This window comes from Ranitomeya variabilis, chromosome 3 (assembly GCF_051348905.1).
Source record: "Ranitomeya variabilis isolate aRanVar5 chromosome 3, aRanVar5.hap1, whole genome shotgun sequence".
Taxonomy (NCBI): Eukaryota; Metazoa; Chordata; class Amphibia; order Anura; family Dendrobatidae; genus Ranitomeya; species Ranitomeya variabilis.
The window spans coordinates 92,323,225-92,467,403 of NC_135234.1; positions in this window are offsets into that span (position 1 = coordinate 92,323,225).

Sequence of the window (144,179 nt, forward strand, 5' to 3'; positions counted from 1 at the left end):
AGTTCTCCTGTGCGCACAAAAAGTGGTTCCCCCCAACATATGGGGTATCAGCGTTCTCAGGACAAGTTGGACAACAACTTTTGGGGTCCAATTTGTCCTGTTACCCTTGGGAAAATAAAAACGTGGGGGCTAAAATATAATTTCCGTGGAAAAAAAAATATTTTTTATTTTCGCGGCTCTGCGTTATAAACTGTAGTGAAACACTTGGGGGTTCAAAGTTCTCACAACACTTCTAGATAATTTCCCTGGGGGGTCTAGTTTCCAATTAGGGGGCGCTTGTGGGGGGTTTCTACTGTTTAGGTACATCAGGGGCTCTGCAAATGCAACATAACACCTGCAGACCAATCCATCTAAGTCTGCATTTCAAATGGCGCTCTTTCCCTTCCGAGCTCTGACGTGCGCCCAAACAGTGGTTCCCCCCCATATATGGGGTATCAGCGTACTCAGGACAAATTGGACAACAACTTTTTTTGTCAAATTTCTCCTGTTACCTTTGGAAAAATAAAAACGTGGGGGCTAAAATATAATTTTTGTGGAAAAAAAATATTTTTTATTTTCACGGCTCTGCGTGATAAACTGTAGTGAAACACTTGTTGGTTCAAAGTTCTCACAACACATCTAGATAAGTTCTGTGGGGGGGTCTAGTTTCCAATATGCGGTCCCTTGTGGGGGGTTTCTACTGTTTAGGTACATCAGGGGCTCTGCAAATGCAACATGACACCTGCAGACCAATCCATCTAAGTCTGCAATTCAAACGGCGCTTTTTCCCTTCCAAGCTCTGCCGTGCGCCCAAACAGTGGTTCCCCCCCATATATGGGGTATCAGCGTACTCAGGACAAATTGGACAACAACTTTTGTTGTCCAATTTCTCCTGTTACCCTTGGAAAAATAAAAACGTGGGGGCTAAAATATAATTTTTGTGGAAAAAAAATATTTTTTATTTTCACGGCTCTGCGTGATAAACTGTAGTGAAACACTTGTTGGTTCAAAGTTCTCACAACACATCTAGATAAGTTCCGTGGGGGGTCTAGTTTCCAATATGGGGTCCCTTGTGGGGGGTTTCTACTGTTTAGGTACATCAGGGGCTCTGCAAATGCAACATGACACCTGCAGACCAATCCATCTAAGTCTGCATTTCAAACGGCGCTCCTTCCCTTCCGAGCTCTGCCGTGCACCCAAACAGTGGTTCCCCCCAATGTATGGGGTATCAGCATACTCAGGACAAATTGGACAATAACTTTTGTGGTCCAATTTCTCCTGTTACCCTTGGGAAAAAAAAAATTGCGGGCTAAAACATCATTTTGTGGAAAGAAAAAATGATTTTTTAATTTTCACAGTGCTACATTCTAAACTTTAGTGAAACAATTGGGGGTTAAAAGTGCTCACCACACATCTAGATAAGTTCCGTGGGGGGTCTAGTTTCCAATATGGGGTCACCTGTGGGGGGTTTCTATTGTTTAGGTACATCAGGGGCTCTGCAAATGCAACATGACACCTGCAGACCAATCCATCTAAGTCTGCATTTCAAACGGCGCTCCTTCCCTTCCGAGCTCTGCCGTGCGCCCAAACAGTGGTTCCCCCAATGTATGGGGTATCAGCATACTCAGGACAAATTGGCAATCACTTTTGTGGTCCAATTTCTCCTGTTACCCTTGGGAAAAAAAAATTGCGGGCTAAAACATCATTTTGTGGAAAGAAAAAATGATTTTTTATTTTCACAGCGCTACATTCTAAACTTTAGTGAAACAATTGGGGGTTAAAAGTGCTCACCACACATCTAGATAAGTTCCTTAGGGGGTCTTCTTTCCAAAATGGTGTCACTTGTGGGGGTTTCCACTGTTTAGGCACGTCAGGGGCTCTCCAAACACGACATGGGTTCCGATCTCAATTCCAGCCAATTTTGCATTGAAAAGTCAAATGGCGCTCCTTCCCTTCCGAGCTCTGCCATGCGCCCAAACAGTGGTTTATCCCCATATATGAAGTATCAGCATACTCAGGACAAATTGCACAACAACTTTTGGGATCCAATTTATCCTGTTACCCTTGGGAAAATAAAAAATTTGGGGCAAAAAGATCATTTTTTGTGAAAATTAATATGAATTTTTTTTTACGGCTTTACATTATAAACTTCTGTGAAGCACTTGGAGGTTCAAAGTGCTCACCACACATCTAGATTAGTTCCATAGAGGGTCTACTTTCCAAAATGGTGTCACTTGTGAGGGTCTCCACTGTTTAGGCACGTCAGGGGCTCTCCAAACACGACATGGGTTCCGATCTCAATTCCAGCCAATTTTGCATTGAAAAGTCAAATGGCGCTCCTTCCCTTCCGAGCTCTGCCATGCGCCCAAACAGTGGTTTATCCCCATATATGAAGTATCAGCGTACTCAGAACAAATTGCACAACAACTTTTGGGGTCCAATTTATCCTGTTACCCTTGGGAAAATAAAAAATTTGGGGCAAAAAGATCATTTTTGTGATAATTAATATGAATTTTTTTTACGGCTCTATATTATAAACTTCTGTGAAGCACTTGGAGGTTCAAAGTGCTCACCACACATCTAGATTAGTTCCTTAGAGGGTCTACTTTCCAAAATGGTGTCACTTGTGGGGGTTTCCACTGTTTAGGCACGTCAGGGGCTCTCCAAACACGACATGGGTTCCGATCTCAATTCCAGCCAATTTTGCATTGAAAAGTCAAATGGCGCTCCTTCCCTTCCGAGCTCTGCCATGTGCCCAAACATTGGTTTACCTCAATATGTGGGGTATCGGCGTACTCAGTACAAATTGTACAACAACTTTTTTGGTCCAATTTCTCCTGTTACCCTTGGTAAAATAAAACAAATTGGATCTGAAGTAAAAATTTTGTGAAAAAAAGTTAAATGTTCAATTTTTTTTAAACATTCCAAAATTCCTGTGAAGCACCTGAAGGTTTAATAAACTTTTTGAATGTGGTTTTGACTACCTTGAGGGGTGCAGTTTTTAGAATGGTGTCACTTTTGGGCATTTTCTGTCATATAGACCCCTCAAAGTCACTTCAAGTGTGAGGTGGCCCGTAAAAAAAATGGTTTTGCAAATTTTGTTGCAAAAATGAGAAATCGCTGGTCAACTTTTAACCCTTATACCTCCCTAACAAAAAAAAATTATGTTTCCAAAATTGTGCTGATGTAAAGCAGACATGTGGGAAATGTTGTTTATTAACTATATTATGAGATATAACTCTCTAATTTAAGGGCATAAAAACTAAAACTTTGAAAATTGCTAAATTTTCATAATTTTCGATAAATTTTTGTTTTTTTCACAAATAAATGCAAGTCATATCGAAGAAGTTTTACCACTATCATGAAGTACAATATGTCACGAGAAAACATTCTCAGAATCAGCAGGATCTGTTGAAGCGTTTTAGAGTTATGACCTCATAAAGTGACAGTGGTCAGAATTGTAAAAATTGGCCCTGTCACTTAGGTGAAAACAGGCTTCGGGTTGAAGGGGTTAAGGATCAGTTTTTCCAACAAAAACGGGTAGTGGCGATGGGGGCGTGTTTCGCACCCTCGTACGCAAATTTGTTTATGGGACATTGGGAACGGGAACATATGCTGTCTTACCTGCCTAATATGCCTGTTCCGACCGTCTTGAGCTGGATGAGCTTTATAGATGATGTCCTTATTATTTGGCAGGGTAGTAGAGCTGGATTGGATGATTTCCTTTTGCATCTCAACAACAACAATTGGAATGTCAAGTTTACCTTTAAGGTGGCAGTGAATAAAATAGATTTTTTGGATCTTCAGCTTTCAGTTGATCAATTGGGTAATATTCATAGTACTATTTACCGCAAAGAAACGAGTACTAATTCCTTGCTACATGGGAGATCTGCACATCCAAGACACACTATTAAAGCCATTCCCAAGGGGCAATTCATCAGAGCCAGAAGGATCTGCGACTCGGATGGGGAATTTGAAAATCAAGCTAGAGAATTGAAATCATGATTTCTCCAACGTGGATATGAGGAGGAGGATATTGAGAGGGGTTACCAACAGGCGAAGAGCCGAGATCGTAACAGTCTTCTTCACCATCAAGCTGGGGTAAAGGATGAGTCATGTCTGCGGATTTTTACCAATTACAACAGCAGATGGAGAGATATGAGTGATATCATGAACCGTTTTTGGCCTATTTTGAAACAGGATCCTGAACTAAATAAATTGGTGGAGGATACACCACGGATTGTTGCGAGAAGAAGCAAGACTATAGGTGAGATGACAACTCATAGCCATTATGTTCCTCCTAGATCACGGTTTATTTTCAATTCTAAGGGACCTAATTGGGGTTCGCGATCTTGTGGAGATTGTAGTGCCTGCAGATATATGATCAAGAGTGATACTTTTGTTAATTCTTCAAATTCACGTACATACAAGATTGTACATGCTATTAATTGCAAAACAACATCTGTGGTATACTATATTATGTGTCCATGTGGACTTATTTATATACAGTTAGGTCCATATATATTTGGACAGAGACAACATTTTTCTAATTTTGGTTATAGACATTACCACAATGAATTTTAAACAAAACAATTCAGATGCAGTTGACGTTCAGACTTTCAGCTTTCATTTGAGGGTATCCACATTAAAATTGGATGAAGGGTTTAGGAGTTTCAGCTCCTTAGCATGTGCCATCCTGTTTTTAAAAGGACCAAAAGTAATTGGACAATTGACTCCAAGGCTATTTCATGGATAGGTGTGGGCAATCCCTTCGTTATGTCATTCTCAATTAAGCAGGTAAAAGGCCTGGAGTTGATTTGAGGTGTGGTGCTTGCATTTGGAAGGTTTTGCTGTGAAGTTAACATGCGGTCAAAGGAGCTCTCCATGCAGGTAAAACAAGTCATCCTTAAGCTGCGAAAACAGAAAAAACCTATCCGAGAAATTGCTACAATATTAGGAGTGGCAAAATCTACAGTTTGGTACATCCTGAGAAAGAAAGCAAGCACTGGTGAACTCATCAATGCAAAAAGACCTGAGCGCCCATGGAAGACAACAGTGGTGGATGATCGCAGAATAATCTCCATGGTGAAGAGAAACCCCTTCACAACAGCCAACCAAGTGAACAACACTCTCCAGGAGGTAGGCGTATCAGTTTCCAAATCTACCATAAAGAGAAGACTGCATGAAAGTAAATACAGAGGGTTCACTGCACGGTGCAAGCCACTCATAAGCATCAAGAATAAAAAGGCAAGACTGGACTTTGCTAAAAAACATCTAAAAAAGCGAGCACAGTTCTGGAAAAACATTCTTTGGACAGATGAAACCAAGATCAACCTCTACCAGAATGATGGAAAGAGAAAAGTATGGCGAAGGCGGGGTACAGCTCATGATCCAAAGCATACCACATCATCTGTAAAACATGGCGGAGGCAGTGTGATGGCTTGGGCATGCATGGCTGCCAGTGGCACTGGGTCACTAGTGTTTATTGATGATGTGACACAGGACAGAAGCAGCCGAATGAATTCTGAGGTATTCAGAGCCATACTGTGTGCTCAGATCCAGCCAAATGCAGCAAAACTGATTGGTCGTCGTTTCATACTACAGATGGACAATGACCCAAAACATAAAGCCAAAGCAACCCAGGAGTTTATTAAAGCAAAGAAGAGGAATATTCTTGAATGGTCAAGTCAGTCACCTGATCTCAACCCAATCGAGCATGTATTTCACTTGTTAAAGACTAAACTTCAGACAGAAAGGCCCACAAACAAACAGCAGCTGAAAACCACTGCAGTGAAGGACTGGCAGAGCAACAAAAAGGAGGAAACACAGCGTCTGGTGATATCCATGAGTTCAAGACTTCAGGCAGTCATTGCCAACAAAGAGTTTTCAACCACGTACTAAAAATGAACATTTTATTTAAAATTATTGAATCTGTCCAATTACTTTTGGTCCCTTTAAAAACAAGGTGGCACATGTTAAGAAGCTGAAACTCCTAAACCCTTCCTCCAATGTTAATGTGGATACCCTCAAATGAAAGCTGAAAGTCTGAACTTCAACTGCATCTGAATTGTTTTGTTTAAAATTCATTGTGGTAATGTCTATAACCAAAATTAGAAAAATGTTGTCTCTGTCCAAATATACACTCACTGGCCACTTTATTAGGTACACCTGTCCAACTTCTTGTTAACACTTAATTTCTAATCAGCCAATCACATGGCGGCAACTCAGTGCATTTAGGCATGTAGACATGGTCAAGACAATCTCCTGCAGTTCAAACCGAGCATCAGTATGGGGAAGAAAGGTGATTTGAGTGCCTTTGAACGTGGCATGGTTGTTGGTGCCAGAAGGGCTGGTCTGAGTATTTCAGAAACTGCTGATCTACTGGGATTTTCACGCACAACCATCTCTAGGGTTTACAGAGAATGGTCCGAAAAAGAAAAAAAATCCAGTGAGCGGCAGTTCTGTGGGCGGAAATGCCTTGTTGATGCCAGAGGTCAGAGGAGAATGGGCAGACTGGTTCGAGCTGATAGAAAGGCAACAGTGACTCAAATCGCCACCCGTTACAACCAAGGTAGGCCTAAGAGCATCTCTGAACGCACAGTGCGTCGAACTTTGAGGCAGATGGGCTACAGCAGCAGAAGACCACACCGGGTACCACTCCTTTCAGCTAAGAACAGGAAACTGAGGCTACAATTTGTACAAGCTCATCGAAATTGGACAGTAGAAGATTGGAAAAACGTTGCTTGGTCTGGTGAGTCTCGATTTCTGCTGCGACATTCGGATGGTAGGGTCAGAATTTGGCGTAAACAACATGAAAGCATGGATCCATCCTGCCTTGTATGGAGCATCTTTGGGATGTGCAGCCGACAAATCTGCGGCAACTGTGTGATGCCATCATGTCAATATGGACCAAAATCTCTGAGGAATGCTTCCAGCACCTTGTTGAATCTATGCCACGAAGAATTGAGGCAGTTCTGAAGGCAAAAGGGGTCCAACCCGTTACTAGCATGGTGTACCTAATAAAGTGGCCGGTGAGTGTATATGGACCTAACTGTAGGTCTTACATCTAGGCAATTGCGTGTGCGTATTTTGGAACATGCTAGGGATATACGAGCAGCTAGATTGATGGGTTCGGACGATGCATGTAAGGATGAGATTGTTAAGTTGAAAACAATACCCTCTCATTATCGAAAATTCCATCCAACGGGCCCTATTGATATGCAGGTGAAGGGCATTGATGTTGTTCATCTGGGCACCCGTGGTGGTAATCTGATGAATAGATTGGCACAGAGGGATTGTCGTTGGATCACAATCCTTAGAACAATGAAGCCACATGGTCTGAATGATCAGTGGGGCTTCTCTAGTTTTTTGTAGGTCTTGTCTTTATCTCTTTGTCGCTGGTCATTAGCCTCATTATATGCCATATACTAAATATTTAATGTACATTGGAATATTATTATAATTATATCTATATATTTTTTGTTTTGTATTTTAGTATATTTATTCTTTATTTTTATATTTATATATATATTTTTTTTTTTTTGTTTTTTCTTTTATTTTTAATCTCTTTTCTATTAGGTAGTTATATGCTGTGTTGATATGGGTCTAAAAATATGTTTTTTCTATTTTTCTTCTTTAGAATTATAGGTTCGGTATATGATCATGATGTGATTGATTCTATTTGAACTTCTTGTGAAGATTGCATGGATATGGGATGGAGAATGGGAGTCTATTTGGAATATGCATTTTGGAAGCACTTTATGATGTATTTCTTATCACGTATATTCATTACTTGTACATTTTCTATTATGTATTGTTTCACATTTTTGTATATTTATATTATTTATCACATATACACTTTTTATATTTTTTATTTGGGTCACTTTTTATGTATTTTATGCATATCATATACTATATTTGTATTTCACGTATTTTTGATACATTAATATAAGTTAGAGCTTCTTTGTTATGTATTTAGATTTTTGTTTGTCACTTTATGATATATTTATTGATGTATATTTTTTATTAGTTTTTTGATGTAATGCGGATAATGTATTTGCATTGATTTTTATATCTATTGATAGTGCTTTATGCCCATCCCTTTGCCCCTCTTGTTAATGGCCGATTGTGTGCTGCGCGCTTGGTTCTGCCTTCCCTGCACGCATACCTGGTCACGTGCCTCGACTGTGACGTTGCAGATGGTGTGACTACGCCATCTAGTGACGTTGCCGCGAGGCCGGTGACATGGATGTGATAGCGGCGGCGGTGAATCAAGCTCCGAATCAAACACACATGGTAAGCTTATAGCTATTGGCTGTATTCTATAGGGTGGACCTATATTAACCCGTGTATAGCTCCTGTTTCCCATCACTCCCTGACGAAGCAACGTGTGAAACGCACGTTTGAGTGAGGGGCAGCAGTGACACCACATGAAAATGAATCCTGGTTAGTATCTGGATATATATCACATTATTTTTGGATATCCTCCTTTTTGTAATCACTGTATTTTGATTTGCACCTTGGCACTTTATTATGTACTTGGAGGTCTAAGTATTTGACTAAATATACATTATTTGCACTGTACCTGTATTGATACTATAGGATTCTATATGTATACAGTGTTTTTACGGATTATATAATCATGATGGATGATGATATTATCAGCGTATTTTGTGTATCTCACTAAATTGGTATAGAGATTTATATGGTATTATATTAATTTTTGGAAACTCAATCTATCTTGTGTGGTGACCTGCTCTCCTTGTTTTTAATTTGTCTTATGTATACTTTTTATCATGTTTTTGTGTAAATTTTGCTTGGTGTCTTTAATAAAATTATTTATATTGTTGAGATAATATTGATGTTTTTGTGGTTATTATGATTCAAGTAGTTTTTTGGGATAACGATTTGGTTTTCTATTTGAATATGATTTAATTGTATTGATATTAGGTTATTTTTACTCCTATATTTTTTGGTTTAACATATACCCTTGGACCTAAAAATGCAAAAAAAAAGGCTTTCTTTCCCCATTTTAATTACACATTAAATTATTTTTTAAAATATTTACTTGCAATACTAGCATTTCGTAATAAATTTGCCTACAGTGCCATGTTTAAAAAACATCTGTTATGAATTTTATATCCAATGCTCAATTTCAAAAGTCTTTCTATATAAAATTGTCTTTCCATCTTGATTTGTGTGAGACAAGAGCAAAATAATGACTGGTGAATCTGTGGCTTTAAATGATTTTACCCATCTTTCCTGAAAGATTAATCTTTTCCCAAAAGTGAATCCTTTAGGTACTTTGACTGTAATTAGATAAAGGAACATGATAGAGAAATAGCCTTAAAGTTGTTGTTTAATTTTTTCACCACTGAAGGGCATCTAGTGCATTCTCGAGTAATGACTTCCTGTGATAGAAGACCCTCAGGCCTAGAAAGATTGAATCAGGTGTCTGGATGCACTGTTAGTAGATGGATTTGTCCCTGTGAGAATATGCATTCAATATAAGATATACTTGCCTTGAAACCCAGTGGAAAAAAACAGATATTCTTTAAAAGAAATGAAAGCCATTATCAATAAACTATATGAAATCTGCAGGACAATGTACTGTAATAACGTCGATATGTTAGGCCTTATATTTCTCATTTTATTTTATTTAACATTTTTGTTATATTATTATAAATGTATAATTTAGGAGGGTTTCTCATAATTGATACATATATGTTAGCATTTCATGAATATGACTCATAATCAAACAAAACTGATGAAAATTGCTTGATGGAATTAACACCTAAAAGCTACAACATTTTTTATGTGGAAAGAGACTTCTGACTATAGATGAAACTTTTACGTATAGTCAACTTTTAATTACATTACCAGATATTTCCCCATTTGGAAAGGTAATCCCCTGCTAGTGTTTCTTATACTTGTCTCTTAAATGGAGGGTGAGATTTTTTTTCCCAATTTCTCTTTAGGAAAGTTTCAGCTGTTCTGTGTTTATGTTTTTGTTTTTTTTGCATGGACAGTCCAATCAAAATCCCCTTTAGTCAATTTAATTGGATTTAAATAAAAACCTCAACTAATCAAAGATTTAACTCCACAATTCTGGGTTAAAAAGTTTTGAAAAGCTGTGAGGCTGTACTAAAACTTTGCAACTTTTGCCATTCTCACTCCATTTTTGCCCCTCTCTGACCAATGGGGGAGCTGGTTTCGGACAGAGGCATGGCCATCCCTACTTGTCTAATTCATGGCAAGCAGTGCCCTTCCTTATGTCACGAATCTTACTCAAAGTCCCAACTGGAGAATGAGATTGTTGATGATATGCATATGGATAAGCAGCCCCAATCAAGTTCCAAAGAAATTAAGTCTAACCTACAGGCTCAGGGTGCATCATTGTCAGTGTGATCTATCCGTTGACATTTGAATGAAATAAAATGCTATGGCAGGAGACCGAGGAGGACCCCACTGCTGACACAGAGACATAAAAAAACTAGACTGTAGATTACTAAAAATGTACGTGAGCAGGCCAAACTCCTTCTGGGAAATCATCTTGTGGACAGATTTGACAAAGATAGAGCACATCATGTGTGGTAAAGCACATCATTCTACTGTTTACCAAAAATGGAATGAGGCCTACAAAGAAATGAACGCCTTACCTACAGTCAAATATGGTAGAGGTTTAAGGATGTTTTGGGGTAGTTTTACTGCCTCTGGCACTGGGTGCCTTGACTATGTGCAAGACATCATGAAATGTGCAGATTATCAAAGTATTTTGGGTCACAATGTAGTGCCTAGTTTCAGTAATCTGGGTTTCCATCCTAGGTCATATGTCTTCCAGCAGGACAATGACCCAAAACATACTCCACGAAGCATCCAGAAATGTATGGAAGCAAAGTGAAGAAGAGTTCTGAAGTGGGCAGCAATAAGTACAGATCTACAGTAAAGGTACCTTCACACTAAGCGACTTCGCAGCGAGAACGACGACGATCCGTGACGTTGCAGCATCCTGGATAGCGATCTCGTTGTGTTTGACACGCAGCAGCGATCTGGATCCCGCTGTGATATCGCTGGTCGGAGCTAGAAGTCCAGAACTTTATTTCGTCGCTGATCACCCGCTGTCATCGCTGGATCGGTGTGTGTGACACCGATCCAGCGATGTGTTCACTTGTAACCAGGGTAAATATCAGGTTACTAAGCGCAGGGCCGCACTTAGTAACCCGATATTTACCTTGGTTACCATTGTAAAAGTTAAAAAAAAACACTACATACTCACCTTCTGATGTCTGTCACGTCCCCCGGCGTCCACAGGGTTACGCGCTGCTGCTCAGAGCTTCCTGCACTGAATGTGTCAGCGCCGGCCGGCCGTAAAGCAGAGCACAGTGGTGACGTCATCGCTGTGCTCTGCTACTGCCGGCGCTGACACATTCAGTGCAGGAAGCTCTGAGCAGTAGTGCGTAACCCTGTGGATGCCGGGGGACGTGACAGACATCAGAATGTGAGTATGTAGTGTTTTTTTTTTTACTTTTACAATGGTAACCAGGGTAAATATTGGGTTACTAAGCGCGGCCCTGCACTTAGTAACCCGATGTTTACCCTGGTTACCCGGGTGCTGCAGGGGGACTTCGGCATAGTTGAAGACAGTTTCAACGATGCCGAAGTCGTTCCCCTGATCGTTGGTCGCTGGAGAGAGCTGTCTGTGTGACAGCTCCCCAGCGACCTAAACAGCGACGCTGCAGCGATCGGCTCGTTGTCTATATCGCTGCAGCATCGCTGAGTGTGACGGTACCTTAAATCCCATTGGACACCTCTAGAGAGATCTTAAAATTGCATTTGGGGAAGATACCATTCAAATATGAGAGACTTGGAGCAGTCTGCAAAAGAAGAGTGTTCCAAAATTCCAGTTGAGATGTGTAAAAAGCTTTTTGATTGGTATAGGAAGCAATTGATTGCAGTTATTTATTTCAAAGTGTGTGCAACCAAATATTAAGTTGAGGGTGCGAACAATTTTGTCAAGCACATTTTTGGGGTTTTGTGTAAAATTATGTCCAATTTAGAAGTTTTTCTGTTTTTTTGTTATTCCAATATTCACAAAGGATGTAAACTTGTGTATAACAAAACATATGTAATTGCAATCATGTTCTGGGAGAAATACTTTATTGTCTGGAACAATTTGAAGGGTGTGAACACTTTCGCCCATGTAGGTACATCTTGTACAGGTAGATATATATCTATTGCTTGGGGTCCTAGTGGAATATCTTAGTGACATTATTATACTAGGTGTCAGACTAAATGTAATACTACAGAAATACAGTGACTTGAAAAAGTATTCATACCCCATGAACAAGTGTACAATTTACTAATTATGTGACATCTGGAGGCACTTGATCACTTTATAACTGTTATTGAAAAGAAGGGTGGCTATATTAGTCAGTGATAGTTCTTTTTAAATGTCAGAAATGGATTTTTCTACATTTTGAGCTGTTTGTTTATTATTCTCACTTTAACACATGAAAATAATCAATTGAGATGGAAAAATTTACATTTTGTGATTTAGTTACATAGTAATTCTGCACACATGGATATTCTCCTTAGCAAGACAAAACCTCACTTTTACTTTCTTAAATATTCAGGTTTATTAAGCGTTTGGATTGGCCAACAACACTAGAGACATTTAATAATGAAATTAAAGGGAACCTGTCACCCCGTTTTTTCAGTATGAGATAAAAATACTGTTAAATAGGGCCTGAGCTGTGCGTTACATTAGTGTATTTTGTGTACCCTGATTCCCCACCTATGCTGCCAAAATACCTTACCAAAGTCACCGTTTTCGCCTGTCAATCAGGCTGGTCTGGTCAAATGGGCGTGGTGACATCGCTGTTTCTTCCCCCAAATCTTGCTTATCTTTCCGTTGGTGGCGTAGTGGTTTGCACATGCCCAACTGCCGAATCCACTGCACAGGTGAAGAAAAAGAGCGCGATCTGCGCTATTCCCCTGGTTATCGGTGGGGGCGGCCATCTTCCTGTGGCCGCGCGTGTGCAGATGGAGCGCTCTGCTGCCCGGGGCTTCAGGAAAACGGGGTGACAGGTTCCCTTTAATCATCAAAAGTACAAATTGCCTAATAATTGTGCACCCAGTGTAGCTGTATATTACCTTTATGTTTATATTCTGGCTCAGCAGTCTGCCAGTTCTATAGGTGCTGATGCTGAAGCATCTTTTCCCTACCTTCACGTAATGCATTTTGTCTACTCAGGACCAATTGACTAAGATCCAAATTTGATCGAAGATTATTATTTTTTTTTATCATTCCTGATTTTTACAGGTGTAAACAGATGTGACTGATCCTATAATTATTTAAATTTGTTGTATTTATTGTTGCAGATCCAACAAACTGGTGGCTGCCATCTATTTTGATGGATTTTTAGAGCTGAGAAGAGATAATAGGATAATAAGATGATAAAATTGATTTGCTGCAAATCAACTTCAAGTTCAACTTTAGGAAATTCACACATCTTGGCGAATTCAAGCAATTTGTGATTCGCTTTGCGCAAACCACTACAATAAAGCCTGCTGCTTTTTTTATAAACATTGCAGAACAGTGTATCAGCCATGCTTTGTATAACAAGAAAAAAAAGAGCATGAACCGCACCTCCAAAAATCATACGTTGATCTAAAGCCGCTAGGCAAAAATTTATATTACTGAACATGAGGTTTTCAGTTTAACATTCTGATCAGACTGTATGAAGCCCACTGCCACTTCACGGCAAACCTTGTAGTGGGTCCTACCGCCCTAATGGAGCGGAGCCATGCGCCAACCACCGCCACAGCGGCAATGCACCAGCAGGGCGGACGGCCTGTTGCCCCACAGCACCCATGCTGCAAGACTGAGCCCCCATGACTCCAAACCGTGCCGCCCCACCAGCGAAAAGCCACGGCAACAATGGCCGCCACACAGCACCAGCACCAAAATGAAAGGAGCACTTAAACTCACCTTCCTCCAGCTCTTCAGTGAGAGCCAAACTGGGCTAGACCCCTTACTTTGCAGTCTCCTGCTAATTAAAATCACCTGTGCCAAATGGGAGGAGTGCTGGTCCATGAAAGGGACAAGAACATGCTTTGTATAACAAGAAAAAAAAGAGCATGAACCGCACCTCCAAAAATCATACGATGATCTAAAGCCGCTAGGCAAAAATTTATATTAGTGAACATGAGGTTTTCAGTTTAACATTCTGATCAGACTGTATGAAGCCCACTGCCACTTCACGGCAAACCTCGTAGTGGGTCCTACCGTCCTAACGGAGCAGAGCCATGCGCCAACCACCGCCACAGCGGCAATGCACCAGCAGGGCGGACGGCCTGTTGCCCCACAGCACCCATGCTGCAAGACTGAGCCCCCATGACTCCAGAACAAGCCGCCCCACCAGCGCAAAGCCACGGCAACAATGGCCGCCACACAGCACCAGCACCAAAATGAAAGGAGCACCTAAACTCACCTTCCTCCAGCTCTTCAGTGAGAGCCAAACTGGGCTAGACCCCTTACTTTGCAGTCTCCTGCTAATTAAAATCACCTGTGCCAAATGGGAGGAGTGCTGGTCCATGAAAGGGACAAGAACATGCTTTGTATAACAAGAAAAAAAAGAGCATGAACTGCACCTCCAAAAATCATACGTTGATCTAAAGCCGCTAGGCAAAAATTTATATTACTGAACATGAGGATCAGTAATATTGTGGAGGCTAGTGCTGTGTGGTGGCCATTGTTGCCGTGGCTTTGTGCTGGTAGGGCGGCACGGTCTGGAGTCATGGGGGCTCAGTCTTGCAGCATGGTGCTGTGGGGCAACAGGCTGTCCGACCTGCTGGTGCATTGCCGCTGTGGCGGTGGTTGGCGCATGGCTCCGCTCCGTTAGAGCGGTAGGACCCACTACGAGGTTTGCCATGAAGTGGCAGTGGGCTTCATACAGTCTGATCAGAATGTTAAACTGAAAACCTCATGTTCAGTAATATAAATTTTTGCCTAGCGGCTTTAGATCAATGTATGATTTTTGGAGGTGCGGTTCATGCCCTTTTTTTTTCTTGTTATACAAAGCATGTTCTTGTCTCTTTCATGGACCAGCACTCCTCCCATTTGGCACAGGTTATTTTAATTAGCAGGAGACTGCAAAGTAAGGGGTCTAGCCCAGTTTGGCTCTCACTGAAGAGCTGGAGGAAGGTGAGTTTAAGTGCTCCTTTCATTTTGGTGCTGGTGCTGTGTGGCGGCCATTGTTGCCATGGCTTTGCGCTGGTGGGGCGGCGCAGTCTGGAGTCATGGGGGCTCAGTCTTGCAGCATGGGTGCTGTGGGGCAACAGGCCGTCCGCCCTGCTGGTGCATTGCCGCTGTGGTGGTGGTTGGCGCATGGCTCCGCTCCGTTAGGGCGGTAGGACCCACTACGAGGTTTGCCGTGAAGTGGCAGTGGGCTTCATACAGTCTGATCAGAATGTTAAACTGAAAACCTCATGTTCAGTAGTATAAATTTTTGCCTAGCGGCTTTAGATCATCGTATGATTATTGGAGGTGCGGTTCATGCTCTTTTTTTTCTTTTTTTTTCTTGTTATACAAAGTGTATCAGCCATAACAAAAGGTTGATATGACCTCAGACTTGACTACTTGGGTTTCCTTACAATGCTTTGCAGCTATCACAGCACATGATAAAGAGCAGCCAATCAGTAGGGACTATCATAGTTGTATAAATGCCTAAACAGGGATTGAATCAGTTATTTTTTGGGGGTTGTAGGATTGTAGGATGACAGTTTGATAGAGCTTACAGCTCAATAATGGAGACTTAAAGAAAAAGCACAAACAATTGGACTAATACCCTAGATAGTAATATGTTGAATAACTGCAGTACTGAAGATTGATCAGTCACATTTATGTATGTACCTAGCATCAGTCTGGCTGCACTTGAACTACAATTTCAAATTTTTTCTTTTAATTATTAATGCACTAAAAAGCAGAAGCATGTCAGCACAAAAGTTAAAAAAAATAAATAAATAAAACCTGAAATTAGTGTCAGACAGTGTACTTGCTTGTCACTAGCAACTGTACTGACTTTTTGCATTTCTGGTACAATCATTTTTGTGTAAACGGGGAATAAATAATAAAAGGGGTTGAATTTTGATGAAAAGATATGAAAAAAGAAGACCTTTACCTGTGCATGTTTGTTTTTGCACACCTGTTTTACAAGTCCAATTTGACAACTGTACATATTACATTTGTAATATGGCCTGCTGTCACATTTTGCTTTCTGTACATGTACTTTCCTATCTAGGATATCTTGATATCTCAATATGTCCTTTTCAGCAAGAGCTAGATAACAGGTGTTGAAAAAATTATGAAAAGCTAATTATAGTGTTGTGCAAAATGTACACTAAAAAAATTGCAATGGCAATGAACATGGTATTTTAAAAGAAAGAAGCACAACCAAACCAAGATTGTGGGAATCACCAGCCGCAGCAGATGCAACACTGCCCTCACTGGCACCAACAGAACTACCAAATGCAGGGCACGATTGGCCTCTATTGCCTCTGGAAAGAGCATTAGTTGAGGGAGTTATGGAATATACAGCATATCAGTCACAACAAATTACCTCTGACAGAAACACCATCAGTTTCATTCAGTGTCCTGCAAAGAACGTTCTACCTGATCACAAATGACTTAGGCCAGGTTCACATTAGCATTTCTGTTCACAGCGTATGATCCGCATACATCCGCATGCATCATGCGTACATATGTTTAACATTGTGTACGCAGGGACATGTTTTTGCATGCATTCGCATGCGGATGCGTACACATACGTCGATTCACGGTGTCTGGCGGTGTCCGGGGAACACAACATGTTGCATTTTTTGAGGTGTCAAATATTGCGAAATCGTCCGCATGCGGACAACTGTGGATTATTACGTAAAAAAAAGCATTACTGTCTATGGGAACACATTGGTACCAAGGACATGCGTATGCATGCTTTCCATATGCATGCGTACTTTAGACTGCACATGTCCAGAAAATGATATCACCGCCGCCATCATGCGCATAAAAAACGCAAACGCATGCCAAAACGCATTTAAACGCAGGCACACACAGTGTTTTTGCTTGCATCATGCACAAGGTGGTGCGCAGGTGTAAGCATGCTTTTGCATGCATTTTGGCATGCGTTTACGCATGCTGATGATACGCTGCGCACATAAGCGCTAATGCGAACCTAATCTTAGAGAGATAACTATGGGACCATGTTTTTAATATGAAAAAAAAACACAAAAAAGCAAAACAAAACATGAAAAGTCTGTCAATGCACTGTGTTATTAAATGGGCTATCATCTGTTTCTGTTTCTATGGTGAGTTTACTGACATTACTAAGGCTTTGTTTTCATTAGATAGATTTATAGGGGCTGGATACAGTACTAGGAGACTTCAAAGTGTTATAAACATGTTTCAGGATAACTGGAGAACCTGCCCAGATTATTTGACAAAATTTGCAGAACCAGGAAAATTCGTCTTTCGAAACTTTTGACAATTTTTAGTCTTCTACCTTCAGTCTTCTATCTTCTACTTTCCTTGTTTCTACCAAACACTTCCTGCAAGGTATTCAATTCATTCTGCCTTAAGCTGTAACGTGAGGTGTGATGCGTGTTTACTTTAATAGTAGCCATATTGATGGGGTGGTCTCTTAATATTTACACAAACATGTAAAATGTTGTAGGAGAATAAACCTTGATTTATATGTTAAGGTACCGTTACACTAAAAGACTTACCAACGATCACGACCAGCGATACAACCTGGCCATGATCGTTGGTAAGTCGTTGTGTGGTCGCTGGGGAGCTGTCACACAGACAGCTCTCTCCAGGGACCAACGATCAGGGGAATGACTTCAGCATCGTTGAAACTGTCTTCAACGATGCCGAAGTCCCTCTGCAGCACCCGGGTAACCAGGGTAAACATCGGGTTACTAAGTGCAGGGCTGCGCTTAGTAACCCGATATTTACCCTGGTTACCATTGTAAAAGTTAAAAAAAAAACACTACATACTCACCTTCTGATGTCTGTCACGTCCCCCGGCGTCCACAGGGTTACGCGCTGCTGCCGAGATCTTCCTGCACTGAATGTGTCAGCGCTGGCAGTAAAGCAGAGCACAGCGGTGACATCACCGCTGTGCTCTGCTTTATGGCCGGCGCTGACACAGTCAGTGCAGGAAGTTCTCGGCAGCAGCGCATAACCCTGTGGACGCCGGGGGACGTGACAGACATCAGAAGGTGAGTATGTAGTGGTTTTTTTTTAAGTTTTAAAATGGTAACCAGGGTAAATATCGGGTTACTAAGCGCGGCCCTGAGCTTAGTAACCCGATATTTACTCTGGTTACAAGTGAACACATCGCTGGATCTGCGTCACACACGACGATCCAGTGATGACAGTGGGTGATCTGACGATGAAATAAAGTTCTGGACTTCTAGCTCCGACCAGCGATATCACAGCGGGATCCAGATCGCTGCTGCGTGTCAAACACAATGAGATCGCTATCCAGGACGCTGCAACGTCACGGATCGTCGTCGTTCTCGCTGCAAAGTCGCTTAGTGTGAAGGTACCTTTAATATGAATTCTTGTTCTTATTGCATGTTTGCTCCTGATTTGTTGTTTTCTTTATATACGTACCAATTAAAAGTAGATTCTTGAAAGAAGGCATGGATACTGTTACACCCGGTCCATTTCCTGTACCTCCTGGGGGTTCCTGTCGGGACTCCCACTCTATGCCGGCTCCATGCTGTCTTTATGCTGCTCCTGTCCCTCCTTCTTCTCCTGCTTCCTGGCGTGCGGCCAGCAGGTTCCCAGGCAGGGTTCTTTGGTTGCACGCGTGCTCGCTCCCGGTCTCTCAAAGAGACAGTGTGCATTTTCCAAAAGTTGCTTCAACCAATAGCGTGTGGCAGGTTACTATTTCTAGCTCCTGCACCTTAGGGAGGGCCCTGGAGCAACAAGTATCCACTGTTCCTTACTTCATGTTAACATGCGTCTCTGTTTCTGAAATATCTGCCAAGTACTCCGCTTACACTCTCTGTCTCCACAGAACCTCTGCAACCTGTTACCCAGTTTATCTGGACTGCATCTGCACTGTCTACGCTGGACCCATCTAGTCCCGCCAGTCTGCCAGCTGCTCTTCCAGTCTTCGCCAGTACTCCCTGTACCAGCTACTATTCAAGCACCCGGTATCTTCCGGCCAGCTCTGCAGTATCCGCTAACCCTGCTGGTCCGTCTGTTCTGCTGGGACAGCTGCCAAGAGTATGGGGTCTAACTGGAGGTAGCACCCGTGTCCTCCAGACATTCCGCTCTGGCCCTGTTCGAGGGGACTTACTATGGGTGTTTGGGGCTCACACAGTAATGCCCCCTTTGGAGCCCCTCGGACCGTGGTCTAGTGGTTCCACTTGTAACCTCAATAAATACGAATGTGAACTTCTACATCTGTGCCTCCGTTTCCATTCGTTACAGATACTTTATTGCATATTAATAGATCACAGTAAATAAACGATAGAATAAATCGAAAGTCTTGAATAGACTATCAATTTCTATTTCTGCAAGGTCTGAAAAATCATTTTCTCTAACCTTGTTTTTTAAATTGGACTTCTATGCTAATGTTTATTTCGCTTTCATCCATGTAACAATCCAACATGAATGAGCGTAAATGCTGCTCGTGGGTTTTAAATATAGAAGCTCATTTCTACAGTTATTTTGTTCCTGGCCACAGTAATTATGCAGAAAGATAATATAGAATCTTAATCTACTCCGAATAGCCAATTAAGGCTGGAAACCCAGAGCAATCTCAAACGATTATTTCATGCTGATACTGTGGTAAGAGAAGTAATTTGCAATTTGTGCTAAGATGAAACATAATAAAATAAAAGCATGGTTTTAAAGAAGACTGCTTTTTCCTGATAAAATTTCACACAAAATCAAGGAAGTTATAGGGACATTAGGTTATTAGAGTGCAGTTGATGATGACCTGATGGTGAAAGATGAAAGACTCCATTTATCTTCTCCTCCATGAAGATCATAAATCAAGCTCCTTTATGTATTTCCATTCATGTGGGGTTAGTAATATCCATAGATATCTGTAGATTTAATTGTTTTTTGTTGCTCTATTTTGATTAACCATACAGCACATAATTTGACATTTATTTTATTTACATACTTACAGGCCCCAATTGATCAAGAATGACATTTTGTAAGCATGTTTTAGAGTAAGATTGAAAAAATTGCGGTGTAGTAATGTTGCTGGGTTTTGCTTGTTCCTGAATTTGGTGCTTTTTCAGCTGGCATATGCACAAGCATTAAAAATGTAATCCAGCCATCCAGTCATCGATATTTTTTGGAGTAAATTATGAGTTAGCCTCAATTACATCCAAAACGTTGACAGAGGTGATTGGTACTGGCATATCAACTCCAAAAGTGACAAAAGAGGATTGGATCTACCAGTAATTATGCTTCCAGGAGTCCATCCTGACAACACCATGGAGGTCATCCTTTTCATCCTTACATGGACAGTAAACACACGGAGAGGTTAAAAGGCCTCTCCCACCCACATTCCTCATGCAACTTATGTTTTATTAAAATCCCATTCAACCTTAAGTCACAATAGTAAAAGGAAATCATCAGGGAGGGAATTAACTGTGCTGTCAGGATGGACTCCTGGAAACATGATTACCGGTAGGTCTAATCCCCGTTTTCCAGGACATCCCTCCTGACAGCACCATGGAGAATACCAAAGTACCTCCTTCTGGGGTGGAACCACTTCCTGGAGAACTTTCCTTCCAAAAGCAGTTTGTTGGCCTGACAACACATTCAATTTATAATGTATACACAAAGTATTCATTCTGGCCCAAGTTGCTGCCCTACAAATCTGTTCCACCGAGGCCCCAGCTCCTTCAGCTCAGTAGGTAGAAATTGCTCTAGTTGAGTGAGCATTTAGGTTCTCTGGAGGGGAGATCTTTTCTGATCTATAAGCTAGAGAAATTGTAGATTTGATTCACCTAGCTATAGTGGGCGTGGAAGCTTTCTTCCCCCTATTTCTGCTCCCGTATTGAACAAACAGGTTGTATCCTGCCTCCAGTCCTGTGTGGCCTCTATGTAACTAATGACCACCTGTCTTACATCTAAGGCATGGAAAAGGTGCTCCTTTCGGTTCTTAGTATGTTGACAAAAGGAGGGTAAGACTATTTCCTGATTTATATTCTGGGTAGATACAACCTTTGGCATAAAAGCTGGATCAAGTCTAAAGATTATCTGATCGTCCAGGATCTGAAGATATGGATCTTGGATCGACAGGGTCTGTATTCCCCTACTCTTTTGGCAGAGGTAATGGCTACTAAAAATGCTGTTTTAAATGTTAGCCTTAAAATGCTTATGTTTTCAGCCGGCATGTAAGGGAGTTTACGTAGGGTGTTAAGATTAAGTTTAAGTCCCTTGAGTGCACATATCTTCTTATACTGGCTCTTAGCCTCTGTATTTCTGTAATAAATCTTGTCAACCACAGGTGAGAGGCTAGGGAATGATTGAAGAAAACACTAAGAGCTGATATTTAGTGTGCTTGGTCTAAGACCTCTATTAAACCTGGCATGTAGGAAATCTAATACTTTAGGAATATCTGGCTTGGAAGTGTCTATGTAAGAACTGCCACACTCCAAACAGAATCTTTTACAGTTCTTGTTATAAATTGCCGAGGTGTCTTCCTGAGCATTTTAAGGATTAAGGCCACTGGAGGAAAGGCGTATGATAACGTGTTGCTCCAAACCTGGTTTAAAGCGTTGATTCCTTCTGGGTTGTCCATGGGATTCAAGGAGAAAAACCTGTTGACCTTTTAATTCTTCCTGGTTGCAAACTGTTCTATTTGAGGTAGTCTCCAGTGCTGACACACTTCCCTGTTTAATCCCCACTTGGTAGGCCAGATCTTTCATCTGCTTAGATAGTCTGCCACCTTGTTCCAGGACCTTCCATATGAACAGTTGAGATTGGCAACACTGTTATTTCTGTTGAGGTGAAAAGTCTTGAGGACAACTCCTAAAGCGCACAATGCTTCGGGCCTACCTGGTGGTGTAGAAAAGATACCGTTGTCATGTTGTGAAACTTGAACTTTATGTGATGACCTTCCAGCAATGGTCAATTCCATCTTAGAGCTTCCAATACTGCGTAGAGCTCCCTGCAATTTGAAGACTGGGACTGGATCTCTGAAGGCCAAATCCCCTAAAATATCTTCCCCTCTAGATGTGCTCCCTATCCTTCCTTGCTGGTGTGCATGGTAACTGTCACACAGGGAGAAGCAATCCACAGGATGCTCGAACGGAGGTTCTTTGGGATAATCCACCAGAGCAGGGATTCCCGTATTGCTAGGGATTAAAACATTTCTCTGGTCGAGCGTCATTTGCCGTCTGTCCCTGGAGAATAGAATAGCCCTCTGCAGTTGACTGGAGTGGAATTGGCTCAAAGGACACAGGGAATGCACAATGTCAAAATGCCTAGAGTCTTCATTGCCATCCTGACCAAACAGAGGCTTCTTAGAAACAGCTGGACTGTCTTTTACGGTCTTCCATTTTTTTACCATTAAAAAAGAGGTTCCCAGTCGGGACTCCAATAGTACCCCCAGGAATACCTTCCTTGTCCCTGGCATCAAATCTGATTTTGTTTTTAGATTTAGGACTCATCCTAGATATTCTAATGTTGAAATCGTTCTCTTCATGGGGACCTGAAGTTGTTCCACTGAGTTGCCTTCTAGCAAGATGTCGTCCAGATAAAGTATTATAATTATGCCCATCTTCCTTAAATAGGCCACGATCTCTGCTACTAGCTTCATAAAGACCCAGAGAGCTGAGGCCAGACCAAATATAAGACACTGAATTATAAATTTAAACTTTTAGATTAGGTGTGGCCACCACATGTTCAAAATTTTTTTTGTTGTTCTTTCAAGTTCATCCACTTTCTACACTTTATGTGTGTACTGGACCATTTGTAGAAATACTCTGTTTTTCTGTATGTATGTTTTTCATTTTTTAACCCCTTCACGTAGCAGCCCTTTTTCGTTTTTGCGTTTCTGATTTTCACTCCCCTTCTTCCCAGAGCCATCATTTTTTTTTTCGGCAATAAGGCCATGTGAAGGCTTTTTTTTTGCAGGACCAATTGTACTTTTGAACAACACCATTGGTTTCACCGTATCCTGTACTGAAAAAATGGGAAAAAAATTCCAAGTGCTGTGAAATTGCAAAAAAAGTGCAATTCAACAACTGTTTTTTGAAATTTTTTTACCGTGTTCACCAAATGCTAAAACTGACCTGCCAAAATAATTCTCCAGGTCATTATAAGTTCATAGGCACCAAACATGTCTAGGTTCTTTTTTATTTAAGTAGTGAAAAGAAATCCAAAGTTTGTTAAAAAAAAAAAAAAAAACGGTGCCATTTTCCGAGACCTGTAGCGTCTCCATTTTTCGTGATCTCGGCTTGGGTGAGGGCTTATTTTTTGTGTGCCGAGCTGATGTTTTTAATACCGTATTGATTCAGATCTTTTGATCACCCCCTATTGCATATTAATGCAATGTTGCGGCGACCAAAAAAAATAGTTGTATGGCGTTTTAAATTTTTTTCTCGTTACGCCATTTAGGCCTTCGAGTTAATTATTTTCTTATATTGATAGATTGGGCGATTCTGAATGCGGCGATACCAAAAATGTGTATGTTTGATTTTTTTTACTGTTTTATTTTGAATGGGGCGAAAGGGGGGTGATTTGAAGTTTTATAAATGTTATATTTTTTTAATATTTTTAAAATCTTTTTTTTTTACTTTTGGCATGCTTTAATAGTCTCCATGGGAGACTAGAAGCTGCCATAACCTGATTGGCTCTGCTACATACAGGCAATGATCACCTGAATGTGGCAGAATTGCTGACTTGCTATGAGCGCCGACCATAGCAATACAGTATTGAAAACCATAGAGGTCTGCAGGAGACCTCTGGTTGTCATGCCAACCCATCAGTGACCCACAAACACGTGACGGGGGTCACCAATGAGCAGATTTCCAGCGCCATTGCTATAAGCAGCACGTGTTAAATGCCACTGTCAGACTTTGACAGCCGCATTTAACGGGCTAACTGCCGCGGGTGGATCGCGATTCCACCCGCGGCTGTTCTGGGCACATGTCAGCTGTTCAAAACAGCTGACATGTGCCAGAAAAGATGTAGACTCAGCCCCGGAGCCCACATCAAAGGGGGAGACACGGCATGCACTGTACTAGTATGGCACATGTCGTGAAAGGGTTAATCATATTAATAAAAGATGTTAAATTTTATGAAACCTTCTTGCACTCTTGTCTCTTGTGTTGGTTTTGATATTTATCCTAGAGTGTGTCTCTAGTACATTTTCCTTTATCGCTACACATGGTGTGTAAGTATTCATGAAATATTAGACACTGAAATTGTAAGTTTTAGTTCTGTTTTTGAAATTGCAAACCTTAAAAATCTTGTGTATTGGTACATGATAATAAGCACTTTTTAGATCTAGTGTGCACATAATTGCATCTTTGCTTATTATCTTCTTTTTATTTTTTAAATTTTTTTTATTAAGGGAATTGTTGCTTTTATACAGTGAATCTTTGGTATTTTATCCAGAGATTTAATGGGTTTAAGTTTATTATGGTGCAGGATTCATCTGAAGGTTTGCTGATGGTGAAGAGGCTCGATTAGTGACTGTGGCCTTCCTCTATCTGGGGGACTGGTACTATCACTCCCATCTCTACCAGTTCTCTTATGTCTGACCACATTGCTGAATTGGCGGTTAGATAGAGAGAATTTATCATGAATCTTTTGGTCCTGGGATATGTCCCGTCAATTTCTTCCAAACTGCCTGAACCACCCTCATACACAGCTGGCATCTTTGTCTCCTCGAACCTGAACCTGAGCTAAAAAGGGGAGTTCTACCCCTTACCCCTTTGGGGTAGCTCCACCTCCCGACTTCCCTTTCCCCCTATAGTCCTGTCTCTGGGAGGGCCTAGGTCTCTGAATGGGCTGAAATTTCCTGACTCTATCTTCAGGGAACCCCATCTTTTTATTTGAAGCCTTCTGTAAAATCTATCTATTCTAAAGCCGACACGAATGCTCTCAACGGTGAAAAGGAAATAGAGCAAAGTTTATTTTTTGATGAATTGTTCCCTGACCATGTGTTCATCCAAATGACTCGGCAGGCTGCGTTGGATAAAGAACTATTTCGATCCACAAATCTTACCAATTCTGCAGATCCATTCGCCATAAACCCTATGGCCGATTTAATTAATGGAAGGAAGCTATGATGTCCTCCCTAGGTGTCTTGTTGCTTAAATGTTCCTCCAGTTGCCCTATCCACAAGAACATGGATCTGGCTACTGAGGTTGGTTTTCATTAACACAGCTGATGCTTCCGAGGCTCTTTTCCGAAGGTTGTCCGCTTTCCTATCCATTGTCTCCCTAAGGCTTGAAGGGTCTTCGAATGGCATTGAAGTCTTTTTAGCCACTTTAGTGACTGGTACATCAATCTTGGGGATTTCTTCCCAATTAATGTCCTCAGGCTTGAAGGGAAACCAAATCCTGAAATCATGGGGTATGATGGGGTTTTCCTGCGTCCTTCCATTCTTCCAGGATCACTTCACGGATATGGTTATTTACTGGGAACACCCTCTGCTTTTGGGATCTCTGAACCCCAACAGTTCATCCTGGATTGACTGCGGCTTCTGAGCTTCCTCCACCTGCATAGTATTCCTGACCGCCAGAATAAGCTCGTCAGTATCCTCCGAGGAGAAGAGATATATTTTATTCCCATTCAGGGGTTTTGAGATTATCTCATCCTCTTCCTCCTGAACCAATCCTACAGATTGTAGCTCTTCCTCTGAGATCAACTCCATTTCCCATCTTGGTCTTTTAGCCCGCAAACATTTTATTTTTTTATTTAGCGGCCTTAAGCTTGATCTTGAACCATGGTGACTTGTTGGATGAACGATCTGTAGGAAGATCGATCTTGTGCAAGCCTTGCTAGGTTCACCAGGGTCTTCTCTGCCATTACCTTGATAGAATAAAGCCATAGGGTTGCTGGTCTTCCTCTTCATTTAGTTTTTTCTATTCTTTAGACCATGATTTCCTTCTCCAGATTGCTCTCTTCATATGCTGTTTAAAAAAAAAGCAAGCCATAACTTGATTATCCTTGTTTCGCGTGACAAGTCTGGCTTGATTTGTTCCAACATTGATTTATTTGCTTTAAATATAGTATAGTAATAGAAAGCCTTACTTCTTCTTGTTTAGGTCCAGATTCTTGATTTCCAGGTGCAGTTTTAGCTTTCCGATCATCAGATGAAATGATTTGAAATATGATAAGTAGTTTTTTTAAGCCAAATAATTAAGTTATCTTCCTCATACATAAATCAGGCACCCTATCCTGTTTATCTTCAGTCAGGGGGCGGACATATCATTGATGCAACATGTGTGGCCACAAAGGGGCTCAAGTGGTAAGATGCCCATTTCTACTTCCAAAGCAAGTGGAATTTTGAATTACAATGAGCTATCAAGCTGCAAAGGGTCCATATAGTGTTCTTGTACAGGGGTTCTTTTTTGTCTGTGTCTAGTAGTGTCTTCAGCAGTCATCAGAGCTGGTTTTAAATAACTGTGGCCATGGGCAAAATTCAAAGTGGGGCCCTTACACTGAAATATTATTGTGAATGAGACTTTAAGGACACTTTTTGATGATATTCTTTCAGTGTAAATAGGCTGATGAATAAGTAAAATGCTCTTTCATCTGGTGAAATGGAGGGAGCGTCTCCGCATCGTAAATAGACATACTGCAGTCTATATGGATGCGCCGCATGTCCGGTTACGCAGATCTGCCACCTGCGTCTCTGAACGCATAGTGGAGATGGGATTTCTTGGAATTCTATCCACTATGCTGTAACATCTGGACGCTGCAGGTTAGACGCTGCAGATATATGCAGCATCCAACCCGCAGCGTTTACTTACTGTGTGCACATACCCTATCTGCAAACAGGAAATTACTTCTTTTTTTCTTTCCCCGAAGCCAACTTTCAATACGATTTATTTAAAGTGACAAAAAATGCATGTAATGATGAAACGCATCAAAAACGCAAGCAGAAAAAACGCATGTAAAAAGCTCATCAAAAACGCAGGTGACCTGCCAGTGACCTCTGGTGCAGATTTCACCTTGGTCAAAACCTGAGAAAATCCTGAGCCAATACTGACCATGGAAATATACCCTGAAGATCTATTACAGATCGCTCCGTGTGCATTGTTTTGTGGCAGTCTGCCTATGTAAACAGAATTAAATGCCCCCCAATTGGTAAAGATTTACTGATCAGTGGTTGTTCACTGCTGCTGGACAATCCATGCAAACAGACCCTTAGTTTCCTTTGTGGTCTGCAGTTTTATTAAAAGATCACTGACTGACAGAGCCTTGGACTTGTCCATAATGAATTTAGTGGAAATTGGACTATGGGCTAAAACTCAAGAAAGTAGACCCATGTCGCCACGAAATGCACATCGGGACCATCTATCTGACCCCTCTCATCCCCACTTATCCATCGGTAAGCATTGTACACTTTGGGTATGTGCACACGTTCAGGATTTTTCGCGTTTTTCACTATAAAAATGCAATAAAAACGCATAAAAAACACATACATATGCATCTTATCATTTAGAATGCATTCCACAATTTTTGTGCACATGATGCTTTTTTTTCCGCAAAATAAATGCATTGCAGTAAAAGAAGCAGCATGTTCATTAATTTTGGTGATTTTTCATGTTTTTCCCGCTATTTAATGCAAAAAACGCGTAAAAAACGCAAAAAAAAAACATGCGGATTTCCGGCAGAAATGTCCGGTTTTTGTCAGGAAATTTCTGCAAGAAATCCTGAACGTGTGCACATACCCTTACACTGTCTATCGCACTTTAATGATGGATACACTTGGAGCTCCTTTTTCAGCCATTTGATCCATATATGCTTACCATGATATGTTTACCTCGATTTTGCTATCCCCTCCCTTTTTACAGTCACTGTACCTTTTTGGTTACATGAGAGGTTGATATACATCTTCTATGTGGGGACTAGTGAGGGTGGGGGGTTTGGCTTTCTGCATTGAATTGGTACTTTATGTATTGTTGTGACGTTTTATGTACATTTTTCTACTATTTAATGAATTAATATAATTGAATTATTGATTTTATTAGAATTAGATGTTATCGATTTGCTCCCTTTCCTCCTATTGTTCCCTGATATTTATTGGAGCTGATACAGTCTGGCCGGGAGTTGTGGACAACTTATGTCACCATCCCGGTCTATAAGTATGTACGTGGGATTTCTGTTGCCAGATTATTTTGACTGTAATTATCATCATTTCAGAGTTTACAGTGAATGGAGCTCAGCTGATATCTCATATCAGAATTATGGACAGGAGACACATATCACATCTACTATATAATTGTCTAAGGGTCACTTCCGTCTGTCTGTCTGTCTGTCTGTCCCGGAAATCCCGCGTCACTGATTGGTCGTGGCCGGGCACAGTCCGGCCGAGAATTAGTCCCTCCCTACTCCCCAGCTGTCAGTGCCCGCTCCATACTCCCCTCCAGTCAGCGCTCACACAGCGTTAGCGGACCGCGTTATGCCGCGGTGTAACGCACTCCGTTAATGCTGCTATTAACCCTGTGTAACCAACTTTTTACTATTGATGCTGTCTATGCGGCATCAATAGTAAAAAGATCTAATGTTAAAAATAATTTAAAAAAATAAATCATTATACACTCACCTTCCATGGGCCCCTGGATCCAGCCGAGGCCTTTCCCGCTCCTCGCGAAGCTCCGTTGACCGGTCCATGCATTGCAGTCTCGCAAGATGATGATGTAGCAGTCTCGCGAGACCACTACGTCATCATGTCGCAAGACCGCAATGCACTCTTGGGACCGGAGCGTCGCGAGGAGCATCGGTAAATGCCTCGGCTGGATCCGGGGGGCCTACGGAGGGTAAGTATATAACTATTTTTTATTTTAATTCTTTTTTTAACAGGGATATGGTGCCCACATTGCTATATACTACTTGGGCTGTGTTAGATACTGCATGGGCTGTGTTATATACTACATCTCTGTGCTATATACTATATGGGCTGTGCTATATACTACGTGGCTGTGGTATATATTACGTGGCTGGGCAATATACTACATCGCTATGCTCTATACTATGTGACCTGTGTTGTATACTGCATGGGCAGTGTTATATACTATGTCTCTGTGCTATATACTAAGTGGCTGTGCTATATACTAAGTGGATGTGCAATATATTACGTGGCTGTGCAATATACTATGTGGCTGGGCAATATACTACGTGGCTGGGCAATATACTACTTGAATGTGCTATATACTACATATCTGTGCTATATACTATGTGTCTGTGCTACATACTACGTGGCTGGGCAATATACTATGTGGCTGGGCAATATACTACATGGCTGGGCAATATACTATGTGGCTGGGCAATATACTATGTGTCTGTGCTATATACTACGTGGCTGGGCAATATACTATGTGGCTGGGAAATATACTACGTGTCTGTGCTATATACTACATGTCTGTGCTATATACTACATGTCTGTGCAATATACTATGTGGCTGGGCAATATACTACGTGGCTGGGCAATATACTGTGTCTGTGCTATATACTACATGGCTGGGCAATATACTATGTGGCTGCGCAATATACTAGGTGGCTGGGCAATATACTACGTGTCTGTGCTATATACTATGTGTCTGTGCTATATACTACGTGTCTGTACTATATACTATGTGGCTGTGCAATATACTACATGTCTGTGCTATATACTACGTGTCTGTGCTATTTACTACATGTCTGTGCTATGTACTATGTGGCTGGGCAATATACTACGTGTCTGTGTTATATACTACGTGTCTGTGCTATATACTATGTGTCTGTGCTATATACTACGTGGCTGTGCAATATACTATGTGGCTGTGCAATATACTACATGGCTGGGCAATATACTATGTGTCTGCGCTATATACTACGTGGCTGGGCAATATACTATGTGGCTGGGCAATATACTACATGTCTGTGCTATATACTACGTGTCTATGCAATATACTACGTGGCTGGGCAATATACTAAGTGGCTGGGCAATATACTGTGTGTCTGTGCTATACACTATGTGGCTGGGCAATATACTACATGTCTGTGCAATATACTACGTGGCTGGGCAATATACTACTTGGCTGGCCAATATACTATGTGTCTGTGCTATATACTACATGTCTGTGCTATATACTACGTGTATGTGTTATATACTACGTGGCTGTGTTATATACTACGTGACTGTGCTACATACTACGTGGCTGTGTTATATACTACGTGGCTGGGCAATATACTACGTGGCTGTTATATTGTACGTGGCTGTGTTATATACTACGTGGCTGTGTTAGATACCACGTGGCTGGGCAATATACTACGTGGGCTCTGCTATATACTGCGTGGGCTGTGTTATACGCTACTTGGCTGTGCTATATTTCTCTGCTGTATCTGTGCATCATGAATCGTGGTATGTGTTAAAGAGGGGGGCCCACTGAGACTTCTTTCACCCGGGGCCCTCAAAAACCTGGAGCCAGACCTGGCTTCACTGATTGGTCACGCCTGGCCGCGAACAATCAACAACAGGAGCAGTCCACCCGTGAATTGGCGTGGAATTTGCACCACGCTTCGGTAATTGGTCGCGGCTGGCTGGCTGAATCCTGTGTATAAATTGCATTACTCTGAAAACTTCATAAATAAACTACATACATATTCTAGAATACCCAATGCGTTAGAATCGGGCCACCATCTAGTTTATTCATAATGATTTATTATGGTTTTCCAATGTGCCCATAAAAAATATTAAAGAATGTAAGAAAACAACTGTGGGCGCTGCACTGGTAATCCTACTGCTGCAGATAGATGGACACAACTACCAAAAAACGTCCGGATTGGAGTAGATACACACCAGAGATCAATTAATATATGTATATCCGCGCTGCAGGTTACAAGAAATCTATCTATTGATGAGAGTGCAATATTTTACATAGATCATTCAACATGCACTCTATCATTAATTATCCAAAATTAGTTGTTGTATTGCCTTTAAAAATCTATCCTTGGTTGCCTCGTATGACACGGTCTGGATTCACTAGGTAACTGTGCTTCCAAAGTCCCTGAGGAAGAAGTCCGCCGACTTCGAAACGCGTTGGATAGCTTTTTTTCGGTACTTTGTGCAGTTTCTAGCCGCTCACGTGCAACATCACGTGATAGTGACGTCACACGAGGTCCTGCAGCCTCTCTGCGCCTCGTCGGCATCAAGCGTGTGGAAGCGCTGAGACACGCCGAAGATTGGGGCTCACTACTAATGAGGTAGGGGGTGACTGTCACCGGCCGGGACAGAACCTCCTTAATCGTTCCTCATATCTGGAGTAGAAGGAAAGAACGCAAGGACTTTGGAAGCACAGTTACCTAGTGAATCCAGACCGTGTCATACGAGGCAACCAAGGATACCAAATCAGGAGACTTGGAATGCATAAATGCCCGGTAAATATGAATATATAGATTTTTAAAGGCAATACAACAACTAATTTTGGATAATTAATGATAGAGTGCATGTTGAATGATCTATGTAAAATATTGCACTCTCATCAATAGATAGATTTCTTGTAACCTGCAGCGCGGATATACATATATTAATCCATAAAAAATATTACCTGTCCGTGACTTTTTGATAATTTATGCAGAAAAACTAAAAAGCTAAGTTGGCAACCCTGGTACTGATGTACATAAAAGAAGGGTTTCAGTGCATCGATCTCTTGTATATCCATGTTTAGCCTTTTGTGTCTTCTCCAATAGCCAGTGTGAAAACTGGAACATTTCAAGATTTTTGTATTTATAAATAGTCACATAAAAAGGAATAGTATAACAAATGATGCCACAATGCAAAATGAGGTGCTCTTTTATTCCCCTACAGGTAGAAGGCAGCCTGAAATTCTTTGACAATTTATAAATAGTAAACACCATTTACAGTCTAAGAATGCAGTCAGAGAGATAAAAAATAGCTCCTGCTGATCCAACTTTGTGATTTCAGCTGCATCCCCTTATCAGAAATAAAGAGAAAAACACATTTAAAATCAAAGTTGAGAATTGTCACCTGTAATTGCAATGATTGAGAAATCAATAAGAAATAATAATATAATATTTTATAATAAATAGGAATAAGCGAACGTGCTGGGTGATACTCGGCTGTCACTTAAGTGTCTGGATGAGCAGATGTGCTTGGCACTAGGCGAGCATTACCAATGTTTATTTCAAACTCAAATACCCACCCCACATATTTGAGGCCAGTTACACAGCCAATAATTGTGCGGAATTGCCTATGAGTCACTGTAATGCTGTAGCAATCTTGTTAGTGACATTACTGTGATTGGCTGGCTGTGTGACATCATCAGGGGTTATAAAATTACAGGTGCCGCTACACTCAGCACACTGACGCCATTGCACAGCTCTGAGACAGTAGTCTCAGTGGTAGATAGTAGTAGATAGTAGTGCTGAAGCTGAACCATCATACTAACAGTACTTGTAAGGACAAATTTTGTGCTTTGCTGTTTGTATCAGATACAATCTGTATTTAGCCTAGGGAGGGAGAGAAAGAAGCAGGAGCAGGGAGAGTGGCTGAATACAGTCTCTAGCCAGAGATTAGGGTTTTGCAGTCCATTGCTAAATATACAGCTGCGTCAGTTGAATACATTTTTATTTTTTGGGTGAAAAAATGTACTATATTGTCATCCATAGAGCTGCGGTACAATTGCGGTGTTATGTAACACTCCAAAAAAGGGTTGAAACTTCAATAACTTATCTATATACTATTACGTGGTCTGTGGTACATTTCAGTGTTATACAACAATCCAAAAAAGCATTGAAAAATGTTTCTGTATTCAAATACTCATCCATACACTATTACATGGTCTGTGGTGCATTTCGGTGTTATATAACAGTCCAAAAAAGCGTTGAAACATTTGTCTGTATTCAACTAGTCATCCATTCAGTATTAGGTGTTTTCTGTGTCATGTCGGTGCCATATAAGAATTAAAAAAAAAAGTTGAAACTTTTTTCAGGAATCAAATAGTTGTCCATACAGTATTAGGTGCTTTCTTTTAAATTTTAGTGGTATATATGACTCCTAAAAAAATTTAAAAATTTGTCTGTATTCAATTAATCATCCATAAAGTATTAGGTGTTTTCTGTAAAATGTTTGTTTTATATAAGACTCCAAACAAGAATTAAAAATGTTGTCTGGATTCAACTAGTTGTCCATACAGTATTAGGTGCTTTCTGTTAAATATTGGTGACATATATGACTCCAATAAAGCGTTTAAACATTTGGCTGTATGCAATTAGCCATCCATACAGTATTAAGTGCTTTCTATTAAATTTCGGTGGTATATAAGACTCCAAAAAAGCATTTAAAAATTTGTCTGTTTTTAAATAGTTTTCCACAGAGTATTAGCTGCTCTCTGTTACATTTTGGTGGTACATAATACTCCAAAAAAGCATTGCAGAATTTGATTGATTGATCAATTATCAATACAGTATTAGGTGCTTTCTGTTAAATTTTGGTGTTATATATGTTAGGGTTGGCGGATTGGACTAAATAAATTTAATGGAGAAGTGCAATAGCAACCCGTGGTCCACTGTGCAGAGATGTAAAACTGCAGCTAATGTGTACAATGGTGGAGCACAAGTGAGTGATTGCTAGCTCCACCAGTTGGGCCTCTATGCCTCTGGCAGAGTGTCTCAATGGAAGCCTCTCCTCAGTGCAAGACATATGAAAGCCTGCATAGATTTTGCTAAAAAACACATGAAGGACTCCCAGACTTTGAGAAATAAGATTCTCTGGTCTAATGAGCTGAAGATAGACCTTTTTGGTGATAATTCTAAGCGGTATATGTGGAGAAAACCAGGCACTGCTCATCACCTGCCCAATACAATCCCAACAATGAAACATGGGAGTGGCAGGATCATGCCATGGGGGTGTTTTTAGGCTGCAGGGACAGAATGACTGGTTGCCATTGAAGGAAACATGAATGCAGCCAAGCACAGAGATATCCTGGATGAAAATCTCTTCCAGAATGCTCTGGACCTTAGACTTGGCTGAAGGTTCACCTTCCAACAAGACAATGACCCTATGCACACAGCTAAAATAACAAAGCAGTGGCTTCAGAACAACTTTGTGACCATTTTTGACTGGCCCAGCCAGAGCCCTGACCTAAACCCAATTGAGCATCTCTGGAGAGACCTGAAAATGGCTGTCTACCAATGTTCACCATCCAACCTGACGGAACTGGAGATGATCTACAAGGAAGAATAGCAGAGGATCCCCAAATCCAGGTGTGAAAAACTTGTTGCATCATTCCCAAGAAGACTCATGGCTATCGAAGCTCAAAAGGGTGCTTCTACTCAATACTGCACAAAGGGTCTGAATACTTATGACCATGTGATTTCAGTTTTTTTGAATACATTTGCAAATATTTCTACATTTCTGTTTTTTTTCAGTTAAGATGGGGTGCAGAGTGTACACTAATGAGAATAGAGGAACTTTTTGAGTTTACCAAATGGCTGCGATGAAACAAAGGGTGAATAATTTAAAAGGGTCTGAATACTTTCCGCACCAACTGTATACTCTAGAACTTCGTTTGTGTGAAATTTTATTGGTTTGAAATAAAAATCAAGAATTGTCTTGCTATAGGTGTACCAATTTGGTCTCTCGGTACTCTGCCCCCAGCAGCGCCTATTCCTCCCATTGTGGCATCTCAACCTTGTGCCAGCACGTGTCCTGGAACAGCATCCTTACCAACATGATTACTGGGATTGTCCACTTAATGACCGACATGTGGACAAGTGCTTGTGACCAGAGATGCTTCATTTCCCTGACAGCACAATAAGAGAGCAATGTGGACGCTGGGGCTGAGTCTCATTCTGGCATAGCACATGTGTTACCAACTCTGAGGATTACTGGCCCTACTTATATCACAGTTTCCTACACCCACTACACCAGTTCCTGCACCTCTCCTGCTCCTCCTCATCCTCTATCTCCGATGTGCTATCTCAGAGCACATCGTCTACATCAGTCAGAAGCTGGAAGCTTTGTAGCACTGCTTCGGCAAAGAGGCATCAAGCTCTGCTGAAGCTAATTTGTCTTGAAGCAAACTGCACACCACGGCAGAGTTATTGAAAATAATAAAAGACCAGATGGATCTGCAGCTCTCTCGCTGAACCACCAGCCAGGTATGGGCATAACCTGACAGCTGCGAAGCTTAACAAATTTACACACCTACCATTCTTGGTCCAGATACTCATCTTGGTAGTTCAGTGATTTCTAAAAACCTACCCAGTTTTGCCAAACCTTTTAGTCAAGGTACGAAGCGTCAGTTCTCAGCTCCGCAAGTTAGGTACAGCTGCCATCGCTGCTCTTGCAGAGTTGCAGCAGTGCATGCAAGTGTCCGCTCACTAACTGGTGTGCTATGTGAATACGCATTGGAACTCCACACTGAACATGATAGCAAGGCTTTATGAGCAACACAAGGCAGTTGTGGAATATCAGCTCCAACATGCCCATTGGTAGTCTGGTCAGTCTCCACACATAACAACTGAAGAGTGGGTATGGATGTCTGACATTTGTGCCGTTCTCCAAGACTTTGAGGACTCCTCAAAGATGGTGAGCAGCGATTACGCTTTCTTCAGCACAATGATCCCATTTTTGTGCCTACTTAAACAGTCACTGCTGATCAATAAACATGAAACTTTGCATGCAGACCAGATGGAGGAAGAGGAAAACATGAGACAGGGAGATACTCCCCAGCCCAGCCTCATCTCACCTACTCAGCGCAGTTTGGGTAACAATGAGAAGGTGGAGGCGAAGGAAAAAGAGCTGACTGACAGCTCAAAAGAGGCTAGAACTCGTAAGCTTCATCCCATCTCTCCGTGGATGCACAAAAAGGGACACAGCAGTACACACTGTAAGGACCTACTCAAGAGATAAGGTGAATAAACAAAAATACAAAAACATAATAATAAAAAATATTTATTAATAATATTGAAATACATACATAAACATGTAAAAAGGGGAAAAACAGACAACAGACAATGCAAAAAACCCCAGTGCTATAATTGGAGTGGGTATATGGACCAAATCATAAACTACCATTTTGTCAGAAAAAAACATTACATGTAGCCTATATACATTTGCAAACATACTATTCAAAGTCCATACCCAGTAAATTCCTGTATTCTCCAACGCAAGTTTCACCTGATAATCGCTTTTCCATGGAGTGGTCAAGATACATGCAAAAACGAGATCTAAACTACATTGTTGCTGAATAAGATGTAACTTACAAAAAAATGAAGGTTCTTAGCGCATAAATTGGCAAATTCATGTGCGCCCATCAACCAAAGCAAGGTGACCTCCTTCTGATGGGTACTACCATCCTAAACATTCCTCTCATGGGCTATAAGCCTATAATTTAAATGGGCAAATGGGTGCTAAGAACTTTCATTTTTTTGTAAGTCCATTTTTTTTGTAATTACATTTTATTCGGCAATAATGTAGTTTAGATCTCACTTTTGCACATATCCAGGTCAGTCTTTGCAGAAGTCAGATGTCCTATAATGATCCCATGTGATCGTCTACCTGGGCTTGCATGAGGCCTACCAAGACACACACTTGTGTCTTCGTATTAAGATTTCTAGTGTTCCTGTGTCCTGTTTGCCTGCAGCTTCAAAGATCTCTGCTACCTGTTTCCAGTATCCTGTTCACTTGTGTTCTCCTGGACCTCTACTACCTGCTCCCCGTCATCTACTTGCCTGTATCCTCCAGGACCTCTGCTACCTTTTCCCGATGTCCTGTCTGCCTGTGGTCTCCAGTACCTGCTGTATCTGTTTACCATGTGCCTCACCTGCCTGCTGCACCGACGCATGTGCCCCATATGCCCACTGGGACCTTGGGCTTAGAGGATTCCCTCACTCGGTGAGCCTAACATATAGTTTCTGTCCTTTTCAATGAGCTTACTTAACAATCATTCCTGGATGCTTTTTCTTCAGTGGGCCAAAAGGGTGCTTGTGTCACATAAGGTAAGCCATAGGTGCAAGTTTATGGCATGAGAGTTTCCTTGATAGGTCTTGTAGGAGAAGTTACACTTCTTTGCTCGCTTATTAGTAGACAGTAATATTTTTGCAATTGACTGATATATGATCTGGTCACACTTTTCTGTACGACGAGAAGAGAAGACAAGGCAACATGGAACATGTGTTTTCTGCTAGCTCATGTAATTTTCACATGGTAAATGGTAGATGGTAAACAGAAACTTGACCATTGTCTTCTTGATTTCAATAGTGGCTAATATTATTTTTGTTGTTGGCTCCATCAGGCATTGGCGATCCACATCGCATGTGGATCACATTGGCGATATATGCAAATATGCGGGGAAGCCCTAATACTAGATAACAAGCCTCTCGGATGCATACAGCATGATCTTTCTTCAAGAAATGGCTTTAGAAAGTTTGGATCATGCTTAGGAAACAATGTGTATAAGGACATATTTCATGAGGGAGTCTGAACGTACTTAGAATGAAAAACGATTGGCGTTTCCCATTAACATAGCACTGTATCAACCCTTGTAAGTATACAGTTGTACTTGAATAGACAACATATTCTTGCTAGTTTAACTACACCAGAATTAGCATCTTTAGCATCTAAATGAATTAGACCAAGTAAGCAGTATCAAATTGTCGAATATCATTGAACCAGATCACTATCCAGCCATAAACCTCTATGTGTGTGGAATTTGGTAGCCAAGTACTGCTGGGAGAGACCCACATTTATGCAGCTGCCAAAAGTTTTACAACACCTTACGGCCCATCTATATGTATAAGAGGCATCGTGATTACTCGCTAAGGCTACGTTCACATTTGCGCCTTTGGGCGCAGCGTCGCCGACGCAACGCATGACGCAATGAAAATGCACACAAAACGCAACAGTTTTTGACGCATGCGTTGAACACATGCGTCGAAAAACGCAGCGTTTTGTGTGCGTTTTCATTGCGTTTTTGCAAAAACTCTGCGTTTTTTGACTCATGCGCTTTGTCATTCTTTACCCAATTGCTGGGAAAAAAACCCCAATTTTGTGTCTAGACACTAGATAAGGACCACCAATGGATAAAGGAGGGTGGGTGTAATGGAATTTGTGTATATATACCCTGGCAGAGATGAATTCCTCCCATTTTGCTTGTGTTTACAGCATCATGATGGAGCGTTCCATGGAGAGTATCTACATGTATATGGAGTTGGAGTTTGCCTTGGCTAATGCTTATGCTATTGCCTGTTACCAGCAAAGGAAAAGAGAGAAACGGAGAAGGAGTCTTCATCGGCGCTTTTGGCTACACCCTATAGTGGAAGTCCGGGAGAGCCGTGGAGCCTACCATTGCTTGTTTGGCGAGCTAAATGACAACCTGGAAAAATATTTTGAATTTACCAGGATGTCTCAAGACAGCTTCCGATATCTGCTTTGTCTTGTGGAAGGATCCATTACCAGGCAGGACACACAGCTCCGGAGATCAATTTCTGCTGAGGAACGGCTGCTGGTGACTCTACGGTACGTTATCTTGCAATGTAAAGGCCTGTCATATGTTCAGCAATGTTTTCTTTTTTTTTTTTTTTTCTATTTTTATATTTCAATGTACTTAATTAAATTTTTAAATTTATCTGTTTGGCAGTTTCCTGGCTACCGGAGAGACCTTGAGATCCCTGCATTTCCAATTCAGGATTGGAGTCTCCACACTTTCGGGAATTATTGCTGACACATGCCGCGCTTTGTGGGACAATCTCCGGGATGAATTTTTACCCCTCCCTACAACAGAATTATGGGAGGCCGACGCCAAAAAATTTGAACAACTGTGTTCTTTCCCTAACTGTATTGGAGCTGTGGATGGGAAGCACATTAGGATTACAAAGCCTGCAAGAAGTGGATCTCTGTTTTTTAATTATAAAAAATACTTTTCCACCGTGCTCATGGCAATTGCAGGTGTGGACTGCAGGTTTGTCGCCTTGGACATTGGAGCGTTTGGCCGTGCAAATGATTCACGGACATTTAAGGAGTCTGATATGGGCCGAAGATTATATCAGAACAATTTTAATTTCCCCCAGCCACGACCTCTTCCCAACACCGAAGGCCCGGCAATGCCATTTGTTGTGGTTGGGGATCAGGCATTTCAAATGTATGCCAACCTATTAAAACCCTACTCCAGTCGGGGCTTGGACCACACAAAAAGTATTTTTAATTATAGACTGTCCAGGGCCAGAAGAACTGTGGAGTGCGCCTTTGGAATCCTGGTCTCCAAATGGCGGATTTTAGGATCCGCTATAAATCTGAAAATTGAGACAGTTGATGAGGTGGTGAAGGCTTGTGTGGTTCTCCACAATTATATTATTGCTAAAGAGAGTCAACGTGGAACTAGATGAACCCATGTCAAACCCATTGCCCGATTACCAAGATCATCCTCTGAGGACAACTTTGGAAATTGGGCAGATGAGGGATCGATTTGCTTCCTATTTTGTTTCAGATGTTGGCCGTGTGTCATGGCAAGATCAAATGGTGTAGTGTTGATTTTAACAGTACTTTATCCTGCTGTTAACTTAAAATAAATGTATTGTGCTTAATAAAAATCTAAATACTGACATTTAAAGATTTAAACACTATTGAGTCCATTAAATTTTACCAGCCTAATGTAATGTTCTTTCAATGTTGTAGTGTACCTAGATTTTCTACTGTGTTGTGTTTTGAATAAACGTACTGTAGTGTGCCTTTCCGTTACAAAAAACTGCTCCCCTTTTTTTTTAACAATGTTGTTGTCAATAAAAAAAATGTTAAAACAAAGGCAATGTCCTAGAACCAAATGTGTGTACCACAAATAATGTACTAATGTGAGCACCAGTTCCCAAATAGACTCTGCCAAACCACCCCACTTGTTCACATAGCCGTGTGTTCCATAGTTTTAAGTGAACATGATCGGCTCCCACCTTGTCAAGCAATTAAGCTTGCAGACTAGTTGCATATGGAACCTGGCTTCATGTAGCGCGCGGGCTCAAGCAGGTTTTCTGCCGCTGCAGCTGCATGTGCCGCGGCTGTGTGACAGGCACTACACATGCATGGCGAGGCCAACAAATAGGCCTGGGTTGTGCATGTGTTCTGTCTGTCTGAACATGCGGCTGCAGATCATAATCCGCACTCCATGAAGCCGGGGCCCATATGTTACTAGTCGGCAAGTGTTTTGCTTGCCAAGGAGGGAGCCGATCATGTTTGCTCAACTCTAGTGAGTTAACACTATTGAACTCAGGATGCTGGAAAACGTCCTGAGTCAAATAGTGGCGACACTTGTCCACGTGACCATTGCTACCACCTCACCTGACCCATAACCTTACAGTATGTTTGAAAATTGTTATATTTTTTAATCCTCTTTGTGTTTGTAACACCTCATAGTACAATGAGAGACACCCAAAAAAACAGAAAACAAAATAGATAAAATAGTGTCAGACATTGCAGATATGAGGTGTGAAAAACAAAATATTTGTGTATACGTCGCACGGTGTGAGTTGCTGCAAACTTATTTTAGAACAAGAAACTCTGATTTTGTTAGCAAAATAACAATTTTAATAAGGGGGACACAAAAAGAAAAATGGGGAAAGGTTCTTAAGGGGTAGGAACGTCCGCAATTAAGGGCGACTGATATCCATCGGTTTGGGAGTGGGTGGAGGGGGAGGAGGAGGAGGAACCATACTGTAAAATACTTGAAGGTATCTCTGACCACCCTGTGGCCGACGGTGGCGAGATTGGCAACGCAGGAGGGGAGGGAGGAGGCACGACCAGTCTCCTAGTCACTGTTGACTGGCTCAGAGCCGCCGTAGCTGTCCGTGTTTTTTTGTGTTTTCTCCTCTCTCTCTCTGGGTGGTGTTCTGCGTGGCGTCTTCTGGAACTGGAAGGCCTGGCAGGAGCAGGACTTGGCGGCTCATTTCGATGGTGTCGGTGGCGGCGGCCCTCAGCACCCGGACCTCTGTGGAGTTGCTCTGCAGCTGGAGTCGGAGTCATGCTAGCCAGCGATGGTACTGCGGGCATTGTAATCGCTGACTGCATGACCCGAGCCTGCTGCAGAGCAGTCACGTAGGCATTGTTGCAGGCCTGCATCACCGAAATCTGGAGTTCCGGAGTAAGATGTTCCACCTTGCCCTTCGCAATGGCACTAAAAAAATGTTTTGCCGGCCTCGGGAGCTCGGATTCCATTGTTTCAAGGCGCCGGTCGATATTGGACAGAGCAGTGTCCATTCTATCGCCCAGCGCCTTGAAACAATTCTGGAAGACCGTGCCCAAATGCAAAAATTCGGGCATTAGCGGCCTGTCCGAGGCCCGCTGACGCTGTCGGGAATACCCGAAGGAAGGAGCGCCAGTGGCCTCGGCCAGGGGAACACCTGATGGACCGGCTGCCGGTTCTCCAGATGGTGGTGCAAGCCTGCTCTCGCTGTGGGATGGCTGTGACGGGTCAGATGGCGATTCACGAAGGACCGCTCCAGATGGCCGAACAGGCTCGAGGGTGCTGCTGTGTGTTCTGTGAAAACATAAGGAAAACATTAGTATACAAAATATAACATTTCACATTCGCCACCTCCTGTGTAATAAAAAGTTAACATTGCATCACACAACAGTAAAACAATTTTAAATAATTGTAAAGGGTCAGTTCCGTCTGTCAGTCTGTCTGTCCTGCAGTAACGGTTTATTCATTCGCTGATTGTTCTGGCCAGCTGCCTGTCATGGCTGACGCGACCAATCAGCGACGGGCACAGTCCATAATAAAATGGCAGCTCCTTACTCCCCGCAGTGAATGCCTGTCGCCCGCATACTCCCCTTTGTCATGATAAACACTTACCGGCGGTAACCGTTGCCGCCGTTAAACCTTGATGTCACAAACTTTTTAATATTGACGCTGCCTATGCCGCATCAATATTTAAAAATATAAACATTTTGATTTGAAAAATTACCATGCTATACTCAACCATGGTTGCCGTTTGTGACGGCCGCCTTGGTTTACGCTTATCGTCGGACCTGCCATGACGTCACGGTCATGTGACCGAGACGTCATCACAGGTCCTGCGATCAGACCAACCCTGGGAACGGAACCTGCTGTGGACTATAAGGTCTCCCGTGTAAAATGTTTTTTTTTTTTTTTGGAAAACTGTGACAAACCAGGATGGGCAATATACAAAGCCACTATGAAATATTGTACGTGGCTGAGCAATATACTATGTGTCTCTGTGCTGTACTACATCACTGGCCAATATACTAAATGGCTGGGCAATATACTACGTGGCTGGACAATATAGTACATGAACATGCATTTTGTACAATACCTGATGTGTTTGAATAGGTACTAAATACTTACTCTCGGCGGGCAAGGACCGGTTTCAGGAACTGGAGAAGTCTGGTGTGCTTGAACATAGATGTCCTTGCCGCAGCAGCACCACTACGAGCCTGTTCCTCCTCCTTCCGCAGGCCACGATTGAAACGGTCCTTCATGGAACGCCATCTTGTCCTCAATTTTTTGACTGTGAAAAAACAAAACCAAAAAAAAAATTTTGAGAAACATTTTCATATGATAACCCAACTGTGTGCGATGCAACAAACTTGCAGGAGTTGATCGCATCACACATGGTTGTGTAACCTGGCCTGATGTGTCAGAGCGGCATTTCAGCAATACTTACCAAAGTTATCTTTGTCCATGGATGAAGCTGTGTCAAAGCCATCCCACAGAGATTTGGCAACCTCCGTCCACATACGCCTCAAAACAACCTGGCCCGCGTGCCGAGGGTCATGGCTGTACCACAACGGGCCTCGCTCCTCGATAGAGGCGACCATGATATCTATGTCTATCTCCTCATCTTGGTCCCGTTGTGAAACCTAGAATAATTGGAAAACATTAATGTTTGCAATCTAAATAAAAATAACTCTCTTCCCCCCCACCCAAAAAAAAAAAATAAATTTGAAATTGTTAAAAAACAAAAAAATAGGTTATTGGAAAAAAAACATACTCGCCATCTTGCCACCACAGCTTGGCCCCGAGGTCGCTGCTCCTGCTGGCGCGCTTCCTCCTCCTCACTAGGGTTGAGCGACTTTTATTTTTATAGGATCGGGTCGGGTTTCACGAAACCCGACTTTCTCAAAAGTCGGGTCGAGTGAAATCGGCCGATCCTATAAAAAAGTCGGGGTCGGGGTCGGCCGAAACACGAAACCCAATGCAGTGCAATGGGATACTATGGTTCCCAGGGTCTGAAGGAGAGGAAACTCTCCTTCAGGCCCTGGGATCCATATTAATGTGTAAAATAAAGAATTAAAATAAAAAATATTGATATACTCACCTCTCCGACGCAGCCTGGACCTTAGCGCTGGTAACCGGCAGCCTTCTTTGCTTAAAATGAGTGCGTTCAGGGCCTTCCATGACGTCACGGCTTCTGATTGGTCGCGGCCGCCCATGTGACCGCCACGCGACCAATCACAAGCCGTGACATAATCTAAGGCCCTGAACGCGCTCATTCTTAGGAAGGAAGCCTGCCGGAAAGAAGCCGAGGGTGAGTATATTCCTATTAGGTATATACTCACCCTCGGACGCACCCTGCTTCTTTCCGGCAGCCTTCCTTCTTAAGAATGAGCGCGTTCAGGGCCTTAGATGACGTCACGGCTTGTGATTGGTCGCGGCCGCCCATGTGACCGCCACGCGACCAATCACAAGCCGTGACATAATTCTCAGGTCCTAAATTCCTAGAATTCGGAATTTAGGACCTGAGAATTACGTCACGGCTTGTGATTGGTCGCGTGGCGGTCACATGGGTGACCGCGACCAATCAGAAGCCGTGACGTCATGGAAGGCCCTGAATGCGCTCATTTTAAATAAAGAAGGCTGCCGGTTACCAGCGGCGATGTCCAGGGGCCTCCGGAGAGGTGAGTATATCAATATTTTTTATTTTAATTCTTTATTTTACACTTAAATGTGGATTCCGATACCGATTTCCGATATCGCAAACATATCGGAACTCGGTATCGGAATTCCGATACCAGATTCAGAAGATCGCCGACCTCATGGCCGACCCCACACAGGGGTCGGGTTTCATGAAACCCGACTTTGCCAAAAGTCGGCGACTACTGAAAATGGCCGACCCGTTTCGCTCAACCCTACTCCTCACTTGAGGAAGCCTGGAAAATAGTTTCACAAAAATTGAGTGACACGTCTACAAATGACACCGAATAGTAAGCAACAGTAGATCATGTACTCACCGGACTCCCCTGCGGTGTTGTGTGGCTTGACTCGCTGGCCTTGGTAACAAGATAAATTCTGCAAGGAAAAACAAAAAAAAAATATTTACATTAACAGAATGCACAATTATACACAGCCACATAGAGGAAAATATAAAAAAATCCATACATAAACCTTACAAACACAACGAACAGTGCACTCATAGTACAATGCCAACTGAACAAGCACTGAGCAAACCACAGCGCCATACATTTACTACAATGTCAGAGACGACACAATGCCAGAGTATAGCAAAAGCAGAATAGAACAGTCCCAGAAAAGATAACAAAACAAATAAACAACAGACCCTATGTACTAATCCAAAAAAGACACATATCTTTTTTTAAAAAATAAATAGTTTTTTTTCAGAAAGGCACAAGGAAAGGCAAACCAAAAAAAAAAAAAAGGAAAGAGAAGTCAATCCTGGATAGACCACCATACTTTACAATAAAACCAACAAGGCCGGAGACAATGAAACGCGATCATATAATGCCAGAAATACATCACAACTATAATAAAAAAACACCCCCAAAAAATGGAAAATAAAAGTCAATCCTGGATAGACCACCATACTTTCCAATAAAACCAACAAGGCCGGAGACAATGAAACGCCATCATATAAGTCCAGAAATACATCTCAACCAGAATAAAAAAACACCTTCCAAAAAAATTGAAAATAAAAGTCAATCCTGGATAGACCACCATACTTTACAATAAAACCAACAAGGCCGGAGACAATGAAACGCCATCATATAACGCAAGCAATACATCACAACCATTATAAAAAAACACCCCCCAAAAAAGGAAAATAAAAGTCAATCCTGGATAGACCACCATACTTTACAATAAAACCAACAAGGCCGGAGACAATGAAACGCCATCATTAGTGTTGAGCGATACCGTCCGATACTTGAAAGTATTGGTATCGGAAAGTATCGGCCGATACCGGCAAAGTATCGGATCCAATCCGATACCGATACCCGATACCAATACAAGTCAATGGGACTCAAGTATTGGACGGTATCCCTCATGGTTCCCAGGGTCTGAAGGAGAGGAAACTCTCCTTCAGGCCCTGGGATCCATATTAATGTGTAAAAGAAAGAATTAAAATAAAAAATATTGCTATACTCACCTCTCCGACGCAGCCTGGAGCTTACCGAGGGAACCGGCAGCGTTGTTTGCTTAAAATTTGCGCGTTTTCTTCCTTACGTGAAGTCCCAGCTTGTGATTGGTCGCGTGCTGCCCATGTGGCCGCGACGCGACCAATCACAGCAAGCCGTGACGTAATTCAGGTCCTTCAGGATTTTAAAATTACGTTCCGGCTTTGTGATTGGTCGCGTCGCGGTCACATGGGCGACGCGACCAATCACAAGCCGTGACGTCACGGGAGGCTGGACACGCGCGCATTTTAAAATGCGCGCGTGTCCAGCCTCCCGTGACGTCACGGCTTGTGATTGGTCGCGTCGCCCATGTGACCGCGACGCGACCAATCACAAAGCCGGAACGTAATTTTAAAATCCTGAAGGACCTGAAATTACGTCACGGCTTGCTGTGATTGGTCGCGTCGCGGCCACATGGGCGGCACGCGACCAATCACAAGCCGGGACTTCACGTAAGGAAGGAAACGCGCGAATTTTAAGCAAACAACGCTGCCGATTCCCTCGGTGAGGTCCAGGCTGCGTCGGAGAGGTGAGTATAGCAATATTTTTTATTTTAATTCTTTATTTTACACATTAATGTTGTTTCGATACCGATACCCGATACCACAAAAATATCGGATCTCGGTATCGGAATTCCGATACAGCAAATATCGGCCGATACCCGATACTTGCGGTATCGGAATGCTCAACACTAGCCATCATATAATGCCAGAAATACATCACAACCATAATAAAAAAAAAAACAATGTCCATTACACATCCACAGTATAGCCGGTTAACCCCTTAAGCCCCGAGGGTGGTTTGCACGTTAATGACCGGGCCAATTTTTACAATTCTGACCACTGTCTCTTTATGAGGTTATAACTCTGGAATGCTTCAACGGATCTTGGTGATTATGACACTGTTTTCTCGTGAGATATTATACTTCATGTTATTGGTAAAATTTGTTTGATATAACTTGCGTTTATTTGTGAAAAAATGGAAAATTGGTGAAAATTTTGAAAATTTCACGATTTTCCAAATTTGAATTTTTATGCCCTTAAATCATAGAGATATGTCACGCAAAATACTTAATAAATAACATTTCCCACATGTCTACTTTACATCAGCACAATTTTGGAACCAAAATTTTTTTTTGTTAGGGAGTTATAAGGGTTAAAAGTTTACCAGAAATTTCACATTTTTACAACACCATTTTTTTTTAGGGACCACATCTCATTTGAAGTCATTTTGAGGGGTCTATATGATAGAAAATACCCAAGTGTGACACCATTCTAAAAACAACACCCCTCAAGGTGCTCAAAACCACTTTCAAGAAGTTTATTAACCCTTCAGGTGTTTCACAGGAATTTTTGGAATGTTTAAATAAAAATGAACATTTAACTTTTTTTCACACAAAATGTATTTCAGCTCCAATTTGTTTTATTTTACCAAGGGTAACAGGAGAAAATGGACCACAAAAGTTGTTGTACAATTTGTCCTGAGTACGCAGATACCCCATATGTGGGGGTAAACCACTGTTTGGGCGCATGGCAGAGCTCGGAAGGAAAGGAGCGCCATTTGACTTTTCAATGCAAAATTGACTGGAATTTATATGGGACGCCATGTTGCGTTTGGAGAGCCCCTGATGTGCCTAAACATTGAAACCCCCCACAAGTGACACCATTTTGGAAAGTAGACCCCCTAAGGAACTTATCTAGATGTGTGGTGAGCACTTTGACCAACCAAGTGCTTCACAGAAGTTTATAATGCAGAGCCGTAAAAATAAAAAATCATATTTTTTCACGAAAATTATATTTTAGCCCCCACGTTTTTATTTTCCCAAGGGTAACAGGAGAAATTGGCAACAAAAGTTGTTGTGCAATTTGTCCTGAGTACAACGATACCCCATATGTGGGGGTAAACCACTGTTTGGGCGCATAGCAGAGCTCGGAAGGGAAGGAGCGCCATTTGACTTTTCAATGCAAAATTGACAGGAATTGAGATGGGACACCATGTCGCGTTTGGAGAGCCCCTGATGTGCCTAAACATTAAAACCCCCCACAAGTGACACCATTTTGGAAAGTAGACCCCCTAAGGAACTTATCTAGATGGGTTTTGAGAGCTTTGAACCCCCAAGTATTTCACTACAGTTTATAACGCAGAGCCGTGAAAATAAAAATTCTTTTTTTTTTCAGAAAAATGATTTTTTAGCCCCCAGTTTTGTATTTTCACAAGGGTAGCAGGATAAATTGGACCCCAAAAGTTGTTGTCCAATTTGTCCTGAGTACGCTGATACCCCATATGTGGGGGGGAACCACTGTTTGGGCACATGGCAGAGCTCGGAAGGGAAGGAGCGCCATTTGGAATGCAGACTTAGATTGATTGGTCTGCATTCGTCATGTTGCATTTGCAGAGCCCCTGATGTACCCAAGCAGTACAAACCCCCCACAAGTGACCCCATATTGGAAACTAGACCTCCCAAGGAACTTATCTAGATGTGTTGTGACAACTTTGAACCCCAAAGTGGTTCACTACAGTTTATAACGCAGAGCCGTGAAAATAAAAATTCCTTTTTTTTTCACAAAAATGATTTTTAGCCCCCCAAATTTTTATTTTCCCAAGGATAACAAGGGAACTTGGACCGCAAATTTTGTTGTTCAATTTGTCCCGAGTACGCTGATGCCCCATATGTTGGGGTAAACCCCTGTTTGGGCGCACGGGAAAGCTCGGAAGGGAAGGAGCACTGTTTTACTTTTTCAACGCAGAATTGTCTGGAATTGAGATCGGACGCCATGTCGCGTTTGGAGAGCCCCTGATGTGCCTGAACAGTGGAAACTCCCCAATTCTACCTGAAACTCTAATCCAAACACACCCCTAACCCTAATCCCATCTGTAACCCTAACCACACCCCTAACCCTGACATACCCCTAATTCTAATCCCAACCCTACTCCCAACCGTAAATGTAATCCAAACCCTAACCCTAACTTTAGCCCCAACCCTAACCCTAAATTTAGCCCCAACCCTAACTTTAGCCCCAAACTTATCCCTAACTTTAGCCCCAACCCTAACTTTAGCTCCAACCCTAGCTCCAACCCTAACCCTAGCCATAACCCTAGCCCTAACCCTAACCCTAACCCTAGCCCTAACCCTAACCCTAGCCCTAACCCTAACCCTAACCCTAGCCCTAATGGGAAAATAGAAATAAATAAAATTTTTTAATTTTATTATTTTTTCCCTAACTAGGGGGGTGATGCAGGGGGTTTGATTTACTTTTATAGTGTTTTTTATATCGGATTTTTATGATTGGCAGCTGTCACACACTAAAAGACGCTTTTTATAGCAAAAAAGTTTTTGCGTCTCCACATTTTGAGACCTATAATTTTTCCGTATTTTGGTCCACAGAGTCATGTGAGGTCTTGTTCTTTGCGGGACGAGTTGATGTTTTTATTGGTAACATTTTCGGACATGTGACAGTTTTTGATCGCTTTTTATTCCGATTTTTGTGAGGCAGAATGACCAAAAACCAGCTATTCATGAATTTCTTTTGGGGGAGGCGTTTATACCGTTCCACGTTTGGTAAAATTGATAAAGCAGTTTTATTCATCGGGTCAGTACGATTACAGCGATATCTCATTTATATCATTTTTTTTATGTTTTGGCGCTTTTATACGATAAAAGCTATTTTATAGAAAAAATAATTATTTTGTCATCGCTTTATTCTGAGGACTATAACTTTTTTATCTTTTTGGTTATGATGCTTTGTGGTGGCTCGTTTTTTGCGGGACAAGATGACATTTTCAGCGGTACCATGGTTATTTATATCCGTCTTTTTGATCGCGTGTTATTCCATTTTTTGTTCGGCGGTATGATAATAAAGCGTTGTTTTTTTGGCTTGTTTTTTTTTTTGTTTTCTTACGGTGTTCACTGAAGGGGTTAACTAGTGGGACAGTTTTATAGGTTGGGTCATTACGGACGCGGCAATACTAAATATGTGTACTTTTATTGTTTTGTTGGTTTTTTTTAGATAAAGAAATATATTTATGGGAATATTATTATTTTTTTTCTTCTTTATTTAGGAATTTTTTTTATTTATTTTTTTTTACACATGAGAAAATGTTTTTTTTTACTTTTTTACTTTGTCCCGGGGGGACATCACAGATCGCCAATCTGATAGTTAGCATAGCACTCTATCAGATCGGTGATCATACTTTCATCGGAGCAGGCTGCTCTGCAGCCTGCTCCGACCCGGAAGTACTCCCTGCAGGACCCGGATGCAGCCCCGCGGCCATTTTGGATCCGGGGCCTGCATGGAGAAGACGCTCGGTACACGGTGAGTACATCGCCTTGTACCGATCGTCTCAGGGAAGCACGCAGGGAGCCCCCTCCCTGCGCGATGCTTCCCTGTACCGCCGGTACACCGCGATCATGTTTGATCGCGGTGTGCCGGGGGTTAATGTGCCAGGGGCGGTCCGTGACCGCTCCTGGCACATAGTGCCAGATGTCAGCTGCGATAGGCAGCTGACACCCGGCCGCGATCGGCCGCGCTCCCCCCCCTGAGCGCGGCCGATCGGCTATGACGTATTGCTAGACCTAATATTAACCAACAGGCCAGACCGCATATCAAATATAAGGGTTGGGGGTCACTTGGGGACTAGTGATCATAAAATAATAAGTTTTCATGTAACCTTTAATAAGATGGGTAGTAGGGGGGTGACAAGGACACTAAACTTCAGGAGGGCAAATTTCCAACGGATGAGAGAGGATCTTGGTGCAATTAACTGGGACGATATCCTGAGACACAAAAATACACAAAGAAAATGGGAGACGTTTATTAGCATCCTGGATAGGACCTGTGCACAGTATATACCGTATGGGAATAAACATACTAGAAATAGGAGGAAACCAATATGGCTAAATAGAGCTGTTAGGGGCGCAATAAGGAACAAAAAGAAAGCATTTAGAGAATTAAAGGAAGTAGGTAGTGATGAGGCATTAAATAAATACAGAAAATTAAATAAATTCTGTAAAAAGCAAATCAAGGCAGCAAAGATTGAGACAGAGAGACTCATTGCCAGAGAGAGTAAAAATAATCCCAAAATATTCTTTAACTATATAAATAGTAAGAAACTAAAAAATGACAGTGTTGGCCCCCTTAAAAATAGTCTGGGTGAAATGGTGGATGAGGATGAGGAAAAAGCCAATCTGCTAAATGACTTTTTTTCATCAGTATTTACAAAAGAAAATCCCATGGCAGCCAATATGACTAGTGATAAAAATTCCCCATTAAATGTCAACTGCTTAACCCAGCAGGAAGTACAGCGGCGTCTAAAAATCACTAAAATTGACAAATCTCCGGGCCCGGATGGGATACACCCCCGAGTACTGCAGGAACTAAGTACAGTCATTGATAGACCATTATTTTTAATCTTTAAAGAGTCCATAATAACAGGGTCTGTACCACAGGAGTGGCGTATAGCAAATGTGGTGCCAATATTCAAAAAAGGGGCAAAAACTGAACTCGGTAATTATAGGCCAGTAAGTTTAACCTCTACTGTGGGTAAAATCCTGGAGGGCATTCTAAGGGATGCTATACTGGAGTATCTGAAGAGGAATAACCTCATGACCCAGTATCAGCACGGGTTTACTAGGGACCGCTCATGTCAGACTAATTTGATCAGCTTCTATGAAGAGGTAAGTTCCGGACTGGACCAAGGGAACCCAGTGGACGTAGTGTATATGGACTTTTCCAAAGCTTTTGATACGGTGCCACACAAAAGGTTGATACATAAAATGAGAGTAATGGGGATAGGGGAAAATATGTGTAAGTGGGTTGAGAGCTGGCTCAGGGATAGGAAACAAAGGGTGGTTATTAATGGAGCACACTCGGACTGGGTCGCGGTTAGCAGTGGGGTACCACAGGGGTCAGTATTGGGCCCTCTTCTTTTTAACATATTTATTAATGACCTTGTAGGGGGCATTCAGAGTAGAATTTCAATATTTGCAGATGACACTAAACTCTGTAGGGTAATCAATACAGGGGAGGACAATTTTATATTACAGGATGATTTATGTAAACTAGAAGCTTGGGCTGATAAATGGCAAATGAGTTTTAATGGGGATAAATGTAAGGTCATGCACTTGGGTAGAAGTAATAAGATGTATAACTATGTGCTTAATTCTAAAACTCTGGGCAAAACCATCAATGAAAAAGACCTGGGTGTATGGGTGGAAGACAAACTCATATTCAGTGGCCAGTGTCAGGCAGCTGCTACAAAGGCAAATAAAATAATGGGATGTATTAAAAGAGGCATAGATGCTCATGAGGAGAACATAATTTTACCTCTATACAAGTCACTAGTTCGACCACACTTAGAATACTGTGCACAGTTCTGGTCTCCGGTGTATAAGAAAGACATAGCTGAACTAGAGCGGGTGCAGAGAAGAGCGACCAAGGTTATTAGAGGACTGGGGGGTCTGCAATACCAAGATAGGTTATTACACTTGGGGCTATTTAGTTTGGAAAAACGAAGACTAAGGGGTGATCTTATTTTAATGTATAAATATATGAGGGGACAGTACAAAGACCTTTCTGATGATCTTTTTAATCATAGACCTGAGACAGGGACAAGGGGGCATCCTCTACGTCTGGAGGAAAGAAGGTTTAAGCATAATAACAGACGCAGATTCTTTACTGTAAGAGCAGTGAGACTATGGAACTCTCTGCCGTATGATGTTGTAATGAGTGATTCATTAATTAAATTTAAGAGGGGACTGGATACCTTTCTGGAAAAGTATAATATTACAGGGTATATACACTAGATTCCTCGATAAGGCGTTGATCCAGGGAACTAGTCTGATTGCCGTATGTGGAGTCGGGAAGGAATTTTTTTCCCCATGGTGGAGTTACTCCTTGCCACATGGGTTTTTTTTGCCTTCCTCTGGATCAACATGTTAGGGCATGTTAGGTTAGGCTATGGGTTGAACTAGATGGACTTAAAGTCTTCCTTCAACCTCAATAACTATGTAACTATGTAACTATGTACTATCCCGTCGGTGGGAATTAAGGCCCACCCCACCTCGACGGGATAGTACGTCATATGGGATTAAGGGGTTAAAGTGCATAACAAACAAATACACAACTTGCTATAAATTTTAAAAAATCAAACACAAAGAAAATGTGCAGATCCATTCTATACTTACATCTCTTGAAAGCAGATGATGCAGATGATATATAGAGCTTGTCTGTTCTCTGTCCTATGCAGCAGCCAAGTGACAAACAATGCAAACATTTTATTTATATATGTCGGATGTTTTTTCACTGTCTAGACACCGTCTAGACATCTTTTTGTGTTACTTTATTAAACGACGCATGCGTCGCACAACGCAGTACGACGCACGCACTTGTGTCCGTTGCATTGTCTATCGTTTTCAATGGGGATTAAAACGCAATTACGACGCACAGGCGACGCATGCGTTTTCTCCAAAATTTTCGACGCTACAAAAATGCAACATGTAGCATTGGCCACGCCCCCCCAGGTGCGGTTAAACGACGCATGCGTCGTGAAACGCAACAAAACGCATGACAACGCATGTCCATGCGCCCCCAATGTTAAAGATAGGGGCGCATGACGCATGCGTCGTTATGCGTCGAAGATGCTGCGCCCAAAGGCGCAAATGTGAATGTAGCCTAATCCCGCCCCCTGCACAGTAGCTCCGCCCCCACCACATCACCACACATAATCCTGCCCCCCACCCCATTATCACACACAATCCCGCCCCCACCACATTACCACACATAATCCCGCCCCCACCACATTACCACAGATAATCCAGCCCCCACCACATTACGACACATAATCCTGCCCCCGACATTACCACACACAGTCTGCACCACATCACCAAACACAATCCTGCCCCCCAGAAATCCCACCCCATCACCACATCACCACACATAATCCCGCCCCCCCACCACATCACCACACGTAATCCCGCTCCATCAACACACCACCACACATAATCCCGCCCCCCAACACATCACCACACAATCCCACCCCCCAACACATCACCACACATAATCCTGCCCCCCACCCCATTACCACATATAATCCCGCCCCCCACCCCACTACCACATATAATCCCGCCCCCCCACCACATCACCACACATAATCCCACCACACCACCATATTACTACACATAATCCTGCCCCCCCAACCCCATCACCACACATAATCCTGCCCCCCACCCCATTACCACATATAATCCCGCCCCCCACCCCACTACCACATATAATCCCGCCCCCCCACCCCATCACCACACATAATCCCGCCCCCCACCCCATCACCACACATAATCCTGCCCCCCCAACCCCATCACCACACATAATCCTGCCCCCCCTCCCCATCACCACACATAATCCCGCCCCCCCTCCCCATCACCACACATAATCCCGCCCCCCCACCCCATCACCACACATAATCCCGCCCCCCCACCCCATCACCACACATAATCCCGCCCCCCCACCCCATCACCACACATAATCCCGCCCCCCCACCCCATCACCACACATAATACCACCCCCCACCCATCACCACACATAATCCCGCCCCCAACCCCATCACCACACATAATCCAGCCCCCAACCCCATCACCACACATAATCCTGCCTCCATCCCATAACCACACATAATCCCACCCCCCACCACATTACCACACATAATCCCGCCCTCTAACGACATTACCACACATAATACCGCCCCCCAACCCATCACCACACATAAGCCCGCCCCCCCTCCCCATCACCACACAAAATCCCGCCCCCCCACCCCATCACCACACATAATCTTGCCCCCCCACCCCATCACCACACATAATCCTGCCCCTTACCCCATCAGCACACATAATCCCTCCCCCCACCAAATCACCACACATAATCCCGCCCCCCCACCACATCACCACACACAATCCCGCCCCCTCACCACATTACAACACATAATACCACCCCACACAACATTACCACACATAATAACGCCCCCACCACATTACCACACAATCCCGCCCCCCACCACATTACCACACATAATCCCGCCTCCCACCACATTACCACACATAATCCTGCCCCCCTACCACATTACCACACATAATCCCACCCCCCCACCACATTACCACACATAATCTGGCCCCCCACCCACATTACCACACATAATCCCACCCCCACCACATTACCACACATAATCCCACCCCCCACAACATTACCACACATAATACCGCCCCCCACCACATTACCACACATAATCCCACCCCCACCACATTACCACACATAATCCCACCACCCACCACATTATCAGACATAATCCTGCCCCCCACCCCATCACCACACATAATCCCACCCCCCACCCCATCACCACACATAATCCCACCCCCCACCCCATCACCACACATAATCCCACCCCTCACCCCATCACCACACATAATCCCGCCCCCCCACCTCATCACCACACATATTCCCGCCCCCCATCTCATCACCACACATAATCCTGCCCGACCAGAATACCACACATAATCCTGCCCCCCCACCAATACACCACACATAATCCCACCCCCATCCCATCACCACACATAATCCTGCCCCCACCACATTACCTCACATAATCCCGCCCCCCCACCACATTACCACACATAATCCCACCCCCCACCACATTACTAGATAATCCCGCCCCCCACCACATTACCACACATAATCCCGCCCCCCACTACATTACCACAGATAATCCCTCACCCCCACCACATTACCACACATAAATCTGCCCCCCACCACATTACCACACATAATCCCGCCCCCCCCACCACATCACCACACATAATTCTGACCCCCACTGTTGTGATTCGGTTCGTGGGCTCCCCCGGTGGTCTCTTGTGGTACTGGTGTCCTGCAAGCTTTGCCTTCTCAGTTCACCTGTTCCTATCAGGATGTGGGAGTATCCTATTTAACCTTGCTCCTCAGTCATTCTAATGCTGGCCATCAATGTATCCAGAGTGATTCTGTTGCATGTTCCTGCTCCCAGTTTTCTGCTCAGCTAAGTTGGACACTTTAGTCCTTTAGTCTATTTTTGTATGTTTTGTCCAGTTTGCACTTATGTGTATCTCTGCAGCTGGAAGCTCTTGTTGGGCTGAAATTACCACTCCAGTGGCATGAGTTGTCACATGAGTTAAGGTAATTTCAGGATGGTGTTTTGAAGGGTTTTGCAGCTGACCGCGAAGTCCTCTGTTGTATCTTTCTGCTATTTAGTTAGCGGGCCTCTCTGTGCTAAATCTGCTTTCATACTACGTGTGTCTTTTCATCTGCTCTCACCGTTATTATATGTGGGGGGCTGCTATCTCCTGTGGGGACATTCTCTGGAGGCAAGCCAGGACTGTGTTTTCTTCTACCAGGGGTAGTTAGTTCTCTGGCTGGCGCGCGGCATCTAGAGACAACGCAGGAATGCCCCCTGGCTACTTCTAGTGTGGTGTGTAGGTTTAGCATCGCGGTCAGCTCTAGTTTCCATCACCCGAGAGCTTGTCCGTTTATTCTATGCTTCTGATGTTTCCTTGCCATTGGAAACCATAACAGTATGGCCAGCCTTAGAATGACTGAGGAGCAAGGTTAAATAGGATACTCCCACATCCTGATAGGAACAGGTGAACTGAGAAGGCAAAGCTTGCAGGACACCAGTACCACAAGAGACCACCGGGGGAGCCCACGAACCGAATCACAACACCCCACCACATCACCACACATAATCCCGTCACCTCTCCACATTACTACACATAATCCTGCCCCCCCACCCCTGTTGTGAACTATATTTTTTGGCTCCCTCTTGTGGTCATTAGCGGTATGGCACTTGGATTGTCTTTCCCCAGGTTGGTACCCACCTGGTTCGTTAGGCCTTGGGTGTTCCTATTTAGACTTCCTGGAAACTCAGTCTTGTGCCTGGAATCGATGTAATCAGTCTATGCCTGTTTTCTCCTGACTCCTGGTCTCCTGATTTTTGCAAGATAAGCTAAGTTCTGCTTTCTTATTTTTGTTCATTTGCATTTGCTCTTATCTTGTTCCAGCTTGTTCAATATGTGATCTCTGTTTTGCTGGAAGCTCTAGGGGGCTGATATTCTCCCCCCACACCGTTAGTCGGTGCGGGGGTTCTTGGATATTCAGCGTGGATATTTTTGTAGGGTTTTTGCTGACCGCATAAGTCCGCTTCCTATTTTCTGCTATTAATTAGTGGGCCTCTCTTTGCTAAATCTAGTTCATTCTTACGTTTGTCTTTTCTTCTTACCTCACCATTATTATTTGTTGGGGGCTTGTATTTTAACTTTGGGGTCTTTTCTCTGGAGGCAAGTGAGGTCTTATTTTCTCTGAAAGGGTTAGTTAGTTCTCCGGCTGGCGCGAGACGTCTAGAATCAACGTAGGTACGTTCCCCGGCTGCTTCTAGTTGTTGTGCCAGGATCAGGTATGCGGTCAGCCAAGTTACCACCTCCCTATGAGCTGGTTTTTGTGTTTGCAGACTTAGCTGGAACTCCAGAGATCCTCTACCACTAGGATCATAACAGTATTCCAGGCCAAAAAGTGAATATTTAATGCATTGCAGAAGCGGGATTAAAAGAAAAGAAGTTCTGAGTTTTTTTTGTTTTTTTTCTTCTTCCCCTTTTTCTCTGAGTGGCTTGAAGCTCTGCTGCAGACATGAATGTTCAGACTCTGATTACTAGTGTGGATCAGCTTGCTGCACGAGTGCAGGGCATTCAGGATTTTGTTACTTGTAGTCCTATGTCAGAGCCTAAGATACCTATTCCTGAGCTGTTCTCTGGAGATCGATTTAAATTTAGGAATTTTAGGAATAATTGTAAATTGTTTCTATCTTTGAGACCTCGTTCGTCTGGAGACTCAGCCCAGAAAGTTAAAATTGTTATCTCCTTCTTGCGGGGCGACCCTCAGGATTGGGCTTTCTCATTGGCACCAGGAGATCCTGCATTGGCAAATATTGATGCGTTTTTTCTGGCGCTCGGATTGCTTTATGAGGAGCCTAATCTTGAAATTCAGGCAGAAAAAGCGTTGCTGGCTATCTCTCAGGACCAGGATGAAGCTGAAGTGTATTGCCAAAAATTTCGGAAATGGTCCGTGCTTACTCAATGGAATGAGTGTGCTCTGGCCGCAAATTTCAGAAGTGGCCTTTCTGAGGCCATTAAGAATGTGATGGTGGGTTTTCCCAACCCTACAAGTCTGAATGATTCTATGACTCTTGCCATTCAGATTGATCGTCTTAGGCGAACTGAAGACCGCGCACACGAGGTAGATTTAGGGTGGTTTATTGAAGCCTACGCGTTTCAAGAGCTATCTTGCTCTCTTCTTCAGGGCATATAGTACAACACACAAATATGGGGTATATTTATACAAAAGGGAAGGGGAGGAGCCCCAAGGCCCTTGTATTATGATACATAAACACCTTTAAAACACATATTAATAACATATAAAAACATTACTCTTTATTATTTATAACCTAGGAACATTAATTGATATAAATAGAAAAAATAAATTTAAAATTTAAAATTTAAAAATATAAATAAGCCCTGAAAAAAAACACATAAGTAACCTAATGGGTATTCGAACCGGGGAACTTTGTATAATAATTCTATTGTTTAAGCTATTCTAGTCCTTGCGCCACAGAATACTGATAAGTTCTTTATTAATTTCTCTTGTGGAGATAAAAAAATCTGAAAATGATCTTATGGGCAAAAGAGCAAAATATTGCAGAAAAAAAAAAAAAAAAAAAAAACAATATATGCCGTTATTAATTACTAAAAAATTGCATGGAGTAATTGTGCAGCGCCCCAGAGTCCTGGTCGTTGCAGTACTGTGGCTCCGCCACTATGGGGAGCCATGGTGCGTCCGATGGCACTGAAGGAGTTCATCTGATCAGGTATCACAGACACCAATACATTTCACAGCCGGGCCTCCGGGGGGAGCTAAGGGTTCTATTCATTAGGCCACTCCCCACCATAGTGGGTAAACTGGGGGTCAGGCAGGAAGTTAGATCAGAAAGCTGACTGGATTGGACGAAGCAACACCTAGTGGCAGAGGGTGTTGTGGAGGAAGAGACAGTAGGGTCTCTGTCAGGGGTGGGATCCTGACAGAGGCTTGGCATTGAAAAGAACGTAACGGGTCCGCGCCAGCTCCGGGAAGCGGCGGGACCCAAGAAAGGACTAGAAGCGAGATAGATTGTGCTGAGTGAGAAACGAGATCAAGCAATAGGAGAATTCCAGTAGGGGTCGTGCTGTAAGACCGGAGCAACACCCTACTGAGGCGCACTACCGGTGGCCGGAACACCGAGGGAGTATTATAACATTCAGCTTCAAGCAATACTCTAAACAGCGGCAGGACAGTCAGTTTAAGGCGGGCTGTCTAACACATATCACCTATGAAGTCTTGGGAGGCAATTGCGGGAGAGGGGCGTCTCTAGGGTCCCGGAAGAACTCCAGGCCTATCCGACAAACGGGTGCCGTTCTAACTGTAACATCAGGAAGGGACGGAAGATTAGAAGAACATCATTTAATCGAGTTGTGAGGGAACTTAAGAAACAGACACAACGGTTGTGGGGTACTTTCCGTAAGCACAGCAGGGAAGGACTACAACACATAGCGCTAAGAAGGAAGGCACCGATTTCCACCTGTGAAGTGAACTCTGGAGGTGCCATTGGACTGGCCGGACTTGCGCAGCCTGGTGAACCGTATTCTGGATTGAGGACTCAGAGATCTCCAGTAAAGAGGTAAAGAGACTGCAACCTGGTGTCCTCGTTATTTACCGCGACTTGCACCCCACAACTGCACCATCATCATCACTTATTGCACCGGACGTCCCCCACTGACAGACAGGGCCACGGACCGGGTCTAGCCACCGTGACAACCCCAGGACTGAGACCCAGAGGCCCGGCTCCGAGTACCCCTCGGCCCTGCGGCGGTGTGGGGGCGCTCCAAACTTGGCGTCACGAACCGGATCTACTTAAGCCTGAAGAATCGGGTCATGTGTGCCTTGGAACTGTGATTTATTGTGCTTGGATTGTACTTTATTGCAAAGACTGTGCTGCGCCATTTACTGCCAAAAGTTCCCGCCAAAAACCGCCGCCATTGCTACGCCAGAGAAGCAGGAGGGCGTGCCATGGGAGGAGACTACCAAAGTGGTGCCAGAAGCGGTGATCGCCCCCTGCGCCTCTTGTTGCAAAGCGATGACCTGCCTCAAAGCAGAGAACCGCCCCCTGACTTGCGATGGCGGGAACGAGGTGAAGGAGGAGCTCGACCTTGGAGAAATGGCAGGGTCAGATGCATGCATTGCCGCCGAATGCCGGACAGCGACGATGAACAGCAGGTGCCCGAACAACGGCGAGGTGATCCCGGTTTGTCCTCACCCATCAGAAGAGGACTCGCGTCCACCGCCGGTGAGGGACCTGGACTCCTTGGAGACACCAGTGGAGGAGCCGAGCCTGCCTATCCTAGTCACGTAATCATGGAGGGCGGAGTTACGTCAAGAGATGACTCCGGAGGAGCCGTGGTCCGGGCCGCAGCCGATTCCAGTGTCCTTGTCAACGGACCGGAGCGACATCGGTGGAATCACATCAGGTGCAGGTATGGACGACATCCCTGCTCCCCTGGCCGATTCTGCTCTCCCGACCGATCCGGCTCCCTTGATCGATCCCATTCCCGTGACCGCTCCCCACCCCGGCAATGATCGTTCCTTCTTGGTGGAGCGGGTTATCCTCACCTCCAACGCGATGGGGAAGCTAGTGCCTCCGCTACCAACTAAGATGGGAGAACCCATAGGTGTGGGCCTAGACGGGGTGATCCTTCGGTGGGACACCCCCTGGACAGGGCCGGATGGGACCCGGGAGGATGGCCTCACCCTTGCGGTACTTACCTGGGAGCAGTATAAGCAATGCCTGATCCAACACTGGAAAGATCGGGACGAGACCGAACCACCTGACACGCCACGTAAGAAGTCTGCTCCCGGCAGGAAAGACGTGGTAAAGCGGGGAACTGTACTGGCCTACCACCCGAAGAGGGGATGGGGCTCCATACAGGAACCGGGGCTACCAAAAGATGTCTTTGTCACTAGCTATAATGTGAAGACCCCCTGCTGCAGTCGAAATGGTGACCCGTTACAAAGAGGGGATCAGGTGACTTACACCCGCCATCGGAGTGCACAAGGATGGTGTGCCCGGAACGTTCGACGGTGTGAGCCTGAGAGAGCGCCCCCTGGTGTCCCGATCATGACTGATCCCGATTTGCCGGACCTCGTTCCCATCACCACGGTACGTCTTGTAGCGGCTACCGAACTCGCAAGCAGGATTAGCCTTCAAATCCAGGCACCGGCTGATCTGATGGCATCTGAGAGACCAACTACCAGTACGGGTGCCACGTTGGCTGGGGGACAGGGATCGCCCCCAGACTTAAAAGAATAAACCTCGATACCATGAATCTGTAAATAGTTACTGTTTTCTGTTGGGCTGCTAAACCCGTTCAGGGTAAACTCTTAAAGGGATCCCTTTGTTGACCTGGGATCCCTATTGTTTGTTTTTGTTACCAAAAGTTTTGCACAAGTTTTAAAAACTGCTGAATCATGAACTGTGCATGATCCGAACTCTTTTGTATATAGTTTGCACCTTATTAAAGGCGCTCCCTACTGCTTTTACTTAAACAAGGACTCTTTGCGAAGATACCGCACTGGAACCTTTGATGAGTATGGACTGGTAGCTTGAGAAGATGTGCTACCTCACAGAGATTTGGTCCCCTCTTAAAGGGGATGTTCATTTGTTGCACGTAAATGGTGATATTGCTTTAAGACCGGTAGCAATAATGTCAATGGAAGAAAATGCTGATAATATTTACATGTAAAAGTTATATGTATGCCATTAGTTAATTGTAAAGGAATGCTGATAATGTTCTCTGAAAGAAAAAGTAAAAGGAAGTAATGAGAAAGTCTAATGTTGTGAAAAGAAGATAGTTGATAATGTTGATAAGAAAAGGGGGGGGGATAGAAGGTAAACCCTGCGTTCCCCATCGAAAGTTGGTAATGTGTTACTAAGGACAGAAAGTGAACCCGTAGGGGTTAGTGGGTGAGTCCTTATAGGAGCCAAGTAGAGCCGGTTCAGTGTTCTCAAACTGAAAGAAAAGTTATGTTCTATACTGTGTATAGTAGTTGAAAAGGCAGTAGGCCCTGGCTGAACGGGGCGGTCCTGTAACAGAAAGGAGAGGCAGTAGGTCTGGTGCCGATAGGACAGGCGGTCCTGCAGATCCAAAGTAGGAGAATGAAAAAGTTAAAGTGCCTTATAATGTGATTATAGGAAGGTCTTTAGTGGATTTAGAGTGTGAGTCCTTAAAGGCAATGTTAAATTATTGTTCAACAATTTTGCACTTAAGTAGAATGCCCAATTGGGTAACAGAAGTTAATTATAGCATGTTGCTATGATATTTTTGCCATGTTTGTAACGTTCAAGTGTCCTTACCTCCCATAAAGGGAAGCCTGTTCAAGTATACTTATTGTCATTGCACTCAACAAAATTGTATGTCTTTTTGCTAACTTGTATTGTTGTTTTCTTCCCAGTCCCGGAGTACTGTGTTTAACCAGGGGGGAGTGCAGCGCCCCAGAGTCCTGGTCGTTGCAGTACTGTGGCTCCGCCACTATGGGGAGCCATGGTGCGTCCGATGGCACTGAAGGAGTTCATCTGATCAGGTATCACAGACACCAATACATTTCACAGCCGGGCCTCCGGGGGGAGCTAAGGGTTCTATTCATTAGGCCACTCCCCACCATAGTGGGTAAACTGGGGGTCAGGCAGGAAGTTAGATCAGAAAGCTGACTGGATTGGACGAAGCAACACCTAGTGGCAGAGGGTGTTGTGGAGGAAGAGACAGTAGGGTCTCTGTCAGGGGTGGGATCCTGACAGAGGCTTGGCATTGAAAAGAACGTAACGGGTCCGCGCCAGCTCCGGGAAGCGGCGGGACCCAAGAAAGGACTAGAAGCGAGATAGATTGTGCTGAGTAAGAAACGAGATCAAGCAATAGGAGAATTCCAGTAGGGGTCGTGCTGTAAGACCGGAGCAACACCCTACTGAGGCGCACTACCGGTGGCCGGAACGCCGAGGGAGTATTATAACATTCAGCTTCAAGCAATACTCTAAACAGCGGCAGGACAGTCAGTTTAAGGCGGGCTGTCTAACACATATCACCTATGAAGTCTTGGGAGGCAATTGCGGGAGAGGGGCGTCTCTAGGGTCCCGGAAGAACTCCAGGCCTATCCGACAAACGGGTGCCGTTCTAACTGTAACATCAGGAAGGGACGGAAGATTAGAAGAACATCATTTAATCGAGTTGTGAGGGAACTTAAGAAACAGACACAATGGTTGTGGGGTACTTTCCGTAAGCACAGCAGGGAAGGACTACAACACATAGTGCTAAGAAGGAAGGCACCGATTTCCACCTGTGAAGTGAACTCTGGAGGTGCCATTGGACCGGCCGGACTTGCGCAGCCTGGTGAACCGTATTCTGGACTGAGGACTCAGAGATCTCCAGTAAAGAGGTAAAGAGACTGCAACCTGGTGTCCTCGTTATTTACCGCGACTTGCACCCCACAACTGCACCATCATCATCACTTATTGCACCGGACGTCCCCCACTGACAGACAGGGCCACGGACCGGGTCTAGCCACCGTGACAACCCCAGGACTGAGACCCAGAGGCCCGGCTCCGGGTACCCCTCGGCCCTGCGGCGGTGTGGGGGCGCTCCAATTGTTATTATAAATTATGTATAGTTAAAAAATATTAAAATTATTACAACATGAGTAGTACTAGAACCATCCCATGGGACCAAAAGAAAAATTGTTATTTGGAATGAGGCTCAATGATAGGAACCACACTTCAATTAGAGAATTTATTAAGTCACAGGAGGTCTGACATTACATTTAGCCCTTCAGGCTCCAGAGAATTCAAGGTATATATCCAAAAAACCTCTTTCTTATTAAGTGACTGTGTGCGATTAGGGACATGTGCAGGAACGTGATCAATGGGGTGAACATGAAATAGTGAAGGATTACTATTATGTGAGATGCTGAAGTGTTTGGAAAGACCATGTTTGAGATAACCTATTTTAATATTGTGTCGATGGGAATTCATACGGAGGTGAAGTGGTTGTGTTGTCCTGCCAACATATATCTTGTTGCATGGACAAGTAATAATGTAAATAACATAGGAGGTAGTGCAGGTGAAATGGTGACTGATTGGAAAAGGGTGAGGAAAAGAGGAGTGTTTAAATGCTGTACTGGTATGTGCTATGATACCACAGCACAAACATTTCTTGTGAGAGCATTTGAATATACCTGGTTTTAGTGAAGAAGGTGATTTTTTCAATTCATCAGGGAGTCTGCTAGGTGCCAGTTTATTTTTCAAGCTGGGTGCTCTCCTAAAGATAATTTTAGGATGTTGCGGCACCAGTTTTCCCAGTATATTATCCTCTCTTACTATATGCCACAACTCATTGATAGATTTTTTAATGAATTTGTGGTCTGTGCTGAATGTGGTTACAAAACTACAGGTGTATTCTTCTGGGCTGGCTACAAGGTCAGCTTTTTCTTTTTTTAGTAACAATTCTTGATTAAAATTCTTATAAACATGTTCAAGTGCTCTATTCACCAACTCTCTGGGGTATTTTTGTGCTAAAAACTTATTTTTTAAAATCTCAGATTGGTCCTTAAAATCACTATCAGAAGAACAATTTTTCCTAATACGCATGAACTGGCTTTTTGGAATGTTACTAAGCCATTTATCAAGATGGTTGCTATTATAATGAACATAGCTATTACTATCTACTTTTTTTAAAAAGTTTTTTGTATGAATCTCTCCATCCACAATGAAAAATGTCACATCTAGATAGTTAATGGCAGTTTTGTTAAAAACAGAAGTAAACTCAAGACCCCAGGGGTTGTTATTGAGCTCTGACATTAAAAATTCTGGAGGTTTAAAAGTTGTGTCCCAAATAAAAACAAGATCATCAATATAACGTCCATAAAAAACAATGCAATCAATAAAACCACTATTATAGATAAAAGAATTCTCAAAGTGACCCATAAATAAATTAGCATATGTAGGCGCTACCCGAGATCCCATCGCTGCACCACGTGTCTGGTGGTACAGTTCACCCAAAAAAGTAAAATAATTATTTTTTAAAATGAACTCCATTCCTGACATTAAAAACTGTTTTTGTTTATCCAATAATCTCGGATCTGTATCCATAAATAATTTCATACTTTCAAGTCCAATTTCATGTTTGATATTTGTATATAGGGAGCACACATCAACTGTAACAAATATATAACTGTCTTTCCATTTAATATTTCTAATGAGTTTGATCGCATGTGCAGAATCCTTAATATAGCTCCTCAATTGGGTAACATGTAACTGCATGATGCTATCTATATACCTGGATAGATTTGAGGTTAGGGAACCAATACCCGAGATAATGGGGCGACCAGGGGGATTTTTAAGACTCTTGTGAATTTTGGGAATATGATACATAAATGGTACACTTGGATTTATTATAGAAAGATACTTGTTCTCATTCTCATTTAAGACACCACTGTCAAAGGCATCCTCAATCATGGAATTGTAAACTTTTTGCATTTCAGAAAAAGGGTCATTACTTATTTTGGAATAGAACTCATGGTCAGACAGAATGTTATAGGCTTCTTTAATATAGTCACCTCGGTCCTGCACCACTATACCACCACCCTTATCTGTAGCTTTAATGACTATCTCCATATTATTTTTAAGTTTTGAAAGAGAAGCTTTCTCACCTGGTGTTAAATTCCCACTTTTTTGCGGTTTTGCCTTGGAATTTTTTTCAATATTATTAAATTTTTTTAGTAGTAAATTAGAGAATGTTTCCAAATGAGGACCCTTGCTGTCTGTCGGGTAAAATTTGCTTTCTCTTTTAACATCCAAATGTAACCCTGTGGTTTCAAGTGTATTAGAGAGTCCTTCATAGTCAGTAGTATTATGGACATGTTTTTTAATTTCATAATGTCTCTTTAAAGTGAGTTTTCTCACAAAACTGTGCACATCAAGAAATACCTCAAGATTCTTACTACCTGAATTTGGGCAGTATGAGAGACCTCTAGATAAAAGAGTTAAATCATTTGTAGTCAGTGCCAAGGAGGAGAGGTTAAAAACATTGTTAAGTGTTATTGAGGATCGTTTTTGCCTTTTTTCCTTCCCTTTTCCTCTTGACCCTCTATATTTACTTTTCTTTTTAATTGAGCCTTGTGAAAAAAATGAGGGATAGTTTTAGAATTGGTAGTACTATTTATATCAAGGGAGGAAATAGAGGTAGATGGAATTGAGTTATCAACCCTTGGAAGAAAAGGGACAGCTGCTGAACATCCTGCTCCTGAATTGTCAATAATGACAGGTGTACACTTGATAGGGGCAGTTGCAGCTGGGGTGGTGTCAGATGTTTTATGTATTAGGTTTGTACTAATATTATTATTATTATTGCCAATGTTTATGGTTACATCGTCTAAATAAATCAAAGGTTCTTCTGATATTGAAACTTCGTGAATGGACAGATTTAATAGATTCTCATCAATATCATTTTTACATACATCATTAGCATCAGCAGTTTTTATCTCTGGGTCAAAAAGCGGTAATGTGAAGGAAGCTGACTCCCTTCTGTTTTTTAACACTAATTCAGCTGATTCAGATAAGGGTTTGGAAATTTTGTTCTCAGCAGATTTCTCAAATTTTTCAATATTGCTGTCAATAACTTTGTTTAGATCTACAGTGTGATCATTAATGCATCCCAAATTTTTATTATTATTATTATTATTCCTACTACAATTTTTTGCACCCCCTGGATGGATTCAGATTGATCGGCGTTTGCGGGAGCGCAAATCTGCTAATCCTCTGGCAGTATTGTCTGAACGGACACCTGACTCAATGCAATGTGATAGAATTCAGACTAAAACTGAACGACAAAATCATAGACGTCAGAATGGGTTGTGTTTTTACTGCGATGACTCTACACATGTTATCTCAGCATGCTCTAAACGCCTAACAAAGGTTGTTAGTCCTGTCGCCATTGGTAATTTGCAGCCTAAGTTTATTTTGTCCGTGACTTTAATTTGCTCATTGTCTTCCTACCCTGTTATGGCATTTGTGGATTCTGGTGCTGCCCTGAGTCTTATGGACTTGTCGTTTGCCAAGCGCTGTGGTTTTGTCCTGGAGCCTTTAAAAAATCCTATTCCTCTTAGAGGAATTGATGCTACGCCATTGGCGGAGAATAAACCGCAGTATTGGACTCAAGTGACCATGTGCATGACTCCTGAACATCGGGAGGTGACTCGTTTTCTTGTTCTGCATAAAATGCATGATTTGGTCGTTTTGGGTCTGCCATGGTTACAGACCCATAATCCAGTTTTGGATTGGAAGGCTATGTCTGTGTCAAGTTGGGGTTGTCAGGGAATTCATTGCGATTCCCCGCCGGTGTCTATTGCTTCTTCTTCTCCTTCTGAAGTTCCGGAGTATTTATTGGACTATCAGGATGTATTCAGTGAGTCCAGGTCCAGTGCCCTTCCTCCTCATAGGGACTGTGACTGCGCTATAGATTTGATTCCTGGTAGTAAATTTCCTAAGGGACGATTATTTAATCTGTCTGTACCTGAGCATGCCGCAATGCGTTCTTATATAAAGGAGTCTTTGGAGAAGGGACATATTCGTCCATCCTCTTCTCCTCTTGGTGCGGGATTCTTTTTTGTGGCCAAGAAAGACGGGTCTTTGAGACCTTGTATTGACTATCGGCTTCTGAATAATATCACGGTCAAATTTCAGTATCCTTTGCCACTATTGTCGGACTTGTTTGCTCGGATTAAGGGTGCCAGTTGGTTCTCCAAGATAGATCTTCGTGGTGCGTACAACCTTGTGCGCATTAAGCAGGGAGATGAATGGAAAACTGCGTTCAATACGCCCGAAGGTCATTTTGAGTACTTGGTGATGCCTTTTGGGCTCTCTAATGCTCCTTCAGTGTTTCAGTCCTTTATGCATGACATCTTCCGGAAGTATCTAGATAAATTTATGATTGTTTATCTGGATGATATTCTGTTTTTTTCTGATGATTGGGATTCTCATGTAAAGCAGGTCAGGATGGTGTTTCAGGTTTTGCGTGATAATGCTTTGTTTGTGAAGGGTTCAAAGTGTCTTTTTGGAGTGCAGAAGGTTTCATTTTTGGGTTTTATTTTCTCCCCTTCTACTGTGGAGATGGACCCAGTCAAGGTCCGAGCTATTCATGATTGGACTCAACCCACGTCTGTTAAGAGTCTTCAGAAGTTCTTGGGGTTTGCTAATTTCTACCGTCGTTTTATTGCTAATTTTTCTAGCGTTGTTAAACCTTTGACGGATATGACCAAGAAAGGTTCTGATGTTGCTAATTGGGCTCCTGCAGCCGTGGAGGCTTTTCGGGAGCTGAAGCGCCGGTTTACTTCGGCGCCTGTTTTGTGCCAGCCTGATGTCTCACTTCCCTTTCAGGTTGAAGTGGATGCTTCTGAGATCGGTGCCGGAGCTGTTTTGTCGCAGAAAGGCTCTGGTTGCTCTGTGATGAGACCATGTGCTTTTTTCTCTAGGAAATTTTCGCCTGCTGAGCGGAACTATGATGTTGGTAATCGGGAGTTGTTGGCCATGAAGTGGGCATTTGAGGAGTGGCGTCATTGGCTCGAGGGAGCTAAGCATCGTGTGGTGGTCTTGACTGATCACAAAAATCTGATGTATCTCGAGTCTGCTAAGCGCCTGAATCCTAGACAGGCTCGTTGGTCGTTGTTTTTTTCCCGTTTTGACTTTGTGGTCTCGTACCTGCCTGGTTCAAAGAATGTGAAGGCTGATGCTCTTTCTAGGAGCTTTGTGCCTGTCTCTCCTGGCGTCTCAGAGCCAGCTGGTATTCTTAAAGAGGGAGTAATCTTGTCGGCCATTTCTCCTGATTTGCGACGTGTGTTGCAGAGATTTCAGGCTGGTAGACCTGACCCTTGCCCACCTGATAGATTGTTTGTTCCTGATAAATGGACCAGCAGAGTTATCTCTGAGGTTCATTCCTCGGTGTTGGCAGGGCATCCTGGGATTTTTGGTACCAGAGATTTGGTGGCTAGGTCCTTTTGGTGGCCTTCCCTGTCGCGGGATGTGCGTTCTTTTGTGCAGTCCTGTGGGATTTGTGCTCGGGCTAAGCCTTGCTGTTCTCGTGCCAGCGGGTTGCTTTTGCCCTTGCCCGTCCCGAAGAGGCCTTGGACGCACATTTCCATGGATTTCATTTCAGATCTTCCAGTGTCTCAAGGAATGTCTGTCATCTGGGTGGTGTGTGATCATTTTTCCAAGATGGTCCATTTGGTGCCCTTGCCTAAGTTGCCTTCCTCTTCTGATCTGGTTCCTTTGTTCTTTCAGAATGTGGTTCATTTGCACGGCATTCCTGAGAATATCGTGTCTGACAGAGGATCCCAGTTTGTGTCCAGATTCTGGCGATCTTTTTGTGCTAAGATGGGCATTGATCTGTCATTTTCATCTGTCTTTCATCCTCAGAGTAATGGCCAAACGGAGCGAACTAATCAGACGCTGGAGGCTTATTTGAGATGTTTTGTTTCTGTGGGTCAGGATGATTGGGTGACCTTCTTGCCATTGGCTGAGTTTGCCCTCAATAATCGGGCTAGTTCCGCTACTTTGGTTTCTCCATTTTTCTGCAACTCTGGTTTTCATCCGCGTTTTTCCTCGGGTCATGTTGAACCTTCTGACTATCCTGGGGTGGATTCCGTGGTGGATAGGTTGCAGCGGATTTGGAATCATGTGGTGGACAACTTAAAGTTGTCACAGGAGAAGGCTCAGCGTTTTGCCAACCGCCGCCGCGGTGTGGGTCCCCGACTTCGTGTTGGGGATTTGGTTTGGTTGTCTTCTCGGTTTGTCCCTCTGAAGGTTTCCTCTCCTAAGTTTAAGCCTCGCTTTATTGGTCCTTATAAAATTTTGGAAGTCCTTAATCCGGTGTCTTTTCGTTTGGATCTTCCTGTGTCGTTTGCCATTCACAATGTGTTCCATAGGTCTTTGTTGCGGCGGTACGTTGTGCCTATGGTTCCTGCTGTTGAGCCTCCTGCTCTGGTGTTGGTTGAGGGCGAGTTGGAGTACGTGGTGGAGAAGATCTTGGACTCTCGTCTCTCTAGACGGAGGCTTCAGTATCTGGTCAAATGGAAGGGCTATGGTCAGGAGGACAATTCCTGGGTGGTCGCCTCTGATGTTCATGCGGCCGATTTGGTTCGTGCCTTTCACGCTGCTCATCCTGATCGCCCTGGTGGTCTTGGTGAGGGTTCGGTGACCCCTCCTTAAAGGGGGGGTAGTTGTGAACTATATTTTTTGGCTCCCTCTTGTGGTCATTAGCGGTATGGCACTTGGATTGTCTTTCCCCAGGTTGGTACCCACCTGGTTCGTTAGGCCTTGGGTGTTCCTATTTAGACTTCCTGGAAACTCAGTCTTGTGCCTGGAATCGATGTAATCAGTCTATGCCTGTTTTCTCCTGACTCCTGGTCTCCTGATTTTTGCAAGATAAGCTAAGTTCTGCTTTCTTATTTTTGTTCATTTGCATTTGCTCTTATCTTGTTCCAGCTTGTTCAATATGTGATCTCTGTTTTGCTGGAAGCTCTAGGGGGCTGATATTCTCCCCTCACACCGTTATTCGGTGCGGGGGTTCTTGGATATTCAGCGTAGATATTTTTGTAGGGTTTTTGCTGACCGCATAAGTCCGCTTCCTATTTTCTGCTATTAATTAGTGGGCCTCTCTTTGCTAAATCTAGTTCATTCTTACGTTCGTCTTTTCTTCTTACCTCACCGTTATTATTTGTTGGGGGCTTGTATTTTAACTTTGGGGTCTTTTCTCTGGAGGCAAGTGAGGTCTTATTTTCTCTGAAAGGGTTAGTTAGTTCTCCGGCTGGCGCGAGACGTCTAGAATCAACGTAGGTACGTTCCCCGGCTGCTTCTAGTTGTTGTGCCAGGATCAGGTATGCGGTCAGGAAAGTTACCACCTCCCTATGAGCTGGTTTTTGTGTTTGCAGACTTAGCTGGAACTCCTGAGATCCTCTACCACTATGATCATAACACACCCCATCACCACACATAATCCTGGCCCCCACCCCATCACCACACATAATTCTGCCCCCCACCCCATCACCACATATAATCCCGTCCCCCACACCCCATCACCACACATAATTCCACCCCTCACCCCATCACCACATCACCACACATAATCCCGCCCCCCCACCTCATCACCACACATAATCCCGCCCCCATCTCATCACCACACATAATCCTGCCCTAACCACAATACCACACATAATCCTGCCCCCCCACCAATACACCACACATAATCCCGCCCCCCATCCAATCACCACACATAATCCTGCCCCCACCACATTACCACACATAATCCTGCCCCCCACCACATTACCACACATAATCCCACCCCCCACCACATTACAAGAAAATCCCGCCCCCCACCACATTACCACACATAAATCTGCCCCCCACCACATTACCACACATAATCTCGCCCCCCACCACATCACCACACATAATCCCATCACCCTCCACATTACTACACATAATCCTGCCCCCCCACCCCATCACCACACATAATCCTGCCCCCCACCCCATCACCACACATAATCCCGCCCCCACCTCATAACCACACATAATCCCGCCCACCCCACCCCATCACCACACTTAATCCCGCCCCCCACCCAATCACCACACATAATCCCTCCCCCCACCACATCACCACACATAATACTGCCCCCCACCCCATCACCACACACAGTCCTGCCCCCCACCACATTACAACACACAATACTGCCCCCCAACACATTACCACACATAATCCCGCCCCCTACCACATTACCACACATAATCCCGCCCCCCACCACATTACCACACATAATCCCACCCCCCTACCACATCACCACACATAATCCCACCCCCCACCACATTACCACACATAATCCTGCCCCCACCACATTACCACACATAATCCCACCCCCCACCACATTACCACACATAATACCGCCCCCCACCACATTACCACACATGATCCCACCCCCCACCCCATCACCACACATAATCCCGCCCCCCTATTACATTACCACACATAATCCTGCTCCCCCACCCCATCACCACACATAATCCCGCCCCCCACCCCATCACCACACATAATCCCGCCCCCCATCCCATCACCACACATAATCTTGCCCCCCATCACCACACATAATCCCGCCCCCCACCCCATCACCACACATAATCCCACCCCCAACCCCATCACCACACATAATTCCGTCCCCCCACCCCATCACCACACATAATTCCACCCCCCCACCCCATCACCACACATAATCCCACCCCCCACCCCATCACCACACATAATCCAGGCACCCCATCACATCACCACACATAATCCCACCCCCCACCCCATCACCACACATAATCACGCCCCCCCACCACATCACCACACATAATCATGCCCCCCACCACATCACCACACATAATTCCGACCCCCACCACATTACCACACATAATCCCGCCCCCCACCCCATCACCACACATAATCACGCCCCCCACCACATCACCACACATAATCACGCCCCCCCACCACATCACCACACATAATTCCGACCCCCACCACATTACCACACATAATCCCGCCCCACCACATTACCACACATGATCCTGCCCCCCACCCCATCACCACACATAATCCCGGCCCCCATCTCATCACCACACATAATCCCACCTCCCACCCCATCACCACACATACTCCCGCCCCCCAACCCCATCACCACACATAATCCCGCCCCCCCACCCCATCACCACACATAATCCCGTCCCCGCACTCCATCACCACACATAATCCAGGCCCCCATCACATTACCACACATAATCACGCCCCCCACCACATTACCATACATAATCCCGCCCCCCACACATCACCACACATAATCCCGCCCCCTTACCACATCAACACACATAATTCCGACCCCCACCACATTACCACACATAATCCCACCCCCCACAACATTACCACAAATAATCCCGCCCCCCACCACATTACCACACATAATCCTGCCCCCACCACATTACCACACATATTCCCGCCCCCCTCCACATTACCACACATAATCCCGCCCCCCACCACATTACCACACATAATCCCGCCCCCCACCCCATCACCACACATAATCACACACCCCCACCACATCACCACACATAATCCCGCCGCCCCACCACATCACCACACATAATTCCGACCCCACCACATTACCACACATAATCCCACCCCCCACAACATTACCACAAATAATCCCGCCCCCCAGCCCATCACCACACATAATCCCGCCCCCACCCCATCACCACACATAATCCCGCCCCCAACACATCACCACACTTTTGTTATTAACTTCATTTCATGTTAATTTACCACCTGCATAAGCGCTATTGAATGTTGTCATTATTTACTTTAGTTTAATCACTAGCAGCGTTAATTAGATAGCAATGAGTGTGCCAAGCGTTAGCTGGCTGGAAACATCTAGTTCACTTATATAGTTGCTTGGCATGCTAGCCTGTTTACTAAACCAAAGCCTCATGTGGCATCTTCTACAATAATGGACTGAACTCCAAGCCCACACAAACCGCCTGTAATGTCAAAGGTGAAGTGTTTAGCGGCACAACAATTATCAACATCTAAATCACTGAAGAAACCCAAAGAAGACAACAAGCATGTACTGCCTTCTGAAAACACGTGAAATTAGTTTGTATATAAAGCATTAAAGGAGTCATTTGCCTTGGTATGATGGTTAATAAAATGAATTTACATTGTTTTCATGGTTTCAGAGGAGATTTAGAGACCCTCTGCAGGCTCCTATTCTTGTTGAAGCACACTCTGAAATTAATTGTGCTATTTACTTGAGAGCTCTCTAAATTGGATTACATTTCTCTCTTCAGAACAACGCCATGCAATGAAAGACTGTTCTGCTTCTCATTTATCAGATGAGCGTCATGATTTTCCTCATAATAAGATGGCATTTTGCTCTAAGCATTTAATGGTCAAAGTCTCAGCGAGGCAGATACTTTTCTTTTATTCACTGATGATGCATTTGATTCCTGAGCTGGTCTCCTAGGTGCTAGAAGATGCAGTGATCATATTTAAATTGTAATCACGCTGGCAATAATCCTTATTTATGAGGGATAGAATTTCTGGATGCACTAAACATAATGTAATTCTGGTAGAAAAAAAAGAAATTACAAGCTTTAGCTTTATTAATATTTTCGGTAGTAGAGTAGGTTTCAGTACTATGTATGCATGTGCAGGCGTTAAATCTATCATCTTGTTTTAATTATTATTATTATTATTATTTTATTTCAAATATTTTTATTTTTGATGCATCGGGTTTGTTGTGTTTTTCAACATGTCACACTCCTTAGAGTAAATTTGCACTGTCATTTTACAGCAATTTTTGACAAGGACAACACATAGTAATGCCAGAAAAAGAGCTAAGAAAATGCTTTGAACAGAATCTTCTAATTAATGGGGTTTTTCGGACTTGGGGTACAAGTCTGCAAAGTGACTGCAGACTTGTGAATCCTCACAGCGCACATATGAACTGTGAGGGTTTCCCGATGCTGGTCCAGGGAACGGGTGGTCATGTGATTGCAATTATGAGATTTGCATACTTTGGGTCACATTCCGATTGAGAGAGGCCGCACACGTTCGGTCAACAGATAACTGCATATATGCAAAACACATACTTGTGGTCACGTGCTCGCTCGCTTCCAAAACAGGCGCCGCAGAATCCTGACTTGTACCCCCAAGGCCCAAAGACCCCTTTAAGTCTTTAGAAAAATGACATGGTGTTCACATACTCAGTCTATTGAGTGTCATTTAAACGATTTAAAAATACTTGGTGGGAGAAGTGAAAGTGGATGTCATTTCTTTGAAACATTTTCTGATGGAAACTAGGCACTGTCCAATGAAAAGGAAGAAAACTCTACCGAAACATTTGAAATATCCTTCAAAACTACTTAACCCCTTCATGACCTTGCCGTTTTTTGCAATTCTGACCAGTGTCCCTTTATGAGATTGTTTTTTCGTGACATATTGGGCTTCATGTTAGTGGTAAATTTAGGTCGATAATTTCTGAGTTTATTTGTGAAAAAAACGGAAATTTGGCAAAAATTTTGAAAATTTCGCAATTTTCACATTTTGAATTTTCATTCTGTTAAACCAGAGAGTTATGTGACACAAAATAGTTAATAAATAACATTTCCCACATGTCTACTTTACATCAGCACAATTTTGGAAACAAATTTTTTTTTTGCTAGGAAGTTATAAGGGTTAAAATTTGACCAGTGATTTCTCATTTTTACAACAAAATTTACAAAACCATTTTTTTTAGGGACCACCTCACATTTGAAGTCAGTTTGAGGGTTCTATATGGCTGAAAATACCCAAAAGTGACACCATTCTAAAAACTGCACCCCTCAAGGTGCTCAAAACCACATTCAAGAAGTTTATTAACCCTTCAGGTGTTTCACAGCAGCAGAAGCAACATGGAAGTAAAAAATGAACATTTAACTTTTTAGTCACAAAAATGATATTTTATCGAAAAATTTTTTATTTTCCCAAGGGTAAAAGGAGAAACTGGACCATGGACGTTGTTGTCCAATTTGTCCTGAGTACGCTGATACCTCATATGTGGGGGTAAACCACTGTTTGGGCGCACGGCAGGGCTCGGAAGGGAAGGAGCGCCATTTGACTTTTTCAATGAAAAATTGGCTCCAATCTTTAGCGGACACCATGTCGCGTTTGGAGAGCCCCCGTGTGCCTAAACATTGGAGCTCCCCCACAAGTGACCCCATTTTGGAAACTAGACCCCCCAAGGAACTTATCTAGAAGCATAGTGAGCACTTTAAACCCCCAGGTGCTTCACAAATTGATCCGTAAAAATGAAAAAGTACTTTTTTTTCACAAAAAAATTATTTTAGCCTCAATTTTTTCATTTTCACATGGGCAACAGGATAAAATGGATCCTAAATTTTGTTGGGCAATTTCTCCTGAGTACAACAATACCTGACATGTGGGGGTAAACCACTGTTTGGGCACATGGTAAGGCTCGGAAGGGAAGGAGCGCCATTTGACTTTTTGAATGAAAAATTATCTCCATCGTTAGCGGACACTATGTCGCGTTTGGAAAGCCCCTGTGTGCCTAAACATTAGAGCTCCTCCACAAGTGACCCCATTTTGGAAACTAGACCCCCCAAGGAACTCATCTAGAGGCATAGTGAGCACTTTAAACCCCCAGGTGCTTCACAAATTGATCCGCAAAAATGAAAAAGTACTTTTTTTTCACACAAAATTTCTTTTAGCCTCAATTCTTTCATTTTCACATGGGCAACAGGATAAAATGGATCCTAAAATTTGTTGGGCAATTTCTCCTGAGTATGCCGATACCTCATATGTGGGGGTAAACCACTGTTTGGGTGCACGGCAAGGCTCGGAAGGGGAGGCGTGCCATTTGACTTTTTGAATGGAAAATTAGCTCCAATCGTTAGCGGACACCATGTCGCGTTTGGAGAGCCCCTGTGTGCCTAAACATTGGAGCTCCCCTACAAGTGACCCCATTTTGGAAACTAGACCCCCCAAGGAACTTATCTAGATGCATAGTGAGCACTTATAACCCCCAGGTGCTTCACAGAAGTTTATAACGCAGAGCCGTGAAAATAAAAAAATAATTTTTCTTTCCTCAAAAATGATTTTTAGCCCAGAATTTTTTATTTTCCCAAGGGTAATAGGAGAAATTGGACCCCAAATGTTGTTGTCCAGTTTGTCCTGAGTACGATGATACCCCATATGTGGGGGTAAACCACTGTTTGGGCGCACGGCAGGGCTCGGAAGGGAAGGCACGCCATTTGGCTTTTTGAATGGAAAATTAGCTCCAATCATTAGCGGACACCATGTCGCGTTTGGAGAGCCCCTGTGTGCCTAAACATTGGAGCTCCCGCACAAGTGACCCCATTTTGGAAACTAGACCTCCCAAGGAACTAATCTAGATGTGTGGTGAGCACTTTGAACCCCCAAGTGCTTCACAGAAGTTTATAACGCAGAGCCATGAAAATAAAAAATAATTTTTCTTTTCTCAAAAATGATTTTTTAGCCCACAATTTTTTATTTTCCCAAGGGTAATAGGAGAAATTGGACCCCAAAAGTTGTTTTCCAGTTTCTCCTGAGTACGATGATACCCCATATGTGGGGGTAAACCACTGTTTTGGCACACGTCGGGGTTCGGAAGGGAAGTAGTGACGTTTTGAAATGCAGACTTTGATGGAATGCTCTGCGGGCATCAGGTTGCGTTTGCAGAGCCCCTGATGTGCCTAAACAGTAGGAACTCCCCACAAGTGACTCCATTTTGGAAACTAGACCCCCAAGGGAACTTATCTAGATGTGTGGTGAGCACTTTGAACCCCCAAGTGCTTCACAGAAGTTTATAACGCAGAGCCGTGAAAATAATAAATGTGTTTCCTTTCCTCAAAAATATTTTTTTAGCCCAGAATTTTTTATTTTTGCAAGAGTAACAGGAGAAATTGGACCCCAAAAGTTGTTGTCCAGTTTCTCCTGAGTACACTGATACCCCATATGTGGGGGTAAACCACTGTTTGGGTACATGCCGGGGCTCGGAAGGGAAGTAGTGACGTTTTGGAATGCAGACTTTGATGGAATGGTCTGCGGGCATCATGTTACGTTTGCAGAGCCCCTGATATGCCTAAACAGTAGAAACCCCCCACAAGTGACCCCATTTTGGAAACTAGACCCCCCAAGGAACTTATCTAGATGTGTGGTGAGCACGTTCAACCCCCAAGTGCTTCACAGAAGTTTACAACGCAGAGCCGTGAAAATAAAAAATCATTTTTCTTTCCTCAAAAAAGATGTTTTAGCAAGCAATTTTTTATTTTCACAAGGGTAACAGGAGAATTTGGACCCCAATATTTGTTGCCCAGTTTTTTGTGAGTACGCTGATACCCCATATGTGGGGGTAAACCACTGTTTGGGCACACGTCAGGGCTCGGAAGGGAAGTAGTGACATTTGAAATGCAGACTTTGATGGAATGGTCTGCGGGCGTCACATTGCATTTGCAGAGCCCCTGATGTGCCTAAACAGTAGAAACACCCCACAAGTGACCCCATTTTGGAAACTAGACCCTCGAAGGAACTTATCTAGATGTGTGGTGAGCACTTTCAACCCCCAAGTGCTTCACAGAAGTTTATAACGCAGAGCCGTGAAAATAAAAAATAATTGTTCTTTCCTCAAAAATTATGTTTTAGCAAGTAATTTTTTATTTTTGCAAGGGTAACAGGAGAAATTGGACCCCAACAGTTGTTGCCCAGTTTGTCCTGAGTACGCTGGTACCCCAAATGTGGGGGTAAACCACTGTTTGGGCGCACGTCGGGGCTTGGAAGGGCGGGAGCACCATTTGACTTTTTGAACGCAAGATTGGCTGGAATCAATGGTGGCGCCATGTTGCGTTTGGAGACCCCTGATGTGCCTAAACAGTGGAAACCCCTCAATTCTAACTTCAACACTAACCCCAACACACCCCTAATCCTAATCCCAACTGTAGCCATAACCCTAATCACAACCCTAACCCCAACACACCCCTAACCACAACCCTAACCGCAACACAACCGTAACCCTAATTCCAACCCTAATCCTAACCCTAATCCCAACAGTAACCCTAATCCCAACCCTAACCACAACTGTAACCCCAACACACCCCTAACCCTATCCGTAACCCTAACCACAAGCCTATTCTTAACCCTATTTCCAACCCTAGCCCTAATTCCAACCCTAACCCTAAGGGTATGTGCCCACGTTGCGGATTCGTGTGAGATTTTTCCGCACGATTTTTGAAAAATCTGCAGGTAAAAGGCACTGTGTTTTGCCTGCGGATTTACAGCAGATTTCCAGTGTTTTTTTGTGCGGATTTCACCTGCGGATTCCTATTGAGGAACAGGTGTAAAACGCTGCGGAATCCGCACAAAGAATTGACATGCTGCGGAAAATACAATGCAGCGTTTCTGTACGGAATTTTCCGCACCATGGGCACAGCAGATTTGGTTTTCCTTAGGTGTACATGGTACTGTAAACCTGATGGAAAACTGCTTCGAATTCGCAGCGGCCAATCCGCTGCGGATCCGCGGCCAATCCGCTGCCAATCCGCTGTGGATCCGCGGCCAATCCGCTGCAGATCCGCGGCCGATCCGCTGCTGATCCGCTGCGGATCCGCAGCCAATCCGCTGCAGATCCGCGGCCAATCCGCTGCGGATCCGCTGCCGATCCGCTGCGGATCCGCTGCCAATCCGCTGCAGATCCGCGGCCAATCCGCTGCCGATCCGCTGCGGATCCGCGGCCAATCCGCTGCCAATCCGCTGCAGATCCGCGGCCAATCCGCTGCGGATCCGCTGCCGATCCGCTGCGGATCCGCGGCCGATCCGCTGCAGATCCGCGGCCGATCCGCTGCGGATCCGCTGCCGATCCGCGGCCGATCCGCTGCCGATCCGCTGCGGATCCGCTGCCGATCCGCTGCCGATCCGCTGCGGATCCTCGGCCGATCCGCTGCGGATCCGCTGCCGATCCGCTGCGGATCCGCGGCCGATCCGCTCTGTGTGCACATGCCATAACCCTACCCCTAACCCTAACCCTACCCGTAACCCTAACCCTACCCCTAACCCTACCCCTAGTTCTAACCCTAACCCTAGTGGAAAAAGAAAAAAAAATATTTTCTTTATTTTATTATTGTCCCTACCTATGGGGGTGATAAAGGGGGGGGTTTATTTATTATTTTTTTATTTTGATCGCTGTGGTAGAACCTACCACAGCGATCAAAATGTACCTGTAACGAATCTGCCAGCCTGCAGATTCGGCGGGCGTACTGAGCATGCGCCCGCCATCTTGGAAGATGGCGGCGCCCAGGGAGAAGACGGACCGACTTCGGGAGGATCGGTAAGTATGAGGGGGTGGTGGGGGGGTGGATCGGAGCACAGGGGGGGGATCGGAGGACGGGGGGAGCGGACAGGAGCACAGGGGAGCGGGCAGGAGGACGGGGGAGCGAACAGGAGGACGGAGAGGACCGGGCCACATAACGGACGACTGGGGAGGAGATCGGGGGCGGTGGGGGGGGCCAGTACATGATTTCCAGCCATGGCAGATGCTATTGCAGCATCGGCCATGGCTGGATTGCAATATTTCACCATTTTCATAGGTGAAATATTGCAAATTGCTCTGATTGGCTGTTGCACTTTCAACAGCTAATCAGAGCGATCGTAGCCACGTGGGGGCAAAGCCACCCCCCCCCTAGGCTGAAGTACAACTCCCCCTCTCCCTGCAGATCGGGTAAAATAGGAATTAACCCTTTCACCCGATCTGCAGGGATGCGATCATTCCATGACGCCGCATAGGCGTCATGGGTCGGGAAGGGGTTAACATTTGAAATATCCTTCAAAACTACTTAAGGAAACAAAAAATCCTTTGTGGTTTTTCATTTTTGACAAAAATCAGTGTGACTATATCCGTACTTTGATTGAAGTAGCAAGAAGAGAAGAGTGGATTGACCTGCTGAGAATCAAGTTAGAATTGAGTTTCTTGAAATTCGTGTTACCACACAAATTCAATCACTTTGAGATAAGATTCACAAGGAAAATAAAAAAATTTCCTACATCATTTTCCAGGGAAGATTTTAGCAAAACAGAGGAATAAAACTTAACTTTTAATCAACCATTAAAAAGCACCAAGACACAACAAACATATATAATTAGAACTCTAATAAGGCCTTTCAACCAGATTATCGGGCTATAATAAGGCACCAATTGTCTGTAATTGACTACCTATGCCAGTATCACTGACCGGTAGTGGAGGGACCTGGCAGAGTGCTATAAATCAATAATAGATTGAAACAATATCACCCAATTCTGGTCCACACTAGGATCTCTGGCAAGGGTCTTCAGACACTCATATGAATCTGTGGGCATTCAGCCACTGTACAGATGGCCATCTCATGGGTAAAAGTCATAGGTGCCCGCTATGAAAGAATAACCACCTCCTTGTGCCAGTTAAAATAAATGAACCACCTCCGGACACGTTTCATCCCATCCAGAGATCCAGGCATCCATCCATCAGGGGATATGGCAGCCTGAATGAAGGACTTAGCCATGTCAGGCAATATACAGCCTCCTGTGGTCTTTTTAAGGTAGGGTTCTAATTATATTATGTCTATCGTGACTTGGTACATTTTATTGGTTGATTAAAAGTTACGTTTTATTCCCCTGTTTTGCTAAAATTATTCTATATTACCTTGTGGGATCACAAATTTTTTTTTTTTTTGTTAAATCAAAATTGCTATTCTGTGTACATCATTTTCCACACTGGTGAGACATCAAAGAGCGGGCTTCCCCGTTGTGACCATCAGCTATGACGTCACATCCTAGTTTACTTACTGGATTGTAACACTGTCGGGCGCAGGACTGGAAGTATGTACAGATTAAAATTCCATCTTTAGATTTAGCGGGTAAGTGGTGCAAAAAGATCATATTGAAACACAATGTATACAGCACATGTATATGGCACATATATGCGGCACATGTCGTGAAGGGGTTAAACAGCCTGCAAATCAACCAATGATCGAATATTTTAACGACAAGACAATTATTAAATGAGCATTTTCAGCAATGCTCGTTTATAAAATAATAAATAGCACACTACATCAGATATGGTACGAAGGTGCATGCTTCAGTAGGCTCTCCATGTGCTGAGGTTGTGCCATTTGTTGCAGTCCTAAAGGAAACAATTTAGATGAAAACACAATATTTGAAAACTCCCATTGAAGCCTCATCCAGATGTTTGTGAAACACAGTCTGAGTACAGACTGCACTGCATGGACTGGCCACAGATCTCCTGACGGGACTTGACAGCCTTATAGACCTATATAAAGCTTTTGAGTTTGGGTTGACAGACCTATGGGCAGTTCATACAAGGACCATGTTTTATGGACATCTACGTGAGGCTCTAGACTCGCTACATAGTGTGGGGAAAATAAGTATTTGATACACTGCCGATTTTGCAAGTTTTCCCACCTGGCCCTGGGGGGTGGTAAATGACAGCCAGTTGGAGGTTGGAGGGGGAGTAGATGCGCACAGAGTGCACTTCAAAGGAAGGGAGGGTAACAGAGGGTGACAGTGGGATTGGGGTGAAGGAGCAGTTATCTGACAGGAGAAAACCAACTCCTCCGCCATGTTTGCTGCTGGGGCGGGGTGTGTGAGAAAGGTGGAAGCCACCATAAGAGAGTGCAGCAGGGGATGCTGTGTCAGAAGGGGTGAGCCAGGTTTCGGTGATGGCGAGGAATGAAAGTTTGGTAGTAACAAAAAGATTATGGATGTAGGAAAGCTTATTGCAGACAGAGCGAGCGTTCCACAGAGCTCCTGTTAGTGGGACTGGGGAAGCGGGGGCTGGGCGAATGGGTATAAGGTTAGAGAGATTACGGAAGTTTGTGATAGAGCGTGGATGGTAGGTAGAAATGATTGTGGGAATGTGTTGAGGAGGACCAGGATTTGGAGAGATATCACCAGCAGTGAGAAGGAGCAGAGAAAGTGTTAGCAGGTGGGAGCAGGAGAGGGCATGAGGTGGCTGTCTGTGTTTGGAGACAGAGGATTGTATGTTAAGGAACAGTTCTGAGGAGGAGGTGAGATGGATGGGGAGGATTGAAGCAGAGATAAACAGTTCCTTACTTGGTGTGGGGATTAGGGGAGTTAGCAGAAAGTGAAGGATTATAGTGATGAAAGTGAAAACAAACAGAAATATTGTTTACAGTGACTGGCCAGTTACCTTCAGTTCCCTTCAGGTTCAATTCAGGTTTTAATTCTACTGTTATCTACACACTTTTAGGACACACTTCTAGGAATCACACTGCAGACTAAAGTCATGCAGACTTTAGCTATGCAATATATGTAAAACTAAGTGCGTTCAGGTGTGAAGCAGAGAGGAATGGTCTCTGCTCATCTTGGTCAGAGAATTAAGGGTGGACCAGATGCATACAATTAAGCCTGAGTAAACAAGGTCATAAATAACATGGTAAGCTGGGGTTAGCTGAAAGGCATACCATGAGAATGCTAGGAGCAGAGGAAAGTCTGTGTGCAAAGCTGGGTGATGTACTATGTGCACTTCATAGACAGACAGCAGGAGAGCAGGGTGGATGAACATTGAGTTTTAGCTCTCTCCAAAGATTCAGGTCTGTGGAATGGCTAGGCCACTCCAGGACCTTGAAATCCTTCTTATAGAGCCACTACTTATTAGCCCTGGCTGTGTGTTTTGGGTCATTGAACCAGCCATGATCCATCTTCAATGCTCTTACTGAGGGAAGGAGGTTGTTAGCCAAAATCTCAAGATACATGACCCAATCCATCCTCCCTTCAATAACTAGCAGTCATCTTTTCCCGTTTGTAGAAAAGCACCCCCCAAAGTATGATGTTTTCCCTACAATGCTTCACAGTTGAGACAGTGTTCTTGGAGTTGCACTCATGCTTCTTCTTCCTCCAAACATGGTGAGTGGAGTTGATACCAAAAGTTCAATTTTGGTCTCATCTGACCACATGACCTTCTCCCATGCCTCTTCTGGATCATCCAGATGGTCATTGGTGAACTTCAAAAGGGCCTGGACATGTGCAGGCGTGAGCAAGGGGACCTTGCGTGCCCTGTAAGATTTTAATAAATGATGGCATAGTGTGTTACTATCAGTAATATAGGAGACCCTGGTCCCTGCTTTCTTGAGGTCATTGACCAGGTTCTCCTGTGTAGTTCTGGGCTAATTTCTGATCTTTATCAGAGTCATCCCTACCCCACGAGGAGAGATATTGCATGGAGCCCCAGACTGCGGAAGATTGACAGTCAACTTCTGCTTCTTCCATTTTCTCATAATTGTGTCAAAAGTTGTTGCCTTCTCACCAAACTGCTTGCCTATTGTCCGGTAGCCCTGCCCAGCTTTGTGCTGGCTGAAATTTTGTCCCCATTCTTCTTAGACAGCTCTTTGGTTTTGTCCATGGTGGAGAAGATGGAATGTGATTATGTGGGCAGGTATCTTTTATACAGGTAATGAGTTCAAACTGGTGTAATTAATACAGGTAATTAGTGCAGAGTAGGAGGGCTTCTTAAAGAAAAACTAACAGGTCTGCAAGAGCAAGAAATCTTCCTTGTTGGTAGGTGTTCAAATAATTACTTCATTGAATCAAATGCAATTTAATTATTTAAAAATCATGCAATGTGATTTTCTGGTATTTATTTTTAGATTTTGTCTCTCACAGTTGAAGTGCACCTACAATAAAAATTACATACCTCTCCATTCTTTGCAGGTGGGAAAACTTGCAAAATCGGCAGAGTATCAAATACTTATTTTTCCCACTGTATGGTCTTGTAATCTAATGTAAGTGCAACCCTATGAGAAGACCTCCGATCATGCTTAGTGTGGCTCTCTGAAGCCAGAACGCATACACCCAGCTACAGAGAATCAATGCAGTGAGGGAAAGAAGCTGTGCGGATTCTAAAGGTGTGTATAACACTGGTGATGACGCCGACTCTTGTAAGTCATGTTATCACACCCACAGGGGCATGATAAAATGCTAAGTGGGCTGACTAGTCTCGCGACAGTAATTCCCTATCGACTAGTGAAAGGCCTCATTTACATATTATAAATGGACTTTTAAAAAACCTTTTCTAAAGATCTGTTTGTGTGTAATGTAATGAAGGGATTGTTATGCACAGTATTTAGCTATGTAGACACAACTGCTGGTGGTTCTGGGGGCACAGGGGTTCCCTCTAAATTGATCTATAAAGGGTTAAATAGAGTACAGAATGACATATCCTACATAACCTTTCATGACTTGAGAAAGATAGGAGATAAATTAAAGATGTCAGCCCCAATGAAAGAATCAGAAATAGAATTTACCCAGGGACTAAACTGATTATACAGAAAAGATGAATGAAATGTCAGACTAATTTTACTCTTTGATTGCATTCCTGATGAGTAGAGCACCAATGTGGTGTGCAATTAACATCATCTCACCTTTAAGCCAAATGTGCTACCTAATTCCTATCTCCTGAAATTGGATAAGGCCGGTGATAGAAGGTGGTGAATGGAAAGCCAGGAGCTACACTACATAAAATCAAAATCTATCCAATACTGCTTCGAGCCATGATTACTGCAAAGCTTAAAGGTACCGTCACATTACGCGACGCTGCAGCGATAGCGACAACGATGCCGATCGCTGCAGCGTCGCTGTTTGATCGCTGGAGAGCTGTCACACAGACCGCTCTCCAGCGACCAACGATGCCGAGGTCCCCGGGTAACCAGGGTAAACATCGGGTTGCTAAGTGCAGGGCCGCGCTTAGTAACCCGATGTTTACCCTGGTTACCAGCGTAAAAGTAAAAAAAACAAACAGTACATACTCACCTGCGCGTCCCCCAGCGTCTGCTTCCTGACACTGACTGAGCTCCGGCCCTAACAGCACAGCGGTGACGTCACCGCTGTGCTTTCACTTTCACTTTAGGGCCGGATCTCAGTCAGAGCAGGAAGCAGACGCGCAGGTGAGTATGTACTGTTTGTTTTTTTTTACTTTTACGCTGGTAACCAGGGTAAACATCGGGTTACTAAGCGCGGCCCTGCGCTTAGTAACCCGATGTTTACCCTGGTTACCAGTGTAAAACATCGCTGGTATCGTTGCTTTTGGTGTCAAACACAACGATACACAGCGATCGGACGACCAAATAAAGTTCTGGACTTTATTCAGCGACCAGCGACATCACAGCAGGATCCTGATCGCTGCTGCGTGTCAAACTAAACGATATCGCTAGCGAGGACGCTGCAACGTCACGGATCGCTAGCGATATCGTTTAGTGTGACGGTACCTTAAGTCACCATCAAATCTTTGACTTATTAAAAGAGATGTGTGAATAATCTGCAAGATTTCCTATCTATAGCTGCTCAGGTCAATTTGTACTGCATGTCACCGGAATTTTCAAGTCCCAACTTGATTGACAGAAATCCACTTTGCTCTAAAGTCATTAAAATTTGTCAAGGTGTGTTAATGTACTATCTCATGTGATTGCCTTTCATAGATTTCTTTGAATGTCACATACAAATTAGATATTTTTTATCAGTACTTCTAGAAAAATATACAAGAGCCGAGTAGAACAAAGTATAATATGCTATAGAAAAGCTGAATGTACCAGTTAGCATAGTACTAAAGCCATAATCAAAGACATATTCAAGAACATAAGCCTTGCAGTAGTATGGCAATGCATATATACAGGGCTATGCAAATTGCCTCTTCTGAGAAAAAGAGGACTTAACTCTATAGCACCACCTGTTGGAAGTAGCGATCCTACAAGTCACAATCAACCCTCTAACGAGTCGTGCAATATGACTTAGGATAAAAGCCAAATCAGCATCTCAATTCGCAGACACGGTGTTTCGGGCTGTTGGCCCTCGTCAGTGCGAAGCATGAGAACTGATTTGGCTAGGTGAGAGGCTCTGGACTGGGGTCTAAGGGGTATCGTTTCTCCTTATGGAGAGTGACATACCATCTCTGGCTTGTCATGGTAAGGAGGCTTATTTGCCGTACAATGCTCCTCTGGGAAATTAAATATGCAAATTGCCTCTTCTGAGAAAAAGAGGACTTAACTCTATAGTGCCACCTGTTGGAAGTAGCGTTCCTACAAGTCACAATCAACCCTATAACGAGTCGTGCAATATGACTTAGGATAAAAGCCAAATCAGTATCTCAATTCGCAGACACGGTGTTTCGGGCTGTTGGCCCTCGTCAGTGCGAAGCATGAGAACTGATTTGGCTAGGTGAGAGGCTCTGGACTGGGGTCTAAGGGGTATCGTTTCTCCTTATGGAGAGTGACATACCATCTCTGGCTTGTCATGGTAAGGAGGCTTATTTGCCGTACAATGCTCCTCTGGGAAATTAAATATGCAAATTGCCTCTTCTGAGAAAAAGAGGACTTAACTCTATAGCGCCATATACAGGGCTGGCATCAGTAAGTGGCACATCTGGGCAAGTAGTGGGGTCCTAACCAGGTGGTGGGGCACACTCGCCATCGGGGACACCGCCACACTATTGAGGTCTGGTGCCAGCGCCCTTGAGTGGGCCCCATCCCTCGCTTGCTCAGGGCCATGGTACTTACTTACAGTGGGAGAAATTAGTATTTGATCCCTTTCTGATTTTGTAAGTTTTCCTTCTGACAAAGACATGAAAAATCTATAATATTAAGGATAGGTTAATTTTAACATTGAGAGATAGAATATCAAAAATAACATCCATAAAATAACATTGTATCAATTATAAAAATATAGTTGCATTTTGCTGTGAGAAATAAGTATTTGCGTATTTGATCCCTCACCAACCATTAAGAGTTCTGGCTCCTACAGACCAGCTAGATGCTCCTAATAAACCCGATACTTGCATTAAAGACAGCTGTCGTACATAGTCACATTTATAAAAGACTCCTGTCCACAGACTCAATTAATCAGTCAGACTCTAACCTCTACAACATGGGCAAGACCAAAGAGCTTGATAAGGTTGTCAGGGACATGATCATAGACCTGCACAAAGCTGTAATGGGCTGCAAAACCATAAGTAAGACACTGGGTGAGAAGGAGGCAACTGTTGGTGCAATAGTAAGAAAATGGAAGAAATGCAAAATGACTGTCAATCGACATCGATGTGGGGCACCATGCAAAATCTCACCTCATGGGGTATCCTTGATCATGAGGAAGGTGAGAGATCAGGCTAAAACTACACGGGTAAGACTTGTTAATTATCTTAAGGCAACTAGGACCACAGTCTACACATCTACTATATAATTGTCTAAGGGTCACTTCTGTCTTTCTGTCTGTCCTTCTGTCTTTCTGTGTGTCACGGATATTCATTGGTCGCGGCCACTGTCTGTCATGGAAATCCAAGTCGCTGATTGGTCGCGGCAAAACGGCCACGACCAATCAGCGACGGGCATTGTCCGGTGGCAAAAGGGCTAAAAAATCGTTATATAATCACCATCTGTTGGCCCCTCGGATCCAGAACCGACCTTTCCCGCTCCTCGCAACGCTCCGGTGACCGCTCCATGCATTGCGGTCTCGCGAGATGATGACGTAGCGGTCTCGCGAGACCGCTACGTCATCATCTCATGAGACTGCAATGCACTCTTGGGACCGGAGCGCGCGAGGAGCGTAACTGCTTCGCCTGGATCCGGGGCCAACGGAAGGTGAGTATATAACTTTTTTATTTTAATTCTTTTTTTTAACAGGGATATGATGCCCACATTGCTATATACTGCGTGGGCTGTGCAATATACTATGTGGGCTGTGCAATATAATACGTGGGCTGTGCAATATAATACGTGGGCTGTGCAATGTACTACGTGGGCTGTGCAATGTACTATGTGGGCTGTGCAATGTACTGCGTGGGCTGTGCAATATACTACGTGGGCTGTGCAATATACTTCGTGGGCTGTGCTATATACTACGTGGGCTGTGCAATATACTACGTGGGCTGTGTTATATACTACGTGGGCTGTGCAATATACTACGTGGGTTGTGCAATATACTACATGGGCTTGTCAGGACTCAATGAGGAGTTTAGGACCTGTGATGACGTCGCGGCTTTTGATTGGTCGCGTGAGCGGTCACATGAGCGGCACGCGACCAATCGCAAGCCGCGACGTCATCGAGGGTCCTAAACTCCTCATTCTTAGGAACGGAGGCTGCCGGTTACAATCGGTAAGGTCCAGGGGCCGCCGGACGGGTGAGTATATCCATATTTTTTATTTTAATTCTTTATTTTTTACACGAATATGGATCCCAGGGCCTGAAGGAGAGTTTCCTCTCCTTCAGACCCTGGGAACCATACACTGGGAACTTCCGATTCCGATTTCCGATACCACAAAAATATCAGAACTCGGTATCGGAATTCCGATACCGCAAGTATCGGCCGATACTTGTGGTATCGGAATGCTCAACACTAATCACCATGTGATAATATAAACTTTACCACTTATAAAACTGTGTCCTGTTGTCTTGTTCCACGCAAAGAGTCTCCTGAACTATCCCCTATAATTATTACAGGATAATCTAGCCATAAAAAAAGGAGACTGCTGGAACAATGACTGCAGAGAGCAGATTAGAGCAGGTGTTTTCCATAATAAGATCACTGCAGAAAGATGTGGAAGGTCTGCAAAAGAAGTTTGGAAGCTTTGAACAAAATCAACAAGTGTTTGGACAAACTTTGCAGGACTTAAAGAGAACCTGTCACCCCGTTTTTTCCGTATGAGAGAAAAATACCGTTAAATGGGGCCTGAGCTGTGCAATACAATAGTGTATTTTGTGGACCCTGATTCCCCACCTATGCTGCCGAAATACGTTACCAAAGTTGCCGTTTTCGCCTGTCAATCAGGCTGGTCTGGTCAAATGGGCGTGGTGGCATCGCTGTTCCTTCCCCCAGATCTTGCTTAGTTTTCCGTTGGTGGCGTAGTGGTTTGCGCATGCCCAAGGCCCGAATCCACTTCATAGGTGTGGAAAAAGAGCGCGATCTGCGCTATTCCCCTGGTGATCGGTGGGGGCGGCCATCTTCCTGTGGCCGCGCGTGTGCAGATGGAGTGCTCTGCTGCCCGGGGCGTCAGGAAAATGGCCGCGGGATGCCGCGCGTGCGCAGATGGAGATCGCGGCGGCCATTTTCCTGAAGCCGAGATGCGAACTCTGCTTCAGGAAAATGGCCGCCGCGATCTCCATCTGCGCACGCGCGGCATCCCACGGCCATTTTCCTGAAGCCCCGGGTAGCAGAGCACTCCATCTGCGCACACGCGGCCACAGGAAGATGGCCGCCCCCACCGATCACCAGGGGAATAGCGCAGATCGCGCTCTTTTTCCACACCTATGAAGTGGATTCGGGCCTTGGGCATGCACAAACCACTACGCCACCAACGGAAAACTAAGCAAGATCTGGGGGAAGGAACAGCGATGTCACCACGCCCATTTGACCAGACCAGCCTGATTGACAGGCGAAAATGGCGACTTTGGTAACGTATTTCGGCAGCATAGGTGGGGAATCAGGGTCCACAAAATACACTATTGTAATGCACAGCTCAGGCCCTATTTAACGGTATTTTTATCTCATACGGAAAAAACGGGGTGACAGGTTCCCTTTAAGCAATCGCATGGCAGCCCAGGAAAACAAACTTGCTGGCATAGAGTCCCAGTATGGACGGGCTTTTCAGCACATAAGCACGCAAATAGCCGCTCAAGTGACTTTACCCTTTGGGCAACCGCCACCAGCTAGCCCACCTAAGTTGCCCCCATTCAGATTTAATGGTGATCGCGACAAATTTCGTGGCTTTGTGAATCAATGTATGCTATATTTTGATGTGCATGCTGACCGTTTTCCTACTGATAGATCCAAAGTATTGTGTATAATAATACTACTGACCTCACGAGCGCTCGCCTGGGCGAATCCGATGATTGAGTCTCGTGACTAGTGTTGAGCATTCCGATACCGCAAGTATCGGGTATCGGCCGATACTTGCGGGTATCGGAATTCCGATACCGAGATCCGATACTTTTGTGGTATCGGGTATCGGTATCGAAACAACATTAATGTAAAAATGTGTAAAAGAGAGAATTAAAATAAAAAAATATTGCTATACTCACCTCTCCGACGCAGCCTGGACCTCAGCGAGGGAACCGGCAGCGTTGTTTGCTTAAAATTCACGCTTTTCCTTCCTTACGTGAAGTCCCGGCTTGTGATTGGTCGCGTGCCGCCCATGTGGCCGCGACGCGACCAATCACCAAAATATTTTTTATTTTAATTCTTTCTTTTACACATTAATATGGTTCCCAGGGCCTGAAGGAGAGTTTCCTCTCCTTCAGACCCTGGGAACCATCAGGAATACCGTCCGATACTTGAGTCCCATTGACTTGTATTGGTATCGGGTATCGGTATCGGATTGGATCCGATACTTTGCCGGTATCGGCCGATACTTTCCGATACCGATACTTTCAAGTATCGGACGGTATCGCTCAACACTACTCGTGACCCATGGTTAAATGACTTGGAGGATTTCTTGGCCACTATGGCATTAATGTTTGATGACCCTAATTGCCGTGCAACTGCTGAATCTGCTTTGTTGTCTTTATGCCAGGCTAAACGTTCTGTTATTGAGTATGCCACTGAATTCAGGAGATTGGCGGTAGATACCAATTGGGACAGTTATGCACAATTGCCTATTTTTAAAAGGGGTCTGTCTAGTATTATAAATGATGAACTAGCTCGCTCAGAGTCACCACAAGAACTAGAGACATTTATACAGCATTGTGTGCGCATAGACATTCGCCTTACTGAGCGTAGGCAGGAGAAATTTGCTGCATATAACCGTATTTCTAACTTTTCCCTTCCTTCCAAAGAGCCTGCAGGTAAAACATCTCGGGAAGTGGAGGAGGTGCCCATGCAAATTGATTCTGTTCAGAGACGCGAGATCAATGAGCGCCGGGAGCATCGCCTTCCTGAAAGTCTATGTTTCTACTGCGGCCAGTCTGACCACTTCTAACAAGGTGCTAGCAGCAAGAGGGGAGTATGACAACTGTGACGATGAATCTGACATCTCTGAATGTAGCCTGCCTTTAAACGCTGTATTCCATTCACTTTCTATGACTTCACCCCCCAAGGAGCTGAAGGAAAAGAACTCTCACTGTTCTCTCCCTATTAAGACCCTGTGTTCAGGAAAGTGGATTTACAGTTCAGCTATGATTGACTCTGGTGCAGGTGGCAATTTCATGGATATCGCATTTGCCAAGGAACATGGTATTAAAATTCAGCAAAGAGCCTCTCCAATTACCATGGAAACAGTGGATGGGTCACCTTTAATCTCTGGGCCTGTGGATCAGGAGACCGTACCCCTTGAAATTTTGTTGGAGCCTAATCATCAGGAGCAACTTTATTTCTTGCTAATTTCTTCTCCTCATTTTCCTGTGATTTTAGGCATTCCTTGGTTGCGTTCTCAGAACCAATCAACTGGGAGACAAAGGAGATTATCTTTCCAACAAGGAGCAACTCAGTGTTAACAGAAGCTGTCCCTGAGTCCACGGCTACGGAACCACATGTACAGGTATCTTCTTTACCTCCAGCATATAAAGAGTTCTCTGACCTCTTTGACAAGAAGAATGCAAATCAACTTCCTCCACACAGGCATTATGACTGTTCCATTGAGTTGCTTCCTGGGGCAGATATTCCTTTTGGTCACGTATACCCTTTGGCGGCACCTGAGCTTCAAGCCTTAAAGGAGTATATTGATGAAAATCTGGCCAAAGGCTTCATACGTCCTTCTTCCTCACCAGCAGGAGCACCCATTTTTTTTGTAAAGAAGAAGGATGGGACCCTGAGACCCTGCGTTGACTATTGGGAACTCAATAAGGTAACCATACAAAACCGTTACCCTTTGCCTCTGATTCCCGAATTACTGGAAAGAGTCCGCCACGCTAAGGTGTTCTCTAAGCTGGATCTTCGTGGGGCTTATAATTTGGAGCGTATTCGTCCAGGGGATGAGTCGAAGACAGCATTCAGATGCCGGTATGGACACTTCAAATCTCTTGTGATGCCCTTCGGGCTTTGTAACGCCCCTGCAGCATTTCAACACCTTGTTAATGACATCTTCAGAGATTTGTTGGACCAGTTTGTGGTGATCTATTTGGACGATATACTAATCTTTTCTGACTCTCTACAGGAACATGAAGAACATGTCAAAACTGTTTTAAGACATCTGAAAGAGAACCAACTGTATATCAAGCCGGAGAAATGCGAGTTCCATCATTCTGAGATACAGTTCTTGCGTTATATCATCTCTCCCCAGGGTCTGAATATGGAATCTGGTAAGATTCAGGCTATCCTTGACTGGCCGGCACCCAAGAACGTTAAGGAGGTCCAATGTTTTATTGGTTTTGCAAATTTCTACAGATGCTTCATTCGAAATTTTTCTGATATTGTCCATCCCATTACTTCCTTGACAAAGAAGGAAAAGCCCTTTAAGTGGTCATCACAGGCTCAAGAAGCTTTTGATCGGCTGAAGATCTGTTTCACATCAGCACCGCTGTTGATACACCCAGATCCAACACATCCTTTCATTGTGGAGGTGGACGCTTCTGATAATGCTTTGGGGGCTATTCTCTCCCAAAGAACTGGAGAGAAGGGTCTGCTACATCCTTGTGCTTTCCTTTCCTGTAGACTAACCTCAGCAGAGAAGAATTACGACATGGGAGACAATGAATTGCTGGCTATTATTGCGGCTTTCAAAGAATGGAGGCATCATCTGCAAGGAGCTGCACAACAGATAATAGTGCTAACTGACCATTGCAATCTAGAGTTCCTTAGATCCGCTAGATGTCTTTCTCCTCGTCAGGTTCGTTGGAACTTATTCTTAAATCAATTTAACTTTGTTATCTCGTACCATCCAGGTTCTCGTAATGGGAAGGCTGATGCTTTATCCCGAATCCATGCTGCGGATTCCGTACCTGGAGCCCCGTCCAAGACCATTCTATCTGTTGCCAATTTCATCGGAGTTATCCACGATCAAGACTTGTGGAAGGAGTGCAGGGAGGCCCATGAAGGTGATGTATTTCTGGCCAACACACCTGTGGATATTAATCTTGTCTTTAAGGGTGGCATATGGTTCAGAGATCGACGTATCTACGTCCCGGAGGTCGTCTGTCTGCAGATCCTCAAGTTGGTACATGACTCCAAGTTGACTGGTCACAGGGGGGTACAGAAGACACAAGAGTTCCTGAGCTGATTCTTCTGGTGGCCAACTTGCCTGAAGGATACCAAGGTCTATGTTCTCTCTTGCGAGGTATGCGCCCGTTACTAGACTCCTCATGTGGCACCTACGGGTCTTCTACAACCATTACCTGTTCCATCCCACCCTTGGGGGTCTATATCAATGGACTTTATTGTGGAGCTGCCTACATCGGGGGGCATGAATACAATCATGGTGGTAGTTGATTGCCTGACTAAAGCTGCTCATTTTGTTCCATGCACCGGCCTCCCCTCTGCTAAAGATACAGTGAACTTGGTTATACAGAATGTCTTTCGGTTGCATGGGGTGCCAGATGAGATCATCTCTGACCGTGGAGTACAGTTCACTTCAAGATTCTGGAAGGGGTTTTGCTCTGCACTCAATATTAATGTCTGTCTTTCTGCTGCTTACCATCCCCAGACAAATAGTCAGACTGAGCGTACCAACCAGATGCTGGAACAATATCTAAGATGCTATGTCAGCCATCTCCAGGATGATTGGTTGGAGTTGTTGCAATTAGCCGAATTTTCATATAATAATTCTCAGAGCGCCTCCACTAAATTTACACCTTTCTTTGCCAATCTGGGTTATCATCCGTGTATTTTACCTAGGTCTCCAATTAATTCTCCGGTTCCAGAAGTGGAGGAAAGGCTGACTGCGATGAGACAAAATCTGGAGGTTCTGAAGGAATCCCTTACCACGGCTCAAGAACTTTATAAGAGATCGGCTGATAGATTCCGTAAACCTGCACCCATGTTCAAGGTAGGAGATTCCGTGTGGTTAGCAACTAAGAATCTGAAGTTAAATGTTCCTTCACAAAAACTTGGACAGAAATTCATTGGCCCTTTCAAGATCAACGGTATTGTGAGCTCTGTGGCCTGCCGGCTGAAGCTACCTAGGACAATGAAGGTACAGCCAGTTTTTCATGTATCTTTACTAAAGTCTGTATCTCCTAATACCTTCCAGGGACGTGTTGTGCCACCTCCGCAGCCTGTGGTGATTGATGGGCAAGAACAATTCGTGGTGGAGGAAATTATTGATTCCAGGATTCGCAGGAATCAGCTCCAATATCTGATAAGATGGCAGGGATATCCCCCTGAGGAAGACTCTTGGGAACCTGTGGAAAACATCAATGCCCAACAGAAGATTTTTCGTTTTCATCAGAGATTCCCTGAGAAACCAGGTCCAGGATTGTCCTGAGGCCGCTTCTAAGGAGGGAATAATGTCAGGACTCTGAACATTTGTGCTATATATTACGTGGGCTGTGCAATATACCATGTGGGCTGTGCTATATACTACGAGGGCTGTGCAATATACTACGTGGGCTGTGCAATATACTAGGTGGGCTGTGTTATACACTACGTAGCCTGTGTTATACACTACGTGGGCTGTGTTATACACTATGTGGCCTGTGTTATACACTACGTGGGCTGTGTTTTACACTACGTGGGCTGTGTTATACACTACGTGGGCTGTGTTATACACTACATGGGCTGTGTTATATACTGCGTGCGTGGGCTGTTATATACTACGTGAGCTGTGTTATATGCTACGTGGGCTGTTATAAACTACGTGGCTGTGTTATATGCTATGTGGGCTGTTATACACTCCATGGGCTGTGCTATATACTCCGTGGGCTGTGCTATATACTACGTGGCTGTGCTATATACTACGTGGCTGTGCAATATACTATGTGGCTGTGCAATATACCATGTGGCTGTGCTATTTACTACATGGGCTGTTATATACTACACATGACCAGCCACGAACAATCAGCGACAGGCGCAGTCCGGCCACGCATTGGCACGGGATTTGAACCACGCTTCGCTAATTGGTCGCGGCCGGCCGAATCCTGTGTATTCAATGTATTATTCTAAAATCTTCATAAATAAACTACATACATATTCTAGAATACTCGATGCGTTAGAATCGGGCTAACATCTAGTTACACCATAAAGGTTTAAAATCATGCAGTGCCCGCAATGTCTCCCTGTTCAAGAAGGCATAAGTGCAGGTCCATCTGAAGTTTGCCAATGAACACCTGGATGATTCTGTGAGTAATTGAGAGAAGGAGTTGTGGTCAGATGAGACAAAAATTAAGGTTTTTGGCATTTACTCAACTCGCCGTGTTTGGGGGAAGAGAAATGCTGCCTATGACCCAAAGAACACCATCCCCGCTATCAAGCATGAAGGTGGAAACATTATGCTTTGGGGGTGTTTCTCTGCTAAGGGCACTGGACTATTTCACCGCATCCATGATAGAATGGATGGAGCCATGTACTGTAAAATCCTGAGTGACAACCTCCTTCCCTCCGCCAGGACATTAAAAATGGATCATTGCTAGGTCTTCCATCAAGACAATGACCCAAAACATACAGCCAAGGCAACAAAGGAGTGGCTTAAAAAGAAGTGGAATATATTCAATCACAAAGCACGTCACTCCGTTCTAAAACTTGGGTGCACAGAAAAAGGATAACAATCCTAGTAATCAATTTGAAGAAAAATCTGGCACTCCTTAATGCATCAAAATGAAAAATATTTATTGAAAATATGATAGTCCCAAAATTATGTAACGTTTTGGTCCAAAATTGGACCTTCCTCAGAAATAGAACCTCGTGGCTAAATATTATAATAAATCAAGACATGATGACACTGGACAGCAATTTCTGCATTAACAGTTACCAAAATATCAGTGATATGTTATAACTGTATATTCTTTTTTGTTTTGTTTCATTATATGTATCCCAGTCTGAAGAATGTCCAAACATCTGACTGCTGTACTTGCCAACAAGGATTTTGCCACCAAGCATTGAGTCTTATTTGCCAGAGGGATCAAATACTTATTTCTCACTGCAAAATGCAAATAAATTTATACAATTTATGCAATATGATTTTCTGGATTTTATTTTTGATATTCTATCTCTCAACCTACCCTTAAATTATAGACTGTTCATGTCTTTATCAGTGGGCAAACTTACAAAATCAGCAAGGGATCAAATACTTATTTCCCCCACAGTATATTAAATGACAAAGGAAACAACATACAAGCGACAGCACTTATCTTCGTCTATAGAACTGTTAAATCAGAGCTATCTTTTCCTCATGCCGTTAATGTCTGAAGATTTTTTTTTTGCATATAATTCCTCACGTGCGCTTTCACATTACACTGTTGCATTTCCTTACAACTTAGAACTTCTTCCTATGGAGCAATCTAGTTGCAGCTAATGTATCTTAACAGACCTTTCTTAACTCTCATAGTATTATGGTATTCTTCATTGCTTTTCAGTAAAAAGTGCCCATAATTGTGAAAATGTTCTTTGAAGTACGTGGAAATATTGCTTCGTATAGTCTTCTCATATTTATCTCAGTGTTGTAAAATGTAAGTAAAATTTTGGAGTGAAAAGTAAAAATGTAGAAAATTGTCCTAAACATTAAAAGCCATTGAATTTTCTGTGGAAAAGAACAAATATATGAAAGCATTAATTTCAATGTTTCAGATGGCTATATGTAAAAATAGATAGAACAAGTTCATAAGCTGAGATGCTTATTGATAAAAAGGTCTTAGATTATCAATAAGGAAGTAGACTTTTAACCCTAACATACTTTAAGATAAGTCTGCCAAGAGACATTGGCATGTTCCACAACTTGGGAATTATACAGTATGGTATTATGAATGCATTATTTCTCGTATACTGCTGTCAAATCAGGTTTTTCTTTTGAAGTTGGTCTGTCTGTCTCCTTGTAGTCTAGCTCTGATGAAGATAATCCCAGCCTTCTCCTTCTTGTATTCACTTAGTATTGAATTAGCCATCATTGTCAAATGTTAATCCCCTGTACATCCCTGGCTAAAAAACATCTTTTCACTAGTGATGAGCGAGTATACTCTTTGCTTGGGTTTTCCCGAGCACGCTCGGATGGTCTCCTAGTATTTATGAGTGCTCGGAGATTTAGTTTTTGTTGACGCAGCTGCATGATTTATGGCTGCTAGACAGACTGAATACTAGCAACCAGGCAACCCCCACATGTACTCAGGTTGGCTAGCAGCTTTAAATCATGCAGCTGTATTGACAAAAACTAAATCTCCGAGCAGTCAGAAATACTCAGAGACCACCCAAGCGTGCTCCGGAAAACCCGAGCAACAAGAAGACTTGCTCATCATTACTTTTTACCTGATGTTACTGTTGTGTATAATGCAAGAATTCTGTCTGACAATAAAGCTCTCCTGGAATTTTCATATGCAAATTGCCTCTTCTGAGAAAAAGAGGACTTAACTCTATAGCGCCACCTGTTGGAAGTAGCAATCCTACAAGTCACAATCAACCCTCTAACGAGTCGTGCAATATGACTTAGGATAAAAGCCAAATCAGTATCTCAATTCGCAGACACGGTGTTTCGGGCTGTTGGCCCTCGTCAGTGTGAAGCATGAGTACTGATTTGGCTAGGTGAGAGGCTCTGGACTGGGGTCTAAGGGGTATCGTTTCTCCTTATGGAGAGTGACATACCATGGTATGTCACTCTCCATAAGGAGAAACGATACCCCTTAGACCCCTGGAATTTTCATACATGCGTCTGCTGTTGACTTGACCCTGTCTAACAAGGTTGTTGGATGGGTAAAAGGAGTTTTGAGGTTTTTCATTTTTTTTCTCTGCACTGCCAATGATTCTGGTTATTTGGACCAAGGGTGGTCTCAAATGGATCCCAGGCTTGAAGAGTTTTAATAGCGGTTTATTTGTTAACACGTTTCAAAGTATACCACTTCTTCAGGACAGATTGTGGTATACTTTGAAATGTGTTGACAAATAAACTGCTATTAAAAACCCGTTTTACTGTTGTGGTCACTAGTGTTGAGCATTCCGATACCGCAAGTATCGGGTATCGGCCGATATTTGCTGTATCGGAATTCCGATACCGAGATCCGATACTTTTGTGGTATCGGGTATCGGTATCGAAACAACATTAATGTGTAAAATAAAGAATTAAAATAAAAAATATTGCTATACTCACCTCTCTGACGCAGCCTGGACCTCACCGAGGGAACCGTCAGCGTTGTTTGCTTAAAATGCGCGCTTTTCCTTCCTTCCGTGACGTCACGGCTTCTGATTGGTCGCGTGCCGCCCATGTGGCCGCGACGCGACCAATCACAGCAAGCCGTGACGTAATTTTCAGGTCCTTCTAGGCATTCAGTATTTTAAAATTACGTTCCGGCTTTGTGATTGGTCGCGTCGCGGTCACATGGGCGACGCGACCAATCAGAAGCCGTGACGTCACGGGAGGCAGGAGACGCGCGCATTTTAAAATGCGCACGTGTCCAGCCTCCCGTGACGTCACGGCTTGTGATTGGTCGCGTCGCCCATGTGACCGCGACGCGACCAATCACAAAGCCGGAACGTAATTTTAAAATACTGAAGGACCTGAAATTACGTCACGGCTTGCTGTGATTGGTTGCGTCGCGGCCAACATGGGCGACGCGACCAATCACAAGCCGTGACGTCACGGGAGGCTGCTGCCTCTCGTGACGTCACGGCTTGTGATTGGTCGCGTCGCCCATGTGACCGCGACGCGACCAATCACAAAGCCGGAACGTAATTTTAAAATACTGAATGCCTAGAAGGACCTGAAAATTACATCACGGCTTGCTGTGATTGGTCACGTCGCGGCCACATGGGCGGCACGCGACCAATCAGAAGCCGTGACATCACGGAAGGAAGGAAAAGCGCGCATTTTAAGCAAACAACGCTGCCGGTTCCCTCGGAGAGGTGAGTATAGCAATATTTTTTATTTTAATTCTTTATTTTACACATTAATATGGTTCCCAGGGCCTGAAGGAGAGTTTCCTCTCCTTCAGACCCTGGGAACCATCAGGGATACCGTCCGATACTTGAGTCCCATTGACTTGTATTGATATCGGGTATCGGTATCGGATTAGATCCGATACTTTGCCGGTATCGGCCGATACTTTCCGATACCGATACTTTCAAGTATCGGACGGTATCGCTCAACACTAGTGGTCACACAACCGTATCAAGTGAGCAATTCCTTGATTTTTCATTTCCCTTGTCATTGAATAAGACCCTCTTTGCGCTAATTGTTTTTCCAACACCGTCTAGTTCCCCTGAAAAGGTTCTTGGTGTGAGTACTGGTTCAAAACAGACTTTCGTAGATGCCCAGTCTAAGGAGCCCCAAACCTACAGCCCAGTTATGATTATTCTGGCTCCATACTGCATTTTCATGGGCCAATCAGAAAACATAATTGTAACTCACTGCTCTACATTTATACATCACATCTACATGTCCACTATAGATGCATTGTGAGATATTTTCATTGCACACAGAGGACACATCATCAATGAAGTCTAAATGGTCTATGAAAAATGACATAAAAATCTGCAAGTAATGGCATCCAAAGTCAACTCCAAATGTGGTCATTTGAAGGTTATTACATCTCAGAGGCTGTTCCTATAGAAGTAGAGGAATATAGACAAATCAGACCTCTATTTTTTTATTATTTTTGTATTATGGTTATCTAAATCTAATGAAATAGCACATAATGGTATCTATCTATCATCTATCTCTCTATCTAATATCAAAATAAATATGCAGAATGTCTACAAGTGGAAAAATTTAGACATTAAGCTTGTGTTCACATGAGACTTTTCAGGGCGATACCAAAGTCCTTTTGGGCTTATAGGTGCAAATAGGTCTACTACAAAGCAGTGGTATAACTTAAAGCTTCTTGGCCCCAATGAAAAATATTAAATGGAGCCTTCAATTAACACAGGTATTTAACAGTAATAGTCTTTTCATTTTGGTCCCCCAAAATGGAACCTTTTAGGCCCCTCTATCTTCCAGGGCCCAGATTTGATTGCAACCCCTGTACCTACCATATTTAATCCCTTGTTTCAAGGCTTGAAGATGATAGATAGATAGATAGATAGATAGATAGAACAGATAGCAGCACAACTTGAGCAGATTTTGGGTGCCATACTTCCTGAATAATGCGGTTGTCCAATGCAAAATATAAATGGAAAAAATCAGCACTCCAGTTCAAGGAAAAATTGTGGGCTTTAGTCCAGCACCAAGTGGTGCAATGTTTCGACCTTACAGCACGGTCTTTGTCAAGCACAGTGTTACCATAGAATACTGCACTTTTTATACATATGTCTTCAACTTACACTATTCAAAAATTAGCATACATTAAATACAAATCATAATCAAAGTGTACAAAAAATTACATTGCAGTAAATATAAAAGCCATCAGTGTTTACATATATAAGGTCCATGTTGGAGTGCGAAAAATTATATCCAATCGTACCTACAATCTTTGAAACAGATGGAGATCAACAATAATTAGAAAATGTGAACCACCTATTTGATATTTAAAAGACATAAACATTATAAATTATAAATCACCTAGGACACTCAAACCCATGCGTCATGTCGTAGTTCCACCATAATAGCATTCTCAGAGCACAACTGAGCATGTTAGTAATCAGATATTCCCGAAAGGCCACTCAGCAGTGATGTCAGCGATGATGTCAATGCACACGCTCACTAGGCACTTCCACACCCTGCTCCACCATTACAATTGCTGGCAACTATGCCCACACAGTATTTCATAAGAAAAAACAGAACATATTCACAAAAGAGATAAATCTCAATACTTAAATGGAGTAGGGCAATTGTAATGATCATATTAAGTGATGAACTGGACACCCAAAACACACATACCAATGGCTGCACATAAGCCACAAGCACTACGCCACATGCCCCCTAGAGGACAGAGGTGGAGTACCGGCACACAGATAGCAACCACAGGGGGGATTAACCCCCTGCATCACCACTATGCACTATGCGCCAATGGACATGCCAACAGGCATTCACCATATAAACAAGGTACCAGATGTTACTCACAAAATTCAGGCCATGGGATTAAATTTGTCTCATAAACATACGGTAAACAAAATGAACATACAACAGTTATTGGGAAGAGTTTCTATCCAAGGATTCCAACTTTAAAAACATTCTTGTCTCATTTGACGCTGTCAGCATGTACTTGTCAATAGAGTATGAATTTGGGATCTCTTGTGTAAATAAAAAAACTTTCTGGCTTTAATCTTTCGAGTGATGCAAAGAAACTAGTGATAAACCTCTTAACTTTGGTATTGACTCATAACTATTTCCTTTTTGGTGATGAGTTTTTTGAGAAGCAGCGCAGTACAGCTATGGGGGCCAATATGGCCACTTCATATGCTAATATTGCGATGAGGTCCTTGAGGAGGATGTCATCTCTGTGTCTCACCACTTCTCCTCTGTGAGTAGGTGGTGGAGATACATTGATTTTCAAACAAAAAAAGAAAAAAGCCAGCTCACCGATAGATGTAAGAGGCACGGAACTTCGTCCTGACACGACGTAGTGGAATCCCAAAAACAAAAAAAAGTTGTTCCAGCTTCTTGATAAAATTTAGTTTTTAATCCAACATATTAAAATCAAAAAGGACACACACCTGGGACAATGCCATAGCTCTGGCTGTGACAAAGACCGTCAGGTCGAAACGCGTAGCTCTCTTAACGTGTGTTATGGCATTGTCCCAGGAGTGTGTCCTTTTTTATTTTAATATGTTGGATTAAAAACTAAATTTTATCAAGAAGCTGGAACAACTTTTCTTTGTTTTTGAAATACATTGATGACATCTTCCTCATTTGGACTGAGACTGAGGGTAATCTACTTGAATTTTTGAGTTTTCTTAATATCAATCGGGAGTATGTGATTACTGACATGCTCAGTTGTGCTCTGAGAACGCTCTTATGGTGGAACTACAACATGATGCATGGGTTTGAGTGTCCCAGGTGATTTATAATGTTTATGTCTTTTAAATATCACATAGGTGTTTCACATTTTCTAATTATTGTTAATCTAGCTGTATCAAAGATTGTAGATACTGTTGGATATAATTTTTCGCACTCCAATATGCACCTTATATTTGTAAACACTCTGATGGTTTTTATATTTACTGAAATGTAATTTTTTATACACTTTGATTATGATTTGTTTTTAATGTATGCTAATTTTTGTATATTGGTAAATTGAAGAGATATGTATAAAAAGTGCAGTATTCTATGGTAACACTGTGCTTGACAAAGACCGTGCTGTGAGGTCGAAACATTGCACCACCTGGTGCTGGATTAAAGCCCACAATTTTCCCTTGAACTGGAGTGCTGACTAATTTTTTTCCATTTATATTTTGCATTGGACCACAGCATTATTCAGGAAGTATTGCACCCAAAATCTGCTCGTTTGTGCTGCTATCTGTCTTTTATTCTATTTCTATTTAGCTATTTGTCCATTGATAGCTTGCACTAAATGTTTTTTTATTTTTTTTTCTGTGGACTGTGGATATGGATCCAGATGAGCCTGTGGTTTTTTCCTACAGTGTGGTGGATGAGGAGAGGATAATAGAGGCTACAGGTGGTCCTGCTGCATTTTGTATAACCCTTCTGTGTCAGAAGCAAAGAGAAGATATGGGAATGACCTGAAGCGGTTAACTTCAATTGAGCTGCATTTATTGACTCTGGGTGAATACTATAAGGCAAAAATTATACCTAGGGCCTTAATCCCATATGTCGTATTATCCCGTCCAGGTGACCTGGGACTTAATTCCCAGGGATGGGATAGTACGTCATATGTGATCGTCCGCGCTCACTGGAGAAGCGCGGCCGATCGCCGCCGGGTGTCAGATGATTATTACAGCTGACATCCGGCACTATGTGCCAGGAGCGGTCACAGACAGCTCCCTGCACATTAACCCCTGGAACACTGCGATCAAACATGATCGCAGCATTCCGGCGGCATATGGAAGCATCACGCTGGGAGGGGGCTCCCTGCATTCTTCCCTGAGATCCTTGGAGCAACGTGATGTGATCACATTGTTCAGAGGGTCTCCTACGTCCTCCTCCCTGCAGGTCCAGATCCAAAATGGCCACGGGACTCCTTCCGGGTCCTTCAGGGAGATGGCTTGCAAGCGCCTGCTCAGAGCAGGCACCGGCAAGCCTGGAGCACTGCCTGTCAGATTGCTGATCTGACACAGTGCTTTGCAAAGTGTGAGATCAGTGATCTAGCACTATACTGTGATGTCCCACACTGGGACAAAGTATAAAAGTAAAAAAAAAAAATTACATGTGTAAAAAAAAAAAAAAAAATCCTAAATAATGAAAAAAAAATATTGTTCCAATAAATATATTTCTTTATCTACATACTAAAAAAACAATAACAGTACACATATTTAGCATTGCCGCGTCCGTAATGACCCGACCTATGAAACTGTCTCACTAGTTAACCCCTTCAGTGAACACCATAAAAAAAAACGAACCAAAAATTATTACGCTTATTATCATGCCAGCGAACAAAAACTGGAATAACACGTGATCAAAAAGACGGATATAAATAACCATGGTACCACTGAAAACATCATCTTGTCCCGCCAAAACAAGCCGCCATACAGCATCATCAGCGAAAAATTAAACAAGTTATAGTCCTCACAATAAAGCGATGCAAAATAATTAGTTTTTATATAAAATAGTTTTTATCGTATAAAAGCGCCAAAACATAAAAAAATGATATAAATGAGGTATCGCTGTAATCGTACTGACCCGAAGAATAAAACTGCTTTATCAATTTTATCAAATGTGGAATGGTATAAACACCCCCCTTCCAAAAGTAATTCAGGAATAACTGGTTTTTGGTCATTTTGCCTCACAAAAATCGGAATAAAAAGCGATCAAAAAATGTCACGTGCCCAAAAGTGGTACTAATAAAAATGTCAACTTGTCCTGCAAAAAACAGGACCTCACATGTCTCTGTGTACCAAAATATGGAAAAATTATAGCTCTCAAAACGTGGAGACGCAAAAACCATTTTTTGCAATAAAAAGCGTCTTTTAGTGTGTGACAGCTGCCAATCATAAAAATCTGCTAAAAAATCCACTATAAAAGTAAATCAAACCAACCCTTAATCACCCCCTTAGTTAGGGAAAAATAATAACATTTAAAAAATGTAATTATTTTCATTTTCCCATTAGGGTTAGGGTTAGGGTTGGGGCTAAAGTTGGGTTAGGGTTGGGGCTAAAGTTAGGGTTAGGGTTGGGGTTAAAGTTAGGGCTACAGTTAGGGTTGGGGCTACAGTTAGGGTTAGGGTTAAAGTTAGGGTTAGGGTTGGGGCTAAAGTTAGGGTTGGGTTGGGGCTACAGTTAGGGTTGGGGCTAAAGTTAGGGTTAGGGTTCGGGCTAAAGTTAGGGTTGTGGCTAAAGTTAGGATTAGGGTTGGGGCTAAAGTTGGAGTTGGGGCTAAAGTTAGGGTTAGGGTTTTGATTACATTTACGGTTGGGATTAGGGTTGGGATTAGGGTTAGGGGTGTGTCAGGGTTAGGGGTGTGGTTAGGGTTATGGTTGGGATTGGGATTAGGGGTGTGTTGGAGTTAGGGGTGTGGTTGGGATTAGGTTTAGGGGTGTGGTTAGGGTTATGGTTAGGGGAGGGATTAGGGTTAGGGGTGTGTTTGGGTTAGGGTTTCAGTTAGAATTGGGGGGTTTCAACTGTTTAGGCACATCAGGGGCTCTCCAAACGCGACATGGCGTCCGATCTCAATTCCAGCCAATTCTGTGTTGAAAAAGTAAAACAGTGCTCCCTTCCAAACTCTCCCGTGCTCCCAAACAGGAGTTTACCCATATTAACATATGGGGTATCAGCGTACTCAGAACAAATTGGACAACAACTTTTGGGGTCCAATTTCTCTGGTACCTTTGGGAAAATAAAAATTTGGGGGGCTAAAAAAATCATTTTTGTGGGAAAAAAAGGTTTTTTATTTTCACGGCTCTGCGGTATAAACTGTAGTGAAACACTTGGGAGTTCAAAGTCTTCACACCACATTTTGATAAGTTCCTTGGGGGTCTAGTTTCCAATATGGGGTCACTTGTTGGGGGGTTTCTACTGTTTAGGTACATCAGGGGCTCTGCAAATGCAACGTGACGCCTGCAGACCATTCCATCTAAGTCTGCATTCCAAACGGCACTCCTTCCCTTCCGAGCTCTGCCATGCGCCCAAACGGTGGTTCCCCCCCACATATGGGGTATCAGCGTACTCAGGACAAATTGGACAACAACTTTTGGGGTCCAATTTCTCCTATTAACCTTGAGAAAATGCAAAACTGGGGTCTAAAATATAGTTTTTGTGGAAAAAAATGATTTTTTATATTTTCACGGCTCTGCGTGTTAGGGGTCGAGTTCCCGCCTCTGCACAGGGGGAGTCTCGAACCATCTCTGCTGCGGTCTCCCATTCTTCTCCAGCTGCAGTGGAGCCTGCTCAGTGGAGACGTCAGTCTCAGTGTCTGGCTCAGCCTGATACTGTGTGGATGGTTACTGCTGCCTTTCCAGGCTCAGCCATTGTAGCCAGTACTGGTCAGCGGCGAGCAGACGTCTCTGCTTTTCTCCTTCTGAGCATCCTTTTCGAGGTCAGGCGTCACATGCTCAGGTACTGCAGCAGCTCCCATTGGTCCTCTAGGCAGGTCCTGAAGTTGCTCAGGTACTATGGCAGCTCCTATTGGTCCTCTAGGAAGGTCCTGTAGTTGCTGCAGCTATAAAAGGTTTGCATGGCCACACGGCCATGCGCTAGGATCTGCTTATGTCATGAGCTTTTGCTATTCAGTGGTCTTGTCTGCTTGTGGTCAGGGTCTGGCTGAAATAAGCCACTAGAATGCCGGCACCTCCGGTGAGGAGTTTTGTGTGGTGAATTCAGGGCTGGCGTAAAAGCCATTAGAATTCCGGCTCCACTGGAGAGGAGATGTTTGTGTGCTTGCTTCTCCCTGACCACTGATTGCTTTTGCTCTGTTAGGCAGCTGTGTTCCCCTGTGATGCTAACAGGGCACAGCGTTTTCCCTTCTGTGCGACTCTGTGAAGTAACAGAGTTGGCTTATACCGCCATATTGTGCCGCCGTTTGCTAGCAGCAGGTTTGTCTCCTGCACGGTGGACCCCGGGCTACGAACGCACCAATAATTATATCTAAATATACTCGGTGTGTTCCGCCAGCCCTAACATAATCCTAGCTCCAGGGTCTGGCTAGCAATGGCGGACAAACAGCAATCTTTGCGGTGCATCCAGCAGCTCAAGGGCAGGTTGGCAACTCTCGAGCGCACAACCTCAGCTGTGGATATTACCGCAGTAGCTGTTCAGGCTGCTAGCGTGGCTGCAGCAACTTTGTCCACTGCCACCCCTGCTCCGACTCTATCTTGCCTCCCGCTGCCAGAAAAAAGGTGCGACATGTCAGCTGCTTTGTACAGCTGACATGTGCACACAATGAGCGCGAGCGGAATCGATATCCGCCCGCGCCCATTAACTAGTTAAATGCCAAGTGAAACGCTGACAGTGGCATTTAACTAGCACTCCTGGCCACGTGGCCGGAAGTGCTCACACCGCTGACTCCCGTCACATGATCGGGGGTCATTGGTGCATTGCCATAACAACCAGAGGTCTCCTTGAGACCTCTATGGTTGTTGATGGCCGATTGCTTTGAGCGCCACCCTGTGGTCTGCTTTCAAAGCAACCCTGCATTTCTGCTACATAGAGGTAATCTGTGCTTCACCTCTATGTAGCAGAGGCGATCGTGCAGTGCATGCTTCTAGCCTCCTATGGATGCTATTGAAGCATGCCAAAATTTTAAAAAAAGTGTTTAAAAATATTAAAATATATATATATATATGTATAAGTTCAAATCACCCCCCTTTCTCCCCAATCAAAATAAAACATTAAAAAAATCAAACCTACATATATTTGGTATCGCTGCGTTCAGAATTGCCCAATCTATCAATAAAAACAAAGGATTAACCTGATTGCTAAATGGCGTAGCGAGAAAAAAAATAAAAATGCCAAAATTATGTTTTTTTGGTCGCCGCAGCATTGCATTAAAATGTGATCAAAAGAACATATCTGCACCAAAATGGTATCATTAAAAATGCCAGTTCGGCACGCAAAAAATAAGCCCTTATCCGACCCCAGATCACAAAAATTGGAGACGCTACGGGTATCGAAAAATGGCGCAATTTTTTTATTTTTTTATTTATTTTTTTTTAGCAAACTTTGGAATTTTTTTTTACCACTTAGATAAAAGAGAACCTAGACTTGTTTGGTGTCTATGAACTCATAATGACCTGGAGAATCATAAGGGCAGGTTAATTTTAGCATTTAGTGAACCTAGCAAAAAAGCCAAGCAAAAAACAAGTGTGAGATTGCACTTTTTTTGCAATTTCATCGCACTTGGAATTTTTTTCCCGTTTTCTGTTACACGACATGGTAAAACCAATGGTATCGTTCAAAATTACATCTCATCCCGCCAAAAATAAGCCCTCACATGGCCATATTGACAGAAAAATAAAAAAGTAATTGCTCTAGAAATAAGGGGAGTGAAAAACGAAAACAAAAAAAGCTCCGGGGTGAAGGGGTTAAGTAAATCAGGTGATGTGCATCTCTGTAATGAGGTGGGGTGTTGTCTAATGACATAAAACCCTATATAAGCTGTGCTTAATTATTAGGCAACTTCCTTTCCTTTGGCAAAATGGGTCATAAGAGAGATTTGACGGGCTCTGAAAAGTCCAAATTTTGAGATGTCTTGCAGAGGGATGCAGCAGTCTTGAAATTGCCAAACTTTTGAAGCGTAACAATCAAGCGTTTCATGGCAAATAGCCAACAGGGTCACAAGAAGCATAGGCAGCATCAATAGTAAAAAGTTGGTTACACTTAAAGGGTTAACGGACTGCTAAAACGCTATGTGGGAGCTGACTGTAGGGGAATAGGGAGTGGCCAATTCGTGGCTGGACTATGCCTGTCGCTGATTGGTCGCGCCCAGCCAGCCACGACCAATCAGCGACGCGGGATTTCCGTTACAGACAAACAGATGGAAGTGGACCTTAGACAATTATATATATAGAAGACACAAAAAAAAAGCACAGTGAGGTCAAAAATACTCTGTTGTAAAAAAATCACAGTAATAAGCAAGTGCTAGTCAAAAGATGTAAAGAAAACAGGGTATTTAGTTGATACGTTTTTTTGCAAAAAAATGTATACTAAGCTGCTCCACCAAATCGCCAAGGTATACCCTTATAGAGCAGTCCTAACTAATGTATGCAATCCCTATCTGATGTATTTAAAACCTGATTATCTGTATAGTACCTGTATAAGCAGGGTTCAGAGAGAAAAAAATATACATGTGGACATGCAGGATGGAACAGCTTAAATGCAAATGACCCACAGAGGAGTGGTGGACTCCCCAGTCTTGTAGGAACAAGAGAACAATTATAGAACCAGAAACACATGGGCTACTTGCACACTGCACAAGTCTGTAGGAACCTGTTCAGACCACCAGAAAACTTGAAGACACAAAAAAGCACAGTGAGGTCAAAAATACTCTGTTGTAAAAAAATCACAGTAATAAGCAAGTGCTAGTCAAAAGATGTAAAGAAAACAGGGTATTTAGTTGATACGTTTTTTTGCAAAAAAATGTATACTAAGCTGCTCCACCAAATCGCCAAGGTATACCCTTATAGAGCAGTCCTAACTAATGTATGCAATCCCTATCTGATGTATTTAAAACCTGATTATCTGTATAGTACCTGTATAAGCAGGGTTCAGAGAGAAAAAAATATACATGTGGACATGCAGGATGGAACAGCTTAAATGCAAATGACCCACAGAGGAGTGGTGGACTCCCCAGTCTTGTAGGAACAAGAGAACAATTATAGAACCAGAAACACATGGGCTACTTGCACACTGCACAAGTCTGTAGGAACCTGTTCAGACCACCAGAAAACTTGAAGACACAAAAAAGCACAGTGAGGTCAAAAATACTCTGTTGTAAAAAAATCACAGTAATAAGCAAGTGCTAGTCAAAAGATGTAAAGAAAACAGGGTATTTAGTTGATACGTTTTTTTGCAAAAAAATGTATACTAAGCTGCTCCACCAAATCGCCAAGGTATACCCTTATAGAGCAGTCCTAACTAATGTATGCAATCCCTATCTGATGTATTTAAAACCTGATTATCTGTATAGTACCTGTATAAGCAGGGTTCAGAGAGAAAAAAATATACATGTGGACATGCAGGATGGAACAGCTTAAATGCAAATGACCCACAGAGGAGTGGTGGACTCCCCAGTCTTGTAGGAACAAGAGAACAATTATAGAACCAGAAACACATGGGCTACTTGCACACTGCACAAGTCTGTAGACACTTTTTTGTGTCTTCAAGTTTTCTGGTGGTCTGAACAGGTTCCTACAGACTTGTGCAGTGTGCAAGTAGCCCATGTGTTTCTGGTTCTAATTATATATATAGATAGATGATAATATATAGATAGATATGAAATAGATAGATAGATAGATAGATAGATCTATAGATAGATAGGTAGGTAGATAGATAGATAGATAGATAGATAGATAGATAGATAGATAGATAGATAGATAGATAGATGGATATCCAATTTCAGAAAAACTAGCAGCACAAGAAATAAATTAGTCTACTTATTTGTTAATGGGTGTCGGCAGATATAATACTTGATCATAGGTCCTTTCCAATGGCATTCAAGTAAAAAGTGCAGTTTACTCCTCTATATTCAGTGTAACATTTCAGTCCTCTCATAGAACTTTCACATCATACTTACTGGATATGGGTAAATATATCACACTTTCTACTGGCATGATACTGGAGTATCGTTCTTTACAATTTTTTTCTTTTTGCTAATCGAAAAAAATCAGATCTCTAAAAAGATGAAGCGAAGATGGAAACGTCATCACTAATATGACTTTTTTCAGCCTTGGTTCATGGAGCCTTTTTTTCGGCATCTTCTGATGATTTTGACTATTGCTGCACAGCCATACATTGGCTCATACAAAGGATGTATGATATTGCAGCACGACATTGATGTCACACCAGGAAGCTCCCATCTATTTAGCGCTAGGGTTGAGCGACTTTCATTTTTTTAAGATCGAGTAGGGTTTTGGGAAACCCGATTTTGTCCAGAGTCGAGTCGAGTGCAGTCGGCCGATTATCGCTAAAAGTCGGGGATCGACCGAAACACGAAACCCAATGCAAGTCAATGGGGAAGCATAGTCGGCAGTGAGTGGAGGCCAGGAAAACACCTACAGTGCCCATTTTAATGCCAAAAACATCCATTCTTGTTTCTGAAGCTTGCCAATCTTAATTAACTGTATAATAATAGTTGGGCATAGGGAATTGGGTGAAAGTTGTGGGGGGAGTAGGGCTGGCTCAAGTTTTTCGTGGGCCCAGGAAATGCGGACTACGTCACGGCGGTGTTGCAGGGAAAGGTAAGTATTTAAAAGTTGCAAGTGCTGTGATCCTGAGCAAGCAGGGGGGGGGCCCACTCGTTCGCATTGCCACTGGCACAGGGCCCCTCAAAGTACGGCGGTGTGTTTGCATGGCGGGGGCGCCTCCCACCAGCAGCGACACTTTTGCGTACTCTGAGGGGCCCTGTGCCAGTGACGTCGCCAACGAGTATGCCCCCCCACCTGATGAAGGAACCTGCACTTTCATCTGCACCTTCCTCTTTGTCCCTGTGTAAGGTGGTATAACATGCGGGAAGGGGAACCTTACTTTCAGCAGGGACAGATTCTGGCTGTGTAGAGTACAAGGGGAATGTAGTGGTCTAGGTCAATGTACCAGCAGACTCATTTAGCAGTGGCTGGGCAATGGGCAGGATGAGGAGGAAACAGATATAGGGCCAAAGAATAAAGTAGGCTACATGCAGTTCAAAATTGGTAACAGGACTAAACAGGCGGCATTGCTTTGTTCAGTGGAGTAGCAAACCCAAGAGCAGCAGACACTGTTTCAAGGGCCTAACCACACTAGTAGGCCAAATGCAGTTTAATATCTGATAGTATAGGGCGAAAGCCAGAATGTGGAAGCTCAGCTTTGTTCAGTTGAGGACAACACCAGGGAGGGGCAGACACCTTTAGTAGGCCGGAAAAGCCTATTGCATTTTTTAAAATGGTAATTTGGAGCAGAAGGTTGAAGCTCAGCTTTATTTACTTGAGGGCAACACCAGGGAGGGGCAGAAGCCGTTAGTAGGCCCTAACCACCATTTTTTTTTTTTAAACCACATAATGAGAGCCGGAAGGTTGAAGCTCAGCTTTATTTAGTTGAGGACAACACCAGGGAGGGGCACACAGACAGACACCTTTAGTAGGCCTGAAAAGCCTATTGCATTTTTCAAAATGGTAATTTGGAGCAGAAGGTTGAAGCTCAGCTTTATTTAGTTGAGGGCAACACCAGGGAGGGGCAGAAGCCGTTAGTAGGCCCTAACCACCATTTTTTTTTTAAAACCACATAATGAGAGCCGGAAGGTTGAAGCTCAGCTTTATTTAGTTGAGGACAACACCAGGGAGGGGCAGAAGCCGTTAGTAGGCCCTAACCACCATTTTTTTTTTTAAAACCACATAATGAGAGCCGGAAGGTTGAAGCTCAGCTTTATTTAGTTGAGGACAACACCAGGGAGGGGCAGAAGCCGTTAGTAGGCCCTAACCACCATTTTTTTTTTTAAAACCACATAATGAGAGCCGGAAGGTTGAAGCTCAGCTTTATTTAGTTGAGGACAACACCAGGGAGGGGCACACAGACAGACACCTTTTGTAGGCCTGAAAAGCCTATTGCATTTTTCAAAATGGTAATTTGGAGCAGAAGGTTGAAGCTCAGCTTTATTTAGTTGAGGGCAACACCAGGGAGGGGCAGAAGCCGTTAGTAGGCCCTAACCACCATTTTTTTTTTAAAACCACATAATGAGAGCCGGAAGGTTGAAGCTCAGCTTTATTTAGTTGAGGACAACACCAGGGAGGGGCAGAAGCCGTTAGTAGGCCCTAACCACCATTTTTTTTTTTTAAACCACATAATGAGAGCCGGAAGGTTGAAGCTCAGCTTTATTTAGTTGAGGACAACACCAGGGAGGGGCACACAGACAGACACCTTTAGTAGGCCTGAAAAGCCTATTGCATTTTTCAAAATGGTAATTTGGAGCAGAAGGTTGAAGCTCAGCTTTATTTAGTTGAGGGCAACACCAGGGAGGGGCAGAAGCCGTTAGTAGGCCCTAACCACCATTTTTTTTTTAAAACCACATAATGAGAGCCGGAAGGTTGAAGCTCAGCTTTATTTAGTTGAGGACAACACCAGGGAGGGGCAGAAGCCGTTAGTAGGCCCTAACCACCATTTTTTTTTTTTAAACCACATAATGAGAGCCGGAAGGTTGAAGCTCAGCTTTATTTAGTTGAGGACAACACCAGGGAGGGGCAGAAGCCGTTAGTAGGCCCTAACCACCATTTTTTTTTTTAAAACCACATAATGAGAGCCGGAAGGTTGAAGCTCAGCTTTATTTAGTTGAGGACAACACCAGGGAGGGGCACACAGACAGACACCTTTTGTAGGCCTGAAAAGCCTATTGCATTTTTCAAAATGGTAATTTGGAGCAGAAGGTTGAAGCTCAGCTTTATTTAGTTGAGGGCAACACCAGGGAGGGGCAGAAGCCGTTAGTAGGCCCTAACCACCATTTTTTTTTTAAAACCACATAATGAGAGCCGGAAGGTTGAAGCTCAGCTTTATTTAGTTGAGGACAACACCAGGGAGGGGCAGAAGCCGTTAGTAGGCCCTAACCACCATTTTTTTTTTTAAAACCACATAATGAGAGCCGGAAGGTTGAAGCTCAGCTTTATTTAGTTGAGGACAACACCAGGGAGGGGCAGAAGCCGTTAGTAGGCCCTAACCACCATTTTTTTTTTAAAACCACATAATGAGAGCCGGAAGGTTGAAGCTCAGCTTTATTTAGTTGAGGACAACACCAGGGAGGGGCAGAAGCCGTTAGTAGGCCCTAACCACCATTTTTTTTTTTAAAACCACATAATGAGAGCCGGAAGGTTGAAGCTCAGCTTTATTTAGTTGAGGACAACACCAGGGAGGGGCAGAAGCCGTTAGTAGGCCCTAACCACCATTTTTTTTTTTAAAACCACATAATGAGAGCCGGAAGGTTGAAGCTCAGCTTTATTTAGTTGAGGACAACACCAGGGAGGGGCAGAAGCCGTTAGTAGGCCCTAACCACCATTTTTTTTTTAAAACCACATAATGAGAGCCGGAAGGTTGAAGCTCAGCTTTATTTAGTTGAGGACAACACCAGGGAGGGGCAGAAGCCGTTAGTAGGCCCTAACCACCATTTTTTTTTTTAAAACCACATAATGAGAGCCGGAAGGTTGAAGCTCAGCTTTATTTAGTTGAGGACAACACCAGGGAGGGGCAGAAGCCGTTAGTAGGCCCTAACCACCATTTTTTTTTTTAAAACCACATAATGAGAGCCGGAAGGTTGAAGCTCAGCTTTATTTAGTTGAGGACAACACCAGGGAGGGGCAGAAGCCGTTAGTAGGCCCTAACCACCATTTTTTTTTTTAAAACCACATAATGAGAGCCGGAAGGTTGAAGCTCAGCTTTATTTAGTTGAGGACAACACCAGGGAGGGGCACACAGACAGACACCTTTAGTAGGCCTGAAAAGCCTATTGCATTTTTTAAAATGGTAATTTGGAGCAGAAGGTTGAAGCTCAGCTTTATTTAGTTGAGGGCAACACCAGGGAGGGGCAGAAGCCGTTAGTAGGCCCTAACCACCATTTTTTTTTTTTAAACCACATAATGAGAGCCGGAAGGTTGAAGCTCAGCTTTATTTAGTTGAGGGCAACACCAGGGAGGGGCAGAAGCCGTTAGTAGGCCCTAACCACCATTTTTTTTTTTTAAACCACATAATGAGAGCCGGAAGGTTGAAGCTCAGCTTTATTTAGTTGAGGGCAACACCAGGGAGGGGCAGAAGCCGTTAGTAGGCCCTAACCAAAGTTGAAGGCCAAATGCAGTTTAATTTCTGATACTATAGGCCGAAAGCCAGAAGGTGGAAGTTCCGATTTAGACAGTGGAGGACAATTTGAATTAGGGACTGCAGACAGACTTAGTAGGCTGTCCCCTGTGGACCATGCATCCACCACATTAACCCATTGCGCCGTAATGGACACGTAATCTTCCGTGGCCATGCCTACAGGTCCATGCGTCTGTTGTCAGGTGCACCTTTGTACTCACAGATTGCCAGAGTGCATGGACAATGCGGTCTTCTACATGCTGGTGGAGGGTTGGGATGGCTTTTCTCGCAAAAGAAGTGTCGACTGGTTAGCTTGTAGCGTGGTACAGCGTAGTCCATCATGGCCTTATTAATAGTAAATAAAATATATAACTAGGCTCTATGAACTTTTAAATAGGTTCCAGGGGTACACGGGCAGCATTGGTGTGGTCAGTGGAGGAGTATTGCAAGTAGGGGCTGCAGACAGGCTATCAAAGGCCTAAAATAACAAACAGTAGGCAGTCATGGCAGTTTTACATCGGTTACATGGATACACAGGCAGGCACTCCAGGCAGCATTGTGGTCAGTGGAGGAGTATTGCAAGTAGGGGCTGCAGACAGGCTATCAAAGGCCTAAAATAACAAACAATAGGCTCATGGCAGTTTTACAGCGGTTACATGGATACACGGGCAGGCAGCTTGGTGGTCAGTGGAGGAGTATTTAAAGTAGGGACCGCAGACAGGCTTCAAAGGCCTAACATAAGAAAATGGGCTGGCTGTAGGCACTTTATAATTGGTTCCAGGGGTACACGGGCAGCAGTGGTCTGGTCAGTGGAGGAGTATTTAAAGTAGGGACCGCAGACAGGCTATCAAAGGCCTAACATAACAAACAATAGGCTCATGGCAGTTTCACAGCGGTTACATGGATACACGGGCAGGCAGCTTGGTGGTCAGTGGAGGAGTATTGCAAGTAGGGGCTGCAGACAGGCTATCAAAGGCCTAAAATAACAAACAGTAGGCAGTCATGGCAGTTTTACATCGGTTACATGGATACACAGGCAGGCACTCCAGGCAGCATTGTGGTCAGTGGAGGAGTATTGCAAGTAGGGACCGCAGACAGGCTTCAAAGGCCTAACATAAAAAAATGGGCTGGCTGTAGGCACTTTATAATTGGTTCCAGGGGTACACGGGCAGCAGTGGTCTGGTCAGTGGAGGAGTATTTAAAGTAGGGACCGCAGACAGGCTATCAAAGGCCTAAAATAACAAACAATAGGCTCATGGCAGTTTCACAGCGGTTACATGGATACACGGGCAGGCAGCTTGGTGGTCAGTGGAGGAGTATTGCAAGTAGGGGCCGCAGACAGGCTATCAAAGGCCTAACATAACAAACAATAGGCTCATGGCAGTTTCACAGCGGTTACATGGATACACGGGCAGGCAGCTTGGTGGTCAGTGGAGGAGTATTGCAAGTAGGGGCTGCAGACAGGCTATCAAAGGCCTAAAATAACAAACAGTAGGCAGTCATGGCAGTTTTACATCGGTTACATGGATACACAGGCAGGCACTCCAGGCAGCATTGTGGTCAGTGGAGGAGTATTGCAAGTAGGGGCCGCAGACAGGCTATCAAAGGCCTAAAATAACAAACAATAGGCTCATGGCAGTTTTACAGCGGTTACATGGATACACGGGCAGGCAGCTTGGTGGTCAGTGGAGGAGTATTTAAAGTAGGGACCGCAGACAGGCTTCAAAGGCCTAACATAAGAAAATGGGCTGGCTGTAGGCACTTTATAATTGGTTCCAGGGGTACACGGGCAGCAGTGGTCTGGTCAGTGGAGGAGTATTTAAAGTAGGGACCGCAGACAGGCTATCAAAGGCCTAACATAACAAACAATAGGCTCATGGCAGTTTCACAGCGGTTACATGGATACACGGGCAGGCAGCTTGGTGGTCAGTGGAGGAGTATTGCAAGTAGGGGCTGCAGACAGGCTATCAAAGGCCTAAAATAACAAACAGTAGGCAGTCATGGCAGTTTTACATCGGTTACATGGATACACAGGCAGGCACTCCAGGCAGCATTGTGGTCAGTGGAGGAGTATTGCAAGTAGGGACCGCAGACAGGCTTCAAAGGCCTAACATAAAAAAATGGGCTGGCTGTAGGCACTTTATAATTGGTTCCAGGGGTACACGGGCAGCAGTGGTCTGGTCAGTGGAGGAGTATTTAAAGTAGGGACCGCAGACAGGCTATCAAAGGCCTAAAATAACAAACAATAGGCTCATGGCAGTTTCACAGCGGTTACATGGATACACGGGCAGGCAGCTTGGTGGTCAGTGGAGGAGTATTGCAAGTAGGGGCCGCAGACAGGCTATCAAAGGCCTAACATAACAAACAATAGGCTCATGGCAGTTTCACAGCGGTTACATGGATACACGGGCAGGCAGCTTGGTGGTCAGTGGAGGAGTATTGCAAGTAGGGGCTGCAGACAGGCTATCAAAGGCCTAAAATAACAAACAGTAGGCAGTCATGGCAGTTTTACATCGGTTACATGGATACACAGGCAGGCACTCCAGGCAGCATTGTGGTCAGTGGAGGAGTATTGCAAGTAGGGGCCGCAGACAGGCTATCAAAGGCCTAAAATAACAAACAATAGGCTCATGGCAGTTTTACAGCGGTTACATGGATACACGGGCAGGCAGCTTGGTGGTCAGTGGAGGAGTATTTAAAGTAGGGACCGCAGACAGGCTTCAAAGGCCTAACATAAGAAAATGGGCTGGCTGTAGGCACTTTATAATTGGTTCCAGGGGTACACGGGCAGCAGTGGTCTGGTCAGTGGAGGAGTATTTAAAGTAGGGACCGCAGACAGGCTATCAAAGGCCTAACATAACAAACAATAGGCTCATGGCAGTTTCACAGCGGTTACATGGATACACGGGCAGGCAGCTTGGTGGTCAGTGGAGGAGTATTGCAAGTAGGGGCTGCAGACAGGCTATCAAAGGCCTAAAATAACAAACAGTAGGCAGTCATGGCAGTTTTACATCGGTTACATGGATACACAGGCAGGCACTCCAGGCAGCATTGTGGTCAGTGGAGGAGTATTGCAAGTAGGGACCGCAGACAGGCTTCAAAGGCCTAACATAAAAAAATGGGCTGGCTGTAGGCACTTTATAATTGGTTCCAGGGGTACACGGGCAGCAGTGGTCTGGTCAGTGGAGGAGTATTTAAAGTAGGGACCGCAGACAGGCTATCAAAGGCCTAAAATAACAAACAATAGGCTCATGGCAGTTTCACAGCGGTTACATGGATACACGGGCAGGCAGCTTGGTGGTCAGTGGAGGAGTATTGCAAGTAGGGGCCGCAGACAGGCTATCAAAGGCCTAACATAACAAACAATAGGCTCATGGCAGTTTCACAGCGGTTACATGGATACACGGGCAGGCAGCTTGGTGGTCAGTGGAGGAGTATTGCAAGTAGGGGCTGCAGACAGGCTATCAAAGGCCTAAAATAACAAACAGTAGGCAGTCATGGCAGTTTTACATCGGTTACATGGATACACAGGCAGGCACTCCAGGCAGCATTGTGGTCAGTGGAGGAGTATTGCAAGTAGGGACCGCAGACAGGCTTCAAAGGCCTAACATAAAAAAATGGGCTGGCTGTAGGCACTTTATAATTGGTTCCAGGGGTACACGGGCAGCAGTGGTCTGGTCAGTGGAGGAGTATTTAAAGTAGGGACCGCAGACAGGCTATCAAAGGCCTAAAATAACAAACAATAGGCTCATGGCAGTTTCACAGCGGTTACATGGATACACGGGCAGGCAGCTTGGTGGTCAGTGGAGGAGTATTGCAAGTAGGGGCCGCAGACAGGCTATCAAAGGCCTAAAATAACAAACAATAGGCTCATGGCAGTTTTACAGCGGTTACATGGATACACAGGCAGCTTGGTGGTGAGTGGAGGAGTAGTGCAAGGAGTGTCTGTCCCAGTACTCCCAAAATATAAATAGATGTTAATGTCTCGCAAAACAACCAAAACAAAAAAAAAAGGTGGCATACTTAGGTACAGGGGTGGGCTCATCTACTGAGTTTCTGACATAGTAATTTGGCAGTAACTATTTAATGGTGCCAATATAGGACACAGACACAGACTACTTTAAGTTGCATCATAGATGTCTACAAATTTGTATTGTCAGTGCCAGACATTGAATGATGTCAGCGAATAGACTAAAGATTGGTGGAGCTGTGCGACATAATTTTGCACGTGGTAGAGCACATTTTGAGCTGGGGTAGGGGGGAACTCTCTTGAGGCCGGCGGGACCGCCCCAGGGCCCCTCATGTTACAACGGTGTGTCTGACGTTGGGTGCGCACCACCACCGCCAGAGACACTACATTGTACTATGAGGGACCCAGTAGCAATGCCGTCAACCAAAAGCGAGCACACCCACCTCTTCAGACAAACAGCAGTCTCACGGGTGCTTGCGCCAAGTCGCGATACCACGGCCCCGTGTGGGGAGTTTTGCCATTTAGGGAGGTGTAAACATGTCGTATGCTGTACAATCAGCTGCAGCAAATTAGACATTAGAAAAGTAATTCACAGGCAAGAGCTTTTCATAGGAAAGCTAGGTGTCGGCCGGGCAAGGTGGGGCAAAAGATTTCGAAATCCAGTTGTGGTTCATTTTAATGAATGTTAGATCGTCAACATTTTGGGTAGCCAGACGAGTCCTTTTTTCGGTTAATATTGAACCTGCAGCACTGAATACTCTTTCTGATAGGACACTTGCTGCCGGGCAAGCAAGCTCCTGCAATGCATATTCTGCCAATTCTGGCCAGGTGTCTAATTTGGAGGCCCAGTAATCAAATGGGAATGACGGTTGAGGGAGAACATCGATAAGGGATGAAAAATAGTTAGTAACCATACTGGACAAATGTTGTCTCCTGTCACTTTCAATTGATGCAGCAGTACCTGTCCTGTCTGCGGTCATAGCAAAATCACTCCACAACCTGGTCAGAAAACCCCTCTGTCCAATGCCACTTCTGATGTGTGCACCCCTAACACTCCTAGTCTGCTGCCCCCTGGAGCTCGTGTGAGAACGATCACGTGCGCTGTGTGCTGGGAATGCCTGAAGCAAACGGTCAACAAGAGTTGATTGTTTGGTTGCTAATATTAGTTCCAAGTTCTCATGTGGCATAATATTTTGCAATTTGCCTTTATAGCGTGGATCAAGGAGGCAGGCCAACCAGTAATCGTCATCGTTCATCATTTTCGTAATGCGTGTGTCCCTTTTTAGGATACGTAAGGCATAATCCGCCATGTGGGCCAAAGTTCCAGTTGTCAAATCTCCGGTTGTGATTGGTTGAGGGGCAGTTGCAGGCAAATCTACGTCACTTGTGTCCCTCAAAAAACCAGAACCCGGCCGTGACACGCAACCAAATTCCTGTGCCCCCGGGAAAGGTTCGGCATTAAAAATATACTCATCCCCATCATCCTCCTCGTCCTCCACCTCCTCTTCGCCCGCTACCTCGTCCTGTACACTGCCCTGACCAGACAATGGCTGACTGTCATCAAGGCTTTCCTCTTCCTCTGGTGCAGACGCCTGCTCCTTTATGTGCGTCAAACTTTGCATCAGCAGACGCATTAGGGGGATGCTCATGCTTATTACGGCGTTGTCTGCACTAACCAGCCGTGTGCATTCCTCAAAGCACTGAAGGACTTGACACATGTCTTGTATCTTAGACCACTGCACACCTGACAACTCCATGTCTGCCATCCTACTGCCTGCCCGTGTATCCTCCCACAAATAAATAACAGCACGCCTCTGTTCGCACAGTCTCTGAAGCATGTGCAGTGTTGAGTTCCACCTTGTTGCAACGTCTATGATTAGGCGATGCTGGGGAAGGTTCAAAGACCGCTGATAGGTCTGCATACGGCTGGCGTGTACAGGCGAACGTCGGATATGTGAGCAAAGTGCACGCACTTTGAGGAGCAGGTCGGAGAACCCAGGATAAGTTTTCAATAAGCACTGCACCACCAGGTTTAAGGTGTGAGCCAGGCAAGGAATGTGTTTCAGTTGGGAAAGGGAGATGGCAGCCATGAAATTCCTTCCGTTATCACTCACTACCTTGCCTGCCTCAAGATCTACTGTGCCCAGCCACGACTGCGTTTCTTGTTGCAAGAACTCGGACAGAACTTCCGCGGTGTGTCTATTGTCGCCCAAGCACTTCATAGCCAATACAGCCTGCTGACGCTTGGCAGTAGCTGGCCCATAATGGGACAACTGGTGTGCAACAGTGTCATCTGCCGATGGAGTGGTTGGCAGACTGCGTTCTGTGGAAGAGCTGTAGCTTCTGCAGGAGGACGAGGAGGAGGAGGAGGAGGGGGTGCGAACGCCTACAGCCAACTGTTTCCTAGACCGTGGGCTAGGCACAACTGTCCCTAAATTGATGTCGCCTGTGGACCCTGCATCCACCACATTCACCCAGTGTGCCGTGATGGACACATAACGTCCCTGGCCATGCCTACTGGTCCATGCATCTGTAGTCAGGTGCACCTTTGTACTCACAGATTGCCTGAGTGCATGGACGATGCGCTGTTTAACATGCTGGTGCAGGGCTGGGATGGCTTTTCTGGAAAAAAAGTGTCGACTGGGTAGCTCGTATCGTGGTTCAGCGTACTCCATCAGGGCTTTGAAAGCTTCGCTTTCAACTAACCGGTAGGGCATCATCTCTAACGAGATTAGTCTAGCTATGTGGGCGTTAAAACCCTGTGTACGCGGATGCGAGGATAAGTACTTCCTTTTTCTAACCAGAGTCTCATGTAGGGTGAGCTGGACTGGAGAGCTGGAGATCGTGGAACTTTCGGGTGTGCCGGTGTACATGGCAGACTGAGAGACGGTTGGAGACGGTATTGTTTCCGCCGGTGCCCTAGATGCAATATTTCCTCCTACAAAACTGGTGATTCCCTGACCCTGACTGCTTTTGGCTGGCAAAGAAACCTGCACAGATACTGCCTGTGGTGCGGAAAATGGTGGCCTTACAGTGACGGAAGGGATGTTGCGTTGCTGACTAGCTTCATTGGCCGAGGGTGCTACAACCTTGAGGGACGTTTGGTAGTTAGTCCAGGCTTGAAAATGCATGGTGGTTAAGTGTCTATGCATGCAACTAGTATTTAGACTTTTCAGATTCTGACCTCTGCTTAAGCTAGTTGAACATTTTTGACAGATGACTTTGCGCTGATCAGTTGGATGTTGTTTAAAAAAATGCCAGACTGCACTCTTCCTAGACTCGGATCCCTTTTCAGGGATTGCAGACTGAGCTTTAACCGGATGGCAACGCTGTGCTCCAACAGGTTTTGGCTTTGACACGCGTTTTGGGCCAGATACGGGCCCGGCAGATGTAACCTGTTGCGATGTTGATGCCTGCTGCGGCCCCTCCTCCACCTCCGCTTCTGAACTACTGCCGCCTGCACCCTGTTCCCCCAATGGCTGCCAATCGGGGTCAATAACTGGGTCATCTATTACCTCCTCTTCGAGCTCGTGTGCAACTTCGTCTGTGTCACTGTGTCGGTCGGTGGTATAGCGTTCGTGGCGGGGCAACATAGTCTCATCAGGGTCTGATTGTGGATCTGTACCCTGAGAGGGCAATGTGGTGGTCTGAGTCAAAGGAGCAGCATAGTACTCTGGCTGTGGCTGTGCATCAGTGCACTCCATGTCAGAATATACTTGTAATGGGCATGGCCTGTTAAATGTTTCACTTTCTAAGCCAGGGACGGTATGTGTAAAGAGCTCCATGGAGTGACCCGTTGTGTCGCCTGCTGCATCCTTCTCTCTTGTTGTAGTTTTTGCTGAGGAGGACAAGGAAGCGACTTGTCCCTGACCGTGAACATCCACAAGCGACGCGCTGCTTTTACATTTACCAGTTTCGGAAGAGGAGGCAAAAGAGCTAGAGGCTGAGTCTGCAATGTAAGCCAAAACTTGCTGTTGCTGCTCCGCCTTTAAAAGCGGTTTTCCTACTCCCAGAAAAGAGAGCGTTCGAGGCCTTGTGTAGCCTGACGACGAAACTGGCTCCACAGCTCCAGACTTAGGTGGAATATTTTTATCCCCACGACCACCTGATGCTCCTCTACCACTACCATCATTACCAGCTGACAATGAACGCCCACGACGACCTCTTGCACCAGACTTCCTCATTGTTTTAAAATCTTAACCAAAGTAACTTTATTTGTTGCTGTCAAACAACTTACACGGTGAGCTATAACTTCAGTATGATTTCAATATCCCTTAACAGGTTGGTGAGACCACAAGGAAAATCAGGCACAATGTTACACACTCTGTTTTCTGTGGCACAAAATCACAGAGATGACACACACGCAGGACTGTCACTCAAGCACTAATGTCAATATTAATCTCCCACCTAATTTATTTTTTTTTTTTTCTCAGGGAGACTTTAGAAACCAAATAATATTAAAAAAAAAAAAAAAAAAGGCTTTCTATGGCCCACAATTAGAGAGAGAGAGGTGGCACACCCAGGAGTCAAGACTGGCACACAAGCTGAGAGGGCAATATTACTCTCCCACTGTTTTTTTATGTATTTTTTGTTTTTTCAGGGAGACTTTAGAAACCCAATAATATTTTAAAAAAAAAATAAATAGGCTTTCTATGGCCCACTGAATGAGAGGGAGAGAGGTGGCACACCCAGGAGTCAAGACTGGCACACAAGCTGAAAGGGCAATATTACTCTCCCACTGTTTTTTTAGGTTTTTTTTTTTTTTTCAGGGAGACTTTAGAAACCCAATAATATTTTAAAAAAAAAATAAATAGGCTTTCTATGGCCCACTGAATGAAAGGGAGAGAGGTGGCACACCCAGGAGTCAAGACTGGCACACAAGCTGAAAGGGCAATATTACTCTCCCACTGTTTTTTTATGTATTTTTTGTTTTTTCAGGGAGACTTTAGAAACCCAATAATATTTAAAAAAAAAAATAAATAGGCTTTCTATGGCCCACTGAATGAGAGGGAGAGAGGTGGCACACCCAGGAGTCAAGACTGGCACACAAGCTGAAAGGGCAATATTACTCTCCCACTGTTTTTTTAGGTTTTTTTTTTTTTTTCAGGGAGACTTTAGAAACCAAATAATATAAAAAAAAAAAAAAAAAAAAATAGGCTTGCTATAGCCCACTGAATGAGAGATAGCACACACAGCAGTGGCACACAAGCCCTGACTGAGGCCAATATTTTTCTCCCACTGATTGATGTAGTGTTTTTGTGTTGAGGTAGAATTTAGAACACAAATCACGGAAAAAATAAATAGGCTTTCTATGGCCCACTGAATGAAAGGGAGAGAGGTGGCACACCCAGGAGTCAAGACTGGCACACAAGCTGAAAGGGCAATATTACTCTCCCACTGTTTTTTTATGTATTTTTTGTTTTTTCAGGGAGACTTTAGAAACCCAATAATATTTAAAAAAAAAAATAAATAGGCTTTCTATGGCCCACTGAATGAGAGGGAGAGAGGTGGCACACCCAGGAGTCAAGACTGGCACACAAGCTGAAAGGGCAATATTACTCTCCCACTGTTTTTTTAGGTTTTTTTTTTTTTTTTCAGGGAGACTTTAGAAACCCAATAATATTTTAAAAAAAAAATAAATAGGCTTTCTATGGCCCACTGAATGAGAGGGAGAGAGGTGGCACACCCAGGAGTCAAGACTGGCACACAAGCTGAAAGGGCAATATTACTCTCCCACTGTTTTTTTAGGTTTTTTTTTTTTTTTCAGGGAGACTTTAGAAACCCAATAATATTTAAAAAAAAAAATAAATAGGCTTTCTATGGCCCACTGAATGAAAGGGAGAGAGGTGGCACACCCAGGAGTCAAGACTGGCACACAAGCTGAAAGGGCAATATTACTCTCCCACTGTTTTTTTATGTATTTTTTGTTTTTTCAGGGAGACTTTAGAAACCCAATAATATTTTTAAAAAAAAATAAATAGGCTTTCTATGGCCCGCTGAATGAGAGGGAGAGAGGTGGCACACCCAGGAGTCAAGACTGGCACACAAGCTGAAAGGGCAATATTATTCTCCCACTGTTTTTTTAGGTTTTTTTTTTTTTTTCAGGGAGAATTAGAAACCAAATAATATTAAAAAAAAAAAATAAATAGGCTTTCTATGGCCCACTGAATGAGAGGGAGAGAGGTGGCACACCCAGGAGTCAAGACTGGCACACAAGCTGAAAGGGCAATATTACTCTCCCACTGTTTTTTTAGGTTTTTTTTTTTTTTTCAGGGAGACTTTAGAAACCAAATAATATTAAAAAAAAAAAATAAATAGGCTTGCTATAGCCCACTGAATGAGAGATAGCACACACAGCAGTGGCACACAAGCCCTGACTGAGGCCAATATTTTTCTCCCACTGATTGATGTAGTGTTTTTGTGTTGAGGTAGAATTTAGAACACAAATCACGGAAAAAATAAATAGGCTTTCTATGGCCCACTGAATGAAAGGGAGAGAGGTGGCACACCCAGGAGTCAAGACTGGCACACAAGCTGAAAGGGCAATATTACTCTCCCACTGTTTTTTTATGTATTTTTTGTTTTTTCAGGGAGACTTTAGAAACCCAATAATATTTAAAAAAAAAAATAAATAGGCTTTCTATGGCCCACTGAATGAGAGGGAGAGAGGTGGCACACCCAGGAGTCAAGACTGGCACACAAGCTGAAAGGGCAATATTATTCTCCCACTGTTTTTTTAGGTTTTTTTTTTTTTTTCAGGGAGAATTAGAAACCAAATAATATTAAAAAAAAAAAATAAATAGGCTTTCTATGGCCCACTGAATGAGAGGGAGAGAGGTGGCACACCCAGGAGTCAAGACTGGCACACAAGCTGAAAGGGCAATATTACTCTCCCACTGTTTTTTTAGGTTTTTTTTTTTTTTTCAGGGAGACTTTAGAAACCAAATAATATTAAAAAAAAAAAAAAAAAAAAAAAAAATAGGCTTGCTATAGCCCACTGAATGAGAGATAGCACACACAGCAGTGGCACACAAGCCCTGACTGAGGCCAATATTTTTCTCCCACTGATTGATGTAGTGTTTTTGTGTTGAGGTAGAATTTAGAACACAAATCACGGAAAAAATAAATAGGCTTTCTATGGCCCACTGAATGAAAGGGAGAGAGGTGGCACACCCAGGAGTCAAGACTGGCACACAAGCTGAAAGGGCAATATTACTCTCCCACTGTTTTTTTATGTATTTTTTGTTTTTTCAGGGAGACTTTAGAAACCCAATAATATTTTTTAAAAAAAATAAATAGGCTTTCTATGGCCCACTGAATGAGAGGGAGAGAGGTGGCACACCCAGGAGTCAAGACTGGCACACAAGCTGAAAGGGCAATATTACTCTCCCACTGTTTTTTTAGGTTTTTTTTTTTTTTCAGGGAGACTTTAGAAACCAAATAATATTAAAAAAAAAAAAAAAAAATAGGCTTGCTATAGCCCACTGAATGAGAGATAGCACACACAGCAGTGGCACACAAGCCCTGACTGAGGCCAATATTTTTCTCCCACTGATTGATGTAGTGTTTTTGTGTTGAGGTAGATTTTAGAACACAAATCACGGAAAAAATAAATAGGCTTTCTATGGCCCACTCAGTGAGAGATGGCACACACAGGGATGGCACTGTAGCAGAAATGCCAATCTTAATCTCCCACAAAAAAAAAAAAAAAAAAAAAAAAAAACTGTCCTACAATTACTATCTCCCTGCAGTAATGTAAGCCAGGTATGGCAGGCAGCAATAGGAGTGGACTGATGCACAAATTAAATAAAAAGTGTGGACAAACAAAAAAGATAGCTGTGCAGAAAGGAAGGAACAAGAGGATATGTGCTTTGAAAAAAGCAGTTGGTTTCCACAGTGGCGTACACACAGCAATACAGCTATCACGGAGCCTTCTAGGGCAGCCCAATGAGCTACAGCGCTGAGGGGAAAAAAAAAAAAAAATAGCTTCCACAGTCCCTGCACACCGAAGGTGGTGTTGGACAGTGGAAATCGCTGCAGCACAAGCGGTTTGGTGGTTAGTGGACCCTGCCTAACGCTCTCCCTGCTTCTGACGAAGCGGCAGCAACCTCTCCCTAAGCTCAGATCAGCAGCAGTAAGATGGCGGTCGGCGGGAACGCCCCTTTATAGCCCCTGTGACGCCGCAGACAGCAAGCCAATCACTGCAATGCCCTTCTCTAAGATGGTGGGGACCAGGATCTATGTCATCACGCTGCCCACACTCTGCGTTCACCTTCATTGGCTGAGAAATGGCGCTTTTCGCGTCATTGAAACGCGACTTTGGCGCGAAAGTCGCGTACCGCATGGCCGACAAGCACAGGGGTCGGATCGGGTTTCATGAGACGCCGACTTAGCCAAAAGTCGGCGACTTTTGAAAATGATCGACCCGTTTCGCTCAACCCTATTTAGCGCACTTACAAATAGAAATTAAAATGTGTAGAAAGGAATGAGAGAGAAAAGAAAAAATGAAAAAATAAAAATAAATGAAGACTGGAAGCTGAACTGCTGGCTGCATTCCGAGTATTATACAGGTCCTTCTCAAAAAATTAGCATATAGTGTTAAATTTCATTAATTACCATAATGTAATGATTACAATTAAACTTTCATATATTATAGATTCATTATCCACCAACTGAAATTTGTCAGGTCTTTTATTGTTTTAATACTGATGATTTTGGCCTACAACTCCTGATAACCCAAAAAACCTGTCTCAATAAATTAGCATATTTCAACCGTCCAATCAAATAAAAGTGTTTTTTAATAACAAACAAAAAAACCATCAAATAATAATGTTCATTTATGCACTCAATACTTGGTCGGGAATCCTTTGGCAGAAATGACTGCTTCAATGCGGCGTGGCATGGAGGCAATCAGCCTGTGACACTGCTGAGATGTTATGGAGGCCCAGGATGCTTCAATAGCGGCCTTAAGCTCATCCAGAGTGTTGGGTCTTGCGTCTCTCAACTTTCTCTTCACAATATCCCACAGATTCTCTATGGGGTTCAGGTCAGGAGAGTTGGCAGGCCAATTGAGCACAGTAATACCATGGTCAGTAAACCATTTACCAGTGGTTTTGGCACTGTGAGCAGGTGCCAGGAAGCATGAAGTGCTCCAAAATCTCCTGATAGCTAGCTGCATTGACCCTGCCCTTGATGAAACACAGTGGACCAACACCAGCAGCTGACATGGCACCCCACACCATCACTGACTGGGTACTTGACACTGGACTTCAGGCATTTTGGCATTTCCTTCTCCCCAGTCTTCCTCCAGACTCTGGCACCTTGATTTCCGAATGACATGCAAAATTTGCTTTCATCAGAAAAAAGTACTTGGGACCACTTAGCAACAGTCCAGTGCTGCTTCTCTGTAGCCCAGGTCAGGCGCTTCTGCCGCTGTTTATGGTTCAAAAGTGGCTTTACCTGGGGAATGCGGCACCTGTAGCCCATTTCCTGCACACGCCTGTGCACGGTGGCTCTGGATGTTTCCACACCAGACTCAGTCCACTGCTTCCTCAGGTTCCCCAAGGTCTGGAATCGGTCCTTCTCCACAATCTTCCTCAGGGTCCGGTCACCTCTTCTCGTTGTACAGCGTTTTCTGCCACATTGTTTCCTTCCAACAGACTTACCATTGAGGTGCCTTGATACAGCACTCTGGGAACAGCCTATTTGTTGAGAAATTTCTTTCTGGGTCTTACCCTCTTGCTTGAGGGTGTCAATGATGGCCTTCTTGACATCTGTCAGGTCGCTAGTCTTACCCATGATGGGGGTTTTGAGTAATGAACCAGGCAGGGAGTTTTTAAAAGCCTCAGGTATCTTTTGCATGTGTTTAGAGTTAATTAGTTGATTCAGAAGATTAGGGTAATAGGTCGTTTAGAGAACCTTTTCTTGATATGCTAATTTATTGAGACAGGTTTTTTGGGTTATCAGGAGTTGTAGGCCAAAATCATCAGTATTAAAACAATAAAAGACCTGACAAATTTCAGTTGGTGGATAATGAATCTATAATATATGAAAGTTTAATTGTAATCATTACATTATGGTAAATAATGAAATTTAACACTATATGCTAATTTTTTGAGAAGGACCTGTAATTCCACAGCTGCCTAAGGAGAAATGGGTGTTTTATAACATAAGGTGGTCTTTAAATACCTGCACAGGGCTCCAGCAGGCAAATGTCATGTCCCAAATCAGGTTTTCTTAAAACATAATAGTAACCGGCTTGAAAAGGAGAATTAGATGAGAAGATGATACATTTGCATGGAAAATGACTTTCCTTTTTCAGTATCAGTAATTAGAACTGATATGAATCCGTTTCAAAGTATTTCATTTTCCGGAAAATAACTGCTTTGCTGGCACATCTTTGGCCTGTGCAGCTGGTAAAATAATAGCTTTAGTTCAGAGAGCAGAACGCATTAGATGGGTCTAAAAGGAACGAGTACTTCCTCCATATGGCATTCAGCGTCTTCCATACTGTGTGTAATTAGTATTACGGTACCTGAGGCAAATATAACCTGATAATTACATAGCATTATATATGGATCCTATATTTTAACTGAAAGCGCAGGTAACTAAAAATAAATTAAATACGTGTCTTCATTCTTTAACATTAAATTAGCATTTCAAGATAAAGCTAGCGCTATGCTCAATTACTGCAGAATTTAAAGGGAATGCGTCAGCAGGTAATCTGAGAACAGAGTAAGGTAGGGGCTGAGAGCCTGATTCTAGTGGTGCATTACTTATTATGCTGTTTCTTGTTCTTTCCATCAAATTGGTGTTTATCAGCAGGAGATTATCACTAGAAGACTAGTTGTCTCGCATGCAACAAACAAAAAAACCTCTTATTAAAATGTTAATAAATTAGTAATACAATGAAAATATGTATGATAAACCACAAATGAATTAAAGAGACAACTATTTAAATGGATATATATGATACAATCACTCAACCAATATTCCCAGGGAGGTAATGAAAAGAAGCAAATGTCTCGGAATATGGCTGTGTAATAATGATGGACTGTTCTGCTGTGTTACCACCCCTTAAGACAACAATCACTCTATGTGACCGGTGTCATACGGTTTAAAGGGAATCTGTCGTCCCAAAAAATCATTTATGAGCTAAGGCCACCGGCATTAGGGCCTTATCTACAGCATTCTGTAATGCTGTAGATAAGCCCCCGATGTATCCTGAAAGATAAGAAAAAAAGGTTATATTATACTCACCCAGGGGCGGTCCTGGTGCGGTCTGAGTCCGGCGCCTCCTAGCTTTATACAATAACGTCCTTTTCTTGTCTTCCTGCCATGGCTCCGGCGCAGGCGTACTTTGTCTGCCTTTTTGAGGGCAGCGTAAAGTACTGCAGTGCGCAGGCGCCGGGAAAGGTCAGAGAGGCCTAGTGCCTGCGCACTGCAGTACTTTGCTCTGCCCTCAACAGGGCAGACAAAGTACACCTGCGCTGGAGCCACGACAGGAAGACAAGAAGAGGACATCATCGTATGAAGATGGAGGCGCTGGACCCGGACCGTGACGCCCATCGGACCGGACCACAGCGGGGCCGCCCCTGGGTGAGTATAATATAACCTGTTTTTCTTATCTTTCAGGTTACATCGGGGACTTATCTACAGCATTACAAAATGCTGTAGATAAGCCCCTGGTGCCGGTGGCTTTAGCTCATATACAATTTTTGGGGTGACAGATTCCCTTTAACGTGTAATGTGAATAGTGATGTGCATCTTATATAATGTGTTATAGTAACGTGCAGCATGTATATATTGTAAAGTGTTAACATATAATGTGAGTAGTGCATAGTGCAGGGTGAGTAGAGGATTAAATTAAGAATAAGATAAGTACTGTTTATATAGTAAGTGGGTTAGCAAGGACATTGGATAAGAACAATAGGCTTAGTCTATAGGATAGGACCCAGTTAATAATACAACTGGCCCAGTGGGTGTGAACTACTGTTAATAAAAGGTCGACACGTCCTGGTAGTAAGAGAGATAGAGAAGTGCAGTGACAAGTTCAAGTTCAAGTTCAGTGGGTTGCTAGGGTCAGCAACTGTCTACGATTTGAGGCAGTGTGATGCCATACTGGAATCCCAAGCATATTCTCCTGTCATATTTGGAGCCCACGGTCTGGCATAGTGGCTAACAGGCACATTGTGTCCTTTAGCATACAAGGGAAGATGGACAGTGGCCCGCAAAGAAGGAATGTAATGGATCCCAGGTGCACTGCCAAATGGGAAGGGAGATCCCTGGAGCTAACAGGGCCAGTGGGTGAAGCGATGCTCAAGGAGGAATAAATGGTAAGGCTGAAGAAGTGTTGTGCTAAGAAAGTAAGGAATCTGAATTTATGTGTCCTATCCTGGATCTTTTGCCAGCTCCTCTTCCTCTCCTCGTCCCCTTACTATCGGGGTTCTGCAGGGCTCAGTCCTATACACTGCCCCTATTCAACAAACAATAAGCAGATTTGGGTTCCAGTACCATCTCTATGCTGATGACACCCAATTATACACTTCTTCCCCTGACATCACCCGTACCCTAATTCAAAATACCAAGGATTGTCTGTCTGCTGTCTCTAACATCATGTCCTCCCTCTATCTGAAATTTAATCTCTCCAAAACGGAACTTATTTTGTTTCTCCCTTGTACTAACCTCACTCTACCCAACATCGAAATTACCCTTGAGGGGTCAACCATAACTCCCAAGCAGCATGCCCGCTGTCTTGGGGTCACATTTGACACCGAACTTTCTTTTACTCCCTATATCCGATCACTCACTCGCTCTTGTCACCTGCATCTTAAAAACATCTCCAGAATCCAACCTTTTCTCACCTTTGAAACTGCTAAGACTCTTACTGTCGCTCTTATTCATTCCCGTCTGAACTACTGCAACTCTCTTCTGATCGGTCTCCCCCTTACCAAACTTTCTCCTCTCCAATCCATCTTGAATGTGGCAGCCAGGGTCATATATATTTCTGTCCAGCTGCTTCACCGATGCCTCCATCTTGTGCCAGTCATTACACTGGCTACCCATTCGCTACAGGGACCAGTATAAACTCATCTCTCTCACCCACAAAGCTCTCCACAGTTCTGCACTGCCTTATGTCTCCTCTCTCATCTCTGTCTATCGCCCTACACGTGCCCTCCGTTCTACAAATGACCTAAGACTAACATCCCCCATAATCCAAACATCGCACCTCCATCTCCAAGACTTCTGTCGTGCTGTGCCAGCTCTCTGGAATGCACTTCCCCAGACGATCAGGCTGATACCTAGCCCCGACCTATTCCAGCGCGCTTTAAAAACCCATCTCTTCAAACAAGCCTACCAGATCAACTACTCAGTAAACTAACTTTGCCCTGTTCCCTCCTTCCAAATATTATTCTGAATCTGCACCCTACTATTCATCTGTCTCCACACCCTCCATGCACATACAGTGCCTACAAGTTGTATTCAACCCCCTGCAGATTTAGCAGGTTTAATAAGATGCAAATAAGTTAGAGCCTTCAAACTTCAAACAAGAGCAGGATTTATTAACAGATGCATAAATCTTACAAACCAAAAAGTTTTGTTGCTCAGTTAAATTTTTATAAATTTTAAACTTAAAAGTGTGGGACAATTATTATTCAACCCCTAGGTTTAATATTTTGTGGAATAACCTTTGTTTGCAATTACAGCTAATAATCGTCTTTTATAAGACCTGATCAGGCCGGCACAGGTCTCTGGAGTTATCTTGGCCCACTCCTCCATGCAGATCTTCTCCAAGTTATCTAGGTTCTTTGGGTGTCTCATGTGGACTTTAATCTTGAGCTCCTTCCACAAGTTTTCAATTGGGTTAAGGTCAGGAGACTGACTAGGCCACTGCAACACCTTGATTTTTTGCCTCTTGAACCAGGCCTTGGTTTTCTTGGCTGTGTGCTTTGGGTCGTTGTCTTGTTGGAAGATGAAATGACGACCCATCTTAAGATCCTTGATGGAGGAGCGGAGGTTCTTGGCCAAAATCTCCAGGTAGGCCGTGCTATCCATCTTCCCATGGATGCGGACCAGATGGCCAGGCCCCTTGGCTGAGAAACAGCCCCACAGCATGATGCTGCCACCACCATGCTTGACTGTAGGGATGGTATTCTTGGGGTCGTATGCAGTGCCATCCAGTCTCCAAACGTCACGTGTGTGGTTGGCACCAAAGATCTCGATCTTGGTCTCATCAGACCAGAGAACCTTGAACCAGTCAGTCTCAGAGTCCTCCAAGTGATCATGAGCAAACTGTAGACGAGCCTTGACATGACGCTTTGAAAGTAAAGGTACCTTACGGGCTCGTCTGGAACGGAGACCATTGCGGTGCAGTACGTTACTTATGGTATTGACTGAAACCAATGTCCCCACTGCCATGAGATCTTCCCGGAGCTCCTTCCTTGTTGTCCCCCTTGTGACCCTCCACAATCTTGTCTGATGGCCTTGGAATGCTCCTTTGTCTTTCCCATGTTGACCATGTATGAGTGCTGTTCACAAGTTTGGGGAGGGTCTTAAATAGTCAGAAAAGGCTGGAAAAAGAGATAATTAATCCAAACATGTGAAGCTCATTGTTCTTTGTGCCTGAACTACTTCTTAATACTTTAGGGGAACCAAACAGAATTCTGGTGGGTTGAGGGGTTGAATAATAAATGACCCTCTGAAAAGACTTTTCACAATTTAAAAAAAAATAAACAAAGAAATAACATTCTTTTTTGCTGCAGTGCATTTAACACTTCCAGGCTGATCTACAGTCCAAATGTCACAATGCCAAGTTAATTCCAAATGTGTAAACCTACTAAATCTGCAGGGGGTTGAATACTACTTGTAGGCACTGTAACTGCACTTGATACTTGACTATTGCACTTAAACACACGGGCTGATGACCGGATCATGCAGCTTTATATGAAAATCCCTATTTATTATAATTGCCAGACCTGAAATAACAAGCACTTTTAACCTATTGTGTCCCTCCCCATTTCCTTGTAGATTGTAAGCTTGCGAGCAGGGAGCTCACTCCTAATGTCACTGTTTAAATTGTCTGAACTTGTATTGAATTTATTGTCTGTACATGTCCCCGCTAATTGTAAAGTGAAAATTGAAAACAAGGCAAACAAAACAGGCAATAGTGCCAATGAAAAATCATATTAATAAATGGAAAACATCCCATATAACAAGCCTGTGCATGGAGGTGTGTAGGACACACTATTAACAACCAACAAAACCACTAAAAGAAAACTAGTGCCATTGTCCGAAGTATATGCGAAACAAAGAATTTATTATAAATACACGAAAACAGCAAAGAATATGGGAATAAAATTGGGGAACATGTAATAGCATACAACATGGAAGCAAGGAGCAAGCTGGTGAATACCGTATATAAACAAGGTATGAACTGCCATAAGAAACATATCAAGCTAGATGCATGCAAAATACATAAATAAATATTAATCCAAGTGGGAAATATGTCATATGGCATCACAGTATAAACATACCAGTATATGCAGGAGACCACGCCGACTCGAACCCACCTGAGCATTAATTTGAATGAGATAAAAAGTACAAGAATAAGTGGTGCCAATGAAAGTAAAAGGAAACTTGCTCCAAACAACTACGCAAAGGAACAGCTAAAGGATATATTGTAGCAGCCATACACACAGCAAATATGTACACCATTGATCAAGTACTAAGGTCAAAAGACTAAGGTCAAAAGACTAAGGTACCAAATATACCTGATACAGATACATATGCCCAATATATCTTACATGTCAAAAATTGGCCCAATTGTGTCAGTCATTATGTGCGAGAAGATACTCTCCCCAATTGATAGAAAAATGTACAAATAATAATAATATCATAAGGCTTCATGCTAAGGAATCGTACAACCTTGGGTGTCTACCACGTACGGCTTTCATGGCAGTAATGAGTCAGTGACCCAGTTTAGTTAAACTTAAATGTCTTTGTTTTGGCAACTTACAAAAATAACTCAAACTTAATCCTCCGGTTTGCAGCCGGATCATCTGTAGGAGTCTGTATCAAATCATTGCCGTGGCCCACTGCACAGCTGTATTGCTCACAGGTGAGTCAATGGCTTTGCTTTCTCTGGCTCTGGCCTGTGTATAGTCTTAAACAGCCCTGTCCTGCACAGAGCCTCTTGTTCTGATGCTTGCAAGGCAAAAATTGACACACCCAAACCTTATCTGAATGTTTAAATGGGAATCATGGACATGGGCAACTCCCAAGACCCGGAGTGGAGGGAGAGATCAATCTTATTACCATCCTCTAGATCCCTCCAAAAACAAAAGTCCATGTCAGGTTTTCTTAAATAGGACTATGCCAAATAGTTCAACCAAATCTACGCTTCTTTATTTTGCATTGTCACCACAACTGTGGCTGTAATTACAATTACAGGTTTAGTATGCTTTTATGCACATCCTGGGGGACACATAATGACAATTGTACATGATTCCCCTCACTGCCTCAAATCCTTCCCCCTCTGTTCAAACATGGGGGGTTTAACACCTGTTATCATACAGGGGCCCCATAACAGGGCATCCACATTTCCTTGCGAATCCCAGCACGATGTTCAAATGAGAAGTTAAAGTTCTGCAAAGACAGAAACCATCAGGTGACTTGATCATTCCTCTCCATGGCATTTCTAATTCAGACCAAGGATGACTAGTTTGTTACCAAGTCAAAGTGTCACCTGAGTAAATAATAACATAGGGACTCCAAAGCCCACCTAATGGCCAAGCACTCCTTCCCCACTACGCTATAATTTTTCGTTGCCTGAGTAAATTTCCTACTCAAGTAAGTGACCGAATGTTCTTCTCCATTCACCTCCTGTTACAGAATCATTCCTATGCCTAAGTCAAAGGCATCCTTTTGCACAATAAAGCTTTTCTTAATGTTGGGACTGATGAGGATGGGCTATCCATATAACGCCAACTTCACAGATTGGAATACTTCCTCCGCCTGAGGATTCCACTGAACCATGACTGATTTTCTTCCCCTTAAGAGATTGGTTAAGAGTGTCAATCTCCCAGCAAAATTAGTTATAAATTGGCAGTAACCCCCCATGATGCCAACCAAGGCTCTTACCTGTTTTGTGATAAGATGTCAGGGCCAGTTTCGAATGGCCTCAGTTTTGTTTATTTGGGGTTTGATAACTTCATGAACAATCACGTACCCCAAGTATAGTGCTTCCTTGAGATCTATTGCATATTTTTGGGGTTTGCCATCAAGCCCATGGCTCAGAGTGAATTAATAATTTTTAATAATAATTTTTTATTTATATAGCGCCAACATATTCCGCAGTACTTTACAATTAAGCGGGGACATGTACAGACAATAAATTCAATACAAGGTAGGACAGTTAAACAGTGACATTAGGAGTGAGCTCCCTGCTCGCAAGCTTACAATCTACAAGGAAATGGGAGGACACAATAGGTGAAACGTGCTTGTTATTTCAGGTCTGGCAATTATAATAAATAGGGATTTTCATATAAAGCTGCATGATCCGGTCATCAGCCCGTGTGTTTAAGTGCAATAGTCAAGTATCAAGTGCAGTTATCATGTGCATGGAGGGTGTGGAGACAGATGAATAGTAGGGTGCAGATTCAGAATAATATTTGGAAGGAGGGAACAGGGCAAAGTTAGTTTACTGAGTAGTTGATGTGGTAGGCTTGTTTGAAGAGATGGGCTTTCAAAGCGTGCTTGAATAGGTCGGGGCTAGGTATCAGCCTGATCGTCTGGGGAAGTGCATTCCAGAGAGCTGGCTGCTGCATTCAAGATGGATTGGAGAGGAGAAAGTTTGGTAAGAGGGAGGCCAATCAGAAGAGAGTTGCAGTAGTCCAGACGCTAATGAATAAGAGCGACAGTAAGAGTCTTAGCAGTTTCAAAGGTGAGAAAAGGTCAGATTCTGGAGATGTTTTTAAGATGTAGGAGACAAGAGCGAGTGAGTGATCGGATATAGGGAGTAAAGTAAAGTTTGGTGTCGAATATGACCCCAAGACAGCGGGTGTGCTGCTTGGGAGTTATGGTTGAACCCTCTAGGGTAATTTCGATGTTAGGTAGAGTGAGGTTAATAGAGGGGAGAAACACAAGAAGTTAAGTTTTGGAGAGATTTAGTTTCAGATAAAGGGAAGACATGATGTTAGAGACAGCAGACAGACAATCCTTGGTATTTTGGATTAGGGTAGGGGTGATGTCAGGGGAAGAAGTGTATAATTGGGTGTCATCAGCATAGAGATGATACTGGAACTCAAATCTGCTTATTGTTTGTCCAATAGGGGCTGTGTATAGAGAGAAGAGGAGGGGTCCTAGGACTGAGCCCTGCGGAACCCCGATAGTAAGGGGACGAGGAGAGGAAGAGGAGCCGGCAAAAGATACAGTGAAGGAGCGGTCAGAGAGGTAGGAGGAGAACCAGAAGAGGGCTGTGTCCTTGAGGCCTATGGAGCGGAGCATAGTGAGAAGGAGCTGGTGATCCACAGTGTCAAATGCGGCAGAGAGATCCAGGAGAATCAGCAGCGAGCAATGACCTTTGGATTTAGCTGTTATTAGATCATTAGAGACTTTAGTGAGGGCAGTTTCAGTGGAGTGTAAAGAGTGGAAACCAGATTGTAATGGGTCGAGAAGAGAGTTATCCGAGAGATAGCGGATTAGATGGGAGTGGACCAAGCGTTCCAGGAGTTTAGAAATGAAGGAAAGGTTAGAGACAGGTCTGTAGTTAGCAGTGCAGTTCTGGTCCAGGGATGGCTTTTTAAGTAAAGGGGTTATGATGGCATGTTTAAATGAGGGAAAGATACCTGAAGAAAGAGAGAGGTTACATATTTTAGTCAGGTGAGTGGTGACCACTGGTGAGTAGTGTTGAGCATTCCGATACCGCAAGTATCGGGTATCGGCCGATACTTGCGGGTATCGGAATTCCGATACCGAGATCCGATACTTTTGTGGTATCGGGAATCGGTATCGGGATTAATATCAATGTGTAAAATAAAGAATTAAAATAAAAAATAGGGATATACTCACCTCTCCGGCGGCTCCTGGACTTTACCGCCGTAACCGGGAGCTGTTGTACCTAAGAATGCGCTCTTGAAGGGCCTTAGATGAGGTCACTGCGCTCTGATTGGTCCGTAGCGGTCGCGTGACCGCTACGCGACCAATCACAAAGCAGTGACGTCACCTAAGGTCTTTCAAGCTCTTGAAATACCTTAGAAGACGTCACTGCTTTGTCTCTCCTTCAGACCCTGGGAACCATACAGGATACCGTCCGATACTTGGTGTCCCATTGACTTGTATTGGTATTGGGTATCGGTATCGGATTAGATCCGATACTTTGCCGGTATCGGCGGATACTTTCCGATACCGATACTTTCAAGTATCGGACGGTATCACTCAACACTACTGGTGAGAGAGACTGCAGGAGATGTGAAGGAATGGGGTCACTGCTGCAGGTTGTAGGCTGAGCAGAATCAAGGAGCTTGGAAACTTCTTCTTCTGAAACAGGCTTAAAGGTGTCTAGTGAGCTTGAGGTGCGGCAGCGAAGGGGATCCAGGCACTGAGGAGATTGGGCTGAGATATCCTGATGGATGTGGTTGATTTTTTCTAGGAAATAAGTGGCCAGATCCTCATCATTGAGATTGGTGATGGGGCCTGTACTTTAGGTTTCAGGAGGGAGTTTAAGGTTTCAACAAGTCGTTTTGGGTTGTTGGATAGTGAGGTGATGAGGGTGGTGAAGTAGGATTGTTTGGCCAGATAAAGGGCAACGTTATAGGTTTTGAGCATGAACTTATAGTGGATGAAAACTTCTGGTAAGAGAGATTTTACTGAGAATTCACTGCCGCTTGCACCTGGGACAAGTGGGTATGTGAGTCGATACTCAATAACTCCTAGCTGGAGCATTTGTTTCACCTCTGCCACGATGACTTGCCTTTGGGCCTCCGCCACACGGTATGGTTTCATTCATACCCTTACCTGAGGCTTGGTGACAATGTTATGTTGGATTTCAGATGTTTGGCAGGGTAGTTCTGGGAATATGTCTGTATTCTGCTGTACCAATTTCTGAGCCTCTGATCACTGCTGTTTAGAGAGAGTGTCTCTTATCTTCACCTCTCTCCTCACCTCCTCCCTGGCCAGCATTGGAGGATACACAGACAATACGACCAGTGTCACATCCGTAATCATGCATTCCCGGTCTTTCCATGTTTTTAGCAGATTTACATGATATAATTGCTTGGGTTTCCTCTTCCCAGACTGATATACCCTGTAATTTACTTCCCCAACCTTTTCTCGGGCTTCAAATGGTCCTTGCCACTTGGCCATGAACTTACTACAGTGGGAACTAAAACTAATACCCCTTGTTTAAAGGACCTAGCTGTGGCCTTTATATTATGCGCTAGGCTCTGCGTTACCTGTGCATCCAGAAGTTGTTCCTTTACTATAGGCGATCCATCCTGCATACTTGCCTTGTGCTCTATTACACTTTTATGGTGAGAAAACTCCTATTCCCACATCTCTTTGGCTATGTCCAGTAGGTCCCTGGGATGTCTCTCTGCTTTCCCTGGCTCTGGTCTGTGTTTAGTTTCACACAGACCTGCACTGCATAGAGCATCCTGCTATGAAACTTGCAAACAAAAAACTCACACACCCACACCTTAACTGAAAGTTTAAATGGGAATCGTGGACATGGTCCACTCCCTAGACCTGAAGTAAAGTGAGAGATACATCCCCCTACCATCCCTTAGATCTCTCCAATAGGGTTGAGCGACTTTCATTTTTTTAAGATCGAGTCGGGTTTTGTGAAACCCGACTTTGTCCAGAGTCGAGTCGAGTGCAGTCGGCCGATTATCGCTAAAAGTCGGGGATCGACCGAAACACGAAACCCAATGCAAGTCAATGGGGAAGCATAGTCGGCAGTGAGTGGAGGCCAGGAAAACACCTACAGTGCCCATTTTAATGCCAAAAACATCCATTCTTGTTTCTGAAGCTTGTCAATCTTAATTAACTTTATAATAATAGTTGTTCAATGGAACTTGGGGGTCATTTGGCAAATTTGTGGGGGGTAGGGCTGGTTCAAGGTTTTAGTGGGCCCAGGAATCGTGGACTACGTCACGGCGGTGGAGCAGGGAGAGGAAAGTATTTCAACGTTGCAAGTGCTGTGATCCTGAGCAAGCAGGGGGGCACACTTGTTCGCATTGGCACTGGCACAGGGCCCCTCAAAGTACAGCGGCGTGTTTGCACGGCGGGGGCGCCTCCCACCAGCAGCGACACTTTTGCGTACTCTGAGGGGCCCTGTGCCAGTGACGTCGCCAACGAGTATGCCCCCCCCACCTGATGAAGGAACCTACACTTTCATCTGCACATTCCTCTTTGTCCCTGTGTAAGGTGGTATAACATGCGGGAAGGGGAACCTTACTTTCAGCAGGGTCAGATTCTGGCTGTGTAGAGTGCAAGGGGAATGTAGTGGTCTAGGTCAATGTACCAGCAGACTCATCTAGCAGTGGCTGGGCAATGGGCAGGATGAGGAGGAAACAGATATAGGGCCAAAGAATAAAGTAGGCTAAATGCAGTTCAAAATTGGTAACAGGACAGGACTAAACAGGCGGCATTGCTTTGTTCAGTGGAGTAGCAAACCCAGGAGCAGCAGACACTGTTTTAAGGGCCCAACCACACTAGTAGGCCAAATGCAGTTTAATATCTGATACTATAGGCCCAAAGCCAGAAGGTTGAAGCTCAGCTTTATTCAGTTGAGGAAAAACACCAGGGAGGGGCAGACACCGTTAGTAGGCCCTAACCACCAATTTTTGAAAACACAGCACTTAATGAGAGCCAGAAGGATGAAGCTCAGCTTTATTCAGTTGAGGACAAACACCAGGGAGGGGCAGACACCGTTAGTAGGCCCTAACCACCAATTTTAAAAAACACAGCACTTAATGAGAGCCAGAAGGATGAAGCTCAGCTTTATTCAGTTGAGGACAAACACCAGGGAGGGGCAGACACCGTTAGTAGGCCCTAACCACCAATTTTTGAAAACACAGCACTTAATGAGAGCCAGAAGGATGAAGCTCAGCTTTATTCAGTTGAGGACAAACACCAGGGAGGGGCAGACACCGTTAGTAGGCCCTAACCACCAATTTTTAAAAACACAGCACTTAATGAGAGCCAGAAGGTTGAAGCTCAGCTTTATTCAGTTGAGGAAAAACACCAGGCAGGGGCAGACACCGTTAGTAGGCCGTAACCAAAGTTGAAGGCCAAATGCAGTTTAATATCTGATACTATAGGCCCAAAGCCAGAAGGTTGAAGCTCAGCTTTATTCAGTTGAGGGCAAACAGCAGGGAGGGGCAGACACCGTTAGTAGGCCCTAACCACCAATTTTTAAAAACACAGCACTTAATGAGAGCCAGAAGGATGAAGCTCAGCTTTATTCAGTTGAGGAAAAACACCAGGCAGGGGCAGACACCGTTAGTAGGCCGTTACCAAAGTTGAAGGCCAAATGCAGTTTAATATCTGATACTATAGGCCCAAAGCCAGAAGGTTGAAGCTCAGCTTTATTCAGTTGAGGGCAAACACCAGGGAGGGGCAGACACCGTTAGTAGGCCCTAACCACCAATTTTTAAAAACACAGCACTTAATGAGAGCCAGAAGGATGAAGCTCAGCTTTATTCAGTTGAGGAAAAACACCAGGCAGGGGCAGACACCGTTAGTAGGCCGTTACCAAAGTTGAAGGCCAAATGCAGTTTAATATCTGATACTATAGGCCCAAAGCCAGAAGGTTGAAGCTCAGCTTTATTCAGTTGAGGGCAAACAGCAGGGAGGGGCAGACACCGTTAGTAGGCCCTAACCACCAATTTTTAAAAACACAGCACTTAATGAGAGCCAGAAGGATGAAGCTCAGCTTTATTCAGTTGAGGAAAAACACCAGGCAGGGGCAGACACCGTTAGTAGGCCGTAACCAAAGTTGAAGGCCAAATGCAGTTTAATATCTGATACTATAGGCCCAAAGCCAGAAGGTTGAAGCTCAGCTTTATTCAGTTGAGGGCAAACAGCAGGGAGGGGCAGACACCGTTAGTAGGCCCTAACCACCAATTTTTAAAAACACAGCACTTAATGAGAGCCAGAAGGATGAAGCTCAGCTTTATTCAGTTGAGGACAAACACCAGGGAGGGGCAGACACCGTTAGTAGGCCCTAACCACCAATTTTTGAAAACACAGCACTTAATGAGAGCCAGAAGGATGAAGCTCAGCTTTATTCAGTTGAGGACAAACACCAGGGAGGGGCAGACACCGTTAGTATGCCCTAACCACCAATTTTTTAAAACACAGCACTTAATGAGAGCCAGAAGGTTGAAGCTCAGCTTTATTCAGTTGAGGAAAAACACCAGGCAGGGGCAGACACCGTTAGTAGGCCGTAACCAAAGTTGAAGGCCAAATGCAGTTTAATATCTGATACTATAGGCCCAAAGCCAGAAGGTTGAAGCTCAGCTTTATTCAGTTGAGGGCAAACACCAGGGAGGGGCAGACACCGTTAGTAGGCCCTAACCACCAATTTTTAAAAACACAGCACTTAATGAGAGCCAGAAGGATGAAGCTCAGCTTTATTCAGTTGAGGAAAAACACCAGGCAGGGGCAGACACCGTTAGTAGGCCGTTACCAAAGTTGAAGGCCAAATGCAGTTTAATATCTGATACTATAGGCCCAAAGCCAGAAGGTTGAAGCTCAGCTTTATTCAGTTGAGGGCAAACACCAGGGAGGGGCAGACACCGTTAGTAGGCCCTAACCACCAATTTTTAAAAACACAGCACTTAATGAGAGCCAGAAGGATGAAGCTCAGCTTTATTCAGTTGAGGAAAAACACCAGGCAGGGGCAGACACCGTTAGTAGGCCGTTACCAAAGTTGAAGGCCAAATGCAGTTTAATATCTGATACTATAGGCCCAAAGCCAGAAGGTTGAAGCTCAGCTTTATTCAGTTGAGGGCAAACACCAGGGAGGGGCAGACACCGTTAGTAGGCCCTAACCACCAATTTTTAAAAACACAGCACTTAATGAGAGCCAGAAGGATGAAGCTCAGCTTTATTCAGTTGAGGAAAAACACCAGGCAGGGGCAGACACCGTTAGTAGGCCGTTACCAAAGTTGAAGGCCAAATGCAGTTTAATATCTGATACTATAGGCCCAAAGCCAGAAGGTTGAAGCTCAGCTTTATTCAGTTGAGGGCAAACAGCAGGGAGGGGCAGACACCGTTAGTAGGCCCTAACCACCAATTTTTAAAAACACAGCACTTAATGAGAGCCAGAAGGATGAAGCTCAGCTTTATTCAGTTGAGGACAAACACCAGGGAGGGGCAGACACCGTTAGTAGGCCCTAACCACCAATTTTTGAAAACACAGCACTTAATGAGAGCCAGAAGGATGAAGCTCAGCTTTATTCAGTTGAGGACAAACACCAGGGAGGGGCAGACACCGTTAGTATGCCCTAACCACCAATTTTTTAAAACACAGCACTTAATGAGAGCCAGAAGGTTGAAGCTCAGCTTTATTCAGTTGAGGAAAAACACCAAGCAGGGGCAGACACCGTTAGTAGGCCGTAACCAAAGTTGAAGGCCAAATGCAGTTTAATATCTGATACTATAGGCCCAAAGCCAGAAGGTTGAAGCTCAGCTTTATTCAGTTGAGGGCAAACACCAGGGAGGGGCAGACACCATTAGTAGGCCCTATTCACCAATTTTTAAAAACACAGCACTTAATGAGAGCCAGAAGGATGAAGCTCAGCTTTATTCAGTTGAGGACAAACACCAGGGAGGGGCAGACACCGTTAGTAGGCCCTAACCACCAATTTTTGAAAACACAGCACTTAATGAGAGCCAGAAGGATGAAGCTCAGCTTTATTCAGTTGAGGACAAACACCAGGGAGGGGCAGACACCGTTAGTAGGCCCTAACCACCAATTTTTTAAAACACAGCACTTAATGAGAGCCAGAAGGTTGAAGCTCAGCTTTATTCAGTTGAGGAAAAACACCAGGCAGGGGCAGACACCGTTAGTAGGCCGTAACCAAAGTTGAAGGCCAAATGCAGTTTAATTTCTGATACTATAGGCCGAAAGCCAGAAGGTGGAAGCTCCGATTTAGACAGTGGAGGAAATTTGAATTAGGGACTGCAGACAGACTTAGTAGGCTGTCCCCTGTGGACCATGCATCCAACACATTAACCCATTGCGCCGTAATGGACACGTAATCTTCCGTGGCCATGCCTACAGGTCCATGCGTCTGTTGTCAGGTGCACCTTTGTACTCACAGATTGCCAGAGTGCATGGACAATGCGGTCTTTTACATGCTGGTGGAGGGTTGGGATGGCTTTTCTCGCAAAAGAAGTGTCGACTGGTTAGCTTGTAGCGTGGTACAGCGTAGTCCATCATGGCCTTATTAATAGTAAATAAAATATATAACTAGGCTCTATGAACTTTTAAATAGGTTCCAGGGGTACACAGGCAGCATTGGTGTGGTCAGTGGAGGAGTATTGCAAGTAGGGGCCGCAGACAGGCTATCAAAGGCCTAAAATAACAAACAGTAGGCAGTCATGGCAGTTTTACATCGGTTACATGGATACACAGGCAGGCAGCATTGTGGTCAGTGGAGGAGT